Genomic DNA, 144,179 nt, shown 5'->3' with positions numbered 1-144,179 from the left:
ATTTCTTGGCGCCCAACGTGGGGCGCTTGTAAACAAAGAAGGATAACTGCTATTTTGTGGCACCATGTGGGTCTTGAGCTTAGGGTTCATCAGGACCATCCTGTATAATATATTGGCTTTTTGTTGGTACAAATTCATGCCAAAAGGAGCGGCAGGTTTAAGTCTTATCAACAAATCAATGAGCAAAACTCAAATAGCCGCAATTATTATTGAGTTCTTACTCTGGATTTATGGTGCCATGAATTCGATGCCTTTGGATGTCATGTGGGTGGTGCTCTCCAGGCTGTTTTCCTGCCGCAACCTAAGCTGCTACCTCTGGGGATTCAGTGATAATAGTACGGACCCTTGGGAAGGAACAAAGGGGAATCTCTTCTCCCAACCCTTTGTCCATTCCCCATTCAAGTCTGCTACAACAGCTTTTGAGATGTTTAAATTCTCCCTGGATGCCAGAGATATCTTGCTCTTTATGGTTTTTCTGCAGGGTTGTATCCCTGCAGCTTACAGAATGTTTGAAGGTAGGGCCAGGGTTTTTCCAGAATGCATTCAGAAACCTAGCCCAGTGAAGGGGGAAAAGCGAGAGAATAAAACCCCTGATGCCACAGTGAAGGGAGAAAAGGATGAGGCTAAACCAGGAGGACAGGCCAAGCCTATGGAAGTTGCCCCTATTCAGAAAAGGAAATATAAGACCAAATTAGACCATCCAGCAGACGATGAGGGGGCTGCTGCACCTCCACAGCAAGCAGACCCAGAGCCTGAGATCATCACTGAGTCATTGTCATTTGATAATCTCCGTAGTTTGCGGAAAGACATTGCTCGACACCCGGGTGAGCCCATCCTGACTTGGTTGATCCGAGTTTGGGACCTTATGGGTGAAACCTTACAACTGGATGGTGCTGAAGCCAGGTTTTTGGGGGCTCTGGCCCAGGACGTGGCTATTGAACAGGTGTTCGTGAGGGAATCAAAGCCCCTTTCACTCTGGGCACGACTTCTAACGAGTGTAAGAGAGAAGTTTGTTTATAGAGAAATCCTGCAGGAACATCATATTAGGAAGACTTGGAAGACGATGGAAGAAGGAATTTTACGTCTGAGGGAGATGGCAATGATGGACGTGCTTTTTGGAAGAGGTGGGCAAGCCAATAATGACCCTGACAAGGTCAGATGCACACCACATATGTGGTGGGACCTTTCACGCTCGGGGCCAGCTGAATACACCGATTTCCTGGCATCCATGTATAGGGAAGAGAACCATGAAACAGTGGGCGCAGTAGCAAATAAGCTCCGGATATATGAAAGCATGACCCACAGCCCAATGCAGGCCCGTATTTCTGCTGTAGAGACATTGGTTGAGAGTCTCAAGACGCTGCCTGCAGAGGTAAAAGCGATCAGAGAGGAAATTAGGGAAAGTCTCCAAGTGGCACCAGTGCGAATGAGAACCTCTGAAGTCAGAGCCAGACGCCCCCCAGCCAGAGGAAGTGGACAGACCTCACGAACTGAGATGTGGTACTTCCTGGCCAAACATGGAGAAGACATGGGACGGTGGGATGGGAAACCCACCCGTGCCCTTGCAGCCCGAGTACAAGAACTGAAGGAGAATGGAAGAAGGTCAGTGAGAGTAAGTGCAGTCCCAGTTTCCCACGGGCAAGAATCTGACCCACAGGAGGGCACCTCCCAGGTGTACTCATCGAGAAAAGGTTCTGACCGCTATGACCAGGATCAGTGTTAGAGGGGCCCTGCCTCTAGCCAGGTAGAGGCACGGGACAACCGTGTCTATTGGACTGTGTGGATTCGATGGCCTGGTACATCAGACCCACAAAAGTATAAGGCTTTGGTTGATACTGGCGCTCAATGCACATTAATGCCATCAGGACATGTGGGCTCAGAAACTATTTCTATTTCTGGGGTGACAGGGGGATCTCAAGAGTTGACTGTGCTAGAAGCTGAAGTGAGCTTGACAGGGAGAGATTGGCAGAAACACCCCATTGTGACTGGTCCAGCCGCCCCATGTATCCTGGGCATTGACTACCTCAGGAATGGATATTTTAAGGACCCAAAGGGGCATAGATGGGCTTTTGGAATAGCCACTGTACAGACAGAAGGGATTGAACAATTGAACTCATTGCCAGGTCTCTCAGAAAGTCCTTCTGCTGTTGGACTGTTGAAAGTTGAGGAACAGCAAGTGCCAATTGCCACCACGACAGTGCACCGTCGGCAATACCGAACGAACCGTGATGCTGTGATCCCCATCCATAAGATGATCCGTGAACTGGAGAGCCAAGGGGTGGTCAGCAAAACCCACTCACCCTTCAACAGCCCCATCTGGCCTGTGCATAAGTCTGATGGAGAATGGAGATTGACTGTGGACTATCGTGGCTTGAATGAAGTTACCCCACCGCTGAGTGCCGCTGTGCCGGACATGCTGGAGCTCCAGTATGAACTGGAGTCCAGGGCAGCAAAGTGGTATGCCACTATTGACATTGCTAATGCGTTCTTCTCCATTCCTCTGGCACCAGAGTGCAGGCCACAGTTTGCTTTCACCTGGAGGGGCGTGCAGTACACCTGGAACCGACTACCCCAGGGGTGGAAACACAGTCCCACCATCTGTCATGGACTGATCCAGACTGCACTGGAGAAGGGTGAGGCTCCAGAACACCTGCAATACATTGATGACATTATTGTGTGGGGGGACACAGCAGAAGAGGTTTTTCAGAAAGGAGAGAAAATCATCCAGATCCTTTTGGGAGCTGGCTTTGCCATCAAACGGAGTAAGGTTAAGGGACCAGCCCAAGAGATCCAGTTCCTGGGAGTGAAGTGGCAGGATGGACGCCGTCAGATTCCAACAGAAGTCATCAATAAGATCACAGCAATGTCTCCACCCACCAGCAAAAAGGAAACACAAGCCTTCCTGGGTGCCATAGGGTTCTGGAGGATGCATATCCCAGCATACAGTCAGATCGTAAGCCCTCTCTACTTGGTAACCCGTAAGAAGAATGATTTCCACTGGGGCCCTGAGCAGCAACAAGCCTTTGACCAGATTAAGCATGAGATTGCTCAGGCTGTAGCCCTTGGACCAGTCAGGACAGGACCAGACATACAGAACATGCTCTACTCCGCTGCCGGGAATAATGGCCTGTCTTGGAGCCTTTGGCAGAAGGTGCCTGGTGAGACTCGAGGCCGACCACTTGGATTCTGGAGCCGAGGCTACAGAGGATCTGAAGCCAACTATACCCCCACAGAGAAAGAGATCCTAGCCGCCTATGAAGGAGTTCAAGCCGCCTCAGAGGTGATTGGCACAGAAGCACAGCTGTTTCTGGCACCTCGACTACCAGTGCTGAAGTGGATGTTGTCAGGACAGGCTGCCTCTACACATCACGCCACTGATGCTACCTGGAGCAAGTGGATTGCCCTGATTACGCAGCGCGCCCGTATAGGAAAATCAAATCGCCCTGGGATCCTGGAAATCATCACAAACTGGCCTGAAGGTGAAAATTTTGGTCTAGCAGATGAAGAGGAAGAGCAGGTGACACGTGCGGAAGAAGCTCCACCATACAATCAATTGCCAAAAGAGGAAATACGCTACGCCCTCTTCACCGATGGCTCCTGTCGCATTGTAGGGACTAATCGCAAATGGAAAGCAGCTGTATGGAGTCCCACACGACAAGTTGCAGAAGCTACTGAAGGAGAAGGTGGGTCGAGTCAGTTAGCAGAGCTTAAAGCCGTGCAGTTGGCCCTGGACATTGCTGAACGAGAGAAATGGCCAAAGCTTTACCTCTACACCGACTCATGGATGGTGGCCAATGCTCTCTGGGGATGGTTAGACCGATGGAAGAAAACCAATTGGAAACGCAGAGGGAAACCCATCTGGGCTGCCGATATATGGCAAGATATTGCCACCCGAGTAGAGAAGCTGATTGTGAGAGTCCGCCACGTAGACGCACACGTGCCCAAAAATTGGGCCAATGAGGAACATCTCAACAACCAACAGGCAGACCGAGCTGCGCAAGTGAAAGTATCACAGACAGATCTGGACTGGCAGCACAAGGGAGAGCTGTTCTTGGCTCGATGGGCCCATGATGCCTCGGGCCATCAGGGCAGAGATGCCACTTATAAATGGGCACAAGACCGAGGGGTGGATTTAACCATGGACATTATCTCTCAGGTTATCCATGACTGCGAGACATGTGCTGCCATTAAGCAGGCTAAGAGAGTGAAGCCCCTGTGGTATGGTGGGCGCTGGGATAAGTATAAGTACGGGGAGGCCTGGCAGGTTGACTACATCACACTGCCACAGACCCGCCAAGGCAAGCGCTATGTGCTCACCATGGTGGAAGCAACCACAGGGTGGCTGGAGACACACCCAGTGCCTCACGCCACTGCTCGGAACACCATCCTAGGCCTGGAAAAACAAGTGCTGTGGCGACATGGCACCCCAGAACGAATTGAGTCAGATAATGGAACTCATTTCAAAAACAGCTTAGTTGCTACCTGGGCGAGAGAACATGGCATTGAGTGGGTGTATCATATCCCCTACCATGCACCAGCTGCCGGGAAAGTTGAGCGGTGTAATGGACTGTTGAAAACCACTTTGAAGGCGTTGGGTGGAGGGACTTTCAAACACTGGGATCAACACTTAGCAAAGGCTACATGGCTAGTCAACACTAGAGGCTCTGTCAATCGAGCCGGCCCTGCCCAATCAGAACCCCTTCACACTGTAGATGGAGACAAAGTCCCTGTAATACACCTGAGAGGTATGCTAGGGAAAACAGTCTGGATCAACCCTGCCTCAGGCAAAGGCAAACCCATTCGTGGGGTTGTCTTTGCTCAAGGATCTGGTTCCACCTGGTGGGTGATGCAGGAAGATGGAGAGACACGATGTATACCTCAAGGGGAACTTATCTCTGGGTAAACGACTCATATTACTGTATTTGTAAACACTTAATTATTTGAAAGAAAATTTAAGTTTAATGTAGAGTATCGGCATGGAAGAGAATTTAGGGGTGGATAATGTTGTAGTTTGGGATTATTATGTAAATTCTCTCCCCTGCCACTTAACTGCCCAGGCCAGCGGTTAACAAAAGAAGCAGTTAACTGTGATCGCTGGGGTGGGGGCAGGTTTGTCTCTTTTGGTTTTTTTTTTTTTTGGATATTCTCCTCAGTCTTGGCTCGGCGGAAGGGGGGAGTGGGGGCTCCAAGGAGGCAGGCTGCCCTGCTGGTTACTGCTGGGGTTTTTCCCTGGCTGTCTTGCCGCTGCCTACTTCGGACCACTTTTTTCCTGCCGTGCTGCTGCCTGCCTTGGATTTGCTGCTGGTTGCTCGTACTTTTCTGCTTCTTGGACGGGGAACACAGGGGGAAGAGACTGAGTCCATCTGAAAGCCCACTGCTCGTCTGTTTCGCTGGAGAGGGACTGAAACTCACTCTGCAGCCAGCCGAGCTGTGACAAGGACACTTAAGTATAACCTTTTCTCCCGGAGGAAAACCTGCTGGGTTTTGTTGTTGTTTTTTTTTTCTCTTATGGTGTTGGGGAAGTGGGTTGCACTAGTCTGTTTACATATATATATATATATATATAGCAGTTATCCTTCTTGTATTAAAATTCCTTTTCTTAAATTTGATAAAGAGTGGTGTGATTATTGAGGAGGAGGCCCCTCCCCTGCTTGTGGGTAAAACATTTTGGTTTTTCCCCTCAAACCGAGACATTTCTTGGCGCCCAACGTGGGGCGCTTGTAAACAAAGAAGGATAACTGCTATTTTGTGGCACCATGTGGGTCTTGAGCTTAGGGTTCATCAGGACCATCCTGTATAATATATTGGCTTTTTGTTGGTACAAATTCATGCCAAAAGGAGCGGCAGGTTTAAGTCTTATCAACAAATCAATGAGCAAAACTCAAATAGCCGCAATTATTATTGAGTTCTTACTCTGGATTTATGGTGCCATGAATTCGATGCCTTTGGATGTCATGTGGGTGGTGCTCTCCAGGCTGTTTTCCTGCCGCAACCTAAGCTGCTACCTCTGGGGATTCAGTGATAATAGTACGGACCCTTGGGAAGGAACAAAGGGGAATCTCTTCTCCCAACCCTTTGTCCATTCCCCATTCAAGTCTGCTACAACAGCTTTTGAGATGTTTAAATTCTCCCTGGATGCCAGAGATATCTTGCTCTTTATGGTTTTTCTGCAGGGTTGTATCCCTGCAGCTTACAGAATGTTTGAAGGTAGGGCCAGGGTTTTTCCAGAATGCATTCAGAAACCTAGCCCAGTGAAGGGGGAAAAGCGAGAGAATAAAACCCCTGATGCCACAGTGAAGGGAGAAAAGGATGAGGCTAAACCAGGAGGACAGGCCAAGCCTATGGAAGTTGCCCCTATTCAGAAAAGGAAATATAAGACCAAATTAGACCATCCAGCAGACGATGAGGGGGCTGCTGCACCTCCACAGCAAGCAGACCCAGAGCCTGAGATCATCACTGAGTCATTGTCATTTGATAATCTCCGTAGCTTGCGGAAAGACATTGCTCGACACCCGGGTGAGCCCATCCTGACTTGGTTGATCCGAGTTTGGGACCTTATGGGTGAAACCTTACAACTGGATGGTGCTGAAGCCAGGTTTTTGGGGGCTCTGGCCCAGGACGTGGCTATTGAACAGGTGTTCGTGAGGGAATCAAAGCCCCTTTCACTCTGGGCACGACTTCTAACGAGTGTAAGAGAGAAGTTTGTTTATAGAGAAATCCTGCAGGAACATCATATTAGGAAGACTTGGAAGACGATGGAAGAAGGAATTTTACGTCTGAGGGAGATGGCAATGATGGACGTGCTTTTTGGAAGAGGTGGGCAAGCCAATAATGACCCTGACAAGGTCAGATGCACACCACATATGTGGTGGGACCTTTCACGCTCGGGGCCAGCTGAATACACCGATTTCCTGGCATCCATGTATAGGGAAGAGAACCATGAAACAGTGGGCGCAGTAGCAAATAAGCTCCGGATATATGAAAGCATGACCCACAGCCCAATGCAGGCCCGTATTTCTGCTGTAGAGACATTGGTTGAGAGTCTCAAGACGCTGCCTGCAGAGGTAAAAGCGATCAGAGAGGAAATTAGGGAAAGTCTCCAAGTGGCACCAGTGCGAATGAGAACCTCTGAAGTCAGAGCCAGACGCCCCCCAGCCAGAGGAAGTGGACAGACCTCACGAACTGAGATGTGGTACTTCCTGGCCAAACATGGAGAAGACATGGGACGGTGGGATGGGAAACCCACCCGTGCCCTTGCAGCCCGAGTACAAGAACTGAAGGAGAATGGAAGAAGGTCAGTGAGAGTAAGTGCAGTCCCAGTTTCCCACGGGCAAGAATCTGACCCACAGGAGGGCACCTCCCAGGTGTACTCATCGAGAAAAGGTTCTGACCGCTATGACCAGGATCAGTGTTAGAGGGGCCCTGCCTCTAGCCAGGTAGAGGCACGGGACAACCGTGTCTATTGGACTGTGTGGATTCGATGGCCTGGTACATCAGACCCACAAAAGTATAAGGCTTTGGTTGATACTGGCGCTCAATGCACATTAATGCCATCAGGACATGTGGGCTCAGAAACTATTTCTATTTCTGGGGTGACAGGGGGATCTCAAGAGTTGACTGTGCTAGAAGCTGAAGTGAGCTTGACAGGGAGAGATTGGCAGAAACACCCCATTGTGACTGGTCCAGCCGCCCCATGTATCCTGGGCATTGACTACCTCAGGAATGGATATTTTAAGGACCCAAAGGGGCATAGATGGGCTTTTGGAATAGCCACTGTACAGACAGAAGGGATTGAACAATTGAACTCATTGCCAGGTCTCTCAGAAAGTCCTTCTGCTGTTGGACTGTTGAAAGTTGAGGAACAGCAAGTGCCAATTGCCACCACGACAGTGCACCGTCGGCAATACCGAACGAACCGTGATGCTGTGATCCCCATCCATAAGATGATCCGTGAACTGGAGAGCCAAGGGGTGGTCAGCAAAACCCACTCACCCTTCAACAGCCCCATCTGGCCTGTGCATAAGTCTGATGGAGAATGGAGATTGACTGTGGACTATCGTGGCTTGAATGAAGTTACCCCACCGCTGAGTGCCGCTGTGCCGGACATGCTGGAGCTCCAGTATGAACTGGAGTCCAGGGCAGCAAAGTGGTATGCCACTATTGACATTGCTAATGCGTTCTTCTCCATTCCTCTGGCACCAGAGTGCAGGCCACAGTTTGCTTTCACCTGGAGGGGCGTGCAGTACACCTGGAACCGACTACCCCAGGGGTGGAAACACAGTCCCACCATCTGTCATGGACTGATCCAGACTGCACTGGAGAAGGGTGAGGCTCCAGAACACCTGCAATACATTGATGACATTATTGTGTGGGGGGACACAGCAGAAGAGGTTTTTCAGAAAGGAGAGAAAATCATCCAGATCCTTTTGGGAGCTGGCTTTGCCATCAAACGGAGTAAGGTTAAGGGACCAGCCCAAGAGATCCAGTTCCTGGGAGTGAAGTGGCAGGATGGACGCCGTCAGATTCCAACAGAAGTCATCAATAAGATCACAGCAATGTCTCCACCCACCAGCAAAAAGGAAACACAAGCCTTCCTGGGTGCCATAGGGTTCTGGAGGATGCATATCCCAGCATACAGTCAGATCGTAAGCCCTCTCTACTTGGTAACCCGTAAGAAGAATGATTTCCACTGGGGCCCTGAGCAGCAACAAGCCTTTGACCAGATTAAGCATGAGATTGCTCAGGCTGTAGCCCTTGGACCAGTCAGGACAGGACCAGACATACAGAACATGCTCTACTCCGCTGCCGGGAATAATGGCCTGTCTTGGAGCCTTTGGCAGAAGGTGCCTGGTGAGACTCGAGGCCGACCACTTGGATTCTGGAGCCGAGGCTACAGAGGATCTGAAGCCAACTATACCCCCACAGAGAAAGAGATCCTAGCCGCCTATGAAGGAGTTCAAGCCGCCTCAGAGGTGATTGGCACAGAAGCACAGCTGTTTCTGGCACCTCGACTACCAGTGCTGAAGTGGATGTTGTCAGGACAGGCTGCCTCTACACATCACGCCACTGATGCTACCTGGAGCAAGTGGATTGCCCTGATTACGCAGCGCGCCCGTATAGGAAAATCAAATCGCCCTGGGATCCTGGAAATCATCACAAACTGGCCTGAAGGTGAAAATTTTGGTCTAGCAGATGAAGAGGAAGAGCAGGTGACACGTGCGGAAGAAGCTCCACCATACAATCAATTGCCAAAAGAGGAAATACGCTACGCCCTCTTCACCGATGGCTCCTGTCGCATTGTAGGGACTAATCGCAAATGGAAAGCAGCTGTATGGAGTCCCACACGACAAGTTGCAGAAGCTACTGAAGGAGAAGGTGGGTCGAGTCAGTTAGCAGAGCTTAAAGCCGTGCAGTTGGCCCTGGACATTGCTGAACGAGAGAAATGGCCAAAGCTTTACCTCTACACCGACTCATGGATGGTGGCCAATGCTCTCTGGGGATGGTTAGACCGATGGAAGAAAACCAATTGGAAACGCAGAGGGAAACCCATCTGGGCTGCCGATATATGGCAAGATATTGCCACCCGAGTAGAGAAGCTGATTGTGAGAGTCCGCCACGTAGACGCACACGTGCCCAAAAATTGGGCCAATGAGGAACATCTCAACAACCAACAGGCAGACCGAGCTGCGCAAGTGAAAGTATCACAGACAGATCTGGACTGGCAGCACAAGGGAGAGCTGTTCTTGGCTCGATGGGCCCATGATGCCTCGGGCCATCAGGGCAGAGATGCCACTTATAAATGGGCACAAGACCGAGGGGTGGATTTAACCATGGACATTATCTCTCAGGTTATCCATGACTGCGAGACATGTGCTGCCATTAAGCAGGCTAAGAGAGTGAAGCCCCTGTGGTATGGTGGGCGCTGGGATAAGTATAAGTACGGGGAGGCCTGGCAGGTTGACTACATCACACTGCCACAGACCCGCCAAGGCAAGCGCTATGTGCTCACCATGGTGGAAGCAACCACAGGGTGGCTGGAGACACACCCAGTGCCTCACGCCACTGCTCGGAACACCATCCTAGGCCTGGAAAAACAAGTGCTGTGGCGACATGGCACCCCAGAACGAATTGAGTCAGATAATGGAACTCATTTCAAAAACAGCTTAGTTGCTACCTGGGCGAGAGAACATGGCATTGAGTGGGTGTATCATATCCCCTACCATGCACCAGCTGCCGGGAAAGTTGAGCGGTGTAATGGACTGTTGAAAACCACTTTGAAGGCGTTGGGTGGAGGGACTTTCAAACACTGGGATCAACACTTAGCAAAGGCTACATGGCTAGTCAACACTAGAGGCTCTGTCAATCGAGCCGGCCCTGCCCAATCAGAACCCCTTCACACTGTAGATGGAGACAAAGTCCCTGTAATACACCTGAGAGGTATGCTAGGGAAAACAGTCTGGATCAACCCTGCCTCAGGCAAAGGCAAACCCATTCGTGGGGTTGTCTTTGCTCAAGGATCTGGTTCCACCTGGTGGGTGATGCAGGAAGATGGAGAGACACGATGTATACCTCAAGGGGAACTTATCTCTGGGTAAACGACTCATATTACTGTATTTGTAAACACTTAATTATTTGAAAGAAAATTTAAGTTTAATGTAGAGTATCGGCATGGAAGAGAATTTAGGGGTGGATAATGTTGTAGTTTGGGATTATTATGTAAATTCTCTCCCCTGCCACTTAACTGCCCAGGCCAGCGGTTAACAAAAGAAGCAGTTAACTGTGATCGCTGGGGTGGGGGCAGGTTTGTCTCTTTTGGTTTTTTTTTTTGGATATTCTCCTCAGTCTTGGCTCGGCGGAAGGGGGGAGTGGGGGCTCCAAGGAGGCAGGCTGCCCTGCTGGTTACTGCTGGGGTTTTTCCCTGGCTGTCTTGCCGCTGCCTACTTCGGACCACTTTTTTCCTGTCGTGCTGCTACCTGCCTTGGATTTGCTGCTGGTTGCTCGTACCTTTTCTGCTTCTTGGACGGGGAACACAGGGGAAAGAGACTGAGTCCATCTGAAAGCCCACTGCTCGTCTGTTTCGCTGGAGAGGGACTGAAACTCACTCTGCAGCCAGCCGAGCTGTGACAAGGACACTTAAGTATAACCTTTTCTCCCGGAGGAAAACCTGCTGGGTTTTGTTGTTGTTTTTTTTTTCTCTTATGGTGTTGGGGAAGTGGGTTGCACTAGTCTGTTTACATATATATATATATATATATATATATATATCAGTTATCCTTCTTGTATTAAAATTCCTTTTCTTAAATTTGATAAAGAGTGGTGTGATTATTGTGGAGGAGGCCCCTCCCCTGCTTGTGGGTAAAACATTTTGGTTTTTCCCCTCAAACCGAGACAACCGGCAAGTTGTAAATTCATAGAAAATAGTAGTTCAAAAATAACAACAGAAATTATAAATTAATATCACTGTGAAACTAAGAAAATGAAAATTCAGACTGAAAGAAGAGAAACAGTTTTCACATGGTGATATCAATAAGACTTGAAACTTTAGAATTAAAAAAAAATAAAATTATTGAAACAAACAAGGAAAAATTTACAGCCCAGCACTGGGAAAAGGATATTTTACATAATGTAATAGTTCTTTTATATTTTGAACTTACTAGCTCTGTCATTGTGAATGGCTGTAATTTTAGAAGAAAGAAGGGAAAATGTGCTTTGTTCAGAAGACATTGGTACCTAGGTAGCTGCCTCTGTGTGTCTGAGAGAAAAATGCTGCTGTGAAGTTGCTCATATCTCTATACATTCTCTTGTTTCAAAGAAAAATTACTTTCAGCGAAAATGCGTTAAAGAGGCCCAAAGACACACATTGCTTGTTTCCAGTTTAAGTTGCAGTTGCAGGTTGAGGTCAACATCTTGTAGCATTGGTACAAGCATAGTCCATGAGCTGAAATCAGTTAAGCATTGGAAACAGCAAACACCTCTTCTGCCCTTATCTCTTTGTATAAATGAAAGCATCACGTGGCTGATGGAGCTAGTGTCTTTATTCTCTCTGATGGCTTTGAGCCACTTGAGAACATTCTGATTTTCCTGTGCCAATGTAAGTTTAACTGACTGTAATACCTCCACTTTTGACTTTTTATCTTTATTTAGTTTCAGAAAAGTTTAATATTCAAGATCCAACTATATTCATGGATCTCAGTATAAATGGACTCTATTTCCTTAATGTAGGGAAATACAAATGAACTTTGTACGATTTTCCTAGTTACTGAAAACATTACGTTTGTAGAAAATTTTTTTGCTAATGTAATATTCTTGCCCCTTTTATTCACCTGTGAAGTATTTATTTGCATGTATTTGTCATTTTGGTCATATCACAGCATTGCAACTAGACCTTTAATTGCTGAAGTGTTGCTTTATGGTGCTGCTCAGAACTACATCAATTCTGTTAAATAGATCAGTGTCTAAGACCTCTTCATCTGAAGCAAAATTGATTCTACTGTTTCTTTATATGTTTATATAGGCTATCCATAGCTGTCTGAAGACATCATGTGGAGTAACAGTCCAAATGTAAAACATTCTCAATTCTGTGTTCGTGTAAAATATTTAAATGTACCAACTTAACTTTCATTTGAGATGTTTTCCAAAAATAATAAATTAGTTTTTCTTGGTCAAAAAGGCATTTAAATGCAGATGTTCGTTGCATTTCTTGCTTTAAATAAATAAATAAATACATACATACATAAATAATATACATCCTGAAGTCCTAAATCAAAATGTTAAGCCAGTAGTGAAACATTTGCTGCCCAAAGGAAATTGTAATAGATTTGTGCCCTTGTTGTTCTGAAGTACCAGACATTTTATATAGACTTATAAGGAAATAAAACCAAATACTGCAACTTTTGAATAGTGAGAAAGAAACTGCTCAAAAATTAGCATGCAAATATGGTCACCTGATGAAACTTCTGGTGCATCATGTTAAATTATTCTGTTGTACAACTAATTTATACAAATTCATTCAGACACAAGTTTTTTGGCAGGACTTGTGACTCTGAGAGGACCCCACACTGGAGGAGCCTGTTCCTGAAAGACTGCATGCTGGATCAGCTCATGAACTGCAGCCTACAGGATTCACATTGGGGAAGTTCATGGAGGACTGACTCAAATAGGAGGAACCCCACACTGGAGCAGGAGAAGAGTGTGAGGAGTCTGAAGAGGAAGGAGAGGCAGAGATGGCATGTGATGAACCGACTCCAAGATCCATGCCCTGTTCTCCTGTGCTGCTCAGGGAGAGGATAGAAAGAAGTCAGGGGTGAAGCTGAGCTTGGGAAGAAGGGACAGGTGGGGAGAAGGTGTTTTAAGGTTTGGTTTTATTTCTAATTACCCTACTCTGATGTGACTGGCAATAAATTAATTTTCCCAAGTCAAATCTGTTTTGCCCATGAGAGTAACTTCTGAGTGATTCCTCCCTGCCCTTTTTTTGGCCCATGAGCATCTTTTAATTTTTTTCCCCATTGTCCAGCTTAAGAGGGGGAATAATAAGCGTGACTTGGTGGGTACATGGAATCCAGCCAGGGTCAACCCATCACAGAGACTTATTTATGCAATCTTGTAGTATGACCTTGTGAACAATATACTGGCAGTTTAATTAAATGTCACTGCATTGCCACTAGTACAAGGTCATTACACCTCCTTAGACTTTTTTAGAAAATAATGTTGACTTCTGGTAACAACAATGTAACAGAATTTATCATGAGGCCTTGTAGGAGAGAAACATGGTTTTAATTTAAAGATTTTAAAATGCTTTATTCTAAACCAAAACATTCTTAATTCACTGTGATACATACATTCTCAAAACAAGTAGAACTCGTGCTTGTGCAAACAGTCTGTCAAACATTCATGGATTAAAGAACATGCACTGAAGTGGCCTGGCCAGGATTCCTTGTGATGGAGGGCAAGGAGCACTGTCTATTGAGGCATTATTATGCCTCTCAGATTCTTCCTAGATCGGCAGCCATGATAGTTTTGGATGCCCTTTTAATATCCCTTAGAAGCTGACCTCAATTAAGTTTTTTGTTCTCTCAGTCCTGGTCAACCTTTATGCATCATGTGGATTGATTAACTTTCCTTTGTACCTTTGTGTCTTAAGATGCCTGTTCAGGGTGTGGGCTGTCCTTAATTTCCTTCTCCTTAGTACACTGCATGTACCAACACAGGAATCTTCTTGACCTTCGTATCTTGATGACATAAACAATGTTTTTTCACATCCCTTTCCTGCTATTTCCATATCCAGACACTGCCATTGATTCTCCAGTCTCATTTTTGTTCCAATTCTTTGCATCCTGGGAGAATGAGGCGATATGAGGACCTGAGGTTCAACAAGGCCAACTGACAGGTCCTGCACTTTGGCCACAACAATCCCATGCAGCACCATAGGCTGGGTCAAGAGTGGCTGGAAAACAGCTCAGGAGAAAAGGACCTGAGGGTGCTGAACATGAGCCAGTAGTGTGCCCAGTTAGCCAAGAAGGCAAATTGCATCCTGGCTTGTTTTAAGTAGCAGGACCTGGGAATTGATTGCAAAGTACTGTGACCAGTTCTGGGTCCCCCACTTGAAAAAGACATTGAGATGCTGGAATGAGTACAGAGAAGGACAATGAAGCTGGGGAAGGGTCTAGAGGATAAATCCTATGAGGAGTGGTTTAAGCAGCTGGGGTTCTTTAGCCTGGAGAAAAGGAGACTTAGTGGGGACCTTATCAGCCTTTTTGACTACCTGAAAGGAGATTGTTGTAGCGAGATGGGGGTTGGTCTCTTCTCCCAGGCAATAAGTGACACAAGAGGACATAGCCTGAAGATGCTCCAAGGAAGGTTTAAGTCGGACATTAGGAAACAGTTCTTCACAAAAAGTTTGATTGGACATTGAAGTGGGCTCCCCAGGGAAGTGGTGGAGTCACTACCCCTGGAGGTGTTTAAGAAAAGACTGGATGTGGCACTGAGAGCCATGATCTAGTTGGCAAGGTGGTCATGACTCAAGAGGTAGTGGTCATGAGTCAAAAAGGTCAGACTCAATGATCTCAGAAGACTTTTCAACCTAAATGATTCTGTGAGTCTGTGCCATTTTGGGAGCAACTTTGAAGCTGCACTGTATGTCTCAGCTGAGGTTTTAAAACTACTGCAGGCAATAGAGTCACCACCTTTTTGACGAAGGCCTTGATCCTTTCACTAGAGCAACCAAAAGAAGGAGATGACCATTTAAGCAGTTTTGGTGCATTATTGAACAAAAAAGGAAAACTATTCATAGAAAAATGTCTGGGATGACAGCTGATTTTTAAAACAAACAGGATTTGCAGGATCATTGGTTTTCTGAAAAGGATTTTAGCGATTGGCCATCTAAGATAAACGGGAACAAAAAGGACCTTTTTTTCTGACCCAATGATTTTTTTATGGTTTTACACGTAATGGAAATCAGAAGATTTATGAAAAGGACCTCACATTTGTTAACCTTGCGTTAAAGATATCCATATATCATAGCATCCAGAAGATTTTGCTATGTTGATGAAAAATATATGATGTGTTCTAAAAAGAGATGAAAATTAGTCCAATTAGTCAGATCTACATGTAATATAATCTCTTGCAACATACACCTTTGACCAAATATTATTAATAATGATCTACAGGATAATATGGGATTAGTAGTAATAATTTAAAAATCATCCCTTCATTGAAAGATGAAACGAAACAAAAATTCTTAGTAATAATAGTCTGCACAGTGCTGTGTAATTTTTCTTAAATCAAGTCTTTTATGAATTTAAGATTTGAGTATAGTCAAAGCAGTTCCATCCCCCACATCCGTAAATCTACAGTTACAGTGAAAGAGAGTATATATGAAGAGTACAATTTAACAATCCTTTAATACTATTTTCAATATGCTGCAAATACGATTGTAGAACTGTTCTACCTTTGAAATTACTTGGTAGGACCTGCAGTGTGTATAACCAATTTTTTGAGGGTATTATGTCAGCATTGTCCTCTTTTAACAATTAATCTGCATAATTAGAAGTTTGGTCTGATCAAGGAAAAACAAAGTTAAACATCTACTCAAATAAGAACCAAACCTTTGAGGTTTTCTTTTAAAAAAAATTCTTAATGATTCTTGAATTATAAAGGGTAGGCAAATGGCATGCAAAAATATATTTCAAAAACATTTTATAGAACCAATTCAATTATACATGATATAATTTTTTCCTTGTTCTGCCAACTTATTTTAATATGTATAGCGATACATCATGGAGAGATGAATTAGCAATTGCTACTTGACTGGGAAACACTTAGCATATTATTGATACCATAGAAACTACCTATTAAAAGCTACCTATCAACATTAAAAAGGATTGTATACGATAGAATTTTAACTGTGGTAATTTTCATAAAATTTCAGTCAAAACAGCACATTTTTCATAGTTTTTTATTTAATTGGCAACTGACTAAAATTTCTGTAACTTGAAAATTTACTGTAGTTGTTGGTGGGCTACTCTGTGCTAATCTGAAATGGACAGAAGGGCATATATGGTAGAGCAATTTCAAAGTAGAGAAGGGTCAGAAAGGTTTAATAGTGTAATCCTGCATTATATATTTTTTCAAATGTAATATAAACAACGTAATGAGGGGTTTTTTGAGATCAAATTAATTTCCTTTGAAAGTGAGTACAATTTTATGCAGTTTTGGAGGGATTCCCCTTTCTTATTATGTAATGAATTAAGATCGGAAATACAGATGTTCATTTTTAAGGCTCTAGACATTGAAAGATCATAGAATCAGAATGATTTAGGTTGAAAAGGACCTACTCACCACAGACAGGGACACATTCCAGCAGACCAGATTAGTACTTATTATTTAATTCTTGTAATAAATAATATCTCATGGGAAATTTACTTCTTTCCTATCTGCAAGACAAATGTATAATGACAGTGTGCATAAAATTGGAAGACAAACTGTCATAGTGCCTATTTTCTTTTGCTGCATATTCTGTTTTCTGATTCTCTTTGTCTTTGATGATGATTAAATGAACTTCAGTCTTTGCCTGAATTTTTACAAAACAAAGGCTGAGTAAAGTACCATGTCTCTTTCAAAAACTGATTTGAGCACCTTTGGTCTTCTGTGTGATTTGTGAGCGAAGACATTTCAGGAGGCAATCCAAATTATCATAGCATCATTTTGTTGCATTTAAGAAACACAATTCCTCTACTTTTTTTTTCTTCTATCTCAGGGTTTCCAACTTCTTAAAATCTAGTTTTTCAAAAATATTTCTTCTTTTAAGATAATTATCTTAAATATTTTTTTCTGGAATTCATGCCTTAAATGGCAGACACTCAAAGGCAAATTTCTCATTTACTTCTGTGCTGAAAATTATAGTTTCTCTGCATTCCCTCTTTTCATATATTTTAAAATATGCTGTTAAAGATACACAGCATTATTATTCTGAATTCTAATTCTTTCCACCCAGATGTGGTTAGGCTAAAAATGTTATGAAGTTATTGTCATGAATATGTTCAGTGCAATAACTAGTAACATCAGTGAAAAAGAAATGCAAGAACTACTTAGATTACATACACGCACAAAATAGTAAAATGTGGGGAAAGTTGGAGAGATTAAGTGTTAAATCATAATGGTAAGTATGAAGAACATCAGACTTGCCCTGGACTTGTTGGCAAATATGTTGAAAAAGAAGCCTTGCTATTTCTCATTTGCCAAATTAGTTTCTAAAATTTGCATAAATTAAAATATTTCACAGAACTATCTTTCTATTGCTCTTCATTTTCCTATAAGAATGGAAAGGAATTATAGTTAATTTAAAAATACTGTGCCACTCAGAACAAAATCTTGTAACTACATGTTAAAAAAAGAGATACTTGAGTATTATGCTTCCTTTTTGGCAATCTTTTTCGATATAGAGTTAATGTAGGCAAAATATTTACAGCCTCTCAGCCCACTGCTGACTAAATCCTTTTCACAATTAACCATATCCCTTATGCTAAATGAATAAACCAGATAAACAACCACAAACATTAAAGAATTTATACACATATTGCAAATCCTCCCATCTACTGAGTAAATGGCATGTTTGGAACCTTAAAATTATCTTTTAAATGACAATTAATAATGCAAATCAAAAATTCTACACTGGACAAGAACTAGAAGGTTTCATTTTTAGACAAGAGTTTTACTGTGTGACACGGAAAACATAAGGATTATGACTAATGGGAAAGCAGAACCATGCAGAATCTATCTTTCAAGCATGGCACAATCTTGTGCCACCTCTGGTAAGGGTTAAGTGTTTATTATATCTTCATCAGAGTCTTTACCAAAGACAAGGAAAGGTCTTATTCCCCTAAGTCATTCCTGTATTGAATGACAACTGAACAAGAATTACACAGGAAAAATAGAGGCTGGAGGATAGTGGACTGGGTTTGAAACTTTTGAATTCGTAAATGTTTTTGAATGGGCACATCTTATATACATTAAGCTGTAATACAGGAAAAAAATATATAATTCTGTATTACATGATTTTATATTTAAATAGCTATGTATATCTACATGTATAACAGTGTAGGATACCAGTAGGTCAAAGGTATCTTAATATGTCAAATTTTAAAACACTTTACTTGCCATACATTTCTTTATATTTACTGATTTAGGCAAGGAAGTTCTATTGCTTTCACTCTAAATCTGAAAAATGGCAAAATGCTGAGCTTATAATTCCTGTGGAAGTTCTTGGTTTGGACAACATTTGTAGGCCTTACCAAGTGTTGGCTACAAAGAACATGAAAAATCTTTTTTTTTCCTGTTTACATAGAATACAAGCAAATAAAGAAACCAACCCACTCGCCCTCTTTTGTTCTCTTCTTCACTTTCATTATCTAGTCTTTGACACACTGAAGTAACTTGCCGTATTATTTTTTTTTACTTCAGGGGCATTTCTTACCCTTCATTTCCACCTGGAAACACTGGCCAACCTAGAGGTCTAGTTTAAGTGTTATTAAGGATATATGGCTCATCTCCTTGTCCCTTCCAGATCAGCCTCACAACCTCACAGAAAATCCCATCAAAAGTGTCCTTTGAAGGAGTATTAGAGGCAGAATCCACTTGTTAATGCTTCCCTCAAGCAGTTGCTGACACTATTGCAGCCTTTGAGTTTCTGTAACATTTGCAGTGCAATTTAAAGTGAGGGTTATTTTGACTTAGGGACCATGAAGAATTTTGTTGTGCTGAGCTTAGATATGCATGGACCTGACCTTATCTAACACTGTCTTTTTTATGGCTTTTTCCATATTTTCTTTTCACTCCAGCAAGGTCTTCTAGCAAAGTACTTTTATATCTTCTTTCATATGAAGAATCTTGTTGCTGCCTAACTATTGTTATGTTTCCAAGAAACTAAATACAGAACTCAGTGGTGACCATATAATATCGTAACATTAAACCAAACAAAGTCCAAAACTCTTTGTGAGGGACCTTTGACAGGACATGTTCACATCAGGATTTTGGTTAAGATCAGAAGAGCACTTTTGAGATCCATCTCCCAGTTAGTTCCTGTTCTATATCACTGTTGGTGTCTTTGAGACACATGTTGGTGTCACAGAGCAGTCATCCTGCACACAAGTGAAACTCCTTTTAGATGAAATTAACCTGACCTGCCTACTTCAGGTACCCTGGCTGTTTAGAGGCATCTGGTTCATGGGGCCAAAGTAGTTTTAAACCAATGATCTCTGAGACGTAGAGCATTGACATCAGATCCATAGCCCCAACTGTTTAGCTCTACCCACTTACTCCTACTATGTACCACTGCTTGGTAGTCCTAAATGTAGTGCACTGGCATCCAGCAGTGGCTGTTGTAACACTAGAAAAATATACAAGTCTGGTGAACTTGTCAGCAGTGTTGCTGTGCAAAAGGAGGCAGCAAATTGCTTGTCACTGTGGCCATAGGCTGGTTATTGCCTGAAACATGGGTCTATGTTTCTCAGTCTTTACTATGAGAATTTAGGGATCATGATCACTGTCTAAAGAGTAGAAGTTCTATAAATGTTTGAATGCTGCTATTGGTAAAAAAGGAATTAATTTTTCACTGGAATAATGTCAATTAGATCTAAATATTTAATTTGTAAATACAGCCCTTGAAATACTGTGAAAAATATTTCATAAGCACAAAAGAATAAGGAAATGAACATTTGCATATTCCTGAGACATTGTTATTAAATATAGTAAGTAAAGTGCATGTATTTGTTACAGCCCTCTAGTTATGTACACTGATAAGATGACTGTCATATGAATTAGGAAGTCAAAACATCTATTGGGTTGTTAAGATAATGCTCTTCTCAGGGTGTGATTCTCTCTACAATGTGCTGTCTAGGTAATCATATAGTCCAGTTTAAAATGGCTTAAGAAAAAGTCTTCCAGGTTTCACACCAGGATACTGCTTTGTAATTGAATACATATCATTCTGAGATTGTTTTACAAGTGATTGTCACTCTTTAGAATATATTTATAACACAGCTCTGGTAAAACAAGCAAGTATACTGAAATTAGATCCTGAGGAAGCTAATTTTCTTTCCCAGCCACTGTAGTGCATTTGTAATTCTCCTCACTGCTGACACAGTGTCGTCATGCTCAGGCATATATCCCATGAAACCTTATTGACAGCTCTAACCTGTGTTTTATTCTTTTCTTGCTCTTAACTGCCTCCGTGTAAAAGCCTTATGACCAATGTGTATGTGCTTTGACTCCAGACTCAACTGGATGAGATATCGACAGAGTATTATAATTGGTGACAACTTGGAAAGACTCAGGATTTCGCTTTACAAAAGACTTATTTTTCTGTCCAACTTGTAGTGAAAATGCAGCCATAATTTGGATTGCTGAGATGAGACACACAAATATTAGATGTTGTCTTGCCATACAGAAGAGCATGGAAGAATTTTATTTATCTTTGCAAACTCTGCAAGCAGCATAGATTAGGCAGAAGCATTTGAAATCTTCAGGCATTAAAATATCCTGAGGATGTTGGTAGAGGTGAGTGTCAAATAAATGCCCCTCTAACATAAGTGCAGTGGTTATGACAATGCGATCTTCCCCATCTGTTCAGTGTTCATGCTTCAAGTGTTCCAGTTTGCATATGGCAAGTCATGGCATGTTCTTATTGTAAGCATGAATGAATTCTTCTTAATGATCTGGAGGCATAGATATGCCGTGTCTTCCTCAGAATTTTCCTGCATCATTCTAAAATAGCTACTAAACCACTCATAGGAAGAGAGCACATCAGTTGTGATGATCCTGCTGCTTGGTACAGACTGGAGCTGAAGAGAGCGATATGTCGCAGGAGGACAGACTAAAAGTATTGCTGCAGAAAGCCTTAGGAAACACAAATATATTTTGTCAAAACATCTTACAAAGTGACTGGATTAGTTAAAATAACAGAATTCCAAAGCAGTTTCCCAGTCTGTCCTGGTTCATCTGTTGTGGGTTGACTTTGACAGGTTGTAATTTTGTTTGTGAGGTCAGGTTTTTGTAGCAGGAGGAACTACAGGGGTGGCTTCTGTGGAAAGGTGTTAGAAGATTCCTCCATGTCTGGATGAGCCAATGTCAGCTGGATCCAGGATGGACCTGCTTCTGGGCAAGGCTGAGCCAATCAGGAATGATAGTAACACCTTTGTGATAACATATTTAAGAAGGAAAAAAAAGTTCTTGCACAGATATAATTGCTGCCAGAGAACAGCAGAGTGAGAATATGTGAGAGGAACAGCTCTGCACAGTATGGTCAGTGAAGAAGGAGGGAAAAGAAGTGCTCCAAGCACCAGAGCTGAGATTCCCCTGCAGCTCATGGTACAGACTACTGTGAAGCAGATTGTGCCCCTGCAGCCCATGGAGGTTAATGAGGGTATAGAGATCCACCTGCAGTCCATGGAAGGGACCCATATAAGAGCAGGTAGATGCCTAAAAGAAGGGTGTGAACTTTTAGGAACCCCGTGTTGGAACAGGGTCCTGGCAGGGACCTACAGACCGACATAGGAGCAGTTTGTGGAGAACTGTCTCCTGCAGGAGGGACCCCACACTGGAGCAGGGGAGAGTCTTCTCCCTAAGCAGCAGCAGAAACAATGCATGATGAACTGGCCATAACCCCATTGCCCATCTCCCTGTGCCACTTGGGAGAGAAGGCAAAGTTGGGAAAGAGGAAGGGGTGAAAGAAGGTGTTTTTAAGATTTGTTTTTACTTCTCATTATCCTACTCTAATTTTGATAGTAATAAATTCAATTAATATCCCCAAGCTAACTCTGTTTTTCCCATGACCGTATTTGGTGAGTGATCCCTCCCAGTCCTTATCTCAACCCATGAACCTTTTGTTATATTTTCTTTCTCCTGTCCACTTGTGAACAGGAATCATAGAGTGACTTTGGTGGGTCCCTGGCATCCAGCCAGGGTCAATCCATTACATAGGTGCCCATCAAACTGTTTTCTCAGTCCTTCTTCTCAGCTGGACAGGTGAGAGAAAATAAGATGGAGAACAACTAGTAGGTTAAGACAAGGCAGTTTACTAAAATAAAAGAGAAAGGGTGTGTGCACATAAGCAAAAGACCTCAAGATTTTATTCTCTACTTCCCATCATCAAGCCTTTTTGGGCCACTCCCCAGCAGGAAGGGCTTTAGCACGTTTAGCAGTTGCTCCAGAAGGCAAACATTGTAAACAATCAATGTCCCCACTTTCTCCTCCTTTTCTTAGCTTTTGTATCTAAGATGACATCATATGGTATGGAATATCACTTTGGTTAATTTGGGTCAGCTGCCCTAGTTATGTCCCTTCCCAGCATCTTGCTGATCCCCAGCCTACTAATTGAGGGGTGGAATGTTGGACAGTGCTGATGCTGAGGGAGCACTGCTCAGCAGTAGCCAAAATACTGGTGTGTTATCAAGACCTTTCTAGCTACCAATGCAGAGCACAGTGCTCTGAGGGCTGCTATGGGGAAAATTCACTCCATCTCAGCAAGACAGCGTCTCTGTCTTGCATTGCAGAAACAACCAGCAAGGGGTGTGTGATCGCTGCCTGAGTCTAAGCACTGACTAACCAAAGCTTGTTGTTGCCAGACAGAGAAGTACTGGGAAACTCCTGCTCTACATTAGGATCTCAGAAATCCCAGATCAAAAAATAGGTACATTTCAACCACGCTTGATTCTGGAGTTGTACAGGGTGCAGGTACCCCAAAACTGACAGTGAGAGTTCTGTTAAGAGAAACCAGGGCTTCCCTGTACTGGACACAGCCAGTTCCACCCAAGTCCAACCCACTCACTACAGGGCACAGCTGAGCCCACTGCTGAGGTGGGGGCATCTCAGGGGAAAGGTGTTTAGGAAAGAGAAGAAAGCACCACAGAAGGAGGGGAAAGGAACAAATCAAGTGAGAAAGAGTGGAGTGAATGCAAAGGTGAGAGAATGAGAAGGAGGAGATGAGGTGAGAGTAAGTGGAAAGTGGTTTAGTTTTTGTCTTTGTTTCTCACTATTCTACTCTTTTGTGATTGGCAGGAAATTAAATTACTTTTCCCCAGGCTGAATCTGTTTTGCCTGTGATGGCAATTGGTGACTGATCTTCCTATCCTTATCTTAACCCATGAGCTTTCCATCAGACTTTCTCCTCTCTCTCCTGCTCAGAAGGAGAGTGATTGACAGAGAAGCTGGTGGGAGTCTGCAGCCGTCAAAGGTGAACCCACGGTCCAGCAGCCATTGTAGGTATTCACACATGATCCAGGTACATGTATCTAGGAGTTTGGGTCCAGGAATACTACCTTAGTGTGAGTGAGAATGAAAAGTTTCAGGAAAAATGAGTTGGCTTCCCTGGGAACTATACAAGCTGAGTGCTGTATGCATTCAAGGTCACAGAGGAAGTGGAGTCTAGATAAGGAAAGGACAAATATTTACTGTGACATTATGTGTGTACATGTTATGATGCTTGGGGATACTTTATAAATTCATTTAAACATAAAAAACTAAATCCCTTGAAGGCAAAAAATTAAAAATTCTTCTGTGAAATGAAATCTCACACTACCTGCTGTTACAGACTAATTGCTCACAATCAGTGAACTCTTATCTTTTTCATTTCAAAATTATTAGCACTACTTTGGTTATTAGTGTAATTTGGTTTTATCCTTTTTTCTTCCCAAATTAAAATGCACCATTATATGTTCCAAAATGAATAAGAACTTTAATTATTTTTCCAAGGGAAAACATTTAATTTAAGTTTATATTCAATACTCCAGTAGAATACATCACTGTTATCATAAAAAGGCAATTTGGTGGGTGAGTAAAATATTTAAAAATGTGTGGGTTGTGTATGGTTAAAATGCTGAGCTGACAGTAAGCTGATATAGCAAGAATTCATCAGTATCTCACAGTCCGTATTCTTTGTTATCATCATCGTTCTCATCTGTAACTCAGCTTTACTTTTACTAAACCATTTCCTGCTTCTGTCTGATCATTCACACACTTTCTTAGACATCTGGTCACTTAATAGTATTTAGTGAATCACTGATTCCCTTTTGAATGACAGACAAGGGTCCCACACACAATAGTTTGGTCTCTACCCATTTTTCCCCATGATAATCACAGGTATCTCATTATCTATTAGCTTAATTCAAATTCCTTGTGAACAGAGAATTTTAATCTGCTTCATTTTTCAGATGAAATTATCCCACTGCTAAACTATCTTTTTTCAGACTAGCTATAGAATCATCAGAGATAATGCCATTCCTTGTCTTCACATGCTCTTTTTGGCTACTTTGAATATGACTAAAGAATTTTACTAAAACATAAATCCTATGGTTTTGTTGGACAGATATTTAGAATGCTTGATTTGTGTTTTTAAAAGATGACAATATTTAATTTCCTACTTTGAATTTTGATTTTATACTGATTTTTTAAATTATTATATTAAAATTTGATTGTGACTTAACAGATTTTCTAATCTACACTACCCCATGCTTCCTACTGTAAAACATCTTCATTTGTTCATTGCAGTCTTGGCTGGTTTATGGCAGAGAACAGCCACTCTGTATGGAAGTCAAACATCATTACACTCAATTCTAATTAGTCTGTTCTTCCATTTTCACAGGAATGTTCCTCATTCACTTTCATTGTTTGATTAAACCTAACATTCTTATTTTTTCCTTCAGGATAGTCTTTCTGGGTATGAAATTCCATTAGGACTTTCCTTGACCTCTACATTGCTTCTAGATCAACTTTCTGATATTTAATTTTGAACCTTCTTGGTTTGCTTATATGTGCATCCAATTTGCCACCTCTGGATCACTGTCAAAACGTTGAGCTTCCTGACACAGTAATTGTAACTCCTGCTTTTTACCATTTATTCCACATTTGCATTCGATAAAATCTAAGCCAGTGAAGCACTTAAGATCCAAGGGGTAAAATTTCTCACCACCACTGTGACCCTGAACAAAATCCTATGGTTATGGAGTTTCAATTACGCATTTGGAGAGTTCACTGAATTTTCCCTTCAGTACACCCTGCAGCTATAAATTGTCTCAAAGGACCTGGAAGGGAATCAGAAAAACTTTATTCAATAGAATGAATGGTCGTGCTTGTTCAGAAATCCAAGTTGGAAACATCGTGAACCTGAAAGTTTCTCTGTGTTATGTCTGGGCCAGCATCACTATTTCAATATGCATCTCATGATTCAGTTCCTTGCCCTTTGAATCATTGATCTCTGACAATGATATCAAGGTGAGACTAATGACGTGAAGAAAACAGGTTATTTAAGCTATCTTGTACATACAATCTTCAACTTACTTCTTTTGAAATATCCTAATTTCTTTAACCTGAACAGTTTTTGTTATAATGGAACGAGACAGGACTGTTTTCATTAAATTATCTTTCCTTTACCAGATAAGGATTTTTTGCAAATGAAAGAGACTAGAGATATTTTAGGCAATGCTGAGAAAATGAAGACATGACTAGATAAGTGCAAAATAGAGGTGAAGTTAAAAATTATACTGACTAGGTCATTAACCATAATGAGTGTGTATAAGAAACTAGAGGAGTGTACATTATCTGCATTCCAGCTGTTTCTCAGTGAGGATGAAGGAAAATGAAACTTCATCTGGGAAATTTTGTTTCTTTTCTCCTGTGATATGTTTAAAGCACATCTGTTACAGAGTTAAAAAGGATATTATGTCAGAATTGCCAGGAGAAAAATCTGACTGTTCTTTTAATTTTGCAGTGACTGCAGGTAAAGTTAGATTCTTCATCCTAGGTTTATATGTTTTGAGAGAGAATTATATGTTCTGTTCCATTTATTTAGAAGTTCTTTAGAGACATACCGTTACAAAAGCAACCTAGAATCACAAATACAGTGAGGGATCGGTATGATAGCATACTTCTCATGACTGCTATAAAGAAGATGCATAATCGGAGATCTTGGTCTCCTAAGGCCAGACTGAAGGAATCTGATTGTCAACCACAGCTTCCTGATGTACATAGGAGTTGAAAGTAGATATGGAAAATGGAAGTATGGATGGGATAGCAGGAGGGATATACAATCACTCTCTAACATGCTGAAATGAAACTTAAAGATGAAAATTCAGATGGAGTTCAAAATGCAGAGAGAGAGGAAGGAGAATAAACTATGAATGAGAATAAAGAGGGCTGCTAAAGATATGTCAGAAACAAAAGAAAAGCCAAATAATAATGTGGTGTGCTGGATGGGGTGGTCTGTCACTAATGAAAGACACAGAAAAGTCTGAAGTCCTTGCTATCTTTTTATCTTATCTTTTCTGGCACAGACTAGTCTTGGACATCCTAGATCTTCCTGCCTAGTCATTTAGCTTGAAGGAGAGAGTTACTACTCTTAGCAGAGAATGATTTATGTACTACATAATCCAGTTGGGTATGCACAAGTCCATGCTTCCATGCAACCATGAAACCAGAGGGGATGAATCTGAGGATGCTGAGGGGGCTGGCAAATATAATTCTGAGGCCTTTCTCTGAGCCCTTTGAAAGGTCTTAGTGACTAGTAGATTTTTCCCACTGACTAGCAAAATACATCTTCATAAAGAACAAAAAGAAAGACCTCGAGAACAAGAAGGCAGTCAGCCTCACCTCAGTCCCTGAGACACTCTAAACCAAATTCTCTTAGAAGGCAGTTCAAGACACCTAAAGGTCAAGAAGGTGGTTTGGAATAACTAGGATGGGTCTAATAAGAGCACAGTGTGCTGTACCCATGGGTATGCCTTCTCTGAGAAGATGGCTGACACTACAGAGAGCAGTGAATGACGTTTGCTTTAGCAGTATCTAGTCTTTTGGCAATGTTGCCCATAGCATCATTGTATCCAAGCTGGGGAGGTATGGTATGGACTGAATGGGTAACCTGTAAATAGGAAAAAAATTGACGGGACCATTGGGCTTAATTGTTCAAAACCTAACTGACAAGCAGTGGTATTTCTTGGGTGGTTAATGCTACTTAACTTCTTAATCAAAAGCTTTGTTAGAGGATGGAATATTTCTTCATTAAATTGATATGAGACCTCAGACTGGGATGACTGCTTGATGCACTGGATGGCAGGGTTTGCTTTCCTAGAGACTTTATGCTGGAGTCCAACAGAAAATCAGTAATGCAGCAAAACCAAAAAATCCTTCCATACAAGATAGAACAAACTCATGGAACATTATAGCCTGACAGCTGGGAAGATGCACCGTGGGAAAGGATTGTGCAGGTCTGGTGGACAAAACACTGTTTCATCAATGAAAGCTCACTGCACACTGCCTTGGTAGCAGTGTAGTCAGTGAGTCAATTAATTACTCCTTGCCCTTTGTCACTTTCAGGCCATATATGTCATATTCTGCCCAGTATCATTCCCTCCTGTACAAAAGAGATATTCAAGCTTCATAAAGTCCAATATTTGGCTAACAAGGTGACTAGGGACTAGAGCACAGGGTGTAGGAGGTGAAGAAAACTGAATAGGAGTTGGAGAAGAGAAGATCAAGGAAATCCAGCTGCAGTCTCCAAAATGTTAAAGAGGTTTATAGAAAAGACATAACCAAACTTCTGACAGCCATGCACTGTGAAATAACAAGAGGCAATAGACATTGCAGCAAAAGACCTTCCAGCAGGATACATAAAGAAAAAAAATCATAGTGAGTGTTATTAAGCATTAGAACAGGCTTCCCAGAGAGGCTGTGAAAACTGTCCTTGGAGATAGTCAAAGCTTGACTCGACACAGCCCTGAACTGCCTGACCTAACTTTGTTCTTGATTCTGCTTTAAGAAGCATGTAGACAAAATGACTTAGAAAAAACCCTTGCAACCTAAAGCATTTTATTCTTCAAAAGCATTTCAGGATCATTGTCTACCATTATTTGTGGTGTAGTCAAACTGCTTGTTTTTTTTTTCCTTGGTTAGAATTCATTCAGCTTCCCATCTGGGTCACACTCTGAGTTACTACAAATCCTATTACCTCCCATTAGATCTACTATTTTTGCTTGATTAACTGCTTCCACAGTAGTATTCTTGTGATAGCTGGTAAGCCTGGTCTTTGGACCATTACATATAAATTATACTTCTGCACCCCCTAGAAATAAGTGACCTGAGTATTAGTCTTTGAGTAACTAATGTCTTCTCATAAATTGTCATAATATTATATGAAAGTCTGGGGTCCTATACCTACAGATTGAAGCATGGTCTGGTCTGAGGCTTTGATTCAGGCTACTGCCCTATATCACCCCTTACCATGCAACTGGACAAAGATATAAGTACTAAATTTTGCTAGCTTGTTGAGCTCTTTGATTTTCTTCTTGCTTTCTGAAAGGCTCCTCTTGCTTATCTCCTCTAGGACAACCATCCTAAGGGGATGCCTTCCTCTGCCTGTGGTTTTATTCTCTATGCCTTTACAAAATGTCCTAAATCTGACTAGGAAGAGCCAGATTGAATCCCCAGCACCTTGCAAAATAAGTACAGTTTTTTAAATAATGCTTTTAAATCTATGACTTACTCTAATTTTATTTAATGGCATATACAAATGTAACTTCAGATCACCCTGAATTATTAAAGGACATGTGCAACATCAGCTCAGAACTAGGGAAAACTAAAAAGCATAATAATTCTGTATTTATATTAATCGAAAATAATATAAAATATTAATTATTAATATAAATTAAAGCAGGAAGACTGAGGTTTAAATATCAGCTAACCAATAAATTACTGTAATTTGTGTAGGAAAGAACTACTCCTTAGGTTAGTACATTTGCTACTTCAGTGAAATCAGTCATGTGTTATATCATTTGCATGTTTGTTTGTATCAATTATTAACTTTCAAATTGATGATGAATTCTAGGAATAACCCTAAATTGAGGTTTCTTTTTCACACAATCACATAATCATAGAATCATAAAATGGTTTAGTTTGTTTTGGAAAGGACTTTTAAAGGCCATCTAGTCCAACGACCCTGCAATGAGCAGGGACATTTTCAACTACATCAGGTTGCTCAGAGGCCTGTCCAACCTGACTTTGAATATTTACAGGGATAGGACATGTACCACTACTCTGGGCAATCTGTTCCAGTGTTGTACCACCCTCATCATAAGAAAATTCTTCCTTCTATCTAGTCTGAATCTACCCTTTTTTGGTTTAAAACCATTACCGCTTGTCTTATTGCAACAGTCCATGATGAAAAGCCTGTCTCCACTGGGCTCTGCAGCATCTCTGGAGATCAGAGTATCATAGAATATCCTAAGATGGAAGGGAACAACAGGGATCATCCAGTCCAACTCCTAGGCCAGCACAGGACACTCCATGAGTCACACCATGTGTATGAGAGCATTGTCCAAACACTTCTTAAATTCTGTCAGGCTTGGTGCCACGACTGCTTTCCTAGGGAGCCTGTTCCAGTGCCCACCCACTCTCTGGGTGAAGAACCTAGGCCTCATATCTAACTTAAACCTTCCCTGATGCAGCTTCATGCCCTTTCCTTGGGTCCTGTCACTGGTCACCAGAGAGAAGAGATCAGTGCCTGCCCCCTGCAGCTTCTGGTGAGGAAGCCGTAGACTGCAATGATGTATCCACTCAGCTTCCTCTTCTCTAGGCTGTAAAAGCCAAGTGACCTCATCCACTCCTTGTAAAGCTTCCCTTCCAAACCCTTCACCATTTTGTAGACCTCCTTTGGGCACTCTCTAATACCTTAATATTATTCTTATATTGTGGCACCCAAAACTGCACACAATATTCAAGGTGAGGCTGCCCCAGTGCAGAGCAGAGCAGGACAATCCCCTCCCTTACTGGCTGGCAGTGCTGTACCTGATGCCCCCCAGGACACAGTTGGTCCTCCTGGCTGCCCGGGCACTGCTGGCTCATATTCAACTTGCCATAGACCAGGATCCCCAGGTCCCTTTCCCTGGCACTACTTTCCAGCATCTCATTCCCCCAGTCTGTTGTCCATCCAGGGTTGCCCCATCCCAGATGCAGAACCCAGACCTTTCCTTTGTTGACCTTCATATGGCTGGTGATTGCCCATCCCTCTAATTTGTCAAGGTCTCTTTGCAAGGCCTTCCTGCCTTTGCGTGAATTAACAGTTCCTCTCCATTTAGTGTCATCAGCAAACTTAGTGTTCCTTTGAATCCTGCATCCAAGTCATATATGGAGATGCTGAAGAGCACAGAGCCTAAGATGAAGCCCTGAGGAACCCCACTAGTGACAGGTCACCAGTCTGAGGTTACCCCACTCACTCTGTGCTCGACCTGTGAGCCAATTGCTCACCCACCACATGATGTGTTTATCCAGCTGTGGGCTGGACATTTAGTCCAGCAGGATACTGTGAGAGACAGTATTGAAAGCTGTACTCTAAACTAAATTGATTACGTCAGCTGGCTTCCCTTGATCAACTAGGTGGGTTACCTTGTCATAAAAGGAAATTAGTTTTGGCAAGCAGGACTTCAATCTCATGAAGCCATGCTGGCTATGACCTATGAATGTGTTGTTCTTAAGGACCTTTCAATACTTCCCAGAATAAACTTCTTAATTTTACCAGTCACTGAAGTTAGACTGACAGGCCTGTAGTTTCCAGGGTCTTCCTTCTTGTCCTTCTTGAAAACTGGGACAATGTTAGCCAGCTTCCAGTCAACTAGGACCTCTCCAGATTCCCAACACTGTTCAAAAGTCATTGATAGAGGCCTCACAAGGACATCAGCTAGTCTTTGAGTCCTTTTGAATTAATTTCATCAGGTCCCATAGACTTATAGTAATCCATCTGGAGTAGCAGATCCTGCACAAGTTCAGAATTGACTGGGAGTTTATCATTCCCACAACATGGTTCTATGGACCCTCCATAGCCCATCATTGGTAATGAAAAGTGAAGGAAACATTAAACATTTCTGACTTGTCTGTGTCCCTGTTAATGGAGTGACCAGCTCACCAAATAACAGGTCCATCACCTAGTCCAACCACTCTGCTTACACCCAAGGTCAGCTAGAGTAAGTTGTTCAGTTGTTCTAAAGATTTCAAGGACGGCAACCCCACAACCTCTCTCAGAAACCTATTCTGGAATTCAATCACCTTCTCAAAAAAAAAATAATATTAGTTTCTTGTATTTCAGTTTGTGCCCAGTGCCTCTCGTTCTGTCACTGGGTACCACAGGAAAGAGTCTGGTTCTCTCATCTTTACTTCCTCCCATCAGGTATGTATTTGATGAAATCTCCCCTGAACCTTCTCTTCTGAAGGCTGAACAATCCCAGCTCCTTGAGTATCCCCTCGTACATCAGGTGTTCCAATCCTTAATCTTCTTCATGGCTCTTCAATTGCTTTATTATGCCTGTATATCTTCTATACTGGGAAGTCCAGAACTGTACCCAGTACTCCAGATATGAGGTACTTAAACTCCTTCTTTATCCTGCTGGCAATGTTCTTCCTAATGCAGCCCAAGATGCTGTTGACCTTTCTTTCTCAGAGCACATTACTAACTCATTCATTTCTTTTTACATTTGGATGCTTAGCTAAGAATTTAATTTATTTAAATAGGGTGTCTTATTAATTGGTGATAAAACTCATGAACTCCTTGTGTTTTTCTTCAAAATTTCAATAAGAGCTCTGACATGTATGCATTGCTGTTTACAGTCAGCTGTATTTAATTCCAGGATTGTCTGGTTTGAACTTTCTAAAGGATATGTCAGCATCAGGGGAATTAAATAGCATACATGTTCTTGGGGAACCATGCATGGCATGCAGGTTTTATTTTTAATTTTTAGTACGATGATCTGAAAAAGTTTTTATTACTCCATCTGGCTTTTTAGTGATGTGTTCCTGGATAGGTACATTTACCTGCACTAACTGTGAAGGTGGTCACATTGATTGTTATGCCATGTCTTTCTTCCTGAAGAAAGGCACGTTAGAGATATATTTCAGAGGAGACATTTTGTACTGGACAGAGTGATATAAATTTCAAATTGATAGCTTCACTCCTGCCACATAACACATTTTTCTTACAGTAAAACATTTCTTTATCCTTCACGTATCACTCATTTCATCACTTGGGATTTCCTTACTGACCCATTCAAGACTGAAAACTGAAATTACCCAGCTACTCATACTAGTAAAATGTATTAAAAGAAAGCCAAACTAAAGTGCCATTATCTTTATTCCCTGCATATAGCCAATATGGAATGTTCTCTGTGTTTCATGAAATCTCTATTTATGGATCAGAGATTTATTTAATTTTGCTTTTATTCTTTTTAGAAGAGGATAGGAAAAAGGAAACTCTGGGCCAAATCTTGTATTTTACCGACAGTTTGAAATTGTCTTGCTGTCCCAGAGGTTAATAAAAAAAAAATCTCTTATCAGACATCAAAGAAAATGCAAAATTATCACAACAGAAAGCAGTATTCTTTCATTTGCTAATAATAAACACTGCATGTAGCTAAAGGAAACAAATGTACCCAACTAAATAGATAAATCCATGAATAAGGAAAGACTTTTTGCTTTAGATAAGGAAAAAAACCTGAAAAATATTGTGCATGTGGCTGAAACCAAAACTATATTAGCAATAGTGAGATTTACTAGAAAACATACTCCTTTTAGTGGTCTTTTAGCACTATCCACTAATACACTGTGGAAACTTGTAATAGAAAGCAAACCCCTGGTAGAAAAGCTCTCTGTTTTTAGATAAGAGAAACACAAAACACTGACAGACAGTATTTTTGCATTAACTTTATGGCTAGAAAGGAAGCAGAAATTATTAGGATCCAATAAAAGGGTTCAGGCCCCTTCAGCAGACATTAGAGAGAATGTATAGCCTAAATCTAAAATGGTGTTGCGGAAAAACCGCTCAATTGCTGCTTAGCTCTGGAATTTCATAAGCGTGCATCTTATTTTTTTTTCCGTTTGAGGTTTCTCATACGAAAGAGTCAGACCTTTGCACTTTCCTGCATGAGTACTGTATCTACTATTCTGATAGTGGGAAATGAAAGGTTTCTTCTGGATGTGTTTTGAAAGAAATGAGTGAGCTCTGATAGTGCTGAAGGATCAAGGTTATAGCCCATATTTTCAGGGAAGACCTCAATGCTGTGAATGTCGAGTACTTCATGTGTCTTCATAAATTCATCTGGGTGGAGAAGTGAGGTGCTGGATGCAATCTGTTCTCGATGTTTTCTTAGAGACCAGTCTGTTTCGTACTGCATTTGGAGTTGCATTGTTCAAATGTATCAAATTCCTGCCTAGGATTTTCAGGGCTTACCTTTGGACAGGTGGCTAAATGCCAGAGTTGGGCCAAAGGTAGCTCAAAAAGAATCAGTTGAATATCTATCATCTGATCCCTAAGTCTTTGCTTTACCATGCATCATCTTAATTCTCAATGCATACAGGCCTTAAATAGATCTGATTTGTTTTCTTATCATGAAAAGTCTAATAAACATTTTTGATTCAAGGATTTTATTTGATTTCAGATCTTTTACTTTGAAAAGGCACTATTAATTTAATTTGATTTTGGTTTGTTGACTTCTTGCTTCTCAGTTCCATTTAGCATCACGCAAAACACAAAACAAGCTATCAGGAATTACTTTGGATTTTCAATAAGAATTGAAAAAAAGAAAAAAGTCGTGTAATACCAGAAATAAGCTAGGACTTCAGTTTTTTAGTGCTAATTCTTTTTTACCTTGAATCCAAATTAAGTATGTGAGTTTTTCCTTTAGAAATGTGATATTTGACATTGTTATCACACTAAGAAATAAACAATTGTTTAAGGAAATGGGTGAGAGTTGTTCTCAGTGCTACAGTGCTGAGTCAGTCATGCAGAACTAATTTCCTGGCTGTCTCTGAATGCATATAAAGCTGCTCTGTAGCTGCTGCTGACAATGAACTAGTGACTGGAAAAAGGAATCTTAAACACAGTCACATCTCTTGACTGTTAAAATCCTTTACACAAAGCATGCTGATCTAATGTACTGTAGTAAGCAGTATCTTTTTTTTTTGAATGTTAGTAAAAGAAGCTTTAATACCTGAAGCTGTTGCTAAGTAACTAACTGCTTCCAAAATATATCATTCTTGATAATAAAACTGTTTGCTTTTTGTGTTAATTAATGTCTCTACATTTGAATTTCAACACTGGTATTGCATAAAGGGAAAAATATCCTAACAACAGAAGATTGTCGTGCATAACTGAAGATGTCTCATTCCTGTGGGAAGCTTATTACAAATCACTTAATCAGAAAATATGTATTTGAATAAAGCTGCCCAACATTTTAGAAGTAAAATGCAAATGGAAATAAGCTGCCTGTGTAAAAAGGGACTTCCTCGTTTCTTTAGCTACATCATATGGTAAAAAAAAAAAAAAAAGAACTGATGCCTGGCTTAACATATGATATTTAAAGCAGACTTGTAGATATTTTTCTTTGAATGGTCCTTCAGTACAATGATGCTCCAAAAAGTAATCCTCCAAAAGTAAAATAAAAAATGAATGCCCTCACATGCACAGATTAACTAAGACTGTAAGAAACACAGAAGATGCCGACAAGTGGCAATACTGCTTCTAGTTTAATGTAGATCTAGTGTTACTCTTCAGATAAACTTTTAATGACTGCAAGAAGAAGGTGGGAGGAAAGTGCACTCAGATTCAAGTTTGCAGTGTTACAGCCCACATAGGGATGTAAACGAAGATTTGGGCACAGGATCTGCTCAGCGAAGCAGAAGGTTTTACTGCCCTCTAGTAAAATGCAGTTACAAAACTGTCTTTTAAAATGTATGCATGCTGAGTAAACCATTATAGTTATTGTTACTGAAAATGTGATTAGTCTTGGATTCTCATCTCGTTGTTTCCATAGTCAAAGAATAAAACATTTATGTTCAATCTAGAATGGCTTATTTTTGAATTAAGCAAAATAGCAATAATGAAGCACAAAAGCAAGGTCTTTCTGGCTGCATCTGCATGAACAAATCTTATGCCAAATTTTCATCACTGTTATTAGCATAAGCCTAAGTGCTAGCACTCCCTGAAAAAAGAAGAGTTTTCATAGCACACTGCAGAAATTCCTGAGTTCTAACTACAGGGGAACTAACCCAGCATTAACGTTGTATCATCACTGAATTAGCAGCTCAAGAGAGAGTATGATTTGCGTCCTTTAATTTCTGGCAGCAGCAACTCGGAGAATTAAATGGCAGCAGAATTGTTTACATAGTGCTTAAATAGCACTGTAGCGAACTGGAAGATAGTTGCAAGGAAGTTGTAGATGTTTAAAGGAGCAACACAAAGGGAAAAAAAAAGTCATAGTTTTGTTGCCACACACATAGCTGTTCCATGCAGTGCTGTACTGATGGATTATTACTAACAAGGATGACATGAATGGATGTGTGAAGCTGTCATCTTAAAAATCCTGACACTGATGGCAGCTGTTGTAACTGTGTACACTGTGACTTGTTACGCAGTGCAGTCTCTGCCTCTCAACAGCGGGAAAAGTGCTTGGGAAAGGGCAAGGATTAACTGCAGCCTCACAAAGTACCTCGTGCCTTTCCCCCTGCACTTTGCTTTTCTTTATGTATTTATTTACCCTTTTCTTTTCTTCTCAATGTAAAGTTTTACACTAGCAGGTTTTTTCAGAAACCACATGGACCCTCTGGGAAAATGATATTTTCAATTCTCAACATCACTCACTGAAAAGTACAAATATTCTGTCAATCTTACCACTGTGTTTTTATAAAGGAATGTCCAATCTCCATATATTCTTATTTATACAGTTTCATAAACATTTGAGTATCTGGGGAAAATGGGGCTGGAAATGGGATGGAGCTGGAAATGGGGGAGTTTTTCTAAAGTAAATACAAATTAAAATAAACTTGGAGAAATAGAAAGAGTTTATATTCATTCATAGAAAAGATCCAAATAGAGGATCATGTAGCTCCCTTCTCCTACTTATTGCCCTCCTTTGCCAGGGACAGAGAATGCAGAGGCACTGTCTTGTGCAAGGACCATCACAGGGGAGAGACTTTCTGACATCACTCTATCTGTGCATACTCCCTCAAGGTCAACCCATAACTTGAATCTAGAAACTCTGTTGTATCCCATCTTGTGCATTGGTGATAGTCTGGGATCACTGAACCACAATTGTTTCCTGACCTTTTCTCATGAGACCTGCTTGGATGCGAATGAGAAATCAAGCTCTCAAATGTTCCAATACCTTGTTCAATGTAGGAAGAGATGCAGAAAGAACATAAGTGAAACAGTTTTCAGCATTTGTTATCACATGGAGACTCTTACACAATTTTCCAGTTTTTAGGATTCAGGGGTTCCTAGAAAAAGAATTCTTGAAGGGGCTGTGGGGAACAACCTTATGCAAGCTCCATGTAGAAAGCAGAATAATTTGAACCTCAGTCATTGTTGACAAATGCTGACACTAACTGATCTGTCCTTGAAAGCCTCAAATAGCAGCTAATTCAGGTACTCCAAGGTCTTTTCCATCTTCATTAGGTAAGATCCCTAATGAATCTTTTCTTTTTACTGCTCTCCTGTTTGCAAGCTACTTGCCTCTTTAACTCCTTGGCTGAGTCCTGCTCCCTTAAAGGCTGTTTTGCATTTAACTCTCCTAATATTTTATGCACTAAAAGAATATGGGGGAAAAAAGTATTGTTAGAGTTTCCTTGAAATAAGCTTACATTTTAAACACCATACTTTTATTTAAGATATATTTCTCAGCTTTCACTTAAACTTTCTTAAATCAGAGAACAGAATCTATTGGGTTTAATTTGAAAATTATTAATATATTATGTACTTTTGCACTGCCTTGTGCATGAGAAAAAATATTACATTATGATTATTTGACCTTCCATGGTACATTGTTATCATTACTTATTATAATTTTATTGATGCATTTTTATTGTTAGGGTATTTTAAGCATATTTGGGCATTTGAGCTATATGATCTCTTGATGAGATTTATGAGTTTTGTACAAGTAAGTAGGAGATGTGTTAGTGCTGTTTCTGTGAATGAAACTTACTCCTGTATTAGTCACTTCAATAAAAAATACCTTCTGTGATGGTTAGTGCATGTTAGACAGCTCTATAATCTTATATTTCTCCTGAATTCTGAAAGCACCTTAATGTGCAATGGTGAAAAACAAAGACTTCAGAGAGCCCTCTAAATAGGTAATACAGCCACAGCTGTCTTTACAATATCCTGTAGGATTCCTAGTAATAGCAACAAAATATTTTCTTCATACCTCCATTCCAAGACATGGCTCATGTGTATACATGTGTTGTGGGGCAAAGTAAAGAAAGAAGATGGATGTTTTCAGCTGAAAGAATGATAGGTGTAAGCATCTTCAGTGAAAAAGACTCAGTTTGTTTGAATATAAAGTCAGGACCTGAACACTGCATTGATCAAATGTGCTGATGAGGCTTGGATATCTTTATTTAGTTGCACTGTTTTTAGAAGTCACCATCACTTTTGGATGCAGTTCCTAATCTGTATTTTTCTCCCTTTCCCCCCCCAAACCAAATTCTGTAAGTGGAACAAGTACATAATTAAAAAAAAAATACATGGAAGAATTCAAAGAAATTCCAGGAATATTTTAAATTACTTTGTGACCCCAGTGTGGCCCATGCATTTCTTGTCCTTGGAGGTCTCAGAGTTTCTCAGCTCTCACCAGATCAAATTGTGTGACAAATCTTAACTAATTCTGAATGATAAACAGGATTCTATCAATGACTGAAAAAGATACAAGCCTTTTCCTGTTGGGAAGGTTTGGCCTGATCCCGCTTGCACAACACACTGGCCAAAGAGCTGACAGGCTAGCCAAGATCACTGTGACCTTGAAGCAGCCTGAGAGCCAGGTAAACAACCTCAGACCCCAGGTAAACACAGACCTCGTGATGCCAGGAGGGCTGTGGCTGCCTCGTGAACACCAGTCTTCAACCAATTAAAGCAGACCACTGCCGCGTGAACAAAGACCCTTAGCCTATGGGAACTTGTTATTGTCCTCGTGTTCCCCTCGAAAATGTATATAACCTGTTTACCCCCCCAATAAAGTTCGGAACGTTCCTGATGTACCCTTGGTGTACGGCTCTGAGCTCTGTGAGAATACGCATGTACGACTGGAAGCCAAACCCGGGGTACCAGGCGAGGTGGGCTGGCAGGGGCACGAAGACCCCTCTCGCAACGCACCTTCCCCAACATTTTCCTGTCATGAATCATATGAAATTACAGCCTCTGGAGGCTGTAGGAAAATAAAAGGGCAAGGAGATTTTGCTTCTCTCCTTGTTGCTGCATAAGCCACAGTTTCCTCCCTGCCCATTGAGTATTTAATTCACAATCTTTCCTCATGAGCCATCTCCTGTGTGAACATTTGATGAGGAAGGCCCTGCTGTGTAAATGGGGAAGCACATACTCATATCTCTGCTATGCCTGATTTACACCAGAACAGTGATTTTCAGTCTTTGCTCTGTAGACCCCTGTGGTTTTCAAAACAGCAAATAAAAAACTGGGTTCACATATGCTGTAGAACTCTGCAGACATGTGACATTTCTGAAAAAATCCATAGCTCCTTTGGGAAATGTATGCTGGTAAACAAATGGAAAAAGACTGAAAAACTCTAGACTAGAGATTTGAAATAGTCACTTTCAATAGTGTCTTAGTTCTCATGCTGTTTGGAAGCTCATGTGTTTCATGGATGAAATTGTTTTCCTTCATAGGAGGGATTACGTATTCACTGAAGGGGTGGAGCAAAGGCTGATAATGCCCTTGTCTTTGAAGTGTCTGCAAAATGTAGGTATGGAACTACTGAGGCAGTGTTGAACAGCTTGAACAGATGCTTATCTAGAGCTTAGAGGCTGCTGTATTCTTTTTATTGCTTTTTCTTTCTTATTTTTTAACTCAATGTTCTATAATAATAAAAGGAAATCTTTTAAAAGACAAGAGAATGACCAAAATTAAGCCGCTTTCAGAAAAATGATGAGAACAAGTTCTCTGTATATTTATGAATCCTGAAAGAATGCCTGGATGAAATCGACATCACTGAATCACTCCCCTTGTTCTCCCCCATACTGTGAAGTCTTTCCGAATCAGTAGCAAAAATAGGAATGATTGAATCAGTGAAGCTGTGAACATTACAAGATGCACACTCCAACAAACATAAAATGCGTGAGTGCCTGGTGAGCATTAGGAAATCTGTCACTATGAACAATTGAAAATGACAAGTTTAAATAGACCGAGGAATTTCAGTGTTTAACTTACTTTCAAACAAAATATTTTCAAAATTGTTAATTTTTTTCTTTCTTTTTTAACTGAAGATTAGCTGCATGAAAAATCAGTTAATTTAAATTCTTTTTAGGTAAATGCAAAAAATCAGTAAGATTCTGGGAAAGCTATTAAAATGGGAAACAAGATCTGTCACTGATCACGTTCTTTTTTTTCGCTAGAACTTTCAAGAGCACCTTTCCATACTGTGGATGCTGGATGACTAACCCCACATTACAGCCTCTCATGGGGTACTGAACATGCCTAAGCTAAAAAGTCCTTAGTTTTCTGTTGTTCTTTTGAATAAAAGCAAAACCTCTCTGAAAAGTCTACTGTTTTTATCAATAACTTGCAAGAGTGCTATGTGGGACTGATTCCATACTGAAAGAGCTGAAGCCCTGCAGAGACCCCATCAGGCTGCTGCAGGAGCACCTCCCATATTGGCTGTCACAGCAAAGTGGCAATCGTGCGGCAGCCACCATTAAAAGCATTGAAACAGTTTGTCTCCACAGTGTTTTGCTATGTGAGCTATTTTGGCTTGTTTGATTCTATAAAGAAGATGGGAAGCGATAATGAGGGCTAAAGAAAATGGAACTGTCTTGAGATGCTTAATACTCTTCTCAGTAGGCAGATGGATTATCTGAAAGGAGGAATAAAAATTGCATTTTTTGAAAGCAACTCTAAGCTTCAGGGAACCAGTAAAATTGTTTTCTGTTATACTTGTGGGCATAGTCTCATCTGCAAGGTATTTAAATACCTAGTACCCCTGAAGCACATAAATTCTGCTCATTTAGCTATTAAAATGGTTTTGTTGGTTTTAGACTTTAACCTTTAGACTACATGACAAAAACAGAATACCAAGAAAATCTTTGTAATGTCTGTGAACATAATAAGGGTAAAGTGTCAGAAAGCAGGTTTCTATCTTTCCTATCCTCCATTCCTTTCCAGTATAAACACTGTAAATGGCCTGTGCACTTTTATATTTCAACTTTCTTACTTACACTGCATGCTAGATAGAAGTGTTAACTTTAAAATGAATCATCCTAATGTGCAAAGCACTGGAAAAATGATGGATGTTTTGAACACAACAAGCTTTACATTAAATTTCAGCAAGATTAGATGAATTGTGGAATTATGCCTAATACTCTTAAAGGGTTTTAGTGATCAAACACACAATAGATCCATGCTGACATTAGGTCTAACACATCTAAGGTATACATAATAGAGATCCAGAGTCCTACAGTCATACAGTTCTACTGGTTTATATTCAAACTTCTACAGTGTAAAAATGTTGACTGAAAATTCCCATGTTTGTCTATAGTCAACAGTATCTCCAGTGGTGTTTCTGAACAGTCCTGATCCTATGTAGTTCACAGACTGTATGCTGTGTGAATTTGCTGCTATACTGTGAGGCCTCTTACTCTGTAAGTAGACTACTACTTGCAAGTTATAACTTATTCCTTGTGTGCTAAAAATGTTTCCACTTTCACCATGGGACATTAACATGAAATCTGTTATAATAACTTTTGAAATTATATACATTTGTAATATTATATTTCTTGAGAGATTTAAATGAATGTATTTTATGTACCACTGCTTTGCTAGTGTTCCCTTACCACTCAGGAATCCTTTTCCCCATTCGCAGTATGGATTTAATCTTAGCAATTTTATTCTCCAAGAATATTTCATAAGATAAGGAGAGGTATCTAAAGCCCATGATGTCTAAGACAGATAAACTCCTGGCCAAAATCTTGTGTCTCTGTCCATGACTAAACTAGTCAGCTGAAGTTAAGTGAGATGAATCTCGTCCATAGTACAGAGGGCAGCTACAGATGAGATACAGATCCCTCAAGCTGGGATGTGTTCCTCATGCTTGCAGAGGAATCAGAGAGCTTTGGCTGCTGTCAGAAGTCACTGTGAATAGTTCAGTATGGTTAAGTACAGTGAATAATGAAAAAGATGGTAAGTTTGAGTTGCAGCAGATTAACTTTGAGGAATTATCTGAGTGCGAGTTCTCACAGCAAGGGATGAAACTAAATGACCATTTTTACTAGCAGTCAGACTGTATGAAAAAATAATAGTCTGGTTTTACCATCTATGAATATGTGTATTTTAGACATTTCTAAATGTTTTTATTTCATTCTACAGCCTTATTTAAGGAGAAACAAATTGAAGAAATAGATTTGGCTTACATGGCAAAGTTTTGGTAGCTGGGGGCTGCACAAGTGGCCTTTGAGAGCACTAGCTGTCCCCATGTCAGACAGAGCCAGATCCAGCTGGCTCCAAGGCAACACTGATGGGTAAAGCTGAGCCCGTCAGAAACATTGGGAACACCTCTGTGATAGCATATTTAAGAAAGGGAAAAAATTGCTGCACAACAGAAGTTTGGATAGGGGAGAGAGAACATACAAGAGAAACAGTTCTTCAGGCATCAAGGTCACTGCAGAAAGAGGGGGGAAGTGCTCCAAGTACCAAAGCAGAGATTCAACTGCAGCCTACAAAGAGGGCTGCAGTGACACATTTTGTTCCTTGCATCATATGGAGATCCACTGTGGAGCAGATATACACCTGCAGCCTGTAGATAACCCCACACTGGAACAGGTGATTGTCCCTTAAATGAAGCTGTGCCTCAGAAAGGGCCCTTGCTGGAAATCCTGGTGGAATCTGCAGCCCATGGAAAGAGTAGGACACAGGAGCAAGTTTGTTGACAGACCTGTGACCCCATGAGGAACTCATACATGAGTAGTCTATTCCTGAAGGACAACACCATATAGAAAGGAGTCACACTGGAGCAGTCAGCCCATGGGAAGGATTTATGTTGGAGAAGTTTAGGAAAGGTCATCTACAGCGGATAATCTCTTCTGATGGAGCAAGTGAGAAGTGTAAGGAGGAAGGGGCAGCAGAGATGAAGTGACTGTAGCTGACCCTATTCCCCATCCCACTGCACTGCTTAAGGCAGAGGAGGTAGAAGAACTGGGAGCAAAGTTGAATCTGGGAAGAAAGGTAGGGCAGGGAGAAGTTTTGAGGGTTTATTTTGTTTTACTTTGTTGCTTGCCTTTTTTTGGATGATTTTAATTTATTCTTATTTCTTATTAATGTACTCTGCTTGTTGGACATAAATTAAATTATTTTTTTCCCAAGTCCAGCCTGTTTTCCTCATGGTAGTAACTGGTAAGTGATCTCCCTTATCTCAGACCATGTGTTCTTCATTGTATTTTCTCCTTCTGCCCTGATTAGGAGGGAGTATGATAGAGTAGCTATGTGGGAATCTGGCAACTAGCCATGGTCAGCCTATCACAAAATAATAAAGATTTTTTTTTTCCTGAACCTGACCCTCTGGAAAAAAGATGTCAGGCAGAAAACAGAAAAGTAACTTATGGGGGATGAGAATAAAGTCCCAAAACTCAGGCTTCATTTATTCACAAGGCTAAAGCAATATAATTAAGTATAAGATTAATCTTGGCTCAGTAAACAATCTGAATCTGTCCTGCTGAAACCAGATTTAAACATGCTAGTTCAACTAAGATAAAAAGATAAGACGGTCCAGTACAACTTGATGGCATAGATGAATAATTTCAGACTAACGTAAAAACAGCTCCTAACCAGTACAAGATATAGAAGTGGGTTTTTTTTATATATAAATTTCATAACATGTTGAGTAAAACATGATTATTTTATGTTTTTTCACATTTTTAAACTTCTCATTCTTTATTACATCTATATTCACCTGGAGTACTCCATTACTCCTGATCATACAGTCTGTATGAGCTGCAGTAGACGTGACTGTATCATTTGAATAAAGAAATTGAAACATCTGAATTAAATATCCTCTTTCAGAAACATTGAACTGGTCTGTTTCCCCGGTGAATTGATGCAGTAAGAAATTTTAAATGTGTCACATTGAAGTGCATTTTAAAGGCTGATTTTTTTCAAAAACTTTTCGTACTAGCCTCAAATGTATTTAACTTTTTCTTAACACAGTTTGTTGGGCATTTGCCAAAATAAATTTATAATACAACATCTGTTATCTGGTTTACTAGTTTGAAATTTTTATTGTGTGTTCATCCTAAGTATTGATAAAACTGGGGAATTTCTAGGAAAAAACTTAAATTCTAAAGACAATTTCATGACTTTGGTGTTTGTTCACCAATGAAAATAACAGAGAGAACAGCCACAATGAGGAATGGGGTATGCTTCAACTCCACCTTTCTACTTTTAAACAAATTGAGGAAAAGGATTTAGAGGAAATGAAATAAAACAGGTTGAACTACAGAATGTATAATACTGAATGCAATTTCTTATATTACAGAAAAAGTATTACCTGCACTTCTTTTACCTGTTCCAGGGATGGTTCTCTTACAGATCACACCAATCTGCATCACGCAGTAACATGAAGCGTATGATTTCCTATGGAGACAGGCAGGGGAGCTCTTCACACCGGCGTCATGGAAGTAGATGCTTTAGGAATAGTTCAGAAAGACTGATGAGTTGGATTTTATCCTTTTTCAGAAAAATTTTCTGATTTTTTTGAGTAGCTTTTCTAATATGCATGTCAGAAAAGAGAAGTGCTACTTCTGATCTCCATAAAAGAAATGTATGAGTAAAATATAGCAGTTATTGCTTTTTCTAGACTGAGTTTTGATCTCAGTAGCATATTGCACTGGCTGTTTTGTAATTAGGTGCCATTAAAAGAGGATGTCTATCAAAATGTTGACAAAGATGGTGGTCAATCTCTGTCAAATTTATTGAAAGCAAATACATTTAAAAGTTCCATCATAAATCTTGGTCAAGTAATTAGATTCTCAACTTATTTTCCACAAAGTGGTTATTACATTATGCAGGCAAAATGGCATGGTACACAATAGTTCAATTTCATCAGCTCTTCATACGGAAACGAAATCACAAACTGGTACTGTTCAAATTTTGATTTATTTTATTGTTGTATATTAGCCTAGAATACATGCATGCATGGAGTATCTTGCTAGAATATGTGTTTAAAAGCCCAGAGATTTCTCTCATTTCTATTGGAATTCTAAAAATAAAATGTCAAACTCTTATTTAAGAACAAAATCAAGTATGCACATTTTTAATATTTCATTTTGAATTGTTTAGATTAGTATTTTGAAATTATTACTCCAGACAGCCCTCAATTACACTGATATCAAGGAACAAAAATGATCTGTAGAGCCAAATTATACAAAACAGTTTCTTGAATCTCTTTCCTTTCAGTGAATAGTTGTAAACAAGAACTTGTTTTCTTTGTATTTCTGAAATACTTAACTATTTAATGCAACATTGAGCTCAAGGTGAACTTTCTAAAATCCAAGCTATATGGAATTTATCATCTACCTCAAAAATGTTTAGGTATTTTTTAAAGACTGATTTTTATTTTGATGCTGGAGGAAACCCAGTAATGTGAGCACATTTAATATGGTGGTAGAAATTTGTGGTTCATCTTGCACTGATCAGTGACTGAGCAATCAGTTGATGTTTAGGGAATTCATATAACTAGTATAAAATGTGATTTCAGACTCCCTCAGTTGGAAAAAGGAAGTGAAATTCTTTGATATTCTTCAAGATGTGCTCTGCTCACAGAATAAAAAAATAGCATTATGACCTCCAGAATTTTATAACTTCTCATTTCCTCCCCCTAAAATTATATGGGATATTTGGATTAAATTTTGAAGTAGTCTGGGGAGAAAAGCATAGATTGTTTAAATGCTATGCTGCTGAAGAAGAAATTCTTCCCCAATACTAGGCTATACTTATCTATGTGGGTCTATTTACACCTATATTGAATGTTAGGTTTAATTGTGAATTTATTTTAAAGCCTGTAACTGCTGATCTTCTGTAAAAAAAACCACCTTAGATCAATCCCCAACATCTGGCCATACTTCAATTTCAGCAGTATGTGAAATGTCCAAATGCAACATAATGATGTCTGTTGGTCCTTCCTGCTGAGTATGAAATTTATCCATATACTGAAAGCTGTAACTGCTGTAAATCCAGCAATGGTGACTGTCATTTCTTGATCTGTCTTTTCCAAACTTTCTAGAAATTTTTATTTCTTTTTCCTTTTGTTGTGATTAAATCAAGTGGGGAAAGAGAAAAAGGTCTGATCCTAAAATGACTTTGAAGAGCAGATTGTGGATCACTGTAGAGTAGGTCCAAAAAAATGGATGAGGAAATGGGGGTTATGTGTACTAAATCATGTGAAGATGACCTTCAGATTAGGCCCTGAGGATAACTGTGTGCTATATTACTCAATGGATGTTGTTCCTGAAAGGTGTTACTGACTGCTTTGTTCTGCTTAGGTGAGCAAAACGGTCAGATTGGAATTGATGTTTATGCACTATGCATTCATTTTTGGCATAAATTCAGTTTAATATTTCCATTGTATGTATCTTTTCTGCTCTTTTTTTCATTCTGTATAAAGACTACACAGAGACAATACTGTGAAACTGAGGAAGAATAGTAATACAGTTTGTTGATTTTGTTATAGTTTCAATCAAGAAAATTTTTAAATTCTTGAGTTAAGCATCTAAATATAAGTTGTATTTTTCCTAAGTAGTTCTATGTTTGAAATGCTGGATGCAAGCCACAATTTTCTGAATTCATAGTGTAGCACAGAAGATCAATATTACCCTGTCTGAATATATGTTGTATCTTGGCTGACTATACAACACGGTTTGGAAGCTCTCCTAAAACTAGATTCAAGCACAGAACCAACCCCATTTATCATGTAGGTAAATATATCATTTGGGTTTAAATGATCATGCCTTTATTTTTTTTTTCTTGCCCAAGGAAAGAGGAATTTGATGACTTGCTGAAAGTTTCAGGAAGCCCCAAAGAAATGACTGCTGTGTTTCGAGATCAGTTTGGACACACAGGATTTATGTACTGTGATAAACATGATCTGGCTACCTACATACACTGCTGTTTGCAATTTTAATATCTAAAGGACAGCAACAACTACAGGGCTCACAAAGTACATGATGGCATATTCTCAACCATATGGTGTCCTTTGTGGATGTTTCTCCTGAGTTTTGTAGTGAAGCGGATTACAGGAGAAGAAAATACATTTCTTTGTCTAGAATTGTGCTCACTCATAGAGAAAAATGTACAGAATTATATCCTTTTCCTACTGACAGAGTATTGTAACTCTACAGTGAGAAACTTGTGCCAAACACTGTTTCTACGAATAGTAGATTGCAAGTGGCTACTGGACACCTGACGCACAAATGTTGGTAGAAACTCTGGATAGCTAGTGTTACCAAACTAGACAATTTTTGAAGGAAGCTAGTAGTTATAGTTGTTCTTTCAGAACTCCATAGTGAGGGAGAAAAACAGGAAGTGGAGTCAGAAGGATCAGGGAAATAATCAGGAATAAGGCATGAGTGGAATAAAATGGTGTCCAAGAAAGAATTACATATGATGTCATGACACACTGTAACCATCTCTCTATAGCCCCTGCTGTAAGTTCACATCCCACTGCTGGGGTTTTAGCTGCTGGTGTAAGGAGTCCACCTTTGATGCACTCCAGCTGTGTAACCTTGACTCAGACTGCTGAGACAGAGCTGTGAGACCATCTGTACAGTCTGTACAGATAAAAATTACAGACAGGATCCCATGAAATGTTCATATCTTAAAGAAAAGAAATTAAGGTAGATGGAGGCTGGTCTAGTGAGGGAACTGTGAAGTACCCATGAGGTACCCATATTCTGCTTGCAGAGTGTTTTTGTTCCATGATAATGGTGCCCCAGCAAACTGACTATAAAAATATTTTGTAGAGGTTAAGAGGTGATTTTATTATGATGGAAAGTCAACATGAATATTTGAGAAACTAGCAACTTAATAGGAAAAGAGCATGATCTTGGAAGAGGTGATTTACATTTCTAGAATTAAAAAAAAATTAATCTAGTGGAAGGTACAGGGTTCCTGGGTTAGATGAAGAATCCTTTGCTGTAGCTATACATCTAGAAGTTCTCTGATGCTCAGAGATATCTGACATTAAATCATATCAAGCAGGAGCAAACAGCAATTGAAAAAAACATGAATGTTTTTAATTAGGTTGTCTTGAATTCTCATCTGCATTCTAAAAGCACAGGACTTTTCAGTAAAAATCATGGCCAGCTTCTATAGCAAGGAAACTGGATGTATTCAGATTGAATTGGGCCCTAAATTTGTTGCTTGGCAAGAGCAGAGAAATGTTTTGCTCTAGTGTCTGACTCCATTGGCAGTGGTGCTTGTTAATCACACAACCCATTACAATGCACTGTACAAGGAGAAACCTCGAAAACATCTTATTGCTGAGCTAAAGGCTATAAAGTGCAGTCTTTTCTGCTAACCAGATTTGTGTTCTGCTATGTTTAATGGTAGTTGTGCCAGTCCATGATTACTCACAAATGGTGACTAGAGACTATGGCTGAGAAACCTCGGTGTGATTGCAAGGAGGGGAGGACCTCAGAGCTCATGTTTTGAAGCAATATTTAGTCTAGCTTAACACTGAGCAATAAAATGAAGACAATAACATGGAAAAGCAAGGCGAAAAATGTTTAATCACTTTACCCTGATGACCCTGCTCCTTTCCAAGTTGGCAAGTAGGAACTGGAACCTGCCAAACATGTTTTATTTTTAAATCTTTTATCCATTGGCAAATCTGCCTATTGCATCAGACCTTATACATGAATTTTACAGTTTTGTACAGTTTTCCAGTTCATTCACACACACTTAGAGAACTGCCACATAAAGGGTCAAGTCTGACGGTGGAGTGCATGGGTCCATCCCCCACTGAATTTTGTAACTAGGTAAAATCTCTTTGAGTCATGCTTCCCCTTTACTCAGTGTAGCAGCAGCAAAGCCAGCACCAACCCAAGCTCTGCAGACCACCAAAGGAAGTACTCTGCATTCATGCAGTAACCCTTTGAGAGAAGGAATCCCCTTGCCCCTAGTACCTTCCACCCTTCCATTAGAAAGCTCAAGAAAGCATCCACATATACAGTATTTTTGTGTATTGGATGCTCCTTTTCATCTGGGAGATGGGCATCACTGCAGCTGCGTACACTTGCATTTATACTGCCCAAATCCTGTCCTCCTCTCTAGTGCACAAACAACTCAGCCAGGAAATAACTAATATTTTTTACATATCAGCATTCTAGTGAGTGTGACTGATTTAAATTTGGGTATTGGTTAGTAAGCTATGTCTGGCAGTATCTGATGGCTAGGAGCTCAATGGAGTGTAATCTTGTTCACATAGTTAAATTACTTTCAGTTACATTTCCATTTCTCTATTTAATGAGAAATAAATAGGGACAGTAGCTGCTTTTCCAAGAATAAGTTATTTGAATCCCATTCTTTGGGGTGTCATAGATGAATGCCACTTCATAAGTGAAGATTTTGAGCTACCTTTCTAGAAGGATTTGTGTGCAAAGCCTGTCAGTTGCATGCATCCATGGATGTACACTTCCACACAGTGTTGCATGGTCCAAAGGTCTCATAACTTTTTGTATTATTGTTGTGACTGAAATGTACTTTCATCATTACTATGCCCTGGCTGATCATCAGAGAAAGTAAGAATGGGAAAAAAGATGATAAATTAAAAATAAAAACTATCCACTTTTGAAGGTGGGTTCATGTAGTTGCTGTGTTCAATAACTACAAAGCAATATTAACAAATGGACTTTAGCAATAAAAATCACAGGTCTGGTTTGGAAGTACATGTTTTACCTCTCAGATAAGAACAGAAATCAGACATGAAGCAATGAATCTGATTTTTGGAGTTTTCTTAATACTTATGTATGTGTATATGTGTGTGTATATATATGGCTCTATGTAGATTACTGCAGGGAAACATTGTACCCGTCTTTTGAAAGGGTAGAAAAGACTCTGGGAACTACTGATCTATCAGCCTCATGTCTCTGCCTGGAAAGATCATGGAACAGATCCTCCTAGAAGCTGTGAGAAGGGAAATGGAGGACAGAAAGGCAATTTGAGACAGCCAGCACAGCTTCACCAAGGGCAAGTCCTGCCTTACCAAACTTATGGAATTCTGTGATGGAGTGACTATATCAATGGACAAGGAAACTGTTACAGATTTCATTTATGTGGATGTCTGTGAGACCTTTGACATGGTCTCACACAACATCCTTCTTTTTAAGTTGGAGAGAGATGGATTTGATGTGTGGATTGTTAGATGGATAAGGAATTATTTGGATGGTCACATTCCAAGGGTAGTGGTCAATAGCTCCCAGTGGACACTGATGACAAGTGGTGTACTTCAGGGTCCTTGTTGGGGCCAGTGTTATTTAGTGTTTTCATTAATGACACGGACAGTGGGATTGAGTGCACTCTCAGCAAATTTGCAGATGACACCAAACTGAGTGGTGCAGTTGACATACCTGAAGGACAGGATGCCATCCAGAGGGAACTGGACAAGCTTGAGAACTGTGCCCATGGAAATCTCATCCACATTTGTCAAGACAACTCCCAGTATCAATCCAGACTGGGGGATTGTTATGATCCGGTTATTAAAATTATTAGAAATGCCTCTGCCCAAATGAAAGTGCAAATTAGACCAGATGCCAAAGTCAATAGTATGGGGTTTATTTAATCGTAAATGTGAGTCAGAGAAACAAAGATAGAAGAAATAGGAAAAAGGAGGAGGGAGTGAAGAGGTAAAGAGAGACAGAGAGTGATTAAAATAGAAAATGTATCACTACTCCATGTAAACTGGTGGTGTCCTGTTGGTCCAGTTCTTCTGGTTTTCTTAGTGGTGAGGGTCTCTCAAAAAACAGAGTCCAGTGGATTAATATACCTTAAGGAGATGCCAGGCACCTCCCCTCGTGGGGGAAAGTTTTGCAGCCTCTTGTAACAGACTCCAGATCCTGTCTTGGATCACATGCAGTCCTTTGGTGGTAGAAGGCCTTGGGAATGAGTCAGGGGGGCACTTTGGGAGTTTTTGAGGGTTTATGACCCCTTCTCATCTGTCTCTCACATGAATTGAAGTTGTTCAGCCTGGAAAAGAGAAGGCTCTGCAGAGACCTTGTTATAGCTTTTCAGCACTTGAAGGAGGCTTATAAGAAAGATGGAGACAAACTTTTTAGCAGGGCCTGTTGCAACAGGACAAAGGGTAATGGTTTTGAAGTAAGAGAGAGTAGATTTAGATTAGATATAAGCAAGAAGGTTTTTTTCAATGAGGGTGGTGAAACTCTGGAGCAAATTGCCAAGAGAAGTTCTGGATGCCCTATCCCTAGACACATTCAAGGCAAGGTTGGACAGGGCTTTGAACAACCTGATCTAGCTGAAGATGACCCTGCTCATTGTAAGGGGTTAGACTAGATTGTCTTTAAAAGGTCCCTTCTAACACAAACTGTTCTATGATTCTATGCATGTAGGATGTAGCTCTAATTTTGACACTATTTCTGGTTTTATTTTGGAGCTTAATACAGTTCCTTTGCATATTCTAACAAATGAGCAATGTATATTGCAATCATGTCAATTCTGTATCCAATTTCTTTTTCAAATATTCAGTGTGCTGAATCATACTTATCTTAAAGACCACATTTCTGTTCATTACCTGTCAAACTGGCTGTGCTCTATAGCAGCAGTGTAACCAACAAAGTCCAGGAAGAATGCATTCCTATGCATTCCCTGGCATATTAACTACTTTATGACTGTATCTTCTTAGCTAATAACAACCCATGTGTTTCAATCAGATTCTATGCCTCTTCTTTTTCTGGTAATTTTGTTCTGTGAAGAGAAATATTGGATAACAACACTATCATTAACAAATTAAACAGTGGAATCAGTGACCAACAATACAGAATGAAACACTCTTAAATATTTATATGTTTTACCTTGTAAAAGATAAGAGTTCCTAGATATAAAGGATAGTAAACTGATATGTATAGATTAACAACATACTTTGCCTTTTGTGAATTTTTAAAGACATGAGTTTGGATGTAAGAAAATACAAAACCTTGTCTTGTCATGATTTCCAATGTATAAAACATGGGCAGTAATTGCCATCTATCAAAAACCTGAGATATCAATAAATCCTTACTCTAAAGTAAATAAGTCAAAAAGGGAAATTTGAAACTGAACATGGGTATCCAAGAAGAAATATTTTTTACCGAATCTTCAGTTCTTCCAGGTTTGCATCTTATTGATACAAAATGAAGTTTAATATTTTATTAATTGCAGCATAGTAAACACACAGTTTTCATTTCTCCTTTTACCAATATTTATTCTAATTTTGATGTGGTAGTTTAGAGAGTTTCCTCTGAGGTGGTTTAGAGTGGTTCAAGATTATATTTAAGACTTGTTTATGAAAGATGTCTTTTGAGATTTTCAGCTACTGGCCCAAAAATTTGAGTTGGTCTCCTATAGGGCCTGTGCATACCTGACCGTCTGATGCAGATATCTTGGAGACCCTAGGATATTGCAAGTGGCATTAGAAAATGTGTTTAGTCAACTGTATTGTCTTTTTCAGACAGATCTTATAACATTAAACTTCAGCCATTTGAAAGATAGGGGACGAATTCAATTCAATGTTGATACATAAATTAGGTCTCCACCTCTGTCATGTGGCATATATGTCAATTCTGTGCAGATATCTCAGGCAATTTAGGAAATCTCAAATGGCACCAGCTGTCATTTTGGCAATTGAGCTCATCAATTCAGTTGTCAGGATTCTTACTGAAGCCTAGTTGATACAAGACTTAAGTGCAATTCAGTACATGTCAATGCTCATTTACCTATTGGGTTAAATCTGCCAAATTTTGGTATCTGCTTTAGGCTGTTATTAGTTCTTTCTGGAGTTACCAAACTATGCAGAAAGCCTATAAAATTGAGACCTCTCCAAACCTTACATGTTTAAGATAAGTTTAAGTGTTTAAAGAAAAATACTTAGATTTTGGATAGTTTAAGACAGATAAGATAAAAAGAGAAAATACATCACAGGTGCTAAAGTGGTTAGTCTCTTATCGCACATTAAAATAAGAGGGATCAAGCATTATTTTTATTCTGAGCAATTCATTCTTCATTATACTAAAGTCAACTGTTAACCTTAGCTACACTCAGAAAATGATAATTTCTGAGAGCTCTGACATGTTTTGCCATTTCCCACTGCTGCAGTGTATGAGGTTATTGCCCTAGCTCTCTGTCCTAAGTAGGCAGTATATCTGTTTCTCACTGCTGCAGTTAATAACCTGGTATATGAACTCAAGCAATCACTAATTGCAATTATCATCCTGGTCTGAGAACTGCAATGCTACAAAATAGAAATCTTGCTTACTCTGTGTCCCTGCAGTGGAATAACAAACTATTATAAATTCTTCATAAATTGCAGCCTAAATATAAAGATAACAGGTCAACCCTTTGGCAGACATTTCACTTAGGGTAAAAATAACAACCAAAGAAATCCAAGACATACCAAAACAATGAAGGGCATGGGGTTGTTTCTTTTGTTGTGGTTATTTTTTTTAGGGGGGTGGGGGCGGGGTTTTTTTTGGGGAGGGGGTTGTTTGTTTGGGGGTTTTTTTGTTTTTTCTTTTTTAACAGAAAGATCACATAAATTCATATTGAAAAAGAACAAAGCAGGTGGTAATAAATGCCAAGTTATCTTTAGAAATCTAGTGAGATAGACCAATCCCTAGTTAAAAAAAATTAAATCTGTAACATACAACTTTATCGTACATCTTAAAAACTTTCTGAAATGAGGAGTTTATATTTCATTAATAACTTGGTAAATTCATAGGGGCTGGGCTTGCTTTTTTTCAGATAAAAATACTTTTACAATTTTGATTTGATGAATTTTTGGAAACATGTACTTTTCAATCTCATGCAGACTAAGGGAACTTTCAAGAAGATTTGAGTTTTCTGTGAAACAGAAAATGTAATTTTGGACTGACTTATTGAAGCATATAGTTAAAATAAGATTTATCATGTTCTCACTATTGTGCTAAAAATCAAGATAAGTTTTCAGTTATTACCATGGTGGAAATTACATAAACTCTGAAAAGTAAAAATCTATGCCCACAGGTCTTCCACTCTATCCATACCAGAATTTACAATTGTTCTACAGCGGCACCCTTCTCACATATAATATCACTAAATTAAAGCTGAACTGTCTTTCTGTGTTCTTGGAGGTCTATGCAATAAAATTTTGTTCATTAAAGGCAAATGGAATAAAGAGGTGACCTTATGAAAGATAGATTTCAGAAGACAGACAGGGGAAACCTAGAAAGATGATGAGGACTTAATAAATATGAAACCTCTATCCTCTATTTAATTATTTTTATTGTCTATTTTAAAATAACTTCAGTTGAGTGAAAAGACTAAACTACATTATTCACCCTTCTGTTTTTGAAGGGTCTGTTATGCTGGTTATTAATTATGGTTAGTATAATAAACATGCCTGGAAGAAGCACCTCAAATAAATGATCAGACACATGGAAAAAAAAATTGACCTGTTTAAATGTCAAGAAATTGCACATTTAATTAGTAAGCTTGTTATTTCTCACAAGGAAGATTATCAGATGACAGCATTCATATTTTAATTAGGAGAGAATACCTTTGCACTCCTCCTCAGGCAGAGTAGGAAATTTGTCATGCAAAGTGATTTTCTTTGAGAACTGTTCTACTCTCACTGCAGGCCCAGACTCTGCAGGGCAAAACTGCATTGAAACAGATAGCATAGATACCTGAACAACTTGGAGAACCTTGGACACTTTCCTTGACATGAAAATGCATAGAAGAGTATCTAACAGTCTCTTCTAGTTGAGGGGAGTTTTACTGGTGTCTTAACAGAGCCCATAGACTTCAGGTCTGTATACTTTCCATATACCCCTTTGATCCTCCTGATCATTTCAACTAGCTAGCCATTCCCAATCATAAGATTAATTCAACACTCATTTATGGTCACTTTTGGTCCCTATGGCAGAATAAAATTACCTCAGTGGCAACATCTGTTCACTTTTTTTCTTTAGTCTCTCTGGCTTATGTTCTCAGCTTGCTTCTGAGTTATGCGCCTGTGTTCTAGTCAAACAGCTAACAAGCATTGTGGCTGTTAATTTCTTGGGACATTCTTTGATGGGCTTCACTTTGAAGACTGACTTCACTTTGGCTTTTCAGCATGAAATCGAATGTTCAATTCAATCTTTAACATACCAGGTAGCTTTTGTAATGATGCTTATAATCTGTGGTGTTCATCAATCAAGATTTCTTGTTTAATATATGTATATATCTAAAAATCCCACCACATTACCCTGATGATTGTAGCTATGGTATCCTAGCAACAACTGCCTTTTATGATGAGTTGTTTTTCAAAGGGCTAGTGTCCAGAATGCTTCAAATAGACTTAATTATCCATACAGTTTCTCTAACTTCCTCATTTTTTTAATGCAAACTGTTCTTGATAAGGCTATTGTAACAAATAATATGTCATATAACCTAAATATTTTTAGTTTTTGTTCTCTTTTTTTTAGTCTGCCTTTTTATAGTAATGTCATAATAAGGGGAAATGGAAAATCTTCTCTTAGAAAATCCCCCATAGTAAATTGATGAAGAGTTTTTCACAGCAATGATTTTTAGAAGATGGGTGTATTCTCTGGGTTTGTGTTCAAAAAACCCATTGGTTTTGGTTTTGAAAAATGTGAAAACCTTTTGGTGCTCCACCAGGAGAGTAGAATTCCTCCTCTGTCCACCTTATCTCTGCTCTAGCCACCTTTGACTCTGCCCAACGGCTCAGGTTCCAACAAGACCTGCATCTGATAAGAGTCTGGGTGCCTAATTCTTGAGCACAGACACCATTCCAATATGGATGGTATACTGGCATTTAAATGGTAAATGACTTAGTCAGTAACTAGATCTAACCACCTGACAAGCTCAGGAGAGAACCAGAACATCAGGGTGGAGGAGTATTGTAGTCAATAGGGAAACAGTGAAGTGGAAATATAGGAAAAATATCTGTGGTTATTATTCTATAGACATATGGAAAACACTAATAAAATTATATTGATGCTGTATTAGGATCCTTATTTTAATTGTACATTCACTGTAGCACATAAATTATCTTCTGCATTCTGGTTCTGCAAAATGTGAAAAATAAACACCTCTAACAAGACTTTAAATAGCTGCTATGGTTAACATGAGATGGTACTTTAATTTTTAGTTATCTAGGAGCTTTAAATCTTTAGTCAGTCCATTTTAGTCTTACAGAGTAGCAGAAATCTGATCAAACTAGACTTTGAGCCATATTTGAATGTTTCACAGATAAAAGGTGAAATTATATAAAATATAATAGCAATTCCATAACTATATCTTTGCCATTTTTTATGTGTTTTTATTTTTTTGAGGTATCGTCTGTAAGAAGATCAGTTGGGTTGGATTTTTTTTTTTTTTTGCTTATTGTATGCCTGTGTTGATTTACATCGTTGCACCTGTAATGCTGATTTTGCCAGCACTATTTAGAAATTTGTTATTTACCTGCAGGATATGTCAGCAAACTTGTATAGATAACTTCAGAGAAAGACAAGGAGAGAAAGCCATTGCATTTATCTTTGAGAAGGTAGGAAGTCAAAGACTTTCTGGTGGTGTCCCAATGACTCCCTGTGGCAGATCACAGAAATATAGCTTTTTAACAAAGTAAAACATAGAAATGACAGGAGTGCAAGTGCAGTGGAATCTTTTAAATATTTTATACTTCTTAACTCATTTTCACACTCTTCATATGGTTTCTAACATTTTCCTCTGATTTTACCCTTTGATGATTAGACTGTTACGTTCCTCGGGGAGATCATAACATTGTAGCACTCCCTATGCTGTGGAGATATGCTGGGACAAGGAAGAACAGAACTGCTGGGAAACATTAAGAAAGAGTTTAAAACCTCATAGATTTTATAGTCAAAAAATACTACTGTGATTGTTTACTTTGATCACTCCACAAAATAGCCCTGGAAGCCTATTTTTCATCTGACTTAAAGCCCTTATGAAAGGACACTGAGAGTACAGCCATCTGCAGCAACTATTCCTGAATCAAAAGAATTGGATGTATCTTAGTGAGTTTTAGCAACAAGATGGAGGCATGACTGAGAATGATCTCTAGTGGCTGTACTGTGGAAAATGCATCATTTATCTTCCAGCTACCACCATTTATATTACCTTGCTAATGTGTATAAATATCTAAAGGAAGAGTGTCATGAGGATGGATCCGGGCTCTTCTCGGTGGTGCCAACCAATAGAAACTAAAGGCAACAGGCAGAAATGGATGCACAGGAAGTTCCACTTAAATATGAAGAAGTACTTTTTTACTCTTCATGTGATCAGCACTTGAGCATATCACCCAAAAAAGGTTGTGGAGTCTCCCGCACAAGAGATATTTATGTATTTATATATGCCATGTGCTCTAGGTTGACCCTGCTTGAGCAGGGAGGTTGGACCACATGACTGGTCCCTTCCAACCTGACAGATTCTATGACTTCCTTCAGACTTTATTCCCTTGGGTTCTCTGCACCCAGGAAAGAAAGGAGAAAATACACAGACACATATTTCTGCTACGCTGGGCAATAACAGAATTTTACACCAGGACATCTTATTCAAAACATTTCTTATTTTATTTCTCGCTGGATGCAACAGGATTTTTACAGAAATGAAGGACAAAATAACGACCCTAAACAAAACCACAGATCCTCTCTTAATTGTGTTAGGAAGAGAGTTCAAAGACAAATGAAGGTTTATGAATCTTGCAAAAGTTCCATGAATCTCTTTCTATAGTGCTTATGGGGTAATGATTCTGGTTTCTAACAGTGGCCCATATCTCACAATCCCTTACCCAAAGACCTGTATGCTGAACTGACACACATAATGAATAATCAGTGGCAGGGTTAAATTATGTGTGAATCAGTGCAAATTCCCCAGGTTCCCTTTGGTGGAATTCTACTGTAATTGCCAATGTTAGTGGAACAAAGAATGCACTTGTTGGCATACATGACTGCAACACCTGATTTCTCAGAATTTGTCCCTAAATACATCAATGGCTGTAGTACATGTCTGAGAGGCAGAAAGATAAGAGATATTTAACCCAAACAGCTCTCAGCCCAATGAAAATGTAACAGGTTTCTCTAGCCAGATCAGAGTTAATCCCAGGTCAAATTTTAAAAGGAAAAAAAAAAGGAAAAAAATTCTCATCTTGACTTCTACTGATGAGGAGTGCAAAAGCTTTGCAGGTCTGGAAAGATGGTTTTACTGTGAAATGGGTGTTAAATTAAGAGTTTAAAGATCACTGTTCCCTAAATACAGGAACCATGCTCCCCTGTATGTTTTCTGTGATAACAATACCCTTGGAATTAAGAAAGAACAATACCCTTCTGAGGTTATGAGTGATAAGTCACAAGTGCCTGGAAACAAAGAATTAGATATTAGAAGGAGGGAAGTAATTAAAACTAGTATGGAGATATAAAATGTGTGCTTATGTTTTATGGTAAAAACAAGCAAAGAACAGACTAGTTAGCATTTACATGAAATTCTCAGAAAAAGGAAGCTAAAGAAAATACTATTTATGCATAAAAATATGTTTAATTATGCAGATGCTTACCTTCTTATTCCCTGCCTTTCACCTGTGTGGGAATAGAGCAAATGGAAATTAAATGAAAAGCAATATAATGAAAAACTAAAAAAAAAAAAACCACGCCACTATTATTCTTGTATCATTTTTGTAGTCAGAAAACATAGATTTTTAATGTGAAAAAGGGACATATTCAATGTATTATTGTGCCATACTTGAGAGAAGTTAGAAACTACATAGGACTGAGCCACTCACGATCTGATTTGAAAATCACCGTGGGAGGAAAAAAAAGGATGTGATTTAGTTACTTCTATAATCTCTACTGCTTTTCAGAGTAACCAGGTTTTCCTGCTGTAGTTGATGTGAAACCTAGATTTTTCTAGGGGCGAGACACTGTAGAAAACAGAACACAGACATGCGTAACGTGAGCAAGTTATTTTGTGTTAGAGCTGCTTAGCAAGCAGAAAAAAAAGTAAAGTCACAGAAAATCTTGTTCAAACTATTCCTAGGCTTCAACTCATAGGAAAAAAAGGTAAGACTGTCTCTCTATTCAGGTATGTTAATACACTTGGATTTTGCTAAAGCCCTTGTCCTAGTTACAGTGACCAGGACCACTTTATCACTGTGTGGGTGTAACCAAAACTGTGTATTCCACACCCTCCTTGTCATTTCTCATGAACTGTTAATAATGGATCATTTGCAGCAGCTACCCAGGCCACGCCTGACACAGGCTACAAACTGCGTGTTAGAGAACCCTGTGAGATAGGGAAGTATTCCTGTCTTCATGCCAATGACTCAGACATAATAAATCTCCTCCAGGGAGTCATTAGCACCTTCACACTCAGCCTGAGGAGTCATGTCTGCTAATGGACCACCAAAGATTCAAAAAATAGCCCATGACTCACATAGATCAGCCACTGTGAAACTACTTGCCCTGGAGGGAGGTACTGGGCATTCCCATCTGAACCTGAGCATATATAATCTTGAGGTTTGAGGACTTCTGGTACCACTTCTCAGATCCAGAGTATGACCAGAACCTCAACAGGACTGCGACTGCCACTCTTGATCAGACTGCAATCATCATTCTCACCAACAGGTTTTCCTTTCCTTTTACTTTGTACTGGGGTGGACCACATGGTGCTCAGCGCAGGGGCTGAAAAACACCATTCTGTTCATGCCCCAGGGTGCTGGGTTATACCTTTGATTTTTGTGTATTAAAACCAATTTTTCTTTGTATCATTTTATTTATTGTAATCTTTTTTGTAAATTGAAACTCTGACTTGTAATCTCTCTTAAGTCAGGTTCATTTCTCCTGCCAGTTTACCTTTAAACTAGAAGAGCTTTCACAATGTTCTGTCTCGAGTGAGTTTAATCCTCAAAATTCTTGGCTCAAGCATCAGTAATACCAGGTAAAAATAAAGCCTGCTATACTAAAGATAATGTAGAAAGAAAAAGAACCACTGTATATGAAGAAAATAAATGCCTGCAAAATAATAATTATCTGAATATTCACAATGATACACTATTACTACTGAGACAAGTATGGTTCTTCACATACCACACAATAGAAGTATTAAATACAGTAGTTTTTTGTGGTGGGCAAATGGCCCTCAAAACTGAGCTATATCTGTGGCTAGTTTATTTGCCTCAAAAAATTGAACACACTCTTGCTTTCATACTTAATATAATATGTGTTTCAGAACAGGACTCTTCTGGACACAACTTTTATGTAACATAATTGTTCTGAAAAATAGCATATGAGGGCATAAATAAATTGCTAATAAACAGCAATGTAGCAAATATTTCCCATGCACATAGAAAGAACAAAGTCATACATCAAAAAAGAAAATAAATCTACCATGAATGTTTTCAAATTTAATTGGATCAAGAGTCTTAGTGAGTTTGAGTTTGGGTGCATCAGAATGAAAGAGTTTAGTAGCTAGAATACAGAATTGAGAATCAATACTCCTAGATTTTATTCTCTGGCACTTACTTGTCATGTGACTTCAGGCAAATCATTTGATAGCTTTGTGCCTAAGGTCATTCATCTTTCAAATGAGATACTTACATGATTTATGAGGATATTGTAAGGCTCATCTCCCAGAATATTTACAAAGGTACAGACTAAGAGCTACTACAAATGTTAGATGTAAAAATAGTAATACATTGCCATGGTTACTAGTAAACATTTCTTTACCTTAATGATGGAGTAAAATTGTGACTGTCAAGTATGTCTTTATACTTCCAAAGTTGGAAAACCATCTCATATTTTTTCCCAGTATAAAACTGGCTTTCTATGTGGTAGTATAAAGCAGGAATACTTTGTAATCTCTGGTGCCCTGTGGGATTGCACATGCTACCTTTTTGCTACATTGTTTTCAGAAGTCCTGCAAGGTTGAAACAGCACCCAGGAGTACCATGGAAGTGAAAAGAAAGAAAAAATAAGAAAGACAACTGTCAAATCTATGTCAGAAGTCATTACAGCAAAAGTCCCTCTGTTTTAAATAACAAAAAGTACAAAACAGGTCCCTTAATGGGGCTAATTTATGATGAAGCTATAACTTGAATAAATGAGAGATGTGTTATTTTTCTAAGAAGAAATGGCTGATCCCCCATTAAGAGCAATCTTAATTTTTTGATTGATAGATTAAAGGGAAACTGGCTGGAGAAGCTCAGGTGCCACTGGATCACTGTGTACTTGGCAGGGAGATACAGATTTGTCCTGCCAAGAGCATCTTTATAGACATAAGTGTTATCCATTCTTAGGACCTGGCAAGGCATTTCAGAAAGTAGAGTATGTGCAGCTTCAACTTAACAAATGATGGATGTCTGGTGAACTAGATTTTTTTCTGTGGAAAACATCTCCTAAGAGTTATTTGAAAAGCTATAGGGGTAGTCCCTTAGTTCCAAGCAGGGTGCAGCGTGAATGATGGTCCAAAGAGCTCAGGCAGAGCAGGCATCAGAAGGCTTGATCAGAAGGCTTACAAGACTTTATTCAAGATAGGTTAACAGTTTCTCATAGCTCATAGCAGTAGTAGTAGAAGTAGTAGATAGTTCTAGTAGTTCTCAGTAGCTCTAATAGTTCTAATCTCACTCAGTAACATCCACACCTTTTATATCCTCTCACATCCAACATGTCATGACACTATTGGTTAACCAATTCACCTCACATACACCAAAGCCTTTCACTGGTCACAAGACCACACACATACCACAGGTAGCTCTCTTCTCTTAAAGGTGCACTCCAAACAGCTTTCCTTAAGGGATGCACTCACTGTCACCCCTACAAAAAGCCACTAGGGATTCTACCATTTGGCATGATCCAAGTTCACAGCTTGGGTCTATCAGGTATGAGAGAGTAGTCTTATCCAAACAGGCAGAATGAGTGAAAGAATCACAAAACGATTGGGATTGGAAGGACCTCTGAAGGTTAGCTGGTCAAACCCCTCAGATTAATCTAGTGGGGCCAGGGCTAGTTGCCCAGAACCATTTAATCATGGCTTTTGAATATCTCTAAGGATGGAGACTCCACAACTTGCCTGGGCAACCTGTGTCAGTTCTCAGCTGTCTTCACAGTGAAAAAGTGTTCCCTGATATTCAGACACCAGCTTCTGTATTTCAGGTTGTGTCTATTGTCTCTTGTTCTGTCACTGGGCACCACTGGAAAGAGCCTGTCTCTCTTCTCTTTGCACCCTTCCTTTGGCCATTAATACACATTGATAAGATCCCTCTGAATATTCTCTCCCCAGGGTGAACAGTGCCAGATCTCTCAGTCTTTTGTCACTGGGGACAGGCTGTGGCCCTTTGGTCTTCTTTGCACCTCTTTGTTGGGCCTTACACTGAGGAACCTGGAACTGGACACAGCACTCCAGGTGCAGCCTCACTAGCAGTGAATAAGCAGAAGGATCAACTCCCTTGACCTGCTGGCAATAGTTTGTCTAATGAAGACTAGGATACCATTAATCTTCTTTGCTTCAAGGGCACAGTGCTGGCTCATGCTCAGCTTGGTGTGTGTCAGGATCTCTGGGTCCTTTACTGGAAGGCTGCGTTCCAACTGGGTGGCAGGAAATTGCTCATCCCTGGGAGCACGATTTCATGCTTCTTGTTAAAATTTATGAGGTTCCTGTCAGCCCATTTCTCCAGCCTATTGAGGTTCCTCTGGATGGCAGCAGAACCCTTTGGCATATCATCCACTCCTCCCATTTTTGTGTCATCATCAGACTTGCTGAGGATACACACTCTGCTCCCTTGTCTAGATCATTCATCAAGATTTTGAAAAAATTTGACTCAGTATTGAGCCCTGGGGTACACTGTTATTAACTCAACTCCAATAAGACCTTGTGTCACTGATCACCACCCTCTGAGCCTGGCCACTCAAGAAGTTAATAACTCACCTCACAGGCTGCTTATTCAGCCCATGTATCAACAGCTAGTATATAAAGATCCTATGGGAGATGGTGTCAAAGGCCTTAGTGAAGTCCAGGCAGAAAATATTTACTGCTCTCTCCTTGTCTACCAGGCCAGTCATTTCATTGTAAAAGTTTAACAAGTTGGTCGAGCATAATTTCCTCTTAGTGAACTCCTGATTACTCCTGATGATTTTTTTGTCTTTGATGTACCTATGAAATTATTTCAGGATTAGTTGTTTCACCACCTTCACAAAGATTGAGGTAAAACTGAATGACTTGTAGCTCCCTGGACTTCTTTGCCCTTTTTAAAGTTAGGGGTGACATTTCCTTTCCTCCCAGCTGCCACAATTGAAAAAAGACTATTAGAGTGGCCTTGAAATGACATCTGACAGTTCCCTCAGTACTTGTTAGTCCATCCCATAAGAGCCTATGAATTTCTGTATATTTAGTTTGCTTGCGTATTCACTGACATCTTTCTTGCCTTTCCCTGTGGTCTCTGTTCATCCAGGCAGGCCTTCTCACATTTTTGCCTGACCATGATTTTTGGAATAGAATAAACTTGAGCTTCAATTAAATGATCTCACAATAGGAACTAGCTTTCTTGGGATTCCCTTCTCTCTAGAGCCTTACCCTATAGCACTCTTCCAAGCATATCTTTGAAAAAGCCAAAGTCTGCCCTCCTGAAGTCCAGGGTTGTCAGTCTGATTTTCACCCTTTTCATCTGCTTTGAGGAACCTTCTTATGGTCTTGGCAATTAAGGTTCCTAGAATCACAGAATAGGCTGATTTGGAAGGCACCCATAGGGAACATCCAGTCCAAACCTGAATGTTGCACAGGACCATCCCCAAGAGTCACATCATGTGCAAAAGAGTAGCATCCTGACTCTTCTTAAACTCTCTCAGGCTTGGTGCTGTGACCAATTCCTTGTTTTAATTCCCAACCACCCTCTGGGTAAAAAACCTGTACCTAATTCCAAATTAAACATCCCCTGACACAACTTCAGGCTGTTCCCTCAGGTCCTATCCCTGGTCACCACAGAGAAGAGATCAGTGCCTGCCCCTGCTCTTCCCCTGGTGAGGAAGTTGTAACTGCAATGAGGTCTCGCCTCAGTCTTCTCTTTTCCAAAATAAACAGACCAAGTTACCTCAGCCACTCCTCATTCAACTTTCCATCAAGTCCCTTCAACATCTTGTTGCCCTCCTTTGGACAGTCTCTAATAGCTTAATATCTTTCTTATATTTCAGTGCCCGAAACTGCACCCAGTATTCAAGTTGAGGCTGCCCCAGTGCAGAGCAGAGTGAGAAAATTCCCTCCCTCGACCAGCTGGCGATGCTGTGCCTAATGCTCCCCCGGACTTGGTTGACCCTCCTAGATGTCAGGGCACTGCTGACTCATGTTCAACTTGCCATGAACCAGGACTCCCAGGTCCCTTTCCCTGGCACTGCTTTCAAGCATCTCATTTCTCAATCTGTCTGTACAGACAGGGTTGCCCCATCCCAGGTGCAGAATATGGCATTTACCCTTGTTGAACTTCATATGGTTAGTGATTGCCCAGTCCTCTGATTTGTCCAGGTCTCACTGCAGGGTGTCCCTGCCTTTGAGGGAGTCAACAGTTCCTTCCAGTTTTGTGTCATCTGCAAACTTGCTTAGTATCCCTCCCAGTCCTGCGTCGAAGTCATTTCTGAAAATGTTGAAGAACACAGGGCCCAAGATGGAGCCCTATGGAACCCCACTAGTGATAGGTTGCTTTTGATATTCACATCCCCAAAAAGTTCCTCCTTGGCAATGAATATGAGGTCCAGCAGACCACCTCTCCTCATTGACTCATCCGTCTCTTGCAGGAGGAATTTTTCATTGATACATTTCAGGAACCTTCTGGATTGTTTGTGTCCAACTGTGTTGTCCCTGTAGCAGATACCAGTGTGGCCAAATTTTCCCCTCAAGGACCAGGTCTTGTCCTTCCTAAAGAGGCTGTATCCCTTCATTTCAACATTCCAGTCATGGGTGCCATCCCACTGTGTTTCCCTCATCCCAATAAGGTCTACACAAAGATCTTTAATTCATCATGTGCATTCCCTGTAATTCCATGCATTACTGTACAGCCATTTTACAGAGGTAACACAGCATGCTGCATTGTTGGACAGGGAACTACTGGGATAGTCAGGAAGGTAGACAAGTTTTGGCAGTCCTTTCAAGGCATTTAGGATCCTGGCCCCTGGAAGGAAGAAAACCTGTCTAGATTATTTGTTTGGTTGACAGTTGTGTGTCTCTTTCCCCTGAAGCAGGAAGTCACCTATTACAATGACTCACCATTTTTTCCTGGTGTTTTTGCCTGGTTAAGAGTTAGGTGAACCAGGTTCTTTGCCTGTAGGCATTTCTGAATTCACTTCAACTTTGAGAGGAGTGAAACAATTTTGCATTCATAAACTCTTGGAGGAGGCACAAGCCTTTCTTTTGATACCAGAAGTTACCATCTTCCATCCTTCACATTCTCCAGATTTTGCTGTCTGTTTCCCTTTCAACTTCTCTGATGATGAACCTTACCATGGGAATTCCATAAAGGACAAGCAGAAACAGTGACCATTGTGCTCAGAACTGCACTGTCATCTGTTCTTTGTGACTCTGCAAAGCAAAAATAGAGAAAAAAAAGTACAGTTAAGAATAATTGCATTTTTAAAACTACTTAATAAGAAAAGTCCCTTAAATATTAGTTGCAGTTCCCTACAAAATAGCTTACAGGTATTGATCAATTATATGGCAATCATAAGCTGTATTAAAATGTTGTTCTCCAAAAATAAATAAAAAATTCTCATTCTCTTTTAAACAAAGACCTCCAAGATTATGCCATTATATTTAGTTAGTAGAACTTTGTCTTGTTTGAGTTGGCAGGAAAGTATCTATCGCCTAGAGAGTAATTTTCAAATATCAGAATACTTACCAACCTGAGATATTATATAAAAGTATTCATGGACAGTACTTGAATAAGTCAAATTTCTCTAGGAATATCTTTAACAGATTTTTTCATAAAAGCTGCCTGTATTTATTTCTCTCAGAGTTTTTTACATATGTGGATAGTTATGCTAGCAGTAGCAGCAAAGGGTAACTTGTTACATTTGTTGGAATTGGTTGTTACTGTGGCTCTGGAAAGTTGATTAATTAACCATGTTAGTGAATATTTAAACCATTAATTTTCTTTGGCTGGCCACAATATGCTGGTAAAATTCCTTGAACACTAAGTAATCTTTTTTAAAAATATATTTAAAACCTTTAAACTGCCTTTCAGATAGAAAGTGAAAGACCTGCCAAAGCCCTGATGATCTGGATGCTGTAAGTTATAGCACAGATTATTGCTTTATTTTGCCACTTCTATCTTCCTACCGTAACATAAAGTGACAGAAATGAGATGACGTAAACTGACTTTACCGATTCTCCTGAAGTTCTGAAAAGCAGTCAGCACCAAGCTGCAGAGGGAGTGCCACAGAACAGAGTGGAGATCCTACACATACCACAGAAATTGCTTTCAGAGCATATTCATGAAAACTTGGTTTTGACATGGGGAACTTCCAAAATTTAAGTCAGCCAAATTGCTAGCTGGAATGAGCAGAAAAAAAACCCCAAACCATAATACCAAAATACTGAGCAAGGTACATTTGGTGCCCCTGTACAGAAAAACAATCTTAAAAAAAAAGACATTAGTACAGAAGGAAGATAATTTTGAACTGTGGAGGAAATTGTATTAGAAAGCCTATGTTAAAGGAATAATTTTAAAAGCTGTGTTAAAAGAATAAGAGGGTGACTGATATTCTGATGCGACTGATGCAAAATCGAACTTACACATTACACCCTTTAAAGAAAAATTAATGTGATTTGAAGATGCATGTCAGAAGCTGAAAGGGCTAGTGCAGGCACAAGGAGGCCTTAGTCTCCTGATATGATAGGAACTTCCTTTTACATAGATAACTTTTTCTTTAGAATACATATGCCCTGTTGCTTCACCTCATTTTTGCCTCTGACTTTAGGTTAAATGTGCTACAGCATGCTGAAAACACTGTTGATCAAAGACAATTTTAAGGTACAAATAAAATATAAACCTTTCGTGCAAGTCACTGGTATAATAATCCTGTAAGTGCTGTAAAATCTTTGGCTAAGGCCCTTTTTATTAAAATACTTGAGAATCTTTTCTGCAAAGTAAAGATCTTTGAAATTGTGTTTAAAGTTTTGGTGTTCCTCATAGAAAAACCTCCAGGAGAAATTATTACTTGCCTCCTGTGTTCTACAATCATTGTACTAACAGATCCCTAAATGTCAGATAAAATGTTTTCATAAATAATATATAGAACTACATATTTGCCTTAGATATTGCTTTTTAAAATTCTGGTAGTTATTCACCACTTACTGGAGAAAATCATATTTCTCTGAGTAGACGTTTGAAGCTGGCAGGCAGGGGGTTTCACTGGTTTCAGTTAGGCATGAAGTATAGTCAAGATACACTTTTATATGCATTCTTTTTTTTAGTTTTTGTGTATCTTGCCACAGAATAATTTCAAAGCTTAAATATGAGAGAATTTTTTTTCCTCATTATTAGTCATTACATTATATAGTTTTGTTGCCTAAGGGAAAATAATACAACAATCACATACTAGTTTTGCTTTTCTGCAATTCTTCCTATATGCATGGAATTATAAAATCTTATTAAAAACTATTACCTACTACTCATGGAAGTAAAATAACCCTTTTCAAAGTTTAGACTGACTTTCATATATGAATCTTACCTAATAATAAACCACACTACTTTGCCAGGCTTTTGAAAGACATGTTGCTTAAATATTTTTAACTGTTTAAATAAACAAAGCTATTATTAGGTGTATAATGTGGATTAAACTGGGTATACAACTTAGCCAAGTAAATGGCTCTTTCTTCATTTTATTGAGTGAGCATTTTCATTCTGAAAACTTCTTTTGTCATTACATTATATAAGGAAATATGACGGAGGCCAATACATATAATTGGCACTGATTAGGAACATGAATGTGGTCGACTCTTTCAGTTGCTAAGCACTAGCTTGTTAAGCCATGGAAATACAAGAGCATTTAATTGTATGATCATACCCATATTTATCAAAAATATGCAGCAAAACTTCTACAGTAAGTAGAAAAGAGCTTCACTGAATAAACTACACTTTTTTTTTTCAATTTAACACTTTAAAAATCACTGATGAATAAATATTAACAGATTTTTCAAAATATATTTTGTCCTTTCAGCATGGGGTAGATCCATATAAAATTTCTTATTATGCCTTCACCATCACAGATAAGCATTTGAATTTTACTTTAATAAAACTGAACTGTTTCCTCACCACTTTAAACTTGCTACAGATGACTCTCCTTTCATTAAAAGTCTGCATGATCAAATCTGTTTAAGTCTGTTTTTCTGATTCTCCACCCTTTTGTGTGAAATGTGATGACAGATGAGTGGCTAACAGTGAAAAGAATAGTACACATTTTAATCAAGCTTGCCATTCAGAGTTAAATTTCCTTATTATGATGTCAGCGAAGATCCTTGTAGGAGCTTATATATGTGGCATAAGTTTGACCCCTGTGTAACCTAGAGGTGCCATAGCAAAATAAACATCGCCCATGGCTTGCAGAGCGCTTTTTTGTTAAGGGAAGAACAAACATATTGTGAATGAAGAAACTTTCTTGGGGACATTTCATCCATCTAAAGCTGTCACTGAGAGCCACCTGAAAAAAAGGATGAAACTCATGAAATATTTCCTACCACTATTGTCCTCTTGGTTAATGAGAACAGGACAAAGGACTTCAAAGCAAGTTCCTAAGTGATAGCCATATGGAAAGTTTCTACATTTCCGAAATCACATGGAAACAAAGTATACCTTGACACCAGCAGTTCCAGATGATTAAATCTGGCATAATTTACATGAAAAGGTACAAGACTATTGAAGAATGACAGATAGAGTGTGTATAGATTAAATTACAGCAGTCTTCTAGGTTTAGACTTTATTAAAAAAAATAGTATAGCAAATGTACTTTTGAAATCATGGCTGCATTTCTCCCCACCTGCAGGTACGTTCCATTTAGGTGGTAGATGCCACATTGCTGATTTTGATAAAAGATCGTTATAGAGATCATCTAGAGATAGATGGTAGATGTCTACAGTGACAATTACATTCACCAGGGAGCAAACTCAGGCACTGAACCTTTGTCTGTCCAGACTGCTTGTCACTTTGCTTCCCAGCTGTCATTCAGATCACTACAATTATCTTTCTGAGAGCTAGTGATGTTTCTGTATTTGTTCTTTATAATAAAAAAAAAGGCAAAACAAAAAAAAAAAGAAAAAAGAAAAGGAAAAGGCACAGAAGTGTTTGCACTGGTTTTGGTTGTTCTTTCATTTCATAGTGCTGCTATACTATCCCTGCGTTGCATTGTGCTACAAAACCATAGCTCTGGTGGCCTGCAACGCACTGTGAGAGATCAGATTTGTATCTCACTAGATTGCTTAATTATTGTTGGATCAGTTATGTTGTCTGTGTCGGGGGAGGTGCCATGGCTTTGCCTGCAGCCTCACGGCAGGATCAGACACCACGTGGTCTGCAGCCAACACAGCAGTCTGGAGCATACATGGCAATATCAGGAGCCATGTGGCTGGACTGTCAATCAAATAAGGCCCACACAGTTGCACACCCACAGCACAACCCTCCCCGGAGCATCTGATTGCGTGCAGCAGCCCTCACTCTGCCTAGGAAGGTGCTAAGTGGTCAGAGAACCAGATGTCCCACCTTGGAGGAGTGGCAATGGTAGACAAACCATATAAATGTAGGCACAGAAGGGCTCCATCTTGTTTTGCCTCCTCTCCTGGAAGCTGCTAATATGTGACTCTTGGCAGTAATTATTTCCCTTTTCTCTCTTTACTTATTGCATCTCTTAATCTCTCTTCTCTTGCTCTTTTCTTTGTCTTGTGGGTAACTTAAAACCAGTGGGTTGTATTTCCCTAATTTGTGGATTGTTGTGTGCTGGGTGCTTTGTGGAATGCTTCTTCTTGGTTGTTACTCTTGTAGAACCCTTTTGCCAAAACACATATTTTCTCACTAAATTAAAGGAAGTTCTATTGGGAAGTGCTTGTAGCATGTTCTTTTTATGCAATTCAAGGTATTGCAGAACCAAAGGCTCTGCAAGAGTTCATTTGAGCAAAATCTCTTGGAGTCTTAAATAAAAGTGAAATTCCCAGTAAAGCTTGAGGCTTTGGGACCAGTGTTATATATACATCTTTCATATTGCTTCAAGCACTTTCAACTGAAAAAGCAGAGTCAAAAAAAATACACTTTAGGAGTCACCAAAAGCAGTGTGCCCAAGTGGCCAAGAAGGCCAAAGGAATCCTGGCTTGTGTCAGAAATAGTGCGGCCAGCAGGACCAGGGCATGATCATCCCTCTGTACTCAGCACCAGTGAGGCTGCACCTAGAATCGTGCATTCAGCTTTGGGCCCCAAGCTGCCAGAAAGACATTAAGATGCTGGAGGAAGTCCAGAGAAGAGTAGCAAAGCTGGGGAAGGTTCAGAGCACAAGTCTTATGAGGAGCTGCTGCAGGAACTGTGGTTGTTTAGCCTATAGAAAAGGAGGCTCAGGGGTGCCCTTATTCTGTAAAATTAGTTGAAAGGAATTTGTAGCCAGAAGGAAGTTTGCTTCTTATCCCTTCTTAACAAGTGATAGGAGAAGGGTAAAATGACCTCAGGTTGCACTAGGGGAGGTTTAAAATTGATTTTAGAAAAAAATGTCTTCACAGAATGGCTTTTCAAACAGTGGAAGAGGCTGTCCAGGGAAGTAGTTGAACCACCATTCCTGGAGATATTTTAAAGATCTGTAGATGTGGCACCGTGAGGACATGTTTTAGCAGTGGATATTACAGTGTTAGGTCAATAGTTGGACTTGATAATCTTTGAGGTTTTTTTCAACCAAAATGATTCTCTGACAAGGATCCAGAAGAGAACCAATTGCCATGCTGCAGCCCAGTTTTCATGGTTAATTCTAAACAGCATGAATGGCATCTAGTATAAGGCATTTGGCCTATGGTCCAGGAACTGACTTGAAGACTTTCATTCAGCAGTCTGGAGATTACTGTAGTAGACCTATGAGATCATGCACTCCACTTATTTTACAAAATTTCTTAGAGCAGAGTCATGGTGTGCTTCTGTGAAAGAGGTAATGCAGATTAAGTATAATTTTTTTTTGTTGTTTTTCAGAAATTTTATGGACTGCTATGGTTTAGCTTGGCAAAATGCCAACTGCCCAATACAGAGTCAAAGGGAAAGGGAGTGAGGAAACAAAAAACCTAGAAATGGAACTTTGAAATGGCAAGGTTTTATATTTACACAGAAGAAAAGAAAAATTTAAAACAGAATATGATATAATACATATATATACAAATGTGAAATGAAATAATACCGTCACCGAGTACCTGAGTTAATAACATAGATTCCAACCATCCAAACCCCAGACAACCCCCCAAAAACTCTCCCAGGAGAACCTTCTGGCAAGAGAGAAGAGAAATTAACAAGAAAATGTTCACCTCCCTAGATAAACAACAGCACCTAATCTCAGGAGTCAGGGCAGCACATCCTCCCAGGGCTGGGGCAGAGACCGAATGAGACAGAAGCTCCTCCTCTCTCTCTTTTTATACCCCTTGACACTTCTTGATGATGTCAGATGATATGAAATACCTCTTTGGTTGCTTATGTCAGGTGATGTTTGTCCCTTCTAATCTATGTCACATCCTTTGAGGCCTGCTAAAACTGAAGCCTAAATAAGGCCTAAACTGAAACTAAAGCCAAAACTACCGCATGGTCTTTTTCTCAGAAATTAAATAAAACAGCTTCATTTTTAACTTCCAGAAAAGAGCAGATTTCTTATAGATTTCTCCTTTCCTTAAAGATGGTTTTTCTCTCACTCAGTGGCATCACGGCATATAGAAATAAATTCATCACAGAGGTATTCTGAAACTGTTTATTCATCCTGTTCTCACTCTCTGTAAAACTCTCATCAAAGCCCTTGACAGATAAATCAAAAGTACTGGATTAGCCTGATCCCCACACTATCTTCTTAAGATCAAGTTATGGGTTAATTTTGGTAGGCAACTTAGACCCACACAGCTGCTCGCTCACTCCCCAACAGCGAGAAAAAAGTGTGAAAATTTATGAGTCAAGATGAAGACAATAAGGAAAGCAAAACTTTGTGCTTAAGCATAGCAAAATAAGAAATTATTTTGCTGCTTCCCATCACCAGGCAGGTGTTTAGATGTTTTTCAGGAAAGCAGGATTTTATCATAATTAACAGCTATTTGGTAAGATGAATGCCATCACTCTGAATGTCCCCTCTTCCTTTTCTTCCTCCACCTTTATAGGCTGAGCATATTGCCATATAGTGTGAAATATTCTTCCGGTCAGTTGGGATCAGCTATCCCAGCTATAAGTGTCCCCTCACAAAATCTTATGCAGCCTCCCAGCCCCCTCACTGACAAGGTGGTGTGAGGAGCCGAATTGGCCTTGATACTGTGTGAGCACTGCTCAGCAGTAGGTAAAACATCCCTGTGTTATCAATACTGTTTTCACCACCAGTTCAAAACATAGCACCTTACAAGCCAAAACCAGCACGTATCATGTTTTTTGGTTGTGTTGTTTGCTTATTTGGTTGTTTTGTTTTTCTCTAGAGCTACATCTCCCATTCCTCATATACCTTTTTTGGTCCCAAAATAATTGCACAAACTCAAGATAATTCCTCTAGCTGTAGAAAGACAGCATATTGTATGCATTAAAAGTGGGCAGTAAAGACATTTTATTAGACAATATATGTAGTTACTGAGGTTGCATTATGGAAACAACAATTCAGTTAGAATACATGAAAAATGAAGAATTGTTCTGTAGAAATTAGATAAATGCCACATGCTGTTTAGGTTATCTATGTGAGAATTGTTTGAACACTTTGAATAAATGAAAATGCACTGTAAAGTAGGCAGCAGAAGAAAACAAAATAAGATAATGAAAAGCTGTGCTAAAGCATACCAAAAGTCTTTTGAGGAAACAAAAGGTGAAATGACTAATTGAGGGAAATATCCCAGCATGGTCCCAGTTGCCCTGGTTGGGTACATTGTTCTTTAACCAAAATTTGATGTCAGAGAGAATATTATAACCTTGATGATACACACCTGAAGGAAAAGGTTAAAGTAGATTTCATCAGAATGAGACTGTGACACAGACTATGTAAGACAAATAACAATGTGAAAACATGCTGAGAACAGGATGTAAAAATTCTTCCTGCAAGGTGCAGGGGTTAATGTGGTTAAGGAATACTTATATTTTCCAGACTTTGTCTGGCTTCTTGAGCTGTTATGAAAGGTCTGCTCAGCTGCTTATGGTCTTTTGCATCTATTCCAGTCTAAGGCAGACAACAGGATCAAACTTTCCTGAAAAGATAAGATGTAAGAGTACAGGAAAATAACAATAACACAGAGTTTGTAAAATCAAACTGAATTGCGCAAGTTCTATATTAGTTGATAATCCAAGATGAGAAATCATCATTTGAGATGCTTAAATAAGATTGAGCAAAACACTACAGGAAACACCGAGGTATGTAAACATTGACTGTATCCTGCCTGACCCTGTTGTGGATGGGAGCAGAAGGCTTAGACAAAATTTATTAAAGAAGCCCTGTCGTTGAGTCATGGAGTGCAGAAAGAGCTCGTTTGCTTTCTAAATTCCATCTCAGAGAGGAGTCTCAGTGCAGCTAAATTCAATCTTAGCTTCAGATTATGGCAATTATTTGAATTTAGGGAATTACAGAGGTGTGATTGAACCACTTTTGTCCAGCAGGTTTTAATGATTAGAAAAATGAAAATATTTATATAAAATTAATTATTATTAATGATAATGATAATGATAATGATAATCATCATCATCATCATCATCATCATCATCATTATCAGACAAATAGCTTAAGTAGAATTGTTTACCACACAATATAAAAAGCTGAAAGTCTACTAGTAGAGTATAACATAAATTTGTATTTTATAAGGTAGGATAATGCACTATATTGAAACAAGTATTAAAGCAATTATATTTAAGCTAGCAAAAAGAAAATCATTATTAAATAGAGATTTGATGTAACTCAGCCATACAATTGCTTGTTTGGAGATCTCTTTCTCTCAACCTCGAGGATTATCCTTGGAGGGCATCCCCAGCCAAGACAGGAATCTCCACACATATGCCCCAAGAAGAGTTATGTTGGAAAAACCTCACCATGGAAGGGGACTGGACTTTTATAGGATAACATAATTGACTGGTAGTCACAGATCTACAGCCCAGTAGACTAATTTATCTGTCAAATCCTCTTTCAGGATTATGTTTTAGAATAATTTGACACCAAGACAGCACTGTGATGCTAGCAGTTGAGCTTGCATGACGGTTTGCAAGATGGCTTATATAGCATGCATTCTTTGGTTGGATTTTAGGTCTTATCAGGGTGGACTATCCTGACACAGATCCCCAGCTGCCACCTCAGAAGGGCAGGGGTCTTCCTGCAGAACTTGTGTCACACCTTCCAGCCTCTTCCAGAGTAAAACACCTGAATGTTTCAGATGCCTCAATGTCTGCTAAGTACTTGTTACTAGGTATTTACACAGCTCAATCTCTGCCTGGGAGATAAAATTTAGAGAGTAAGACTGTATTGCCAGTAAAATAAGCATTTTAAAGTGACTTTCTCACTTGTGATTCATGGATCGGATATTTCATTTAACCTTTTATTAAAAAAAAGAAGTGAATTTCAGGTGGTCTGTATCCATATAAGTTGAGATGCCATTCCATACAGTATAGAAAAGCTTATTTGCTTGAAGTATTTTTGTATCTTTTGTATTATATTTTCTATTGTCATCCACTAATTTAGGCTGTACTGACTTCGATTAATTATTCAACATATATACACAGAGAGAGAGAAAAGGAAAATAAATGCTTATTTATTGATCCTTCTTATTCTCAGTAATTTCTCAGGATTTAGCACCTGAAAAGTCTTGATTAAATTGTCCACACTCAAGTGTTTTATGCCATAAAACACAGTCTAAATATCTTACTTAGACTTTAGTTGCAAAAAGTAGCATGAATTTTGTCATTCTGGATAAATATTTTGAATATCTTAGCTCATATTTTCATGATGGTTACTAGCTCTGAGTTTTTTTGGTGGTGTGAAACACTGGATTATTATATGAATTATTAGGTCAGAACAACTCAAAGGTGTGCATGTGTGCGAGGGAATAGGTCTAATTTCACAAAAGTAAGGTAATTTCCTATTCTACGCTGCAGCCCCTGTGAGCCTCCTGGGTCAGTGCTGGAGCAGCTGTCAGTCACTGGACACTGGGAGCATGCCTACGTTCCAGCTCCTTGGAGTCTGCTTGAGCAGCTGGGGAGCAGCTATCAGTCAAAAGCAGCTGGGGAGTGCTTCAACCCACTACACCCTCTGGAGCCCCTAACCGAGCATCAGACTGGCTGGCACAGCGGGAACACCGCTCCTCATCCTGCCCTAGAGCTCCAGAGTAGCCATCGGGTTACAAGTCCTGCCTGCAAGGGCTTGCCACAGAGGGACAAAGCATACAAAACCAGCAACACGCTGGGTCCATCTTTGCTCAAGACCTACTGCCTGGCCCCATGGAAACTGGACTCTCACAGGACTCCGGTGGTAGCTGTGATCTTCTCTTAATCTCTTTTCTCTTTCTTTACTCCTTTTTCTTCTCTTAATCACTTTTCTTGATATTTTGGGTATCTTGGGACCAAATGGGTTGGATTTTGCTAAGTTGTATGTGTTAGCACATGCTAAGTCATAGCTTTGTGGAATGCCTTTTTGTGGTTGTATGTAACCCTTTAACTTTAACAGAGATCTCTTATTTTTTTTTTCTTATTTCTGCCCTTATTTTCTAAAGTTTATCCTTAAAAGTACCTCCTGAGAAAACGTGTGCAATGTCTTCTCCTTGCACTACCTCAAGGTATTAGAGAACTGAAAGTCCATTTCAAAATTCAAAGAGTGCATTTTTGGTGCACTGTATGATTTTTAAGTAAAACTTCTCGTTAAGCTCATAGCACTGGTACTGGGGTCTTACAGGAGGAAACAGCCAAGAAATTTTTCACTTTAATGCATCTGAAGAAAACATCTGGAACAAGTGGATATATGTTAATTTCAAAAGCAAATTTTGATAGCAAAGTAAACATTGCTTACATCATGGAAGAAATATTGCAGAGATCATGTTACAATGACTGGCTTATGTTTTACTTGTCTAGCAAGTTCAGTCAGTTTTATAGCAAAAAAGCTTTCAAAATTAGGCTTTATAATAAGTTCTCATAGCAACATTATGGTGTTTCATTTCTAAATTACTAATCAAGTTTCCTCATCCAAACCTGACAGCTGGTAGGTAACCCCAGTGAAGACTGCTGTTTGTAAGCCAACTAGTTGTATGTTTTGCAAGCAATATTTTAAGCAAAGAGAATAAAATATTGATTTTTTTTTCACTAAAAATGGAACTGCAGAATATCCTTGAATATAAATTGCTTTCAAGAATTAAATTAGCAATTCACAAAACCCAAGAAAAATTATCTCTGACCTCATTACAATAACAAAGCTATCTAATTCTTCTATAAGTCTATGTGCCAGAATCTAATTTGGCTGTCTTTAATCTTCCAAGATAAAAAGGTTTAATATTTTAGTAAACAGCTTATAAATTATATCAGACAAAGAATCTGCAAGGAATTTTACAATACTCTCTGTTGATCTGTCTTCCATGCTTTCTGTCTCCGGATACTTCACTTACAGTGCTTGCCACAATGTTTTCTCACTTCAGAAAATGATACCTTTACTTTGCACTGCCAGGTTTGTAAAATAATGTGGCAAAATATATCATTTCTTTTGAATAAGATTATCCTATCAACGTTCTTTCTTTCTTTCTTTCTTTCTTTCTTTCTTTCTTTCTTTCTTTCTTTCTTTCTTTCTTTCTTTCTTTCTTTCTTTCTTTCTTTCTTTCTTTCTTTCTTTCTTTCTTTCTTTCTTTCTTTCTTTCTTTCTTTCTTTCTTTCTTTCTTTCTTTCTTTCTTTCTTTCTTTCTTTCTTTCTTTCTTCTTTCTTTCTTTCTCTTCCTTCTTCCTTCCTTCCTTCCTTCCTTCCTTCCTTCCTTCCTTCCTTCCTTCCTTCCTTCCTTCCTTCCTTCCTTCCTTCCTTCCTTCCTTCCCTTCCCTTCCCTTCCCTTCCCTTCCCTTCCCTTCCCTTCCCTTCCCTTCCTTCCCTTCCCTTCCCTTCCTTCCCTTCCCTTCCTTCCCTTCCCTTCCCTTCCCTTCCCTTCCCCTTCCTTCCCTTCCCTTCCCTTCCTTCCCTTCCCTTCCCTTCCCTTCCCCTTCCCTTCCTTCCCTTCCCTTCCCTTCCCTTCCCTTCCCTTCCCTTCCCTTCCCTTCCCTTCCCTTCCCTTCCCTTCCCTTCCCTTCCCTTCCCTTCCCTTCCCTTCCCTTCCCTTCCCTTCCCTTCCCTTCCCTTCCCTTCCCTTCCCTTCCCTTCCTTCCCTTCCCTTCCCTTCCCTTCCTTCCCTTCCCTTCCCTTCCCTTCCCTTCCCTTCCCTTCCCTTCCCTTCCCCTCCCCTCCCCTCCCTCCCCTCCCCTCCCCTCCCTCCCCTCCCCCTGCCTGCCTTCCTGCCTTTCTTCCTTGCGTTCCTGCCTGCCTTCCTCCCTTCCTTTCTCCCTCCCTTCCTTTCTCCCTCCCTTCCTTTCTCCCTCCCTTCCTTTCTCCCTCCCTCCCTCCCTCCCTCCCTCCCTCCCTCCCTCCCTCCCTCCCTCCCTCCCTCCCTCCCTCCCTCCCTCCCTCCTCTTCCTTTCCTTCCTTTCCTTCCCTTTCTTTCCCTCCTTCCTTCCTTCCCTTCCCTTCTCATCCTACCTTCCTAAACCTTCCCAAACCTTCTCTTCCCTTCCCAAACCTTCCAAACTTTCCTTTCCCTTTCTCTCATTCTCTAAAACAAGTAGGAGGAAAGGTAGGACAGTCTTTTGTAAAATGCTTATGCCAAATTACACAGGGTCTATGCCACTTTGATGACAATTTCCATTATTGGACTGAATAAATGGATGAGAGAAGGAAACCAAAATCTACTCTGTATTTTTCTAGAAACCCACTGACTTTGGGCCTCTTAGTTCTGTTGCTCTTTCCACTTCTTGTAATTAGGAAAAGATCTACCAACCCCAGCCTCTGTGCAGCAGCTTGGTTTACTGTGAGAACTAGAGATGTTCAACGGAACAAAATGAAACCACCTTTCTTCTGATGCCTATGCTCTGTGAACACAGACACTTTGGAAACAGATTAGTGGAGAAAGACGTACAGGTTACCTTTATTAGAAGCTTCTAAGGTGCAAACCAAGCAGGTCTGACCCTGTGACCAGGAAACTTACACCTTTTATACCAGATATTAACATCCAATCACTATTCTCATTTTCCTTGAGGGTCCACCCATACAGGCTTCCGAACTGCAACCCCTTTCATGGAAGGGCATTTAGGCCTTTCTCTTATGTTTTGTCTTCTGTTATCTGCAGGTGGCTTCTCACAAACACCATGGCCTTGGCAAAGCCTGAGAAAGGCCTCAATCTTGTGAGAAAGACAGTTAATAACTGCACTTAGGATTTGAGTAAGCCAGAAGAACTTACGTGATTCTAAATCTACCAAAAATACATTAAATCCTTAGGCATCACTTCAACCTAAGCAAAATGGAGGTGAGGAGAGAGCCTTACCTTTACAATGGGACACTAACATTAAGGATGTGGCTTTATAGATAAAAATCCCTCAAGTGACTTTCAGAAATGACTGAGATGTAGCATGAATCTCTCTGAAACTGTTCTCAAAAAAACCAAAAAGGCCAGTACAAGTGGGAGAGTGGCCCAACAGCACTGCTAAATAATAATTTAAAAAAAGCCAGCTATGGAAACAGGTGAATATTTGTTGTTTGATCTAAACTGAAATCTAAACAGAAGCAGAGATCTAGCTTAAAAATATGTATTCATCATTGCAAGAGAAAATTAAGGCACCTTCTGTATTTCTAATGTCAATCTTTAGAAGGATGGCTTTTCAAAAGAAAACACCCATACTGACAGTTTAGGAAATTAAAGAGCACATCTCCAGGATGCAAGATATGTTTTTCTCAATGCAATGCTAAAGCATGTTGCAATTTTCTCAATACAAGGATGGAGGACATTGTGAGCACAAGTCATAGGAAACTAAAAATATGAACAAAACATAAGAAAAAACCCCTATCCCTTCAGAAGAACATCTGCTGTGGTGGCATTCTTAGACTGTGCTTTTGCTTCTGATATTGTGGCAGTTACAAGCCTGAATTATTGCAAGTAATAAACATGCACACCAATGGACAAATTTACACATGTGTGCATGAATGTGATGCTTGCAATTCCAGACCTAAACTGGATTCCAGCAATACAGTCAACATTTAGTAAGAAAATACTGGAAAGAGAATACAGATGAAAGAAGACCAGGTGAACAGAAGACTAAACCTGATTATATTGTAAAGAGACAAATCCAAATGATTGGTGCATGGGAAATAATAAAACCCCCAAATGTCCAGCTAGTTACATCCAGCAGAGGTAATAATTTCTCTAATTCATCCAGAGTCACAGGCATCATTTTCTGCAACATACTCCTTTACACACTGAAGAGCTATTCAAATGTTGCTCAGTTATAACTTATTTTGATAGCTGATTAAAATGTTGAGTATTAAAACTGGCTCTGCTTCAACCACCATAGTTCATTAAATTACTCAGGAGAAGTGGACTGCAGTAGGAAGACCCATGTGGTATAATGAAATGTTCTATTTATCAAATCATACCCTGCTGTGCTATTCATTTGGTAATAAAAGCTTTATTTTCTTCACTCATGTCCTCTCTCATTAATGAGATAAAAAGCCTAGCCATTTTATTGGCTTGTATAACTAACAAAAGGTAGGTAAAACTCCTCTAGAACAAAAACTAAAAGTTGCTTTATTGAGAAATAAGTATGTTCTTTTTCATAATTATGTGGGACTTTTGGACTAATCGGTGGTCACATGTGCCAAAGTGATAAACATCCATTGTCTGACAAAGATTATTCTAATGATATAAGGAGGAGTGTTTCAGTTGCATAGCTCTGATATGTTTGTTTTGCCTCTTTTCACAAGTTTTTTGTCTTGGTGAAAACACTGTTATAATGTTGTGCCCCACCCCAGTTAACTGAGTGTTTTGGTAATAGATCCCTGGGGGTGGATTGGAGTGAAGTGACACTGAGTGACTGGTGTTATTATATATGTATTTTAGAACAACTTGGTTGTAATGGAAAGAAGGTGTGTAGCCTTTTTGGTTATTATCTATCTTACCATTTCACCCTCAGATAGCTCCTTTTGTGATGCTTTAAGGGCAGCACCCAAAATGGCACCTATCATTCCTTTCTAAACACATACCTTTCCAAGCACATAACAAAACTTTCCTCTGTCAGGTTTTAGTACACTTTCTTTTGCAAGAATTGTAATTTGACCCATCATTGTCTGTAGGTCATGCCAGCCTTTATGAGCCCAGGTCATGCCAGGAGAAGAAGGGTTAGCATTATCTCTTTAATTTTATCAGAAGGCTACGGTCCCCATTTGAATCACCCTGGGTAGTAATTCCTTTTGAATCTGTCATTAGTCCTTTGAGGATTATTGTCTTTCTCCCTGTTAAATCTCTGAGGGTCAGCTTGATTTTCTCCTGGAGCAAACCTTACAATGGGTCTGGGTTACATCATAAAACCTTTCAACATGTCTGATGTTCCCAGGTCAATAGTGAAAGGACAAAAATTACCATTATATGAATCTGACATTAATCCCCAGGGGTCAATCTCTTTCTGCCCGCTACCCCCTGGCTTTTGGTCAGACTTCCTCCAGACTACCTTACAACATGTCACACCAGAAAACTCAAGAACAACTTTGGATCACATCAATCACTCTACCACATCTAAGGGTATCCTGTCCATGATGTGAATTTAATGTTAGGATCCGTGAGAGATTCCCCTGCTCAAATTAAGGTGAAAACAAGATCATATACCAAAGTCAATAATACGAGGTTTATTTAACAATGAATGTGTGGTAGAGAGATAGAAATAAGTAGAAATTCATAGAATATTCTGAATTGGAAGGGACCCACACGTATCATCGATTCCAGCTCTTAAGTGAATGACCTGTACAAGGATTGAACCTATGACTTCAGCATTATTAGCACCATGTCCTAACTAACTGAGCTAATTTCATAAGAGAGGAGAGACACAGAGAGAGATGGAAAGATCAAACAGCAGATAGGCTCCACCCATGGATCTAATAGCATCCTGTTGGTCCATCTTTACCCCAGGCTTCTCATTGGTGGGATTCCTGAGGTCATTCAAAACTTTTCACTATGTATGTATCTTAACAAACAAAGGAATTAATGCTCATTGGCTGCACAGTTCATTCTTTTATTCTATTGCTTACATGATTTCCTTACTTCTATTGCTAATTATTCTGCATGACTAGTCTTTCTCTTCTTTTAAGTTGGTGCGTTTCCTGGGTTGGTGGTCTGTGAGTCAGTGGTCACGATCTCCCTCTGCCAGAATTAGCTTTTACTGAGTTGGAGCTGATTTTCACACAGTTGCTGAGCTGGTGTTCCTTCTGCATTCTTTGTGTCCATTATTTGTGATAAATTCTTCTCCCCAAGCTTTATTAACCTTCCTCTAGGTTTGAGATAACATCCAGACAATAATACCGCCTTTATCTTAAATCAAGTTCCTGTTGTGGTGGCTTAACTTACAGTCCAATTTCCAGGTACCCACAGATGCATATTTGGAGAGGGCTTTCATGCTTGGTGGTGGTCTCAGATGTCATTTGTCCTGTAACTTGAGGGTAATCTTTGTTTGACTGGTGACATGCATATGAGCAATTTCTTCTTTACACAGTTTGTCACAGTGGGAATTTTTGTCTGGATGTTACTCAGGATGTGCTAACCAAATCTCACCTCAGCCAGGCCTGGAGTTAGCATCATCTTGTCGCTCCATTTTGTGCTTATCTCATTGCAAAGTCTTTCTGTGGCCTTAGCTATGTTCGACACAGGCAACTGTGCTCTTTAAGTCCTTAGAAATAAATACCTTTATTTCAGTTGGGACAATGAAAAGCTTTCAGAAAGCTAATCACCATTTGGGCCGTAGTCCTGATTGTGAGGCAACGTATATGCTACTTGAGTTTAGACTAGTGTTTCTGAGAATCTATTCTTTTCACTGACACATTAGCACCTGGAACAGATTTAGTCAATGAAATTTCCTGTCTGGGCAAGAAATTGCCTGTTGGGGCAAAGCAGATAAAGCACAACAATTGTGTCTCTACCATAACCCCATGTGTGAGAATGGCAAAGTGGAGAGGAGGGGACGTATATAGACTGCAAGTACCTTGTACTTGCTTATTTAGTAAATAGAGAATGGGTATCTAACATAAAGGCCTCAATGAATATAAATAACTTCAGAATCATAGAAAAATTCATTTTCTGTTCCAAGATCTATCATGATATCTCTCTGGAGTGTAGCCCTGCAGACCAGTAAATGGCATTGCTAATAACATTTATAGGGTTTTCATGATAGGGTTTTGGTAGTGAGGGGAATATACGGGTGGTTGCTGTGAGAAGCTGCTAGAAGCTTCCCCCATGTCCAGCAGAGCCAATGCTGAGCAGCTCCACTGCTGGCCAAAGCCAAGCTCATCAGTGACAGTAGTAGCACCTATGGGATCATGTAGTTAAGAAGAGAAAAACACCCTGCAGCAACACCAACAGAAGTCAGGAAGAATTGAGAAAATGTGAGAAAAACAACTCTGTAGACACCAAGGTCAGTGAAGAAGGAGGGGGAAAAGGTGCTCCAGGCCCCAGAGCAGAGATTCCCCTGCAGCCTGGGGTGCAGACTATGGTGAGACAAGCTGTACCCCTGCAGCCTGTGGAGGTTCATGGTGAAGCAGAGATTGACCTGCAGCCCCTGGAGGACCCCTCACCAGAGAAGGGGGATACCCAAGGAAGGCTGTGACCCCATGGGAATCCCACACTAGAGCAGGTTTCATGACAGGACTTGTGACCCCATGGGGGACTCACGCTGGACCACTCTGCTCCTGAACTGCTACTCCCCATGAAAAGAACACATGATGGAGCATGTGGGAAAGACTTATGTTGGAGAAGTTTATGGAGGACTGTCTCCTGTGGGAGGGACTCCACACTGGAGCAGCGGAGGAATGTGAAGAGTCCTTCCCCTACGTGGGAAGGAGAAGCAGAAACAGCGTGTGAAGCACTGATCGCAACATCCGTTTTCCACCCCCTGTGCTGACGTGAAGGAGGAGGCAGAGTTTGGGAGTGAAGTTAAGGAACACATTTTGTGCTGAATTTGAAGACCTTATGAATGAGGCTTGTCAGGCTCACTCTGAACTTGTTTGGAGTTTTTACTGTAACAGCAGCAACTTTTGTTATGAGGAGTCTATGTCTAAGTGGGTTTACTTTTGCTTATCTTTATATAGTAGTATCACAGTTTTTTAACAGCTTACAGTAACAAGCCATTATTCTGTGTAAACTGAAAAATTTATGACTGTAACTTAATAATGTAGTGGGGAGAAATATATGCCTCTTATGACAGTAGAGCCCCAGAGAAGTGGGAATAAAGGATGTAGCATAAGGGAGTACAGGCTTGGGATGGTAATGCCTTTCCCTTTCTCCAGTATGGCCACAGTTTTTTCAGCAGATATCCACAAAGCTGTTTTACAGCTGGCTCCAAATTGCCCACCGCAGGGCAGAACTGAGCCCTGCCATCAAGGTTGGGGAGCCTTGGAGAAAATGTATTGAAGAAAGGGGATAAGGAGGGAACAAAAAGAGTGAGAAACAGCAGAGGGAATACAAAGGTGAGAAAAGGAGGCGAGTAGGTGCTTCAGGTGCTAGAGAAGAGACTCCCTTGTGGCCCAGGGAGAGCAGATAGCCACTCTTCAGCCTGTGGAGGATCCCACACTGCAGTATGTGGGTATCTGTTGAAGGAACTGTGGCCCATGGAGAGACCATACTGGGGAAGGGGGAAAGCATGAACAACAAAAGCTGAAAAACAGCAGAGGAGCTATTATGGATTGACCACAAGCCCCCTTTCCCTGCTCATTCTTTCATAAGGGGTACTCAGGTAAAGCTGAAGCACTATGTGTTCTAGAGATTTCATTAATTTGTAGAAAATACAGAAAGTACAGTTATAGGGCGTACAGAAGGAGAGCATTGTCTATAATTAGAGATAACTATGGCTACAAATAACTAGTTTATCATTTTGTATATAAACAGCAGTGACAGGAAAATCACTGAATAACTTATTGGAAGTCACACAAATATTAGAGTAAAAAATTAAATTGAGCACTTCAGACTTCTAGCCCAATACCGTAAACAAAACATACTCTGTCACTTTGCTAGTGTACCTGTACAGTATCTGTTATTGATGCATTGCCTCACTAGGATTACACACCACTCACAAAAAAAAAGGTTATCCATCTTTCAGTAGGAAGTAGGTTACTTAGCCTGGAGCTTCAGCTTAGATACCGCTAGTGTGACACTAAATCATATTATGCAGAATTACACCCTATGTTTTGGTGTACTGAGCTGTTCTAGGATCAGGCAGACCCTGAATGCTTGTGAGAAGCAAAACTTCCCTGTATTTCCAAACAATCTGACATTTTATAACATTATGGGCAGCATAGATACATATATATTTTACATGTAAGAAGATTGGAATATCAACAGATCACTATTATGTGGTTCTGGTTTTATAAATGGCAAATTTATACTTCCATTTCTTTGCTGAATATTGCTAATTGTTTTGCCACCTACTTCTTCTATTTCCTATACCATTTTTAATATATTTGCAATGGTCCATCTGTCAACAAACTGAGGAATAATAAGTTAAAACCTCTTCTAAGCTTCTCTTACTACTGCAAAGGTGAGCAGTTCTCAAGGGGGATGGAAAGGACTGCAGAGTCACAAAGGATATCCTGAAGAAAGTAGGTATGAATTTAGATATGCCTGGCTGGGATTAGTTGATGTCCAGGTTGAAACATATTGGAAAGGAAAAGAAGATTTTGTACCTTAAATATAGACTTCTAGGAGCTTTTTTTTTTCAATATAAAATTCCTCCTAGCCTCACATGTCTCCCACAGATTGTACTTCATATGATGAAGTCCCTCACAGATAACTCAGACCCCCTAAGATTTTTGAAGGGGCCCTAGAGATTCAAGTTTGTATTTGGTAGCCTGAATTATACCTCAGGTGCTTTCAGTTTCCTTTCAGTCTCTGCTACCTGACTATGTGCCGCAATGAAGTATCAGGATTATTCAGAGAGCAGGGGTTAGTGTTTGACCCAAGGTGTTTCTGGAGAGAATCTGTTCGGTAAACTAAAAAGTGTGGAGAGTGATGCTTCTCGCTGAGGGAAGTATAGGCAGGAGATGAAAGGGAGAAAGATCCTGGTTGTCAGTGTTTTGAGGTGTGAGAGAGCTGGTGATGGTGGAGAAAGGCTAAGGGGTGGAAGTTCAGCATGGGAAGGATAAGAAGAGGATGCTAAGGCCTTGTCTTTGCAGAGGAGAACAGAGATATGATTTCATTGATTTAGGATTGCAAATTTACGCTTCTCCTTGTCAGGAAACAGTATTTTCCCCAAAATGACCATTTTTGCATCTTGGTTCCATCAACCAGTCAAACGCATTCAAACCAAGCTTAAATATCTATTTACAAGAATTAAAATACTTCTAAATATACTGTTTTAAAATATCCATCATCACTATCCAATGTCCTTGATTCAAGCAGGGGTGGCACCAAAACTGAAAATAAGTATTCATGAAATGTATTTGGGAGTCATTCTTGCTATGAAGAAACATTTTAAATCTTCCAAATAATTTAAGAATGGGGGAGTTATAAATTTAGCCAGAGACTAAATTAGACTACATTCATATGAATTCCTATTAATAATAAGAATAGCTAGCAAATTAAAGTGGTTTTATTTCAGTAAGGCTCACTAATTTACAGATTTCCAGTCCTATTCATCAAAATTTCCATGTTATCTAGTTGTCATGTAGTTTGAGATTAGAGATTTGACTTATGGAAATGGATTACTGGAACATTGTTGCTGTAGCTGATGAAACAACAAAAATGATAAAGGGGAAAGTCAGTGAAGGTGTTTTGTGCTCAAATGAGGAAGTGGTAGAAGATACTCAGAAAGAAACCCCATCAGCAGTGAAAGATTAACACTGTTCTGAAACAAAGTTGGAAGAAGCAATAGCAGAAAGGATACATAACACATGGCTTGATGAAGGATATCTAAACAGCATATCATCTCATATTAGGCAAACCACTCTGAGCACAAAATCTCAAAAGACAAAAATGCTGTACTGGCTGATAAGCCAACAGAGACATTTTGGAGGCAAGAATGAAAAATAAAAGTGTTTGGATTTTATGAGCAACCAGACAACCAACCTTGCAAAAGAGCTAATGGCTTCTTACGTTTTCTGGTTAATTATTAAACATAAACAGGTACATGCAGTCAGATAAATAAATACTCATTTTTCCCAGTATATTGAGATGTTTTGCTATGTATGGGGAGAGATTTGCAAGTCTGCTATCATGCATTTTATTGCTCAGTGCTAAAATTATTCGTGTTTACTGATAAAGTTACTTGATGCATTTCTATGAACTGTGAAATAACAGAATCTCTTAAAATGTGACCTCAAAATACATGTAATTAATTCAGTCTACATATACATTTAATTCAGCTTGACCACTTGCCATTGAGATACTTTCTTGATGGGAAGATATAGGGTGCTGTATTATTTAGTAGTTCATTTCAAGAAGAGAAAATAAGAAAACATTGTTTCTGAAAAAGGGCTACAATGAACAGATCAATGCAGCATAAGAGCTGAGAGGTGTTGGAAAGCAATAGAATTTAAAAAATATCCATAAGAGATATTTTATGGTTTCCTAAGTTAAACTTATATCAAGATTAAAGTGTTCTAAAAGTGATGTAGAAAGAATAAATAGTTTTTCTCTAGAAATTGAAACTAGTAATACAGGAGTAAACCATCTTATGGAAAAATCGTGATACTCTTTTTTACCCCAATATTGCATTAATGTAATATACTTGCTTGACCTGTTCTTTATGCAAGTTACAGCCAGTAGGAGATCAGTTCAGTTGCCTAAATATTGCTACTTGAGAGGGCCGAAAGGATCCCAGTATCTGCATGTGTTGGCAGTTAAGTAAACGTGCCTCCAAAAGGTTATGGATAGAAGATCTCACTGACATAATAGATGAATGCTAGGCAGCATATCCTATAGTATCTCTAATTACAGTAGAGACCTACCTGTAGAGAATAACTTAAGCCCTATATCTCAGTTGGGTATAGTAAGAGCTTGGGTACAGTGTACATGCAGATAAACCTGTAACTGGGGCAATTTGTATATTAATGTCATATTGAACCCTACCTTGACCAATGATTTTGGATTAACTTCCTAAAAGAGGAAGATATGACTGGAAAGAAACATGTAAAGATAATTCAGCAAATAAAGTAGGCTTGGACTTCAAACGATGAAGCCAATAATGGTTTGCTATCTGCCAGGTCTCCTTAGGCACTTTAAAATTGTTGATCGGTGTGACTAAATTCAACAACCCTTTGTAAATATCTTTTCATGGAGACAGAGAAAGTCCTCTTGAAGGTGTCATGAGACCAATCATTCAAGACATTATTTGTTTCCTGTTTACTGAAGGAGTTTGGCTTTCAGTCATTGGAGAGTATTATTTCTGAGAAGAGCTTGTAATTAATGTCTTAACCCATATCTGCATATTGAACACTGCTTCCCTTTGCCCAGGGAAGTGTTAGAGTCACCACCCCTGAAAGTGTTCTGTTGCTTCTAATTCCTTGGTTTATTTTGACCTAATTTAAAGAAAAAAAAATTAAAAGGCACACTTTAACAAATCAATAAAAGAAATTGTTAGATAAAAATGTCTTGCTAAAAGAATTAAGGGTAAAAAGTGTAAAGCAACAACAAAATGTACAAGCACTAACTATACCAAAATGGAAGACAAAGAAGCACAGGTAAGAGAACAATGTGACTGAGTCATCATTTCTTCATTAAAAATCAAACCTAAGAAATCTTACAGGAAGTAGAAACTGGTTGAGTATCCATGAGGTTTACAAAAATGTAGCACAAGCATGTAGGGATTTGGGTTAGAAAGGTTAAGACAGAAAAGAAGATGCAAGTAGTATGAGACATCAAAAAGTAGCCATAACTTTGTAAGTGGATTAGTATGAAATTGTTCACTGGGGAGGGTGAATTGTAAACAGAAGACACTAAGGAGGATGAAATGTTTAATGGATCTTTTTTCCTTCTGTCTTCCCCAAACATTTAGCTTGAGCTACTGGCTAGAGAAGTCAATGCCAGTGAAGGCAGAATAAGAGAATTATTTCCATCACCCTAATACAGAATACAATGATTTTTGATCAGCTTTAGGTTGTATATCTGCAATATCTTCATGGACCTAGCAGTTATGACACAAGTCCTCCTGGAGAAACAACTGGAGATCAGTCAGCACACCTAGAAGTATCTTAGCAGAAGTAGATACTTTGACCTTAATCTGAGCAAAAACTGTGTTTTTCAACTGAATCTAGGTCAAGGCATTGGCCTGCAAGAAGAAATTTAAACTAGTGATGGTTTACATAACTCAGAAGCCCTGTAAACATCTCAGGGCAACTCATGGTATCAAGGAGAATCTATGACTGTGTGTGGGATTAAATTTAAGATAGAACCCTTAAATTCAGATTTTTTTTATGTAGGCACTTGAAGGTGTGCAGGTATTAGATTAAAATACTCACTTGTACCCACACCAAATGTCCTTTTGAAGCAGGAACTTGAGTCAGGGTGACAATACCCTGCGACATCTCAGATAGCAATAGATATTACTAGTCCTAAATTCCCACTGTCATCATTGTAACCTAAAATGCATTTCAGTTGCTTCAGGTTAGCTAATGAGGACGTGGGTCTCACATTGACCTGGTATTATATCCCCAGTGGCTGCCTTGGAGACCCTGAATGACCACAAATTATACTAGACAATTATGTGTGTAATTTAATCAAATTGGGGATCTATTTTCTTTGTACTGAGACCTTAGACACCTTCAAAACTTGTGGAAATTTATATGTAGATATGAAGATATGCTAATATATCCTTACAAATTTAGCAAATATATATATATTTGACATATATCTCACCCTGAAGTACAAGGAAAAACTGTACAGTAGTGTTCATAGAATTTGTGGGGAAGAGGGGTGTAGAGGAGAGTGATATAAAATTATACAGACAAAAAAGTCTGAATTAATATACTATGTCAAGCTTTTAAAGTGTAAAGGGTAGATGAATTAATGTGAGTTGGAAAAAAACCCCAAAGTCTGGTCCAACTTACCTAAGTTTTTTACATCATCAGAGGCCCTGGGAATTCAGTGTGCTTTCAACTGTTATGACTTTTCCTGGTTTTGGTTTTTGGGTTTTTTTTTTGTTTTGTTTTGATTTGTTTTATTTTTAATAATCCAGGTAAAGAAATAGATTTTTGTTGACTCTTCTACAGACGCCTTAAACAGTGTTTGGAAAACTGTGCCCAGAGAATTATTTGTGGTTCACTGCCTGAATGAAAAGATGTACAGAGTAAAGCTTCATTTGTTTTTTCATTAGCAACTGGGATGATGGAATCAAGAGCATATGATTAAATTTTCAGACAACACATAGCTGGGTAGGACTGTGGGTATACTCGAGGATAGGTTGAGAATCCAAAATGATCTTGACAAATTGAAGAAATGGTCTGGAGGAAAAAACAGTACAGTTCAACATAGACAAGTGTAAGGAGCTACATTTAGAGAGATATAATTAACATCATAAGTCAGAAGAAAAATAAATGACTGTGAAGAAATTAATTTCCCACTTTTCCAGGGATTATAGTGGATCATAAACTGAACTTGAATCTGTAACATCATCCTATCATGAAAAAAGTCAAACATCATATTCAAAGTATAGTCAAGAATTTAAGTCTGTAAGATGTATTAAAACTATTTACAGGTGGGTCAACAGGTGGAGCACTGTCTGGACAGGTCACCTTCAAAAAGTACATCTGCCAAAGAGAGGCATTTCAAATTAATGCAGTGCCAGATGCAGACCTGGAGGTCTATAAAATGGGATCTAAAAGGAAGCATTGGATAAACTAAGTATAGTGAAAAGGCTACTATGGGGACTGTGCCAAAAAATTCTCCTTTTTAAAAAGATTATTGTTACAGGAAAATATATTCTGCTGCTTGGTGCAACAGCCCAAGAGACCATTGCAGCTCTTACAGCTACATGTCCTAGGTGCATCCAGTAGCAAAGCTGAGCTTGTGTTCCCATCAGTCATATGGACACAGGACACATGAATACACCTCACAGACACACACAGCTGGTCACACAGAGCTCAGACACATGGAGAACCTCACAAACACAGACAGCAACAGCCTTATCCTGCCCTCATCTCTAACTGAACAGAGTGAAGGTTTGCTAGTTAGAATATATGTATGTACACATATATAAGTATTTATTTACTTATGCATAACATGGACCTTCCTCAAAAGCTAGGCTTAGATGGCTGGTGTGCCCAGCAGCTATGCCTGTATCACAGTATTCCTAGTACCTGGGTATACAAGCCCCTGGAACTACTGACCCTCTCCAGTTTCTGGTGCAGACTGCCTCACTCAGGCACAGTCACACATGAACACCCAGAGCTAGCTGGGACTTCCCTGGTGCCTAGTCAAGCTCCCCTGGTTGTCACCCTTACAAACACACACACCATCACATCTTGCCCGTAAAGACTACAGGTGGTCTCTCCAGCCACTGCTGACACTTTCCTGGTTTCCCAGAGATCCTCTCCTGTGGTCTCACCCTTTGAGACACATCTTCCCTCCACATCCCAGACTATGCCACCTGCTCACTTGCTCATCCAGCTGGCTCTTCACTAGTGATCACACACCTTCCCTTACCAAGACTCACTCTAGGTGCTGCACCATGGACACATGGGCTTCTGACCCTGGTCGCACCCCAGGGCTGGCACTTGGGTTTCACTCACTCTGGTCCCTCCAGTGCAGTTGCTGGAACCCAGGCACATGCACCCTCTGAACTGTGGTCCCATGCTTTTTGATGGCGCTCAGACCTGCTCCTACAGGCAGGCACACATGCAAAAGAGGGAGTCCCTCACACATAAAAATGGTTAGTAATTGTGCTAATCAACTGCAGGGTAGGGTCAGAGAGAGTATTCTGGCCAGCAAGCTATTTACATGCAACCAACCCTTTTCTCCTCCTTATCCCTAAATTTTCTCCAACTTGCTTCTACTCAGATCATCTAGATTATCTTCAACCCTTTTGGTGTTTCCCTAAACATCCCACAATGAGACTTGAACAATCCCCAAATACTCCTCCCCTGCATCACATAATTTCTCCCATGCCCCTAGGTACTCACCTCTCTCAGTTCAAAATATGGTCCATCAAGTGTTCACTGTGACCAGTCCACATATGACATCCATCACAGTGAGTCAGTGCTGGAGCATGGGACACATAATGGGATGCAGGGGAAGGGAGTCTGAATGCCAGCATGGTTGGTGGGTGCATGTGCCTGGGTGCCAGCAACTGGGCTGGAGAGACCAGATTGTCTTTTTGATTGCCTAGTTTCTGAATGACTAGCCTGGATTTTCCATATTTTTCTGTTTCATGACACAGTTATAACAGTCACAGTCTTAACACGTCTCCCATCGGTGAAAACGTTTCCAGAAGAGTAAGGAACAAGTGGCCACAGGAATTTTCAGATTGCAAGCAAAGCCTAGAATATTCAATGGAATACTAACTACATTAAAGAGTAAAATGCTTGGGATTCTTCCTGAATATGAACCATTGACTAGCAATCAGCTGAAAGAAGAAAAAATGTTGGTGGCACTAACTCTATTACATGTTCAGAAATTTTGTAAGATAGAACTTTAGTGGATTTCAGCAGTGTTAATTCCTAGACTTCCAAGATTCTTTCAGGTTATATACTATGACGGAAACTTTCAAAGACCAATTCCTTGTAGTTACTAATGTCAGCACATAAGTTTTCTTCTATAGCTTAGTGCTACTTTTCAGCTCATTGAACAGACAGTTCGTTGTAAAATTTCTGTTTATATAAACAATACTTACCCAGTTAATAGTCTGTTCATAGTAATAGCAATTTGTCCAAATACTACATTTTCCAACTCCATGGAAAGAAATCCAATGAAATAATTCTCATTAGGTTATTCAGCCTTTTAGTAGTGCAAACAAAATATGCATTAAGTATGACATTAACAGAAGACACCAGGGTAACCCCTAAAAATGCTAAGAGAAATATCCTTATCAGCAGTATAATGGAATAAGTTTTTTTCTAGTGGAAGTGGAAATAACAACACAGTACACATTTGCATAGTATTTTGCACTATACATAGTTATAAGAAAAGAATAATCTTCCCTGTAAATTGTCTTTATTTGGTTAGATGTAACACTCATTTGGAATTTTAATTGTTACATAATTGTGATGCATATGAAACAGAAATATTATGGTTTGAGGATGACCTAAGAGTTAGGATGTAACTTTGGAATCCTCTGAGATCATTGATTTAATTTCTGAATTCTCAAGATGAATCACATTAGAGCATTTGCTTCACATTCCCTATATATGATGCAAATATATTAATATTTATCAGTGTTGGTGTGTAGCAAAATTATTTAATTTTTATGTAGTACTTTGAGATTGTCTCATGGTGTGTACTGTTTAGTAAGTGCTTTATTTTTAATAGAGACAAATTACTTTTTATTATCTTTGTGAAATCTGTTCCAACTGTTTGAGATTTGTACTGATCCACTTAAAAGAACATAACAAGTACCAACATAGTTGTGGATTTTTATATACATATTCTCAAAAATGGCTATGAATTTCATGAATGTTACTACAGTCAGCAAGAGATCTCTCACCTGTGCTAGGCTGTCACTGAATGTTCTCTCTAGAAATTTTAACAGACTGTAGAGAACTGATTAATAAACTTTCAGTTCAACTTCCTAGATAGTATCATTTAATGTTTTGTTATAATCTAAAATATTACAAGAATCCAGAGTATGCAATAAAGTGACTGTTAATTCTTATTGTCATTCCTTTCTCCTGGAAAATCATTCAGCATCAAGTTATAGAAAGGACAGGATATGTTATGAAATAAATAGTAAATCCATCGTGAAAGTTCAGAACAAGTGCATCTTTTTAAGATACAATGCTTGAGTAATTCTTGAGTTAAAAAAATACTGAAGTAGTGTTAGCTAAATACCATGGTTGTTTTATGCATAAATATACTACTGTGATCAGGTAGGGTTTTTGGTTTTTTTGTACAAAGGATGGCCTGAAATCTAGGTGCTCTAAAGGCGTTATACAGTACCATAATGCACCTAGTACTTGAAAAAATATGCCAAAATATAATGCTTTGTTTTCATAATAAATCATGATTTAAAAAAAAGGAAGAGACAAAGTGATAAATAAATTAATTGCTTTGCCTTATTTAGCATTTACTGTCTGAGTTCATGGTCATATTATCTATTATTAACAAAAAATTATTAAAAGTGAAAGTAATGCTAAACAATAGGTAAGAACATTTTACATAAATCACAACTATTTAGTTGTTCATGTAAATTAAGTATCTTGTTTAAGAATTTCACAGGATTTGCAAGAGATGATGTAAGATACACGGGAAATATGATCTGTCATTTTTTCCAGCAACCTAATATTTTTAGTAATTGCAAAAGATCATTAGCAAAAAGCTGTTTTGATGCTGGTACTTTTATTGATAATTCTCCAAAAAAAAAAAGGTATTAAATTCTCTGTGTCTACCAAAAAAAAAAAAAGAAAAAAGAAAGTAACAAGCTACAAATGTCAGCTGATCCTGACTTCAGGCAGAACTGTTTGACTAAATAACCCTACAAGGTTCCTCACAGTTATATTTTATATGAGTACATAATTAAAAATTGGCAAATATTTTTTTTTTAAAAGCTTAAGTTAAAAGAGCAGTGACACATTTTCCATTGTGTGTCCCTGGAGCTGTATGCATTTATGATAGTTCTGTGACACAGAACAGCCTTGCACCTACCCAGCTTTTTTCTCTTATTGATGTCAAAGTGCATTATAAAGAGAGTCAAGTATATTGTCCTGATTTCTTAGATTGGGTGACAAAGCAAATGAGAAGTTAATTGAGTTGTCCTAGTCCTAGTAGAAATTTAGTAACATAGGAATACGACCAAAATTTGATGATTCCCAGCTTAAACACAAATGTGTCATATCCAGTGGTGTTTATAGTATCTGGAAAAGAAACCTTATGTTGCATGTAGCTCATGTTTATAATCAGTCACTGAAAAAATATAATTGATATATTAATATGGCATACTGGAATATTTAAGTTTGTGCAACCATGAAATCATAAAATGGTTTAGGTTGGGACCTTAAATATCATCTTGTTCCAGATTTATTCATTTTTCCAATGTCTTTGGAGCTATGTTGAATATGAAAAATGTCTTGAAAAGGAATGAATATCATATCACAGTTTCCTCCAAATTTTTCTTGTTTCCATTCTATTATTCCACAGAAAGAAAGAGATGGAGAGCTCCCCATACTTAAACATAATATGCTTGTGTGTGTGTTGTGGTTTTTTAATATAATGTTACTTCCATGCAGCATAAATAACTCCATCTTTTACAGTGATTTCTTTAGTTGAGTGGTACAATCCGCAGGGAAAACTTTCAGAGACAGCTGTTCCCCTCCATAAAGCAATATTCACATCTTAAAGCTTTTCTCCCACAGATTAAATAGAAAGAGCATATGAGACATTTCTCTTATCACAGTTATAAATTTATAGATGCATGTTTATGACTTACTTATGCCGCCAGATATATACCTACACATTTAAACAGCATCCTTAAAAAAGAAGACACAAAGACAATTCAAGAATTTTAGAAGTATTAACATATTGTCATGACTGGAAAGCTAGTGATTTTAGTGTCATAAAAATTATGTTCTTTAAATTTTTGGACATTCCTAATTTCAATGCAAAACCTGAATACATTCAAAGTCATGGGCTATCAACATTCTTTCTTCAGTTTGGATTGGGAGAAAACTACTGACTTGAATTTCCTGATTTGTATCAACTGACACTACACTTTCTACACCACTCCTAGAGAACACATGTTAAATCCCTCTTAAACAAAACTAAAATGGACAATGTATTGCAGGAGCACACCAAAGGTACTCCAGCTTAGGTGACAAAGGTACAAGTCAGTGGGAACACAGTATGGTTCATCAGAAGTCAGTACCACAAAGCAAATGTGGTTCTTGGTACCACTATTTCCACTCTGCTAATCCACTTTTGCCAGGCTGCACACCCTACACAGAGGTGTAGCCTCTGTGGAACAAAGTCCCTAATTTGGCTTTATGTCTCACAATGAATATAGAGAAACATTTCTATACAAGGCCCATTGAAAAGTATGCCTGAGCCATATTTGAGATAACTTGAACTCTAACCCCTTGATTTTCTGCTTGAATAAAAAAATGTCAACTCCTAAGTAATTTAAATTTACATTATTTGGGAGGCATGGATGGCTTTTAATCTTTTGCTAGAAGCTTAGAAGCTGATTTTATCTTTACCCATGCATATAAGCATTTGGGAAACCAACATGATTGCAAAACCAACAACAGAGTTTCCTAAAAACACATATTTTGAAATTTGAATGCTCAGAATGACAGCCTAGACGGCTTACTGGCATCCTTGGTTGGTATATAGTGGAAGGGTTTAATTTTTATTTGAATATATAATAAGAAAACGTTCATAGAGTGTTTTGCTTTGTACAAGAAAGAACAAGTGAAAGCTAACACAAGTAGTAAGTGGACCACAAACCGTTCATTTTGGGTGTCTTTGAAACCTCATGAAACAGTGTCAAAAATCTTCAAAAATTTAACAGAACAATCAAGTGGTGTATCTGTGTTAAGAAGAGTCTTAACAATGGCTGTTATGATACAAATAACACCAGAAAATTATATGCCATTTATATGAATATTTGCTTTCATATGTGTGCTTGTAAGGATATTACGATAAAATAATATTAATTTGGAGACAAGAGCAGTTAAATTAAAGCAATATTTAATTAAACAATGATCAGTTCTTCAATTTATATTTAAAGAGAAAGAGCAGGAAGTGGCAAACAACACAGTTTGAAGGTCACAACTGTAGAGATATCTCTATGTCTCTAAAATGTAGCATTTATTTTTCCCTTCTAAAAGTGTTTCTAACAGGTAGTGCTGTTGCAAAGTAATATTTATGGTGTCAAACTCTCTCTCTTCTATTCCTTCATTCATTATTGCTGCTCAGTGTCATTACTTTCTTTTTTTCCTCCAGTAGAAGTAACCTTACCTCTATCTGTAGAAACACAGAATACTTTAGCTTGTAGATAATGATGAGTAGTTTCAGTGCACCCTTAGAGTTTAGATCATTATCTAGTACATATTTCCCATTCCTCTCCTTTCATTTTTTAAGATAGTAAAATATCAGAGAAATATGCACACAACTATCAGTGCAGTACCATCCATTACTATAGTCCTTCTTTCTGAATGTATCAATGTCGTCATCATTATGGCTAGGCTTCGCGAACGAAGATTTGAGAAGGGCACTACCCACGCTTGCTGCAAGCGTGCTGGTGGCTAAAAAGGCCGATACGGGATAGGCAGGTCCGGTCACAAAAGGCACAGCGGAACGTCTCCATAGGTGACACTGGCAAGGAATGGTTCTGTCTGCATTGTCTTTTCTCCTCAAGACTGACTCTCCCTGCATTCTCAAAGGAAGCAGCAGCATCGTGAATGGTGTGTCTCCACAAATCCTGATTGGAGGTCAGAGTGGACCATTGGTGGCAGTCAATATGGCCAAGGCTGAGGTGTTGTTTCAGGGAGTCCTTGTATCTCTTCTTCGGGGCTCCTCTCTTGCGGCAGCTGGTGGCGAGTTCACCATAGAGCACAATCTTCAGAAGGCGGTGATCCTCCATCCTGGAGACGTGCTCTGCCCAGCGCAGCGGCGTTCTCATCAGCATGGCCTCGATACTGCTGACCCCTGCCTGTTCAAGAACAGACACAATTGGTCACGTAATCAGACCAGTGGATGTTTAGGATTGAACGGAGGCAGCGCTGATGGAAGCGTTCGAGAAGCTGCAGGTGGTGGCGGTAGATGATCCATGATTCAGACCCATATAAAAGAGTAGACAGTACAATGGCTCTGTAGACACTAATCTTTGTACTTTTCTTCAGGTGTTTATTGGACCAGACTCTTTGATGGAGTTTTCCGAAGGCTCTGTATGCCTTTGCTAGCCTGTTGTCTATCTGTTTGTCAATCTTACCGTCTGAGGAAATGATACTTCCCAGATAGGTGAACTACTGACTTAAGCTCTGAATTGCCTATGGTGATGTGAGGATGATGGAAGACTTCTTGAGGTGCAGGTTGGTAGAGAACTTCTGTCTTCTTCAGGCTGACTTCCAGCTCAAAAAGCTCAGCAGCCTCTGCAAAGCAGGATGATAAGCACTGCAGAGCTGCTTCTGTGTGAGCAACGAGGGTGGCATCATCAGCAAAAAGCAGCTCACGGACAAGGTGATTCAGGGTCTTGGTGTGGGCCTTCAGTCGCCTTAGGTTGAAGAGGCTTCCATCGGTACGATATCAGATGTAGATGCTGTTTTCTTCATCGAGGTCTGCTGTGGCTCTTTGGAGCATCATGCTGAAAAAGATTGTGAATAGAGTTGGTGCAAGAATGCAACCTTGTTTCACACCATTGGTTATTGGAAAGGGCTCAGAGAGTGCATCGCCATATCTGACTTGTCCACGCTGATCCTCATGTAGCAGGATGATCATTTTGAGGAACTTGGGGGGACATCCTAAACATTCCAAGATCTGTCACAGGCCTTTTCTGCTCACAGTGTCGAAAGCTTTGGTGAAGTCAACAAAGGTTACATAGAGACCTTTGTTCTGTTCCCTACACTTCTCTTGCAGTTGTCTGAGAACAAACACCATGTCTGTGGTGCTCCTATTGGCTCTGGAACCACACTGGCTTTCAGGTAGAAGATCTTCTGCAATAGTGGGTACTAATCTGTTCAGAAGTATTCTTGTAAGGATTTTACCAGCAATGGAGAGCAAAGTAATACTTCGGTAATTTGAGCAGTCTGATTTTTCTCCTTTCTTCTTGTACAGGGTGATAATAACTGCATCACGGAGACCTGGTGGTAGTTCCCCTTGTTCCCAGCAACGCACAACAAGCTCATGGAATTTGGCATGGAGTGCTTGACCTCCATGCTTCCAGATTTCAGGTGGAATTCCATCAACCCCAGCTGCCTTGCCAATTTTCACCTGTTGTATGGCCTTGAGTATCTCTCCCATAGTAGGGGCTGCATCCAATTCATGTTTCACCGGTTGTTGTGTAATGTGCTGAATTGCTGAGCCTTGGACTACACAGTTGGCACTGAAGAGAGTCTGAAAGTGCTCAGACCATCGGTTCAGGATGGAGGTTTTATCTGTTAGAAGCAGTTGACCATCTGCACTGAGTAGGGGGCTTTGAACCTGGTGTGTGGGTCCGTACACTGCTTTCAGGGTCTCATAGAATCCTCTTTGGTCACCCAAATCTGCGCATAGTTGTGTCTTTTCTGCTAGGTCGAGCCACCGAGCTTACTGCATGCAAGACGAAAGGCGGCTTTTTTTTATATGGCAAGATGGCTGAGCAAGGTGTGCTTGGTGAGCAGTTCTCTTCTTCTTCAGCAATTCCTGGATCTCTTGATTGTTTTCATCAAACCAGTCTTTGTTTTTCTTGGAGGAGAACCCTAGGGACTCTTCAGAGGACTACAGGATGCAACTTTTAATATGTTGCCAAAGCGCTTCAGGAGAGGGATCTATGGGATTATCTTTAAGTCTAGTTTGAAGGTTTATCTGGAAGCTGTCTCTCACTGTGGCTGTTTGAAGATTGCTGACTTGGAGCCTCCTCCTTGGAATGCCGCCTCTCTTAGGTTTGGGCTTGAAGTGGAGGTTAAGTTTGCAGCGCACAAGGCAGTGGTCTGTTTGACATTCTGCACTCGGCATCACTCGGGTATGACGGACATCACTGACATTTCTCTGTTGTACTAAGATATAGTCAAAGAGGTGCCAGTGCTTGGATCAAGGATGCATCCAGGTTGTCTTCAGGCTGTCTTTCTGTTGAAAGACAGTGTTGGTGATGGTGAGCTGCCGTTCTGTGCAAAACTCTAGCAGGAGGCGTCCGTTGTTGTTGCAGTTTCCAACGCCATGCTTGCCCAGGACTCCTTTCCAGGCTTCAGAATTCTTACCTACTCTGGCATTGAAGTCACCAAGGATTATGATCTTATCATCTGCAGGAACATTTTGGGTGAGGCGGCACAGGTCTGTGTAGAATTTGTCTTTTTCCGCTGGGTCAGCTTGGAGAGTTGGGGCATATACACTAAAAAGAACAATATGTTGCTTGTTGTATAGAGGGAAGCGTAAGGACATAATGCCATCGGAATGAGCTGTCGGCAGATTTTCAAGTTTGGAGGCAATGGAGTTTTTAATCATGAAGCCAACTCCTGAAAGGTGTCTTTCGGTTTTGGGTTTGCCTGACCAGTAGAGTGTGTAGCCAGCACCATGTTCTTTAAGGCTGCCTTCCTTATGAAGACGAACTTCACTGAGAGCAGCAATGTCAATGTTGAGCCATGACAGTTCATGGGCAATTAGAGCAAAATGACGCTCAGGACGTCCACTATCCCCAGTATCAAGCATGGTTCTGATGTTCCAACATGCGAGTGTTAGTTTGAGCACACCTTTGCAGGCAGGTGTATGCCTTTGAAATCTCTTTGTTTTTGTTTGACCGCATGGAAGATGCCGGTTGGCCGCGGTTATCCAACCAGGTGTGGAGATGAGCTTTGTTTAGGCCACCTTTGCTAGGCCCCTCTCCATGTGGAGCAAGCAGTGCTGTCCCTAGAAAAGGCTGCTTGGTCATTCAGGATGCAGCTGCAAGAGACATCTCCGGGGTCAAGTCTCTAATGACCAATATCCTGAACCACCTTCATGCAGGGTTGGGTCTGCGGCTTCCAGTTGCTTCCCATCACCTGCCGTTTTCGACCCTCACCTGTCGCTACAGGGCTTTGCAATGTGGGTGAACCCTTCGAGCCTGCGCAATGGATTATTAGGTGAGGCACAGCGTGCACAGAACTGGCCCCACCCTTTACTCCTAAGGTTCATCTGCCATGGCCAAGCGACCTTGGACGGTGACAGCGAATACCTCAGGACATAGGTTTGGTTAGAGTATCCTTCTCTTAGATGGATGGCCTTACAGGGCTAAACAAGCTCCATCTGCCCGGGTTTGGGGTTGGAGTTGTCCTTCTCCTAGGATGGTTGCCAGATGGCTAGCGAACCCATCCTGCCCGTGGACACACTTTGTCTGACCCTTCAGCTGAGACCTGTCTGGCATGGGAGACCCTACCGGTGGCACAAACCACCTCCAGCATAGCTCTCAACCTCATGAGGGCACGCAAGCTTCTCCACCGCGACAAGGGGGTGTCCCCGGAGAAGTGTACCAATGTACCATTTCCTGAAACACACTTTTAAAGAAATTTTAGCTAATCTAGCTTTCCAAGTGTTACAACCCTGTCCTGAAGGCAAAGGTAACCCAGGTTCTTGTCAACAGATCCCTTCATCTGGCTTAGGGTGAAATGACACTGAATGATTGGTGTTTGTAAATACATATACATGTAGGGTTTAATTTAGAACAATTTTATTGCAAAGTAAAACAGGTGTATAGGCATTTCACTTCTTATTATCTATAGTAATATGGCAATATAAAAGCATAAAAATAACACTTAAGGAAAGGTATATGGAAAGGAAAAAGAAAGCAAGCATAAAAGTAGAAAGATATACAGCTGCCACACATTGGATCTAGCAATGAGATTTGGTAGTTTTAATTTCAATGTCTGTTAGCTCAAGTGATGGTCTTGATCTGCTGGAGATGGACAAAATCCCAAGGCAGTGAAGGAAGAAGCCCACATGGTGAGGAGAAAAGCCTCTATGTCTTGAGAGAAGTCCATAGGAGTATTTATTATGCTTAGGCTGGGTAGCAACGCCCCCAGTACCTCCCCTTGGGTGGAGAGTTTTACAATGGATGATGCAATACTGAATCAGAGACATGTTATGAGTCTTTGACACCTGCATATTGTCAGTGGAGGTGAGTCCCTCACGCTCATTATGGCCCATCATCAGAGATGAATACCTGTTGGTGGTCCCGTGGAGGAGAGTTATCAAGGCTGAGTCAATTGTGTAAGGAAAAATAAACCCACTTTGCAGTGTTTGCGTTTGCCTCTTGACTTGTTTAACACCCAGCCTGTAGCCCCAGATGTGGTGTAGGCAGGCCTTCAGCATCTGAGAGGCCGCTCTGCACACTGTTAGCAAAGCACCCTGCTGATGGATTGAGCCATCAGCATTAACAGTCCAGTACAGTCTCCCACAGGGAGAGTGTGGGAATAAGTGTGTGGGCTGTGGCCTCCTCCCAGCCTTGTTTATTTCTCCTTAAAACTGGAATTATTAGACAATAGTAGCACCTTTATCTTATCTCAAGTTCCCATCAGGAGGCTTTACTTACAGTCTAATTCCCTGAAATCCAGGAGGAATATTTGGGTGGGGAATAGACTTTGGTGTTCTTAACAAATTATTTCAGTTTCTTACACCAAGTCCAGACTGATTGATCACTTAAAGGCTGAAACTGCAGCAGTGCTGTTTTCTGCCCATTTTTTCAGGGTTCTTATCCTTCCTAATCCCTCAAGAAAAAGTATATAATTTCTTTCCAGAATTGCTATCAATTTTTATGATTTCACATAATAAACTTTGTCCCATAACTACTTACCTTGTTTATGCATTCTTGGTGTCTTACTCATCGGTATAATCGTTTCAGTTCTACTGTCCAATTTCTCTGAAATTCTTCCTTTTCTACCACAAGACATTGAATAATTTTCTACTTCTTAAACCTTATCTTCAACCTTGCCTCCTCTGAGATTTTGTTGTGCTTTATCTGTAGAAATGTTACATAAAAACTGTTGGGTTTTTTTTGTTTCCCCTTTTTTTCTTTTTTCACTGGGACTAACCATCTAACACAACTAACTAAATCTGTGCCATCCATCATTACAGCAAATATTTGGCAGCTTTAACACATAGCTATATCTACATATATGTTGAAAGGAGACTAAACCTCCCCCAATTTGTTCAGTATTCTGAGACACATTCTTTTCTGTCAAAACAAATATGTGCATTTGTTTGCAGTGATCCATCAAGATACCTGGATTTACTTTCCTCGGTTTCAACTATTCAGTTGCCAGTATGTATATTTTTCATCAGGTGTGTACATTTCACTTTAAAAAGCATGTCAAAGCTTGTGAAAATTTTTTTTGGATCATGAGCTTTGTCTTTTGCTATGGATAAATCTTACTTAGTGATGCCAACAGAAAACTAAACAAATCAAATGAGAAAAAACTCCAGTAATGTTCAATTCACTGTAAGTGATAATTAGTTCTGTCCCCATTCATTTTCCTTTGAATTTAATTGCTGTGGATGGTTACAGCAAAGAATCATGACTTAAATTTTGCATGCTTGATATTCAACAGCAAGAAACAGGCTATATGCACAAATTTATCAAATTTAATAGAATGAATAAATACTAACTGAAAACACCTCTCAGTCTTGGGTCATTTAAAGGCTAGTAATAGCCTGGAGACAGTGATGCAGCTAGATGTGAAAAAAGAAGAGTTGTAGTATAATGTCACCATCTCTTCTGATAACCACCACTAAACATCATGATGATGATGGCCAGACTTTGCAAACAAAGATTTGGGAAGGGTTCTACCCACGTGGGTGTGTCCTTCAAGCCTGTGCAGTAGATTTTTTAGATGAGGCACAGCGTGCATGAAACTGGTCTCACCCTTTAACTCCTAAGGTTCATCTGTCACAGCTGAGCAAGTTTGAACAGTGACAGTGAAGTCCTCAAGACCAGAACCTACATGCCCCGGTATTCCCAGGAGGTCTCCCATCCAAGTACTAACTGGGGCTGACCCTGCTTAACTTCCACAATCAGATGGGATTGGGCGTCAGGGTGACATTTAGCTGCCTACCACTACATATACAAACATGTAAAATGTTACACTAATTGAAGATTACATGTTTTGTCCCCTTCTTGGAGTTGTGCTTATCACAGGTAAACCAATTTACCTTTTATTATTTTCAAAGATGTGACCATGCAGAGATCTGACCTTGCTTACTAACTCTTTTTACATCAGTTTTTTAAATAAAATGTACAATTTTCCTTAAGAAAACTTACTCAATGTAACTATTATCTATAAAGTTTGCTTTCATGTTGTTTTTTTTTCTTTCTCCCACTAGCTACCCATTTTTTGGAAGAAATAGTCTTTGTTGTTTGGTATCTTCATGCTCCCTGAACTTTATTTCCTCAGTGTTATCCAATTTATAAGTACATACTTTACTTCTGAGCTTATGATGTGCCTACTGAGGTAAAAATAATCCCACGCTGGTTCTATGAATAAACATTTAGGTGACTTCTTGCACTTTTACAAGCTGTGAGTAAGTGTAGGAAAATGGTGAAATGAACCCCAAGATGGACAGCGCTGGAGAAACACCTTGAACAACTAAGAGATTTGCTGTGGAAGTTTTAAAGTTGTCGTTTTACTTGTAATAGGGTCTTTTTTTGTTGCAATCCCCACCCGGTTCTGTTACCTTGTCTATGTTGTGCTGACAACCACCACATCCTGTTTATTGTATCCCTTGAGCTTTCTTTGTTCTCTTGATGAGCTATTAAGCTAGTTTGCCTGTCCTGGGTCAGGTGGTGCTCGCCCCCACTCAGGAGCCCTAGGGTTCAGAGGGGCCCCCAGGCCCTCCTTCCCTCTCTGCCCTGCTATTCCAAGGTGGGAAGCCCCGTGTGTAAGACCCCTATGCCTCATGGCTGAGGGGGGCAGGGCGAGGGCTCCAGCCAGTCCTTTGTCCCAATTCCATTAGTTAATGGACCTTAGACCCTTTCCCTTCCTAAGTTTTCACCAATACAGTTCCAGACCTAGTATTTTGCCCCAGAGATCTTATAAAACCTTGGGGATTGTCTTAATAAACTCTCTCCTGCCTGAACTCCTGGTCTTGTCTCCCATCTCTGCACCCCATCAGACAAGGGGAAAGCAGAGACCTCTTCCTTCCCTCCAACGCTGCACAAGTAAGATCACGAGAAAACTAAATGACAGGTCTAAGAAGAAAATCATCATAAAAAATAGCCTCCTCAAAGGTTTATCCAAATGTTTCGTTTGCAGGGTGCTGAACTCTATCCTGACCTCACATAGATGAGATATATACAAAGCCCCAGTGTCTTCAGCTGTGAAAGAAAGCCCCAGAACATTGCTAGGGAGGATTCATCAAAGTGGTGCTAGCAGAGCTTCCATGTGGTTGAAAATGTCTCTGGAGGGTGAAACTTTGCAGAAACTTTTCTGTATACTAGTTTGCATTATGTTTCCATTAGAAATTTTAGAATGCTAAGACTTGGGAAACATACTGTCCACCTGTTTGGAGTACTCAACTTCTTGGCCAGACAGAAGTGCTTTCCTTATTGCATCTTTGAATGATTTCACCAGGATACAGATGAGGCTTCTGAGGGACACAAAAGTGGCTCAAATCTGTTCTGTAGTTTGCAGTATGGAAGATTCCTCAAAAATTGGACTAGTGTATACTAAATAATAATGTGGTTGTAGCATTTAAATTCTCCCATTCATCTATTAAAAATAAGTCTATATAACCTTCAGTGCATTTACCTTTCTATAAGAAATGTGCTATGACTTATTTGATCTGTTTCAGTTACATATGTTGCTTTATTACATTATAATGGAGCATTGAAACAGTTTTATTCTCCCAAATTCCATCTTTTGGATGCACAGGAGAGGGATAGGGAGGAATATCCCGTTTCCACCTATTCCAAGTCTCTAATGGATCAAATGTCTTTCCAGCAGGATTCAGGTTTCTAATACAATTTTTTTTTCTAGTGGTGTGAGAGATCAGTTTTGTATCTCACTAGATTGTTAAATTGGGTCAAATCAGTGAACCTGTATGTGTGCGACAAGAGGGGGCCAGGCCTCCATATCAGGAGACTAATAGCTGTACAGAAGGCACACAGCATCAGAAGCCATGTGGCAGGGCAGCTGTCAATCAAAAGGCCTGTCTGGTATCCCACCCATGACATGCCTCCTGGGCTTTCCAATTGTCTGTTCCACCCCTCACTCTGGCCTTGGGGGCACTGAAGGGTCAGTAAGATGGACATCCTGCCTGGGAGGGGTGGCCACAGTGGACAAGGCACATAAATAAAGGAACACTGGATTCTGTTTTTGCATTTCTTTTCTGGACCTGTCATCACTATGTGACTATGGCTGTAAGTACTTTCTTCTTACTCTAATCTCTTTCTTTCCTGTCTCTCTCTCTCTCTTTACTTGTGTTTCTTCTCTTAATCTGTCTTCTTTCTTTATTCTGTTCTTAAGCATTTTTGGGTAACTTAAAACTGATCGGTTGATTTTACTTAAGTTATGGTTGTTGTGTGCTGGATACCTTTGTGGAATCTTCTTCTTGGTTATATGTGAGGGCTGAAACTTAGCTTACAGCAGTGAAGAGCTTAAAAGGCTTAAGCAGAAAACCTCGGGTGACAGAGACTGAGAGAAATCCTATCACCTGAAGGACCTAACAAGATCTGTTGATGTTCAGCCATGTTGATTAGCCTGTCTCCTGCAGCAGGATAAGGAAGGACCCTTGAGATAATATTATCAGACCATGTTGAAACCCTTTGTTCTCTTCCCCCCTTGTAAATCCTTGTTGTAGAAAATATTAACCACTTGTGCGACTGTAGCAGAAGGTTATGTAATCCCCTAGTTAATATAAGTTGCCATAACCGGTTCTCCTTATTAACACATCCTGCTTCCACGACCCTTAAATTGTATTTCGTGTGTTCAAGTGATCCAGTTTCTGTCCCCGTACTGGGATCAGTTAGTTTTTAGACCTTTACAGTTGTATATTACTCCTGTAAACTTTTGTGCCAAAATGCCTCTTTTTCTCACTAAATTAAAAGAAGTCTCCTGGGAAAAGGTCTGTGACTTTTTATGTGAATTCAAGGTATTAAAGAACTAAAGGCTCTGCAAAAGTTTGGACAGGGAAACTCTTGTAAGTTTTTAATATAAGTGTACTGGTTTAAAGGTAAACTGGCAGGAGAAATGAACCCAGCTCAAGAGAGATTATAAACCAGAGTTACAATTTAATAAAAAAATATTACAATAAATGCAATGACGCAAAGAGAAATTGATTTTAATCCACAAAACCCAGAAGCATAACCCAGCACCCTGGGGCACAAACACAAAGGGGTTTGTTAGCCCCTGTGCTGACACCCATGTGGTTCCCCCTGATTCCAAAGTAAGAGGAAGGGAAAAACCTGTTGGTGCAGATGATGGTCACAGTCAGGTGAAGAGTGGTGGTTGCAGTCCTGTTGAGATTCTGTTCCTCCTCTGTATCTGAAAAGTGGTCCCCAAGGTCTTCAAACCCCACAATTATATACCCTCAGATCCAGGTGGGAATACCCAGTACACTTCCCCCAGGGCAGGGAGTTACACAATGGGTGATCTGACTCTGTGAGTTATGGGGTATTTTTGGAATTGTTGCTGGCTCATTAGCAGACACACCCCTCTCAGGCTGAATGCTAACTTGAATCACAGTGTCTCACGTCCAGTTCCTCTTGCCAACTTTCACCAATGGAAGCCACTCCTCCATTATGAAATGCTAGGTGAGTCTTCCACTGGTAGATTGCTACCTTGTTTGTTAACTGCTTAAACAGCCTCCTTAAAGAGACTATGTAAAGCTTTGAAGGCATAGTGTAGCTTTTCATGGTATCACTTTAATGACTCATCCAGCTTTCTAATATAAAACTAATTCTGGCTTGTAACAGATCTCTACTGGATGAGGGAAAATTCAGGAGCTTACAACTAAATGAAAGAATTATCTCACAGTTAGTATTAATGCTGCCTGACCTTGTGTCATGTAATGATTAGTAAGACAAATACATTATTATTCTTTGTTTCCCACTACTATATTAAACCAAGAAGACGTGATTTTTAATTGTCTGTTCTCTGATATTTTCTCTGTTGAATAGATCTGTTCAGTCTGTGGACCATTTTTTCCCCTAATGTTGCTGTGGTTAGGCAGCTAAACACCACAGAGCTGTTTTATCACACCCCCTCAATGCAGTGTGGGAGCAAATGAGAAGTGGTACAGGCATTCCATAAAAACAAGTTTCACAGTGAAGGCAGACAAATACCTTTTCCTCTTTCTCTCTTTCATCCTCAGATCTTAGTGATTCCCATTCTTGATTAAAGAAACCAATATTTTAATTAAATGAACATTTACTTTCTTTCATTATTCTCTCTGTAGGTCAAGACAAGAGTGTTCTATATACGTTCTTACAGAAATCTATAATAAAGGTTTCCTTAATAATATTTTTTTTAATTTTTAGAAAAATTCCATTTAATTTTTCAGAAGCTAGTTCTAGCAGTCAGGTCAAAACTTTTAGTATGTGATAAATCAAAGAGAGGAACACCTCTTACTATAACTGAAGCCAACTAGAGAAAGGTTAAGGTATCTAAAATGAATGAATCATTTTGTAATCATAGGTAGAAAATAATTTACTATTCTTCTAGAATTTCTTTTATAAGTCCTTTTTTCCCTTCCCCAGGCCCTCACCAGATATCATAAAGCTTAAGGATCCTACATCCTTAATGGACTGTTTGTGTTTTATTCAACATGATGTGGGTCTGTGAGCAAGTAAGGATTTCCACTAACCCTTCCAAGCCTGGGGCTGCTGCTGCCCTCTAAACTTTCTTTCCATTTAAAAAGTGACAGAAAAGGCAAGAGGCCAGATTTACTGCAACTTTATTCAGAGCAGATGAAACTATAAACAGAAAAGTAGTTGAGCATAGAAGTTAACTAAAACAGTAAGTGAAGCTGTTAAATCTGACACAAGGACTAAAGATACACTTCAGAAAACATTGCTGTTGAATTAAAGACTGCCAGAAACCAGAAGCGGATTTCATAGGGCAATGAAAACTGAAAAAGTTTTTAAAAGAAGTTTAAAAAAGATATTAAGATATAATCAGTGTTAATTTAGAAAGTCATGAGATTAGTTGGTCTAATGAGCCTTAGAAACTGCCAGTATAATGTGTTCTTGATTTCTACCATAAAACAAAATGTGCAAATTTTGCCTTTGGTAAGTAAACTACCTTTGAACATGATGAAACTGTTTTCTTCTAGGGCTCATTCTATCTGCATAAAACTGTAAATCATAAAGAGTCAAATTTTGGGGGAGATATTTTTGGATGTGTGTTCAATAATTATAGAATCATAGAATAGTCTGAGTTGGAAGGGACCTTAAAGATCATTGTCTTGGTTTAATGACGAATATTGAGGTGGAAACTCTCCTCCCTTTTTATTTCCCACTGATACAGAGAGACAAGATGTGAGGAGGTATAAATGAAAAAAATAACAGCGTACTGACAAAGAATATAGCAGTAAAAACAACAATACCAACAGAATGGTTCAAACCAACAACATAGAGAAAAATCACTCCTAGTCTCTTCACCAGCTCCCCCGCCCCCTCAAACTCTCTTTTGTTGTCTTGGTTTGAGGGGAAAAACCAAAATGTTTATCCACAAGCGGGGGGGGAGGGGCCTTCTCCACAATAATCACGCCACTCTTTGTCAAATTTAAGAAAAGGAATTTTAATACAAGAAGGATAACTGTTCTTAACTGCTATATATAAACAGACTAGTGCAAACAGCTTCCCCAACACCACAAGAGAAAGAAAAGAAAAAACAACAACAAAACCCAGCAGGTTTTCCTCCGGGAAGAAAGTTATACTTAGGCAGTGTCAAAAGTCATGTCACGATCCGGCTGGCTGGGGAGTGAGTTTCCAGTCCCTCTCCAGTGAGATAGACGACTGGTGAGCTCTCAGATGAACTCTGTGTCTTCCCCCTGTGTTCCTTGTCCAAGACGCAGAAAACACGAGCAGCCAGAAGCAGTCCCGGTGCAGGCAGCAGCAGCAGCGACCAGAAACAGTCCTGGGGCAGGCAGCAGCAGCAAGCCAGCTAGAAGCAGTCCCGGGGACAGGCATCAGCATCGAGCCGGCTAGAAGCAGTCCCGGGGCAGGCAGGCCACGACAGTGCAGGCGACGGCGAGACCGGAGCAGAGGCTGGGATCCCAGACGCAGGAACCAGGAGAAACAGCCGCGGCGAGGAGAAAAAACAGTGTCCCAACAAGAAGCCCCAGTAGCAGCCAGCAGAGCAGCCTCCCTCCTCGGCCGCACCACACACACCGCTCCTGCATTCCGCAGAGCTAAGAATGGAAAAAATGTCCCCAAAAACAAAAGAGACAAACCTGCCCCCACCCAAGTGATCAGCAGTTAACTACTTCTTTTTGTTAACTACTGGCATGGGCAGTTAGTGGCAGGGGAGAGAATTTACATAATAATCCCAAACTACAACATTTGTATACAGACAAAAACAATTATCAACACGTGTGTCCCTTCCCCCTTTTCTCCCTGGGAGAACAAAGAACAAAAAATAAAACCACAGGAAAGAGGGGGCAAAGCAAAACCTGGGAAACTATCTTGTCCGAGGTAAGTTATGCCGCCAAAGAAAATGGTGACTCCAGTGGCAGTCTGTGCTGCAATCCAGCAGCGAGCGATCCAGATGGGGTTGGCAGAGGAAACAGTGGCTCCAGTGGTGTGCATAGGGGCTATTCCAGGCTGCTCTGATCCTTGCATGGCTCAGGTCTGCTCAGCATCTGTGGGAGACAGAGGCTCATGGACTTTGCTGACCACAAAAACATGGCGTCTAGAGAACAGAAAGTTTGGTTTTCTGCCCAGCACTTTTTTGTTCTTCCCCTCCCACCCAGGCCCATCAGGGAAGGAGTGGAATTCATTATTAAAGAGACAGTCTCTCTGAAACAATGACGAAAAAAGGCAATAAAATACAGAAATCTACTTTAACTATGACAATTATCTAGTTCCAACCTCCCTGCTGTGGGCAGGGACACCTTCCACTAGACCAGGTTGCTCCAAGCCCCATCCAATCATCCAACCTGGCCTTGAACACTTCAGGGAGACATCAACAACTCTGGGCAACCTGTTCTAGTGTCTTGCCATCCTCAGAGCAAAGAATTTCCTCCTAATATCTAAAACTACCCTCTTTCAGTTTAAAACCTTTGCCCTTTGTCCTGTCACTGTGTGCTCTTGTAAAAAAATCCCTCTCCAGCTTTCCTGTAGTTAGGTACTGGAAGGCCACAATAAGGTCTCACTGGAGCCTTCTCTTCTCCAAGCCAAATAGTCCCAGCTCTCTCTTGAGGTGTTCCAGCCCTTTGATCGTCTTTGTGGCCCTTGTCCAGATTCAGTCCAACAGGTCCATGCCCTTCTCGCCGGGGGGCCCAGAGCTGCATGCAGTTCTCCAGGTGCATACTCATGAGAGCAGAGTAGAGGGGCATAATCATTTTCCTTGACCTCCGTGCCACACTTCTTTGGATGCAGCCCAGGATATGGTTGGCTGTCTGTGCTGCAAGTTCATATTGCCAGCTCATGTTGAGCTTTTTATCAACTATCTCCTCACACCTGCTCTCAATCCATTCTATGCCCAGCCTGTACTTGTGCTTGGGATTTCCCTGAGCAATGTGCAGGTCCTCGCCCTTTGCTGAACTTCCTGAGGTTCACACAGGGCCCAATTCTCAAGTTTGTCAAGGCTGCTCTGGATGGCATCCCATTCCTACAGCATGACTTACCACTCATTTTGGTGTCATTGGAAAACTTGCTGAGGCTGCACTCAATCCCACTGCCCATGTCACTGACAAAGATATTAAACAGCACCAGTCCCAGTACTGACCCCTGCAGAACATCACTCATCATTGATCTCCACTTGGACATTGAGCTGTTGACTGCAGCTTTCTGAGTGTAACCATCCAGCCAATTCCTTATCCAGTGAGTGGTTCATCTGTCAAATCAATTTCTTTCCAGTTGTCATAGGTTTACATAAGTGGGCCTAAATTTGGGTTTAAATCTAGAAGTGGGCCTGGAGCTGTCAGCTGACTGGAGTCATGCTGGGCTAGCAGCTGACAGCTTCTAGCGAGTAGTATTGTATTCAATACCATATTACGACATCCTTTCCAAAGAGAATAAGAACCAGTGTAAGAGTGGCTTGGGGCAGTTGCTTCATGGCTGTGGTTCCTGAGACGGTGTGCTGTGCTGTGCTGAGAGAGAGATGGGGGAGGCCCGGGCCCACAGCACGGGCTCATGACCATACAACCCTAGGGAAGTAAAATGTTTGTTCTTGGGTCTGTCTTTCTGGAGATTAAGTCTTCAAAGGTGATTTGAGGTTAAAATTGTATGATCTGTAGTTCATTGGAAGATGAACGATTGTGTGCCTTGTCGTTTTTAACTTGTGTAAGGGTGTATCTGTATTTCTTTCTAGTCCTCTCTTTCTTTTCTGTAAAATATATGTAGTTTTAGCATAAATGTAGTTTGGTTTTTGTTTTCGCTTCCCTCTTTTTTTTTTCTCCATCAGGCAGAAGACAGCTTTTCTCTCTGTACTTGGGGGGGTTGGCAGTTAGCTAACTCAAACCAATACACCAGTTTAGAGACAATCATGTCACATGGGACAGTGTCAAACGCTTTGGACAAGTCCAGGTAGATGCTGTCACTCTTCCTTTACCCACCAAAGTTGTAATCACATTGCACAAGGCCACCACATTTGTCAGATATGATTTGCACTTATTGAAATCATGTTAGTTTACACCAACCACATCCTTTCCCACACATTTTAACATAATTTCCAGGAGAATCTGCTCTATGATCTTGCCCAGCATCAAGGTCAGACTAATTGACCTTTAGTGCCCATGGTCTTCCTTTTTTCTCCTTTTTAAAAATGGGGGTTCCATTTCCCTTTTTTCAATCCCTGAGAAGTTCACCAGACTGCCATGACCTCTCACATGTGATGCACAGTGGCTGAATCACTTTATCAACTCTCAGCACCCACATATGTATCTCATCAGGTCCCATGGACTTGTGCACCTTCAGGGTCCTCAGATGTCCTTGAAACTGATCTTCTCCTACATTGGCAGTTTTTCATTCTCCTAGTCCTGTCATTGCCTTCTATGAACTGGGTGGTGTGGTTGTAGCCAGTGAAGACTGAAGCAAAAACTTTGTTGAGTACCTCAGCCTTTTCCATATCCCATCTATCCTGGTCTCCTGTTTCCTTCCAGAGAGAGTCCACAATTTCTCTAGTCTTCTTTCTGTCAGCAGTGTACCTATGGAAGCTTTTCTTGTTGCCTTTGAAGTCACTGTCCGGATTTAATTATATCAGGACTTTCCCAACATGATCCCCAGATGTTGGAGGAGACCCAGGGTTTATACAGTGGCAAAAGTACTACAAGAGATGGATAGACAAGGACACCGAAGTCCAGGAACCTGGCTCCCTGAATATGGAAGCTCTGCGAGAGATTTATAAGGACTCTAATAAGTTCACACCCTATATTGATGTTTCCCCAGTTTGAATGTTATACATCCCAATATGTCTACCCTAGTCACTTTCCCTTAGTCGTTCCTTATCCAAGTTTCCTCTTCCCACAAAACCCTCCGGGTCGCAGCCCCCTGTCCTGGCCCGCCCCGGCCATGAGGGCGGTTGCCGGCGGGGCCACCCATGAGGCACTGCTGGAGCCCGGGCGGGGGCTGTCCCTGCCTCGGAGTGCCAGAAGCCCTACGGTAGAATTTCCCCGCCCATCTCATTCTCCTATTGGTCCTTTTGTTGCTCCTCCCCTCCCTCCTTCCCTTCGTTTGCATGCATCCAATGAAGTGCATTACTCCACCCCGTCTCCGCCCCTCTTCCTCGCCTACATCCGGGGAATTTCCATGCTCTCCTTATAAGCTAGTGCGCAGCATTAAACTTGGCTTTTCCTCGTGGACCTCCGGCTGGTGTGGACTTATTCCGTTCGGGGCGGTCGACGGGCCGGGGGCGGGAGGAGCCGACCTCGCTTCTTAGGGGCCTGTTCCTAGGGAGCCCCGCTGGCCGCTTTCCTAGCCTTGCTCCTGGAAGCTGAAACCTCTCCACTGTATCAGTCGGCCTTTTACAATCCGCTGGTACCCAGCTGCTTGGACAATCTCTCTGTATTCTTCCCAGGCTACCTGTGCTTGTTTTCACCCTCTGTGGGCTTCCTTTTTATGTTTGAGTTTGTCCAGAGGCTCTTTAGTTCATCCATGCAAGTCTCCTGGAATTTTTTCCTTACTTCTTGGGATGTATGGCTTCTGCACTTGGAGGAGGTGATCCTGACTAGGTTTTTTGGGTTTCCCTTCTCTCCAAGGCTTTATCCAATGATGCTCTATCAAACAGAACCCTGAAGTTTGCTCTCCTGAAGTCCAGGTAGAAATCTTGTTGTGCACTCTTTGATGCCCCAAGGATCTTCAGCTCCATCTTTTAATGATTACTGCAGCTCAGGCTGCTCTTGTACTTCACATTCCTTGATGCTGAGAACAAAGTCCAGCATAGCACCTCTCCTTCTTAGCTCTTCATTCAGTTGAAGAATGAATTTATCCTTAACACATCCCAGGAATCTCCTAGATTGCTTATATCCTGATTTTTGTTCCCTCCAACAGATGTCAGAATGGTTGAAGTACCCCATGAGACCCAAGGCTTGTGAATGTGAGACTGCTTTGTCAGAAGGACTACTTCAGTTGGTCTTCCTGGTAAGTGGAAGGCATACAATACTGACCTGCACTATAATATCACCTCTTCCCTTTCTCCAGACACATCTTGTTCTTTCTCATGGCATGTTTTTTACCAGCAATTCTTGTTTGGCTCCATGGCTATTTGGATGGCTGTTGGTGTTTGAGATATACACCTTAGCCCCTTGTCATCTGGGCTTCTACCCATTTAAGCTGGGCCCCCAGTGAACCTGACTCACAAACTGAAGTGCCTGGAATGCCTCTTACCTGCTTATCAGATGGTCTCCTGCTGACCTGTGACCCTCTCTCCAGGCTATGGGCATCTATTGCTGACACTGCTATCAAACTCTTAGGAGTGGGGTGGATTGAGGTTTCCCACCCCAGAGCTTTGGTTTAAAGCCCTCTTCACCAGCTTGGCAAGCCTATGACTGAAGATGCTCTTCTCCTTGTCTGACAGATAGACCCCATCAAACACCAGGAGGTCGGGTTTCTCAAAGCAAGTCCCAAGTCTAAGTAGCTGAACCCTTGGCTTTGTCAACAATCCCATAACAATTTGTTGATTTGCCAGCTTTGACTGTCTCTTTCAAACACTTTCCATTTGATTAGTAGGATTGATGAAAAAACAAACTGTGTCCAAGGGTCTCTTGCCATCTGTCCAAGGACTCTCTCATGCCTCTTCATCTTCTTCAGACTGCTCCTGGCTGTCACAATGCTGCCCACAAAGAACAGTAGGAGGCAATAGTCCGTGGACTGTACAAGACTTGGTATTCTCTCAGTGACATCCCTGATATGAGCCCTGGTAAGCAGCACACCCCTCTAGAGAGTGTGTCAGGTCCACAGATATGTGCCTCCATACCTCTCAGAAGAGACCTGCCTGCTGCTATCTCTCATCATCTTTTGTGTGAGCTACCATCTCCTGGCAGCTCTTTGTACTTCCCCAGGGCTTTCCCTACTCAGGACCCACCCCTGTATGCTGTGATCCCCCATTTCACCGTGAAATGCTCCTGAAGCAGAGTTTTTCACCTTGACAAGTGACTTCATCATTAAGACACATTTTATTTTAAGAAGTGTGGGTGCTTACTAGTTGCTGTGATAATGACATGTCAACAGTTGCTGCCTTAAATCCGCTATAGCACAAAACATGGTTCAGGTACAGTTCATTTTGCTTTTGGAATGCTACCTAAAACGGTGCAAGGCTGTCTGCTTCTTTACATATCTCTTCCCCTGCCTCTCTCTTTTTCTGATTTCCTTCCTGAATCAAGATTTGAGGAGGTGAAAACTTCTATAATCTGTCATTAACCTATGGGTGCCTTGAATTAATAATGATGTCTTTAACAGCAGTAAGACAGTGGTGTCCAATTTCATTCAATTATTATTCATTTCAAGCATAGCATGAAGAAAAACTGACGTCTCAGTTGCTGTTGTACAGACTTATTGTTAGTGGGTTATTTTCTATGATTTTTGAAGTGATGGGAGGTGTATTTCTGACATAATTAATATTTTATTGTAATCTGTCTACAGTTGAGTGATTCTGTAATTCCTTAAAGTGATTATATGTATTGGGTTTTTATGGCAATGTTTAGGTAGTGAGTGGGCTGTATGGGTGGTTCCTCTGAGAAGCTGCTAGAAGCATCCCCTGTGTGTGATGGGGACAATTACAGCTGGCTACAAGACAGACCCATTGCTGGCCAAGGTTAAGTCCATCAGCAATGGTGGTAGCACCTCTGGGATAACATAGGAAGGAGGAGAAAAACTCAACTGGGCAACTTCAGTCAAAGAAAGGAGTGAGAATATATGAGAAAACAGCTTTTAGGTCCCAAGGTCAGTGAAGGGAGGGGAAAGAGATTTTTCAGGCACCGGAGTAGAGATTCCCCTGCAGCCCATGGTGAGGACCATGGTGAGGACCATGGTGAGGCAGGCTGCCCACCTGCAGCCCATGGAGGACCACAGTGGAGCAGATGTCTGCCTACAGCACCTGCAGAATCCCATACCAGAGAAGGTGGATGCCTGAAGGACACTGTGACCCCATGTGAAGACCACGCTGAAGCAGGTTCCTGAGTGTTATTGGTTAGCAAAGCAGGCCTAAATGTAGGCTTTAAAGGTCAGACCAGACCTGGGATTGTCAGCTGACTTGAGCTGAGCTGGGCTAGCTAACAGCTGACTTCTTCTAGCCAATAATATTGTATTCCATACCATATTACATCATCTCAAAAGGGGTAAAATCCAGTGTGTGGAAGTGGCTTGGGCAGTTGCTTCACAGCTGTGGTCACAGCAAGACACTCTGCCGTCCCAGGAGGGATGGGGAGGTCCAAGCCCAGAGAAACGGCTTACCATCATGTTATCTTAGGGAATTAAATGTTTGTTCTTAGGTTTTCTCTCTGCTTAAGTCTGTCTCTAGGGAATTGACTTCTCTAGAATGATTTGTAGTTAAAATGGTAGAATTTGTGTTTACAGGGAAGTGGGAAGTTATTTCTTGTTATATATAACTTGTGTGTGTGTTATATTGTAGTTTTCTCTTAATTTACTCTTTTCTGAATGAATAGATGTAGTTAGTTTCAGCTTAAACCTGGTTTACAGGGGTTTTTTTTTTCCTCTCCCTCTTCTTTTTTTTCCCTTAGCTGGTTGGGGGAGGAGGAACTCTTTCTCTCTGTCTTGGACACTTGGTGTTTTGCCAGCTCAACCCAAGACACTGACAGAACCTGTGGACCTGTGGAGAGAGAAGCTCATGATGGTGAGAAGTCATGGCCCTGTGAGGGACCCAAGCTGGAGCAGTCTGTTCCAGAGGGAATGCAGCCCATGGGAAGGACGCATGGTAGAGCAGCTGGTGAAGAACTGTAGCCCATGGGAAGGACTCACATTGGGGAAGTTTGTGGAGGACTGTTTCCTGTGGTAAGGACTTAAGCTGGAACAGGGGAAGAGTGTGTAGGGTTCTCTTCCTGCAGATGAAGGAGTAACAGAGGCAATTTGTGACAAATTGACCACAGTCTCCATACCCTGTCTGCTGTGCCTCTGGGGAAGGAGGTAGAGAATTCAGGAGTGAAGCTGAGCCTCAGAAGAATGGAGGAGTAGGGGAAGTTGTTTTAGGATTTGGTTTTTGTTTTTCATTACTTTAGTATGATTTCATTGGCAATAAACGGAACTAATTTCCCTAAGTCGAGTCTGTTTTCCTGGTGACAGTGGCTGGTGAGTGATCCCTTCCTGTCCTTATTTTGATCTGTGAGCCTTCTGTTTTGTTTTCTCTCCCCTGTCCAACTGACAAGGGGAGTGATAGAGCTGCCTTGGTGAGCACATAGCATCCACCCAGGGTCAATACAATGCATCATACAATTTTGATTTAAAAAATAGGAGAAAGCTAAATAGATGTCAGTTTTATGAGGACAAGAAGGACACTCTAAATTTCAATTGTTCTCTTTGAAATACTCAAAATATATTTACACAAAGATGAGATCATTTAGAAATAAAGCTTCTTGGCTTTGGAATAGGCATACAGAAGAGGAAGTTAATTTGATGTATCCCTGCAGTTGCTGTTATGAAAAAATGAGTCTGATGGGATGACAGTAATTAACATCATCGTGTGAAGAAATGACGCCATCCATGTTCTCTTTCAGGGAATATAAAAATGGATTGTTGATTGTGTAGCTGAGAGGGAGATCAGAGAATGGAGGGAATGGCACTTCTGGTAGAGAAATTTTAAATCCCAGAGATCTCAAAAATAAAACCAGCTGAATAGCAACTGCAGACTGTTTAGTCACAGGAACATATGGCATCATACAAAATACTGAAACTGAATGACTAAACAGACAGACTAAACTTTATATGCAAGGTAAGGAGCTTGTGGTCTAATTAAAGTCAAAGATAAGTACTGATTCTAAAAAGCTAATGAAATCAGTAGATTATTTCTGGAAGCAATAGGCACAATTTTATGATGTTGAATACCTTGATTACCTCAATTAGTTGCATAACATGGATTCACCAGAATTTGCTTGCAAGAGTAATTTCTGGCTAGCAAAATGTGCCAAGGTATTTGTGTGTGTCCATATCTGCATATGTGCTTTAAATTGTGCCCAACAGCACAATTTCATATATATATAAATATATATACATGTATATATTTCTATCTATCTATCTATCTATCTATCTATCTATCTATCTATATATATAAAAGAAAAAAAATCTTTTTTTTCCATCCTTAAAGACAAGTTGTATCTTGTCCTTAACCATGTGGTATCTGAATAAAGTATATGAGGACTAATATTTTCTACAATAACTAAGTTGTTGAAATGCACTGCAAGGGACAAGAGATGCTCTTCTATTTGGCAAAGACCTGTCAGAAAACTTTTAATGTTATCTAGTCCTTACTGGACAGTAGAGTTAATTTAGCTTCACTTTAACATTGTCTTAATCTGTGTCTTACTTCCCAGATGATGAGACTACTTTTTTTACTTTATTTCCTATAATATTTTTCTGTCAGTAGGCATGTGGATTCAAGAAAAATAATCAGCATGTCTACTGCAGTATGTATGAAATGTGCAATAATTATTAATAATAAAAATATAACTAACTTATTTGCTTTTAGATGAAGCTCTAGGTCTTCTGAAGCCAAAGAAAATTCATTTTATCCTTTTGTTTTCTGTTGAGGTCATATGTTTGCTTAAGAATTTTTTAAGAATTTTAGTAGTTGTCTTACTGTTTGAATAGTTATAAACATGTATAGGTGTATAGACTTAGCCACAGGCGGTATGTTGCAATGACTGCTTGCATATATACCATATGTTCTTTATAACACTCCTATAATATTATGGGGTTTTGTTTGTGTTTTCTTTTCAATTTGCTATTCTTATTTTTGTTTGATTACACTTACAGTTTGTACAGTCATGACTACAACACAATGTTTTTACATCAGCACAAGCAAGATAACTTCTTGAGAGGCTGCTGAATAAATGACAATAATAAAATAAAATTTATTTTTAGGATCTATTTGCTGTGTCAACATTCTGATATCTCATCTTTATTTTTAGCATCAACTATAGGATTATCTCCTACTAAGTTACTTATCCAACTGTAAATTTTATCTTTCAGTGCTTTTTAATTTTCATGGTTTAAATTCTCATTTTTTTTTTCAATTAAAGCATACACAGAAGAATATGATGCACAGAGTGGGAGGTACACATTACTCTCCAGTCAATTTATTATTTTTACCTCTGCCCATTAACACACTTAATTGTTTTCAAACAGCAGTTACCTGAGATCCAGATGTTACAGTCAAACATTTGGCACAAACTTAGGAGGAAATATATCAATGAACAAGATTTTTCAAGACAGAGTTGTAAACATTAATGGAAAAAAAAGAGCATTAATGAACAAAACAGATCCTATCTGTATGTGTAAAGGTGCTGAAAATAACAGCAGGATCAAAAATGTCCTATTTGCACTTCTTTATTCCAATGTCACTCCATTTTCCCTAAGGGCAAGTAGGATGAATGCAATATACCTCTAACAATAGTGTGACATGGATCTAATAGACATAACACTCAAACAGTTCCTTCTTTCTCCACCAGCTGGGAATCTGTTAAAACTTTCCGTTTGGGCAGATAAGAAGGAACATAGCAAAGGGTTGGTTTAGTGGTTTAGTTGGCTTATTTTGTGTCTTCTTCCATTGATCTTATTGCCTACCTCTGTAGTGTAATTAGTTGAGCTGAAAACCTAGGACTGTGCAAGTGGTACTTTAGCAGCTGAAAAGATGATGTGTTAAGCTCCTTTAATTCTGATCACTTGAGCACTGAGTTTTCCTTGAGCACTGCTCCAAGTGGAATGTATACAAATATTCATTAATGAAGCCATAACATAATTATCCAGTAGAACAGAATGATCAGATGATAACAAAATTTTGTCTTACAGTGGTGGCTGTTTTTAGAGAAAGTTGAACTTATGAGACCTCCTTTTGTCAGAATTACAATGTGTTGACCAGAACTTGTCTCATTTGCTTCCTTCTGCAATTTTGTGTAAAAATGTTGGAAGAAATGCTGTCCTAATTTCCATCATATTGATTCTTTCCCTTAGTCTGAACTCTTCTGATTCGGTTTCAAATACTAATCAAACCATAGCATAAGCAATCTCAACTTCTACTCAAATACTTCCATCATTGTATATTGTGATCAATATATTCTGTGAAAAGTCAAATTTTCTTAATACCACTTTCACTGCCAATTTTTCGTGATACCAACCCTAGAAACACAATTCATATGGCTAATAACTCTAAACCCTTTTATTGTTCCTGCTGTTCCTATACTACTCCCAAAACCCCTTTTCTTTTCTGTCAGCAACTAAGCTATTATATAATACATGAATGACAATAGAGAAATTAATATTCTTTGTTCAAAATGTATGATTCAATCTTCTAAGTACCTATGTAGCACCATGTGAAATTCAGCAGGGAATAGTTGTTTCAAGTGATGAATTATATCCCACTCTGAATGGATTTTTCTGCCATTTAGTTTCTTGAATGTGTATCATTCTACTTGAAAGAGCAGGAAATTTACTCCTATTTTCCATCTTGCTTTGCTACCTAGTGAAGTGCATTAAAAAAATTTGTCACTGAGTCCAGTGGTAACTGAACAGAGTACATGACATCTGGAACTGAAATGTAGTAACAAGAACTGGAAATTTTTAAGTTGTCATTCTCCATGTTCGTACTTCTTTATTCAACTTTCAATCCTTATAGACAAATTTATGTCAACTAACAGTTAAATTAAGCAGCAATCATGTTGTCCAAATAATATAGACAAAAGTATGTTTCTCCAAAAGCACATCATGTGATCTTAGCAGGGGTGAGATGTTGTTGATCTCCACTTAGTCTTGAAGTTCTTTTAGACATGGATATAAAAAGGGAAGACACAAGCTTGAGACCAAGAGAATTTTGGAAGGAGATTAAAATTATTCAAGTTATTAATAATCGAAGTTAATAATACTTTGCATCACTTTCATTAAGACCAAAGTATATCCAGGAACAGAGATAGGAGGGCTAATGACAATGACAGAATAGAAATGGAAATTACGACATCTGAGGAGCAAACGGAACTCAGAGTTTAATGTACTCAGATCAAGAGAGTTAATGCTTATCATTGCAGAATAATGAAAACTGTCACACTTTTAAATTTTGATGAGTAGCTGATTTATCAAATCTGAAATATAAGTGTACATGCAAAATAACAAATATTGTACTGTAATTAACAGTAAGAAAAACATAACCCTGAGAAAGAGAAACTTATGTCTTAATTTCAATAGAGTAGAAACCTTCAGAAGAAATTAGGAAGAAAATAGTTATGGAAATAGAAATTAATGGAAAATCAAAGCATGACTTTTTAAAAAAGATAGATAATACCAAGATAACTTGGTATCTTTATTTGATAGAATAATTGATTTTCTGGATATGAGAGAAGTGGAAGATTTATATTTCTATGAAGTACTGGAAGTGGTTAACTATAGGAAAATATTAGTGTGTCAAAGACATAGAACTAGTCAGATCATTTTGATGTTGTTGTTATTATGGGGGTTTACAGAGTGGAAAACCTCTTGGGGGGTTGTGACAGGTAGTGCAATAGAGGGAATAAGAGGTTTTCATTTCTGCAGTAATTTGGGGGTCTATATTCTGTGTTGTTTCTTGCATTTAGCTGTAGTGATGGTCTGAGCACCTCAGTCTCTCCATGCATTGAAGAGTCAGTGCCTATACATGTGGGATACTTCTTCATGAAATTCCACAAATTGCAATGTATACACTACTTTGTTGGGTTTTTGGTTTGTACCTGTAGCCTATAGAAGTAATCAAGTTTTCTACCATTCTAAGAGGCATATACCTCTGTGGGACTATCTACCCACTTGTGGTGGCAGACATAAATAAGGCATGAATAACTCTAGAATTTTCCATCTTCCCCATATGGAGGAATAGCAGTAAGTCTGAGCTGTAGTTTGTGTGCTTCTCTTCATGTTGTCTCCTCCCTCCTCACCTGCTTTCTTCACTTCACAGCTGTATGTCATGTCATCAGCATCATACTGACCTTGATGTGGCAGGGGAAGAGATCTGAAGTCTGCTATCCTTATATGTTATATATTATTTTTATATTTTGTGACTGTACTAAATTCTTTCCTTACAAACATAAACCCAATTCTGATCTGAAGGTCTTCAGTATAATTTGTTTCAGGATAATATTAGGAGAATTGGTAGGAACTACTTCTTAGGTAAGGTCAGTTACAAATGATAATCATAAAACTTCACACAAAATGCCCTAGAAAGTGTAGTGCAAAATATAAGCATTTTGATTTTGTTATACCATTTGTGTTTACCAGCATACCTTTTTCTTTTCCTGAAACTCCTTGTCAAATTCTCAGCCTAGGCTTAATCCTATAAACATTAGACCCTATCCATAAACATGGTAAACAGGCATAGCTCCTTTGAAATCAGTGAACATGCTGAAGTCTGTCCAATAATGATTCTGTTCTTTAATGATAGATACAGTGCGTATGCACATTATCCTTCAAATATTTAACAAGCTTCTGGCTTCTTAGAACAAAACTCAGTTAGAAATACTTTGAAATGATGAATCTTGTTCTGTAGAAGAGTTACACAACTGATTTCATGACTGATCCAAGTGTTATTGAAATCAAAGACATCCGTGAGGATTACAAGACCTGTTCTTTCACATACGGCAAATGAGAGTTTTTCTTAGCGCTCACTCACTAGTTCTCATTTAGGAACATTACACAGACCCACTTTCCTTCATTTCCCTATCAATATCTCTTACTTTTTTAGGGGTGAAACCATTTGTTGTACCTCAGTATGTATGCATCTATGTACACACACAAATACATGTACTGTAAACAAAAAATTAAGTTAGTAATCAGATTTCATTGTAATGGGCATATTTATAAAAATATAAATCATGCCTGTAACAGTAAAACAAAGCTTTTCTAGACTGGTACTAATTAAGAATGCATTTCATGCAAATGGTTAGTTCTCATTATCAATCATTATCCTTACATACTCAAAGCCATCACCTACTTAGTAATCGTACTCAACATTAGCTGTGAGTACTTAATCACACAGAGTTGACCTGTGTAATTATCAGTGATGACAACAGTCCTTCATGTCCTCAGTCATCACAGTGCAGATGATCAGGCCCAAGAGCTCTTCAAAAAAAAGACCCAGAGTTGAAGTAAACATTTCCTCACTCTTACCCATCTCCAAGTTCAGCAGGAAAGTTCCTTTTATGAGGCAGTTGATTTTCAAGGCATTTCCCAGCCCTTGGCTCCCACCTTGAGCTAATTTTCTTGAGCTGGGATCTGGGGAAAAATTATTTTCCAGTCTGCAGCAGATGCCTTATCCTGTTGCTTGGCTGTTGCTCCTTTTCATAAGGCAGAAGCAGTCTTCACAGGTGCTTTTTTCTATGAAGAGTAATGGCCCATCAGTGCATGGCTAGCTAAGCTGTTTGGTGCACAAGTGTTTTTACAGGTGTGCTGTTCTACCGTGCCACATCTTTTATGGGCATGACATGTTATTTCACATAAGTTCATGCTACTTGTTTCTTCCTTCAATACTTTACTTGTCTGTCAGCATAGTTTCAAAACATCATGAGACTGAAAGCTTTTTATTACATAAAATATATCTGGATATTTTTATTTTTACCACAACATTTTAAGGTCTTGTAACTTGTAGAATAGCCATGTACACTCCCTGGTGCAGTGAGGATGGAATTTTTTTATCCAGTTCTAAATCAAATAGGGTAAAATTCTTTCCTGGAACAGGAAATTGACTCTGAATCTGCCTTTATATAAAATATTTTCTTCTCCATTTTCATTATCATGGGCCACGGTTTATGAATACTGCTTTATGACACATATTTATGGAGGAATAGGTTCCTTGATCTATTGAAAGAATGCTTCTAAAATTGTGTGTTTCTTAATTCTGGCCTTTGGACAAATAAAAGCTGTCAAATAACTAGGCTCTTTTCTCTCTACCCACAAAGGAATTGACTAGTGATTAAGTCTTTGTCTTCTTTCATTTTATTCATAGCTTCTAGTTACGGTGCTGTTTCACTCAACCCGGATAGACTTCAAACACTTCACTTACTGCTGATTTAGCCATACACATATTTAATTGTATCTAAAGGTTGTGCAGTCCCAGTTGTTTTAAGTCTCTCATTGAAATGTGTGACTGCAATATTGTGGAGAAATGTCCATTTTTCATTAGTTAATACATTTTATGGATGAATAACAGATTGTCATTCAAATTGATTGTTTCACTTAAAATGTTAAACTGCTGAGGTGGATTGCTTTTGTATACCATTACTCAAAGCAGAGAATATACTTTTTAGAAAGGTTTTAAAATGGAGTAATTAAATTATATGGAAGTATGGTCATTGCCTTACATAAAAGAAAGGCCAAAGCCTCATGATAATTTTTGAAAGTTATTGTATTTTGTTTATGAATATTCATACAAATCAGTCTAAAACAAATGTTTCCTTGCCACAAGGTACATCAGGTATTTGAAAGACTACGAATTTTGGTAGGATTTGATTTTAATTTTTATTTTATTATTATGGGCACATAGAGAAAATAGTGTTAAGAATTTAAAATGTATTTGTTAGTTTTAAGTAAAGAGAAAGATTGCCTCACCAAAAGCTCAAATAAGAACCGAATATTTTTAAAATAGATACATTCATATCTACTCTTCTTTACAGGAAACTGTTGCAAATTAAAAACTATATTTGATTTAGCTTTTATGTCTGCTCCGAACTTGACTCTTGGAGGCAAAGCAGTGAGGCATTCCATTGCCCTATCTCCTACAGATGTATGTTTAGGGACTGAAGAAAAAAACACAGAGGGATGAGCAGATGATAATGCTAAAATTAGCAATAATGGTAGGGATGCTTATTGAGAATTGAACCTTGAAATAGAGGTACAAAAAACCCCAAGACCAAAAGTTGCAATAGGGTAAAAGGTGATGATGGAGTTAGACCACTGAAACTACTTTTTTCTATTCCATATATTTTCTTTTCTTTCTTTTTTAATCATTTTTGTGAAAATCATAGATTTAGAAATCTTTTAGTTTATTGAGATTAAAATATTTTTATGTATGTTTGAATCATGGGACCTAGCCCTTGAATGAGACCCCTAGATGCTCCAAAAAGAAAAAAAAAATTACTGTTAATTTTGTTTTAGAGCTTAGAGTCAGACAGTCAGGCAAATATTTAATTTACAGAATGATCTTGTTTTATTTTTTTTTTTCATCCTGTTCATTTATCTGCAGAATCAAGGTAATGGGTTAAGCTGTGTGGCTAGTAGTTCCAGGGCACAAGCTCAAAAATGCCAAAAATCCTATGAAACACCAAAGATATCCTGGGTCAAAAGGAGTAAGGCGCAGTCTAAGATGACCTGCTCAAAGCAACTCTGATGGGGGTGAGAATGAGAGAGAGTGTTTTTTTTAAAGATATAAAATTTCTTTTAGTTCACTTCCTCCATACTTGTGTGTCTACAAAAGTCAAAAATCACCCTGTCACAATGCTCTGGTCTGGTTTTGCCTTCATTACTTATCTATGCCTATGCTGCTAAGGACTTTTAATGACTTAAATAGTGCTGCCTCTTCAGCAAGCTGGAACTATTTAGGGGTGGAGGTGTTTGTATATTGAGTCTCACTCTTCTCCCAGGCAGGAAAATTTGAGGTTCTCTTTTCTCACCCCAACATCAAGTGAAGTCAGGTTTCTCAAATAACATAGATTTTTCTTTCTTTCTTTGTTCTCCTTGATGACTTTTTGCGTTGAACCTTTAATTAGAACCAGATTGCTCTGTGATGGTGTCTGCTCTGAAGGGGCAAACACTGCTAATGCTGGAGAAACTTGATTTTCTGGCTGCCCTTGATGATAGATTTAGATCCAGTTCCATGAGCTGATGCAAGTATTTTGGTTATTAGCTTGTGTTGCAAGAGTTCATCATCCTCTCTAACTGTGGAGGATTCTCTATTCTAATCCTGATTTTAGGGACCAAGGCAGTTTTAACTGTATTCTTTGACACAACATTGCTTTCATAAATGGGTGTTAAGTAGGCACAAGGGATTAAATGTGACTTGATGGTGAACAGTAAGAAGGAAGGAGAATTGAGATGAAGTACACTCTAGATCTATGAAGCTTCCCTGAAAAGTGGATCTGTTTAGCTCTCCTGGCTGAGCTTGCTGTTTAACTCAGGTGATTATCTCTAGCAGTCCCGTGGTGTAATGGTAAGCACTCCAGACTCTGGATCACAAGGTCATGAGTTCAAGTCTCAGTGGAGACTGTACCGGGCAGTTCAATGCCTCCCTGCCAGTGGATCCCATCAGATCTCGGATGCTCAGCAGGGTCAGCCCCGATTAGTTAGTACCAGGTGCTGGGTCAGCCCTGGTTAGTACCGGGTGCTGTAGACAGTTCTGAGGATTTCACTGTCAGTGTCCAAGCTCGCTCGGCTGTGGCAAATGGACCTCGGGACTGAAACGGTGGGGCCAGTTCTGCGCACACTGTGCCTCACCTAAAAAATCCACTGCGCAGGCTGGAAGGGCACACCCCCACACATACATTATTTCTAGCAGATATTGTGACCTCTGTGTTGGCAACACTGAATGAACATACTGAAGAAGAAATGTAAACCTGAGAAGCATCACACCATTACTTTAAATGGGTCATGACAGTGGCCAAGATAGTGCCTTTTCTGGCATAATGTGAAGAACTGCTAGACATGCTGTGTGAGCAAGCTCATGCCTAGCTCTAGAATACAGATCTTGGTAAAGGCTGGTAATTCTTTTTTTGCCTTAAGTGAGCAATTAACAAATTTACCTGGCTGGCATATATTTATTTTCATGGCAAATGGGATTTAGAATGAGGTGATTAAAAACCCCAAACAAATAAACAACAAACTCACTGTATTTTCAGTGACACAGCTCAACTTTAGAAAGTAATTTAAACACGACATATCTAAACAAGCTTGCTTTTTTTTCTCCTCATATAAAAAAAGCATGAAAATGAACCTCTTTTACAAACTATTGCTTTTCTAGTGAAACACTAAATTAGTCAACTGTAGAAGATTTCCTTCCCTTTGCTCATTTTTCCCCTTCTTGGTACATTTCTGCCCATGGACAGCACTTGCAACATTTTTTTAAGATTCTTGTTTTCTCAAAAATCTAAAATGTTTAATGTGTGTTGAAACACCTAGACAGCTGCATGTCGCTGAAGACTAATATATATGTCACATTTGAAAATAGGGTTTAGGTACTTCTAAAAAATTGTTAAACAAATGTGCAAACCCCAAGTTTCTTGAAAAGAGGCAAGTTTGAAAGGTTTACTTTTAGAATGATAACGAACCATCTATTCAAGGATCTTGTGTATGATGAGTCAGGAAGAATATGACTGGAACAGGCCTTCAAAAGTGCTTTTCTAGCATATTCTGCATGGTTTCAGCAATCTGTACCTCATCAAAAATATGCCTAAAGATGACACTTTTAACTGTACTGGAACAATTCAAGTCACGTAGAACAGTTATCTTTCTCAGAATAAGAGCTCTAGGGGAACAGCATAAGGTGCATTTGACAACAAGAAAGTGCTCACAAAGAGAAGAGATTGGATAATTCCATGGAAGGAGAAGGGACTATGTCAGTGACTTATAAGAGATTACAATGAGGCAGCAACTCAGTTACAGTTGTCTTATTAAGAATAATTATACAATTATTTATTTAATTTATACTTGCCATAGATTACTGAGTTGCATTTTCAGGATGAAATTTCTTAGATATCTATTTGGAATAGTAAAATATTACACATGAATACATTTGTGGAAACATTATTTGTATTCTGCAAGAACCACATAAAACAACACAACAGTTACATTAAACTATTATTGCAATCTTAGCTCAGTTGCATTCTGTAATATTATGTAATAAACAGTTAGTAAAAGACAGTTTGAATCTAGACATATCCTTGTTGCTTTTATACCTTCTATTATATCAATTCATTTGTGTTCTATTAAAAAAAATCACATTGTTTATAAGTTATTGATGAGGAACTAAAGCACAGCATATGCTGGTTAAAGTTATAAAGACAGACTGCACAGAAGTAACAACACCAAGAGTATCTAGTAACAAAACTGTCCAAAGGATGACTATTGTATTTGTAGCCTTTTATCCTGATAATCTGAAACTCATTTCAAGTTAAACACTGGTGCCCATTTATGTCTTCAACACGTCTCACAAATATATTTATCAGATGGGTCACTGTCGTTCATGTCAGATTTATAACAACTGATTGAGCTAGAATGAGTTGTTACAATACTATAATTATACAGGTAAAAACTTTTTTATTCAGTATAAGTAATCAGCATTTTGAAATATAAAATTTTCACGTGAAGCAAATACTGCAGTGGCTGATGGATGGACTGATGGCTTGGCATACTGATTCATAGCACCTTAGCTAAACAGATGGACTCCCTGTCCAATCAGTAGAGAAAATAGGTGCCTCTGAAAAACAATTTTAGACTTTTTCAGTGATAGAAACATCCATACAATGATATAATACTTTCATAGGCTGCACAGGGACTTGTCTAGACACAGCAAATAAGAAATACAAGCTATTGAGCATATCAGAATTAACATATGGGATTGTGGAGTAAATATTCCTCCTTCAGAATTTACTGATGACCTTGCTTTGCAGAACAGATGCCTAGTAGTTAGCAATAATTTTCTATGGGCCATTACATCAGCATAGAAAATCCAGAGCTTTGACTATTTATCTTTTACTCCCATGTCAAGAAAGGATGGAGGAGAGTTAGAGCTAGTACTTCATTAATGAATATAGCCAACACAAGGACAGAACAAATCAACCTCTACTCTAGTGGCAAAACTATATGATTTCTTGCAGGAAGGAGAATGGCAACATACTTTGGGAAATCTGAAGAAAACACCTCATTAACAGGATAAAATTGTAAGAACTAGAATTTGACTTCATGATACCTTTAGTTTGATTCTGTGCAGTCATCTGTAGTGATTGCAGCAAGATCATCACTCTTCCAGAGTTTCTTAAAACTGGCCTAGCTAAACATATCCAAATTATGCTAAACCCTTTTTACAGTAGTATTTCAGAGGACAGATACCACATACTGAGTTACCAAATCCTTTGTGGGATTATCAATATTTTCTTGGCTCCTTTGATGTAGAAAGAAAGAGAGGTAGAAGGAAAAAAGAAAGAAAACCCCTCAGTGTATTTTGACTGTCTTTTTGACTCTACTAGCAGAGGGGCAGGGAGCTACAGCAGAACCATTATGCTGTTTTGTCTTGGCTAGCAAATCCTCTAGGGAGGCTGTAGACTTGGCACGGTGTAAAAGCTGCAAAATCAGGATGTGAACTGTGTTTAACACTGGCAGTGCACAGTGACAAGATGCTAAAAAAATGTTTTTCTCTATCGTGTATCCAGATTCTTAACAATGAAGTAATATTTGGTGGTCATTCAGTGTCACTATTTCGTGGAGATAATGCTCAGTTTTCTGAATGTGCATCTTTAAATTATTTTAAAGTTGCTGATTCTACCTATTTATTTACCTACTTTCAGGCATTTCTCAGCAATTTGCTCTGCAGCATCTGCCATGTAGAAGGGCATCGTGATTTATCTGCAGCTCTGAATATATTACTTGTTAACCTTTACAAACACCTAGCGTGACTCATTCCATCTTATCACAGCAGACGTCAGTGGGAGTAAGCATCACTCAACAGGACAACCAGTTTGTACAATATATAGGCACATGTACCAAGTGTACCCAGATAAAAGAGTCAGTTAATTTTTAAACTGCTAAAAAGAAACAGGAATACAACAGTGCAGTCTGCTGTGGGATATGAGACATGTGAATTGGTAGCCACAATAAGGGGATCAAGAACCCGACAATAGCCTAAATAATGAACAAGAGAAATCAATTACCATTGTCAACTCTAAGTATTGTTCTTAGACCATTATGATTCTTTCCCTTTTCCCAGGAACTCCAGCATTGTTAAGCCAGTCACTGCAGATGCCACGAGCAGTACCTTGATTACTGCATTCTCTACCTAATGTTAACTTGGGAAGCACCACACTCAAACAGTTTAACTTTCAAGGAGTTTGTCCATGCTGCAACTGTAAACTTTTTGTGCTCATAGACTGGATATTTCCCAAGATGTACACTTAACTGTGTGGACTGTCCTTTAGATTGATTTGTATTGTTGGATTCATACATATCTTCAGACCACCACCAAAACAAAATTTCTGGTAACTTACAATAAAATGGGCAAAAGAAAAAAAATCAAACAAAATCCATACAATCTGTGGAACCAACTAAACCACAAGCAAGCAAGCAGAGTTTGGGAAGACTGTTGTCTCTTTTTCTCTCTGAAGTCAAGGTTATTCTATGAGGGCAACTGTTTTTAAATTTTACTTTATAAGAGAGACTTTGGGAAGGTTTCCCAGGAGTTTTCTTTCTGAAACGGATGGTTTTGTAAGAATTGTCCGAAGCAAGCAGGTAAAAACCATGATCAGATATTATTATAGGATCATCATAGAATCATAGAATGGTTTGGGTTGGAAGGGATGGTAAAGATCATCTACTTCCAATCCCCTTCCAAAGGGCAGGGAGACCTTTCACCACACTAGGTTGCTCAAAGCCTTATTCAACATGCCCTTGAATTCTTCCAGGGATGGAGCATTTCTCTGGGCAGTATGTTGCGGTCCCTCACCACCCTCATAGTAAACATTTTCTTGCTAACCTATGGTCTAAACCTACTCTCTTTCAGTTTGAAGGCGTTTTTCCTTGTACTGTCAGTACATGTAAATAGTCTCTCTCCATCAATTGGGTCACCCCAAAGCCTTCCTTTTTCCAGGCTGAACAGTGTTCATTCTCTCAGCCATTCCTCATAGGAGAGGTGTTCCATTGCTTTAATCATTTTGGCATTCCTCCTCTGGATTTACTTCAACAGGTCCATGTCCTTCCTGTGCTGGGACCCCAGAGCTGGATGCAGAATTTCAGGTGGGATTTCACCAGAGAAGAGCAGAGAGGCAGAATTACATGTATTAACATGCTGGTCACACTTCTTTTGATGCAGCCCAGGATACAACTAGCTTTCTGGGCTTCACACACACATTGCTGGCTCAGGTCCAGTCTCTCATCCCCAAACCCCCCAAACCTTCTCCTCAGGCATCCTCTAGATCTGTTCCTCCCTCAGGCTATATTGATTTGCATTTTCCCCAGCCAAGGTGTAGCACCTTGTTCTTACTTGGTCTTGCTAAACCTCATGAGGTTCCCATGGGCTCAATTCTCAAGTTCATCCAGATCCCTCTGGATGGAAGCCCATTTTTCAGGTGTGTCAACTGGTGTCATCTGTAAACCTTATGAGGGTGCGCTTGATCTCTTTGTCTATGTAATTAATGAAGATATTAAATAACACTTGTCCCAATACAGATTCCCTGAGGGATATTTCTTGTCACTGATATCCACTGGGCCTCTGAGGAGTTGATCACTGCCCTCAGGATGTGACCATCCAACCAATTCCTCATCCATCTAATAGTCCACACATCAAATCCATCCCTCTACAATTTAGAGAGAAGAATGTCGTGGGGGCCCACGTCAAAGGCATTGCAAAATTCCAGATATATTACATCTGTGGCCCTTCCCTTGTTCTCTGACAAAGTCACTCCATCACAGAAGACCACTAGGATGGTCAGGCAGTACTTGCCCATGCTGAAGTTGTGCTGGTTGTCTTGAACCATCTCCCTGTCTTCCATACGCCTTAGATTAGCTTCTAGGAGAATCTGTTCCATGATCTTAGCAGGCACAGTTGGGCTTTTTCAGTTTTTGTTTAATTTTTAATTTGTCGTTGGGTTTTTTGTTTGTTTTTGTTTGGGTTTTTTTTTAAAGTGTATAGATTTTTACTACAAGAAATGCAAAATCTAAAATTTGTAATGTAGTCTGCACCCACTGTCTCAAAATTTGGTCTTTAAAGTCACACAGAAAAGGATTTTTGTTGGAAGCATGCCAAATATGATGTGTTTGAAAAAGATTGCTCCTATATACTACAGTATTTCACCTTAGTAAAGTCCAATGACTGCTATTAGAAAGACAAATACCTTCTTTCAGGGGAAATAAAAAGTCACAAGCGGTATTAAGAAATGCTTAAACATCTATCTAGGTGACTGAATTAGTGGTCTTTTTTCCTATAAACGCAACAAGGCCTAAGAAAGACAGTAAGTTACTAAGATTTTATATTTCTAAATTAATTTTGGATGCTTTAGAAACTCTTTAAACAGGCTATAGGTAACCTAAAATAGCAATGTTAAATGCCCTAAGGCTGGGTGAATATTTTCTTTGTTTATTAACACAAGTCTATATTTCACTATGTTCACCATTTTTTCTTTCCCACCATTGCATTGTTGATTCTGAAGATTTTTCATGTATGACAAATATTATGATACCTCAATGTTACAACTTACTGTTTTGTTGTAGCCAGTTTCTCTGTGAAAAGAAAATTCTGTCCATGCAAGGGTAGCTCTGAGCATGATATGTAAATCACTTATAATATTGCACTAAGGAAACAGGCTTTCAGACTAGATGAGAACTTTGCAATCCATAGCTAGCATAGCTTTTTAGCATTGAAAATTTTAGATAATGAAGTTGTCATAGATTGGATTACTTTGGTAATGATGTATCTGCTTCTGACACAGAATGTCAGGTTGCAGCATTTACTTAAAGTTACATTGTGCTTTGTATTCTGACATGCTATGACTCACACAGCTTGACTTGATATGTCTAAAACTGACACCTTTCCATAGATATGCAAATGCTTCTATTTTCTGAAAAGTGCAATTAATATATTCTTGATATACCAAGTGTTCTACAGAAAAATACTGATATTTTTTCACATTGTCAGGATATAAATAATATTATGCAGAGTTTGTTAGCACATGGTAGTATTTCTTTAAATGTACAGAAGTACCTGTGCTACAATTAAGTGATCCTGTTCTGAAAACAGTATTCTGTATAACACTCTAATTATGCTTGTGTTTACTAGGTCTTGACTCTTTGATTTTTGAAGTCCTCTTGTATTTTCCTCTTTTCTTTTGGCATTCATTTTACCATTCCTGTTACTCATACCAGAGAGTATAAGCTTATATAGGAATGATTGTGAGTTTAATTTCAGTGGCCGGGGGAAGATGGGGGGAATGGGGCAGGTGACTGAGATGGTCCAAAAGGCATTCTAGATGCATCTCTGGTGCACTTAGGAGCCACAGCTCTATAGTTGCCTCTTGTATATCAGAGAAATCACAGTACTCCCAGATCAGCTGTGCATGGCAAAAGACTCATGGTGTGAGTTCATATTCTAGAGTTTTGTAACTATATTGCAGTTGATTTATTTTCTGCAGTTCAACTAGTGCAGAAGAACTCCAGAACCCATACTGTGCTGCTTGAAGCATGTTTCCAGTGCCTATATGCTCTCTCATTCCAGCAAGAATATCACTGCTGCTTAGTTTACACCTTGCTTCCTCCTGCAAGATCCAAATATATGTAAATTGAAGAATCTTTAATTCATCCTCATTATAGGTGCTGCAGATATTCATCACATAGCACAGTTATCAATGGGTGAATTATTTATTTTTAACTCTGCAAATCAAATAAACCATCTGTCTTACATATATTGGCAAACTTAGGTTTAATACTACAGTGCTACTATAATCTTTTGTCAATAACAAAATTGCTCCATGAATATGTATTTTTATATTATGATGTCTCGGTTTGAGGGGAAAAACCAAAATGTTTTACCCACAAGCAGGGGAGGGGCCTCCTCCACAATAATCACACCACTCTTTATCAAATTTAAGAAAAGGAATTTTAATACAAGAAGGATAACTGCTATATATATATATATATATATATGTAAACAGACTAGTGCAACCCACTTCCCCAACACCATAAGAGAAAAAAAAAAAAAAAAACAACAACAAAACCCAGCAGGTTTTCCTCCGGGAGAAAAGGTTATACTTAAGTGTCCTTGTCACAGCTCGGCTGGCTGCAGAGTGAGTTTCAGTCCCTCTCCAGCGAAACAGACGAGCAGTGGGCTTTCAGATGGACTCAGTCTCTTCCCCCTGTGTTCCCCGTCCAAGAAGCAGAAAAGGTACGAGCAACCAGCAGCAAATCCAAGGCAGGCAGCAGCACAGCAGGAAAAGGTGGTCCGAAGTAGGCAGCGGCAAGACAGCCAGGGAAAAACCCCAGCAGTAACCAGCAGGGCAGCCTGCCTCCTTGGAGTCCCCACTCCCCCCTTCCGCCGAGCCAAGACTGAGGAGAATATCCAAAAAAAAACCCAAAAGAGACAAACCTGCCCCCACCCCAGCGATCACAGTTAACTGCTTCTTTTGTTAACCGCTGGCCTGGGCAGTTAAGTGGCAGGGGAGAGAATTTACATAATAATCCCAAACTACAACATTATCCACCCCTAAATTCTCTTCCATGCCGATACTCTACATTAAACTTAAATTTTCTTTCAAATAATTAAGTGTTTACAAATACAGTAATATGAGTCGTTTACCCAGAGATAAGTTCCCCTTGAGGTACACATCGTGTCTCTCCATCTTCCTGCATCACCCACCAGGTGGAACCAGATCCTTGAGCAAAGACAACCCCACGAATGGGTTTGCCTTTGCCTGAGGCAGGGTTGATCCAGACTGTTTTCCCTAGCATACCTCTCAGGTGTATTACAGGGACTTTGTCTCCATCTACAGTGTGAAGGGGTTCTGATTGGGCAGGGCCGGCTCGATTGACAGAGCCTCTAGTGTTGACTAGCCATGTAGCCTTTGCTAAGTGTTGATCCCAGTGTTTGAAAGTCCCTCCACCCAACGCCTTCAAAGTGGTTTTCAACAGTCCATTACACCGCTCAACTTTCCCGGCAGCTGGTGCATGGTAGGGGATATGATACACCCACTCAATGCCATGTTCTCTCGCCCAGGTAGCAACTAAGCTGTTTTTGAAATGAGTTCCATTATCTGACTCAATTCGTTCTGGGGTGCCATGTCGCCACAGCACTTGTTTTTCCAGGCCTAGGATGGTGTTCCGAGCAGTGGCGTGAGGCACTGGGTGTGTCTCCAGCCATCCTGTGGTTGCTTCCACCATGGTGAGCACATAGCGCTTGCCTTGGCGGGTCTGTGGCAGTGTGATGTAGTCAACCTGCCATGCCTCCCCGTACTTATACTTATCCCAGCGCCCACCATACCACAGGGGCTTCACTCTCTTAGCCTGCTTAATGGCAGCACATGTCTCGCAGTCGTGGATAACCTGAGAGATAATGTCCATGGTTAAATCCACCCCTCGGTCTCGTGCCCATTTATAAGTGGCATCTCTGCCCTGATGGCCCGAGGCATCATGGGCCCATCGAGCCAAGAACAGCTCTCCCTTGTGCTGCCAGTCCAGATCTGTCTGTGATACTTTCACTTGCGCAGCTCGGTCTGCCTGTTGGTTGTTGAGATGTTCCTCATTGGCCCGATTTTTGGGCACGTGTGCGTCTACGTGGCGGACTCTCACAATCAGCTTCTCTACTCGGGTGGCAATATCTTGCCATATATCGGCAGCCCAGATGGGTTTCCCTCTGCGTTTCCAATTGGTTTTCTTCCATCGGTCTAACCATCCCCAGAGAGCATTGGCCACCATCCATGAGTCGGTGTAGAGGTAAAGCTTTGGCCATTTCTCTCGTTCAGCAATGTCCAGGGCCAACTGCACGGCTTTAAGCTCTGCAAACTGACTCGACCCACCTTCTCCTTCAGTAGCTTCTGCAACTTGTCGTGTGGGACTCCATACAGCTGCTTTCCATTTGCGATTAGTCCCTACAATGCGACAGGAGCCATCGGTGAAGAGGGCGTAGCGTATTTCCTCTTTTGGCAATTGATTGTATGGTGGAGCTTCTTCCGCACGTGTCACCTGCTCTTCCTCTTCATCTGCTAGACCAAAATTTTCACCTTCAGGCCAGTTTGTGATGATTTCCAGGATCCCAGGGCGATTTGATTTTCCTATACGGGCGCGCTGCGTAATCAGGGCAATCCACTTGCTCCAGGTAGCATCAGTGGCGTGATGTGTAGAGGCAGCCTGTCCTGACAACATCCACTTCAGCACTGGTAGTCGAGGTGCCAGAAACAGCTGTGCTTCTGTGCCAATCACCTCTGAGGCGGCTTGAACTCCTTCATAGGCGGCTAGGATCTCTTTCTCTGTGGGGGTATAGTTGGCTTCAGATCCTCTGTAGCCTCGGCTCCAGAATCCAAGTGGTCGGCCTCGAGTCTCACCAGGCACCTTCTGCCAAAGGCTCCAAGACAGGCCATTATTCCCGGCAGCGGAGTAGAGCATGTTCTGTATGTCTGGTCCTGTCCTGACTGGTCCAAGGGCTACAGCCTGAGCAATCTCATGCTTAATCTGGTCAAAGGCTTGTTGCTGCTCAGGGCCCCAGTGGAAATCATTCTTCTTACGGGTTACCAAGTAGAGAGGGCTTACGATCTGACTGTATGCTGGGATATGCATCCTCCAGAACCCTATGGCACCCAGGAAGGCTTGTGTTTCCTTTTTGCTGGTGGGTGGAGACATTGCTGTGATCTTATTGATGACTTCTGTTGGAATCTGACGGCGTCCATCCTGCCACTTCACTCCCAGGAACTGGATCTCTTGGGCTGGTCCCTTAACCTTACTCCGTTTGATGGCAAAGCCAGCTCCCAAAAGGATCTGGATGATTTTCTCTCCTTTCTGAAAAACCTCTTCTGCTGTGTCCCCCCACACAATGATGTCATCAATGTATTGCAGGTGTTCTGGAGCCTCACCCTTCTCCAGTGCAGTCTGGATCAGTCCATGACAGATGGTGGGACTGTTTCCACCCCTGGGGTAGTCGGTTCCAGGTGTACTGCACGCCCCTCCAGGTAAAAGCAAACTGTGGCCTGCACTCTGGTGCCAGAGGAATGGAGAAGAACGCATTAGCAATGTCAATAGTGGCATACCACTTTGCTGCCCTGGACTCCAGTTCATACTGGAGCTCCAGCATGTCCGGCACAGCGGCACTCAGCGGTGGGGTAACTTCATTCAAGCCACGATAGTCCACAGTCAATCTCCATTCTCCATCAGACTTATGCACAGGCCAGATGGGGCTGTTGAAGGGTGAGTGGGTTTTGCTGACCACCCCTTGGCTCTCCAGTTCACGGATCATCTTATGGATGGGGATCACAGCATCACGGTTCGTTCGGTATTGCCGACGGTGCACTGTCGTGGTGGCAATTGGCACTTGCTGTTCCTCAACTTTCAACAGTCCAACAGCAGAAGGACTTTCTGAGAGACCTGGCAATGAGTTCAATTGTTCAATCCCTTCTGTCTGTACAGTGGCTATTCCAAAAGCCCACCTATGCCCCTTTGGGTCCTTAAAATATCCATTCCTGAGGTAGTCAATGCCCAGGATACATGGGGCGGCTGGACCAGTCACAATGGGGTGTTTCTGCCAATCTCTCCCTGTCAAGCTCACTTCAGCTTCTAGCACAGTCAACTCTTGAGATCCCCCTGTCACCCCAGAAATAGAAATAGTTTCTGAGCCCACATGTCCTGATGGCATTAATGTGCATTGAGCGCCAGTATCAACCAAAGCCTTATACTTTTGTGGGTCTGATGTACCAGGCCATCGAATCCACACAGTCCAATAGACACGGTTGTCCCGTGCCTCTACCTGGCTAGAGGCAGGGCCCCTCTAACACTGATCCTGGTCATAGCGGTCAGAACCTTTTCTCGATGAGTACACCTGGGAGGTGCCCTCCTGTGGGTCAGATTCTTGCCCGTGGGAAACTGGGACTGCACTTACTCTCACTGACCTTCTTCCATTCTCCTTCAGTTCTTGTACTCGGGCTGCAAGGGCACGGGTGGGTTTCCCATCCCACCGTCCCATGTCTTCTCCATGTTTGGCCAGGAAGTACCACATCTCAGTTCGTGAGGTCTGTCCACTTCCTCTGGCTGGGGGGCGTCTGGCTCTGACTTCAGAGGTTCTCATTCGCACTGGTGCCACTTGGAGACTTTCCCTAATTTCCTCTCTGATCGCTTTTACCTCTGCAGGCAGCGTCTTGAGACTCTCAACCAATGTCTCTACAGCAGAAATACGGGCCTGCATTGGGCTGTGGGTCATGCTTTCATATATCCGGAGCTTATTTGCTACTGCGCCCACTGTTTCATGGTTCTCTTCCCTATACATGGATGCCAGGAAATCGGTGTATTCAGCTGGCCCCGAGCGTGAAAGGTCCCACCACATATGTGGTGTGCATCTGACCTTGTCAGGGTCATTATTGGCTTGCCCACCTCTTCCAAAAAGCACGTCCATCATTGCCATCTCCCTCAGACGTAAAATTCCTTCTTCCATCGTCTTCCAAGTCTTCCTAATATGATGTTCCTGCAGGATTTCTCTATAAACAAACTTCTCTCTTACACTCGTTAGAAGTCGTGCCCAGAGTGAAAGGGGCTTTGATTCCCTCACGAACACCTGTTCAATAGCCACGTCCTGGGCCAGAGCCCCCAAAAACCTGGCTTCAGCACCATCCAGTTGTAAGGTTTCACCCATAAGGTCCCAAACTCGGATCAACCAAGTCAGGATGGGCTCACCCGGGTGTCGAGCAATGTCTTTCCGCAAACTACGGAGATTATCAAATGACAATGACTCAGTGATGATCTCAGGCTCTGGGTCTGCTTGCTGTGGAGGTGCAGCAGCCCCCTCATCGTCTGCTGGATGGTCTAATTTGGTCTTATATTTCCTTTTCTGAATAGGGGCAACTTCCATAGGCTTGGCCTGTCCTCCTGGTTTAGCCTCATCCTTTTCTCCCTTCACTGTGGCATCAGGGGTTTTATTCTCTCGCTTTTCCCCCTTCACTGGGCTAGGTTTCTGAATGCATTCTGGAAAAACTCTGGCCCTACCTTCAAACATTCTGTAAGCTGCAGGGATACAACCCTGCAGAAAAACCATAAAGAGCAAGATATCTCTGGCATCCAGGGAGAATTTAAACATCTCAAAAGCTGTTGTAGCAGACTTGAATGGGGAATGGACAAAGGGTTGGGAGAAGAGATTCCCCTTTGTTCCTTCCCAAGGGTCCGTACTATTATCACTGAATCCCCAGAGGTAGCAGCTTAGGTTGCGGCAGGAAAACAGCCTGGAGAGCACCACCCACATGACATCCAAAGGCATCGAATTCATGGCACCATAAATCCAGAGTAAGAACTCAATAATAATTGCGGCTATTTGAGTTTTGCTCATTGATTTGTTGATAAGACTTAAACCTGCCGCTCCTTTTGGCATGAATTTGTACCAACAAAAAGCCAATATATTATACAGGATGGTCCTGATGAACCCTAAGCTCAAGACCCACATGGTGCCACTAAATAGCAGTTATCCTTCTTTGTTTACAAGCCCCACACGTTGGGCGCCAAGAAATGTCTCGGTTTGAGGGGAAAAACCAAAATGTTTTACCCACAAGCAGGGGAGGGGCCTCCTCCACAATAATCACACCACTCTTTATCAAATTTAAGAAAAGGAATTTTAATACAAGAAGGATAACTGCTATATATATATATATATATATATGTAAACAGACTAGTGCAACCCACTTCCCCAACACCATAAGAGAAAAAAAAAAAAAAAAAACAACAACAAAACCCAGCAGGTTTTCCTCCGGGAGAAAAGGTTATACTTAAGTGTCCTTGTCACAGCTCGGCTGGCTGCAGAGTGAGTTTCAGTCCCTCTCCAGCGAAACAGACGAGCAGTGGGCTTTCAGATGGACTCAGTCTCTTCCCCCTGTGTTCCCCGTCCAAGAAGCAGAAAAGGTACGAGCAACCAGCAGCAAATCCAAGGCAGGCAGCAGCACAGCAGGAAAAGGTGGTCCGAAGTAGGCAGCGGCAAGACAGCCAGGGAAAAACCCCAGCAGTAACCAGCAGGGCAGCCTGTCTCCTTGGAGTCCCCACTCCCCCCTTCCGCCGAGCCAAGACTGAGGAGAATATCCAAAAAAAAAACCAAAAGAGACAAACCTGCCCCCACCCCAGCGATCACAGTTAACTGCTTCTTTTGTTAACCGCTGGCCTGGGCAGTTAAGTGGCAGGGGAGAGAATTTACATAATAATCCCAAACTACAACATATGATCTACTTGTAAAAACCTTTACTCAGAAGTCAAACATTTCTCTTATTGAAAAGCAAGAAAACTAATGTATTTCATGTCCAAAACATCCTCTCCTAACCACTGTCTTTCTTATACATATAATGTGGAATAAACTCCATTTACTCCAACTGAATATGAAGCTATGTCACTATGCAGCAGGAAATACAAGTACATTTCATCAGAGAAGAAACATAAGAGAAAGATTTGTAGACTACCAATTAGTTTATACCAGTTTAGACAGAAAGGACAATGTCATTCTGAATATTTGAAGAACATTTCCTATGGCTGCATAGTTTTATACTGCAGGAAGTGTTTTAGGACTGAGAAAGTCACAGCAATGTTGAACCTGGCACTGTAGTCCAGTGAGAGTTCTTACGTCCTGTCCTGCAACTACTTAAAGGAAAAGTTTGCTGTGTAATGAGAAATCCTCTCAATCAAGAGATTTGTATTGTCAGCTAAGTAATCTAACAACTAAGCAAGAGGGAGAGGACTGATGCCCCAGTGGAGAAACAGAAAACATGGAGTTATCCTGTGGCTGAAAATTACTTGTGCAAAAATAAAAGTATCTATTTGAGTCTACTGAAGCCCAGGTGCACATGCTAGGTGGTCTGCTTTCACTGCAGATAACATTTATATAAAATGCAGGCATTACTACCTGAGTTATTCAGCGGAAGAAAACCCAGTTGCGATATTTTATGTCTGATTTGTCTTACACGTTCAATGTGGGATTTGTGGCTTTTTGTTTTTGTTTTGGTGAAATATAAAAACATAATTTTATGGCAATTGTATAGGAGGACAGAATTTGTTTTCTGTAACTAGCTAAGGTAAAAGAGAAGAGCACTCACAAGATCTCTGAAAAAGGAAAGGATAGATCTCTTCATTTAGGCAATATGGCACCTCTAAAGTAAGAAGACAGAAAAGTATGATTGCATATTTGTAGCATATTTTATAAATATCTTTAAAAAACAATTAGCATAAATAAATCTTTTACATGGATTGGTCTAAGTTTAGTGGGTCAGAGTTACAGTTTTAACTCTAATTGTGTTATTTCTCATTGTGATTATGCATATAAATCTCCGTTCCTTGACATGACTGTTTATTTATGTCTTATTTCTCATGCGTCCCAAATTTTATGGATTTAAAATATGTTATGAAAAGTCACACTTTTGCATTTTTTTCACTTCAAAATGTATTAATGACAGAATTTTTGTGTCAAAACAGATATTTTGTTTATATAAAATCTATTTAGCTTTATGGCAAATTTTCTAAAGATTTTCTTGTATTTTGCCAATAAAAATTTGCAGCTGCTGTTGTTAACATAATCCTGTGTTTTCTGAGGTTAATACAATTTTGTTTTAAATACAAACAGATCATGCTAATAATATAAATTCCATGGAAATGGAATTATTATCCTCATTTTACTAGCATCATTCTGAATTTACAACTGTATTACTGAGCCGTGCTTACTTGTCATTGCAGAAGGATTGTATGTGTTACCAGAAAGTTTGCATAAGAAGCACTCCTTGAGTGGATCATGCATGCAAGAGATGCTGAAGTGTCGTGGTGCTGTCAGCATAGCCCCTGCTGTTACCTTTGCAGTGAGTTACAGCTTCTGTGATGATGGGGTTCCTCTTCTGCAGAGAAAGAAATGAGCAAAGTTAGCCTTAGTTTTCACTCTGCTGTGGGCATCCCAGACACCTCAGAGAGTAGAAAAGGTAGAAAAACAAACTCTGCCAGATAAATGCCCAGCTCCCATTATTCTCTAACCTGGAGTAAAGTGAAATTAAGGATTACTTTGTTATTCCTTGAATCAAATTTCACTTTCTGGTCAGATAAAATTCAGACTATAATAGTTGTAACCTAGCCCTTTATCAAGGTAATTTATTAATTTGCAGTCTTTTAGAGAGTGCCATGATTCAGAATTTTCAGCAGAGAATAGATATGTTTGTATCACTAAGAGCTCCCAACCTGCTCTTTCCCATATTTTGGAGAAAATAGCCAACAGCCGCAAAGTGGTGGGCAGAGATAAATATTCCAGGTCCTAAAGATGTCTTCAGAAAATGGAACCAAATAAACAAAAAAGTAAATAAAATGAGAGAAGTACAGAACATTTATCAATAAGAGCAGAACAAGATACCAAATAGAGGAAAAGTGGTTTGAAGCGCTACTTGCATAAGATACTATTTTATGGAATTAATTTTTCAAACATAGATGTGTGTTTGATCTAAATCTAGTGAATAGTGATGCCTCTGCTGGCCTCAGTAAAATATCTGCTAATATAAAAGCAGGTAATCAAAACAGATGGACTTGACTCATTATTAAAGGGACAGGACACTGAGGTATGCTGAGACAGCATAATAATGAGGATAATTTTGTAATATAAGAAGTTTCCTAAAAAGGAAATTTGAAAAGGGCCTAGATAGTGGATGTCTTGATCAAGCAAGCTTTCTGTGTACTGAAACTTTTAAAAGAACAAAAAGAAAGGAAGAGGTAAATAGAGATTTCTAAGGTAAATGTGTTGCAATTGCAAAAAAAACAACTGCCATGTTACATATCCTCATTTTTGTGTAGCAAGATGAGGACTGAGGATTTCAATTGTATGCCCAGGGGAAGCAAGGTTAAGTGACATGGGAAGAAGTCAGAGATGCTAGTTGCTGCTGTAGGGAGAAAATTCACATAGTCAAAGCTCAGCTGGAGTTGAAGCTTCCAGAAATGTGGGGGGAAATAAAAAGAGTATTTTCAAATATGAAACAGGGACAGAGACAAGGCAGAGGTGTTTAACACATTATTTTCCTCTGTCTTCAACACAGATGATGGACCAAGGGGGTCTCAGTGCCCTGAGGTGGAGGACCATGACTGCAAGAATAATCAACTCCCAGTCGACCTTGAAATTGTGCAGGATTTGCTACTCCAGCTGGATCCTTACAAATCTATGGGGCCTGATGGGATTCATCCCAGACACTCACTCCTCAAAGAGCTGGCTGATATCAAAATATCAAAATATCTCTGGATGATTTTGGAGTGGTCTTGGGAATCTGGAGAGGTTTCAGCTGACTGGAAGCTGGCAAATGTTGATCCGATTTTCAAGAAGGGCAAGAAGGAGGACCCTGGAAACGACAGGCCTGTCAGTCTCACTTCAATGCCTGGAAAAGTTATGAAGATTATTCTGGGAGATACTGAAAACCACCTCAAAGACAAGACAATCACTGGTCACAGCTAGCACAGCTTCATGAGAGGAAAGTCCTGTTTATCAAACCTGATTTCCTTTTATGGCAAGGTAACTCACATAGTTGATCAAGGGCAGCCATTTGAAGTAATTCTTCTGGATTGCAGGAAAGCTCTCAACACTGCCTCTCACAGGATCCTTCTGGACAAAATGGCCAGTGCACAGCAGGATAAACACATCATGTGGTGGTTGAGCAATTGGTTCACAGGTTGAGCACAGAGAGTAATGAATGGGGTAACATCAGACTGGAGACCTGTCACTAGTGAGCTCCACAGGGCTCCATTTTGGGCCTTGTGCTCTTCAACATCTTCATAAATGACTTGGATGCAGGACTGGAAGGGATACTGAGCAAGTCTGCAGATGACATAAAAGTGGGAGGAGCTGTTGACTCCCTCAGAGGCAGGGAAGCTCTGAAGAGACACCTTGACAAATTAGAGGACTGGGCAATCTCCAACTATGAAGTTCAACAAGAGAACTATGAAGTCCAGCAAGGGAAAGATCTGGGTCCTGCACCTGGGATGGGACAACCCTGGATGTTTGTACAGACTGGGGAATGAGATGCTGAAAAGCTGTGCTGTGGAAAGGTACCTGGTCGATGCCAAACTGAATATGAGTCAGCAGTGCCCTGGCAGCCAGGAGGGCCAACTGTGTGTCCTAAGGGGCATCAGGCACAGCATCACCAGCCAGGTGACGGAGAAGATTGTCCCACTCTGCTCTGCACTGATGTGGCTTCACCTTGAATATTGTGTGCAGTTTTGCGTGTCACAATATAAGATATTAAGCCATTAAAAAGCGTCCATAGAAGGCCAGTGAAGATGGTGAAGGCCCTGAGGGGAAGCCGCATGAGGAGTGGCTGAGGGCAGTTGGTCTGTTCAGCCTGGAGAAGAGGAGACTGAAGGGAGACCTCACTGTGGTTACAACTTCCTCATGGGGGGAAGAGGAGGGGCAGGCACTGATCTCTTCTCTGTGATGACCAGTGACAGGACCTGAGGGAATGG

Source organism: Pithys albifrons, chromosome 2, assembly GCF_047495875.1.
Source record: "Pithys albifrons albifrons isolate INPA30051 chromosome 2, PitAlb_v1, whole genome shotgun sequence".
NCBI lineage: Eukaryota > Metazoa > Chordata > Aves > Passeriformes > Thamnophilidae > Pithys > Pithys albifrons.
Note: the sequence above shows the minus strand (reverse complement) of the source record.